This window comes from Pseudorca crassidens, chromosome 2 (genome assembly GCF_039906515.1).
Source record: "Pseudorca crassidens isolate mPseCra1 chromosome 2, mPseCra1.hap1, whole genome shotgun sequence".
In the NCBI taxonomy this organism is placed as follows: Eukaryota; Metazoa; Chordata; class Mammalia; order Artiodactyla; family Delphinidae; genus Pseudorca; species Pseudorca crassidens.
In genome coordinates, this window is record NC_090297.1 from 78,611,302 (window position 1) to 78,755,480 (window position 144,179).

At 42.2% G+C, this 144,179-nt stretch overlaps 1 protein-coding gene across 8 annotated transcripts; it reads left to right on the forward strand.

Moving 5' to 3' along the window:
- The first annotated feature begins 3,779 nt into the window (after positions 1 to 3,779).
- Positions 3,780 to 118,578, forward strand: LRRC8D (leucine rich repeat containing 8 VRAC subunit D). Of its 8 annotated transcripts, none has more exons than XM_067726840.1 (3): positions 3,780 to 3,919; positions 24,695 to 24,837; positions 115,652 to 118,578. In XM_067726840.1, the coding sequence occupies exon 3, from the start codon at positions 115,654 to 115,656 to the stop codon at positions 118,219 to 118,221; it is 2,568 nt and encodes an 855-aa protein (XP_067582941.1). In that variant the 5' UTR covers positions 3,780 to 3,919; positions 24,695 to 24,837; positions 115,652 to 115,653; the 3' UTR covers positions 118,222 to 118,578. The 8 variants fall into 8 exon arrangements, with proteins under 8 accessions (XP_067582941.1, XP_067582945.1, XP_067582940.1 ...); XM_067726839.1 differs by lacking the exon at positions 3,780 to 3,919 and adding an exon at positions 4,225 to 4,361; XM_067726841.1 differs by lacking the exon at positions 3,780 to 3,919 and adding an exon at positions 4,490 to 4,797.
- Positions 118,579 to 144,179: the final 25,601 nt, after the last annotated feature.

The window sequence follows — 144,179 nt, forward strand, 5'->3', positions numbered from 1 at the left end:
CAATGCAAAATCACTCCTCCAAGGAGCTCAGATTCTTCTCTAGTAGGAGAGTCAATTATTCATTCACTCATTCAATAAGTATTACTGGGACTTCCCTGGTGGTGCAGTGGTTAAGAATCCGCCTGCCAATGCACGGGACACGGGTTTGAGTCCTGGTCCGTGGAGCAACTAAGCCCGTGCACCACAACTACTGAGCCTGCGTTCTAGAGCCCTCGAGCCACAACTACTGATGCCCGTGTGCCACAACTACTGAAGCCCGCGCACCTAGAGCCCGTGCTCTGCAACAAGAAAAGCCACCGCAATGAGAAGCCCGCGCACCACAACAAAGAGTAGGCCCCACTCGCCGCAACTAGAGAAAGCCCGCGTCAGCAACGAAGACCCAATACAGTCAAAAATAAATAAATTTATTATTTTCGTAAAGTGTTATTGAGTGCCTTAGTGCATGCCAAGTGCTACAGTTTAGGTAAACACAAATCAACTTAGAATCACAATACTTGGTAGAAAGAGATGCATGTATAAAGGTCTTTATCTTATATGGTCCTCAGTATTGTGAGTGTTTGGACCTCTAGAGCCAGGCTGCCGGGCTTAAAAGTCTAGCTCTGCCATTTAAAGGCTGTGTGATCTCCGATTGCTTATATAACCTCTCCAGGCATCTCTAAAAAATGAGGATAGTAGTAGTATTTCTCTCATAGGGTTGCCGCAAGGACTAAAAGCAGACACGTGTACAGTACTTAGGGCAGTGCCTGGCCTATCACAAGCACTGTGTTAGCTGTTGTCATTATTAGTGTGATACAGATATAACAAGTGCTGGAATAGTTGCCGATTTGTGACCATAACTCAACAAAGGACAGTAAATATTCTCAAGTCTCTGCTGACTAGAACTTCCTTGAAGCCTTATTGTGTTTCCCTCACCAGATCCCTGTAGACAGGCCTAGAGTAGCCTCAGATGCCTCTTCTGTCATATTTCTTCATTTTGAATCCAATGTCAAATCAGTTATCATTCTTTACTGCCTCCTACCTGTTTGTTTTCCTTGGGGAATAGGGGAAGCTGACCTTTTTTTTGCTTCCTAGACCCTCAGAGTGATCTTCATTATTTGTCATTGGTATAGCTCTTAGCAATTTTATCTTAAATTTTTTTTTTTTACTACTTTTTTTTTTTCTTTCTTTCTTTTTTTTTTTTTTTGCTGTACGCGGGCCTCTCACTGTTGTGGCCTCTCCCGTTGCGGAGCACAGGCTCTGGACGCGCAGACTCAGCGGCCATGGCTCACGGGCCCAGCCGCTCCGCGGCATGTGGGATCCTCCCGGACCGGGCCATGAACCCGCGTCCCCTGCATCGGCAGGCAGACTCTCAACCACTGCACCACCAGGGGACCCCCTTTTTACTACTTTTCTTATTATCAAAGTAATAGGTGCTCAACATAAAAGCAATTCAAACATACAAAAATTTGTAATGGAAAGCAAACGGCCCTAGTAATCCCACATCCAGAGATAACCACTGTTAACTGCTTGTTATATATGCTTCCAGATTTCCTCTAAGCATACATTTTATAACATGTGTATTTTTGACAAAATATGCAAATAAAATGGGATCATACTATTCATATTGTTCGGCAACTTGCTTTTTTCACTTACAGATTTTGGACATTCTTTCATGTTAGTACAAATAGGTCTCTTATTTTTATAAAACAAGTTAAATTTGCTTAACCAGTTCCCTACTGGGATTTTGTTATTAGACTTATACACCGTTATATGTTTCCTCTGTTATAAACAATGTTGTAATAAACATACCTGTACTTATATTTTTCTACATGTGTGTAAATATTTCTGAAATACATAATTTTTGCACACATATGTCCAAAGTATAAATTCCTAGATGTGGAATTGCCTGGTCAAAAGAACCTCACATATTAATTTCATCCCAAATTGCTAAATTGTCCTCCAAAGGGATTTACCCAATTTGCATTCATTTATAAGAATATGTACCTCTTTCTCTACATTTGACTGTTTTCTGAGTATTACTTTTTTCTTTTCTCAAGTTATCCCACTCCGGAAATCACATTTCTCTCAAATCTAGAATCATAGTTTAAAACTCAGGGAAGATCAAAACACAGAACAGTGTTTTTACTAACAGCAAAACATTCCAAATTAATTATAGTAGTGAGGTGTTTTCAATCCAAACATCACACCACTAGACGTTAACAGTTTGAAAACAGCTCTAACCTCCCAGATCAGCGAATCTGGTACTGTAATTAGATCACCTGCCGCAGCTCCTGCCTACACACCTCCTTGGCTGGGTGTGTGGAATAGGAGAGGCTGCTGGCACAAGGGAGAGGGCAGGGAAAGTGAGAAAGCAAGAGGATGTCAAAAGGGCTCGAAATCTAGTGTCATCTTGTGAGTAGTCTAGGACTGTCCCGTGAGTGTGTCCTCGACCTCTGTTCATACTCCTCCTCAGTGCTGCTCTACTTTACTTCCAGTGCCTGAGGAACAAGTGCTCACTCTCCAAGGGTCAGTCCTACCCCCTTCTCTCTGAAGTCTTTCCTGAAACCCTAGAAAACCACTCTCTTTACTGCCTCATTAAATCTGAACTCACACTTTCCTGAGTACCTGTAACATTTTGTGCAGCACGCTTATGAGCAACATTTAGATGCTTAGTAAATGCTGACTGAACATTCACTGACATGGAGAGATCTTGGGAGAAGAGAGATGAGATTTCCCATTGTTCACAGAAACGGGTGGATTCAGATGAAAGGAGATATTGAAGTACTGGGCTGGAACCATTTGTCATGTTAAAAACCAACAATTCCAAACATCCCTCCTGACGTTATTTCTCGACCCCTACGTTTCCCCAACCACGAAAAAGACTGCAAATATTCTTTGATCTTACCACAAAAACAAGAGGGAAAACTATCATGTTGGGAAACACTTCTTAGCGGAGGACAACCTTTCGTCTGCCTGCTTCAGATACAAGACATTTTTGGCATAAAAGAATGGGGGGGGGGAAAGAGTAGACTCAGAATAAAACAAGAACTGACTCTCTCGTTGTATGTTTAATAGCAGACACTGAACAAATGAGGGTGGGACGCTATTCGTGCTAAGATAAAGTTGTGTGTGCCCCAAATCCTAGGAAAGCACGTTCACCGTAGGGCTGGAAGCCGCCGAAACGACTTTTACTCAAATTTCCCCCCACCATTTCACCGCATCCCCCACCCCACCCCCGTCTTACTATCAGAGCTTGAGTTGACAGGATAGCCCCAGGGGGGATGAAGCTTCCTGAGGTGGCCTCGCGTCCGCCTGGCGACACTGGCCGTCGGGCCCCGCGCCCTGTCCAGGGGGGCGTTTTACAGCTGAGCGATGGGGCGACTGCGAGCTACGGCGGCTGCCCCTCCCCGCCGGCTGCACCTGCGCGCAGTCCAGCAGCCTCCCGCCGCCAGCGTCAGACCCCGGGCCACCGAACTCGCCACGCCGCCCCTCCGGCCAGCACGCCCGGCGGCGGAAGCGCCCCGACCTCCGGCAGACGCGGGAGAGCCGGTGGGGGAGAGAGCTCGCCATCACATGGAGGCCCGAGCCCGCCCCATTGGCTGCGGCCGAGCCAGTCGCGGCGCTCGCTGGCTGCGGTTGGCCCCGGAGCTGCAGCGCCTGCACGGGCCCGGAGTCCATGTTACGCTTTGTTTAATTCCCCCCGCTACAGAGTCATGTGCTGCTGCTCTCGTCGCCGCCGCTGCCGCCGCCCGTGGTGCCCCGGCTTCTCCGCCGCGCTTCGAGGTGGCAGCCGCGGGCGGGGCCGCGAAAGCAGGGTCCTGGGCGCCGCGCGCCTCCGCCGCCCCGGCACGTCCGGGAGCAGCCACCGCACGCCGCAGGTGATGCCGCCACCTCCCGCCTCCGCCTAAGCCGGGGCTAGGCGGCCAAGCTGCCCCCCAAGGTTGGTGCGCGCCTCTCCGGGGCAGGGGCTGGGGGCTACGCCGGTGGGAGCCGTGCCGGAGCCGACGCGCGCCACCCCGGCGCCGGCGACCTGCCCCGCGGCGCCGCGGCCCGAGAGGAGGCTGCGGCTGGGACCTCGCTGCCGGGGGGCCAGGAGCCCGGGGACGGGGGAGGCGGGCGGGGCCGGGCGCCCGCCTCGGCTCGCTGGGGCCCGAAGATCGTTCTGCTTTCGGCAGTTTGAGCGGCGGGCGCCGCGGCAGCCGAGTGGGCCCCGCGAGAGCACAGTGCCTGCGACCGCCTCCCTTCGGCTCCCCCCACGCGCGCTCCCTTCTCTCGCCTCCCTCCACCCCATCGGAAGGGCGGGGAGACCCGGTTACGGCTCCACTGATTCTTCCCGGAGGTGGGTGTTTGGTGTCTGGCCTCGCTGGCTCACTGCCCAGAAGGTGAGCCCTTCAACTTCTCCAGAAACGCTTCCCCTCCGCCTCCTTCCCGCGCCGGGTGGGCTGGGCTGGGAAGTGAGGGCTCGCCCCGCCCTCAGCGCGAGAGGGAGGGAGCCGGGGGCCCGCAGGTGCACCCAGCCCGCCCCGGGCCATCTCCGGGTTGGGTACCGGTATAATCCGCTTCTAGCTTGTTTGGAAGCGTGGGCACTTGGGAGCCGGACTTCTGCTCAAATCCCGTTCAGTGGCTTGGAAAGGAGGAGGCTTGGGGGTGGTTGCTCAGGGAATCATCACCTCCGCTTACTGGAGGGTTGATAGGGGCCTTCCTCTTTCTCTCCCCTTCATTTGGGGTATCCCTTATGGATAAAGAGATGAGTGTTTTTGGTTTCTTACAAAGCCAGCCACGGTAAAGAAGAGCTGCCGCAGGTCGAGGGGAGGAGAGGTAGGTTCCTGCTGGAGAGGGAGAGGAGGGGTATGCGGCCCCATTTGGATACGCAGTTGGGGGTGTATGTGGCAGAAGGTGGGGACGTAGGGTTTCAGAAAAGAAATAGTGCAAAGGTGAGAGTGTGGGAGCACTCAGGAGGCGCAGGGGATGGGGAATGGGTATCGGGGAGTCTTTAGCCGACTGTGGGGCCCAACTTGAGCCACTTGGACTCCTATGTGGCTCTTTCTGTTTTGCAGATTTCCTCCTTTCCTTCTCCTTGACTTTGAAAAAAATATTTCGTGTTGGGCAAGGAAAGCTTTGAGGACGTGTTTTGAGAGATTCAGGAGTAAAGAGAGAGCTGACTTATGGAAACTTTCCTTAGCAGCTTTGATAATAAAATGCTAGACAGGCTGCATTTATTGAGCACCTATTATGTGTTCTGTGCCAGACGTTGGAAGAGTCTGGGCAGGCAGGGAATTCCCGTCTGCAGTACTGGTTAGGGCTGTTTACTTCATAAGCAACCGAAGGGCGCTTCCAAGTGCCAAGAATGACAGTGATTCAGACCTTCCCCGCCAGAGCTTCTGGGGCCTCTGCATGGTACAGACCTGTGGGCAGAACCCTGCACCATTCCCAGTAAATGGGGTCTTCAGGCAGCATTTATTTTTACAGCCCATTAATACTGACCAGACACCTCCCATCAGCTAGGACATGGTGAGAGTTGTCTCTTTTCCTGTATTCGACATCAAGTGACTAAAACCCTGTTAAAATACAAGAACAAGATAGGAAAGATCCTGGGATGAAAATTAGGTAAACTAGGGTTCCGGCGAAGTTGTTGGTCTCTATAGGTTAGTAAGGGAGCCTCCCATGAAATGATTAGGTAATCCACAGAGCTGGGGAAAAAGCAATCCAGAATCTTAAATCGGCATGGTTTATTTATATATTTGAACATTTTATCTTAGATTTGTCTCATTTTTATTGAGGGTGTGTGAGTGTGTACTTTGTTGATTAAAACCTAACACATTACAAGGTTGGAAAGGAAACTGTCCTTACATGACCCAGCCCTCCAGTCTCTTCATGACCATGTGGAATGGTGTATGATGCAACGGTTAAAGTATTGAGCCATATTTGTATCCTTTTCTTTCTGCCAAGGTTTACAGAATTTAAAAAACTTGGTCAAAGCTTGACCTTTTTTTTCTTAATTTTTATATTGAGCAGAACTTTTTTTGATTAATTTTTTTTAAAGTGTGCTGTGTTTGTAAGGTCCCAATAGCTGAATTATTTTGGTAGCTGTATTTTGGAGATCGGACTTGGTTCAGTCTCAGTACTGTAGGTGAATTGGTACTAGCTATGAAAAAGTCAAAGTTTTGTCAAAACTGTGCTCATGATTACATATGTACTTGAAATGGCAGTTGGTAAGGGATTTCACATATTTTTCATGTATCATTGGAGCTGATGTTGACATTCTGAGAAATGCCAGCCAATATTTATTAAGTACCAGCAAGAAGCAGAGAACCAGAGTGGGTGCTGTGATGCCTTAACCAGGAAGAAGAGGATTCTTGTACGTACGAATAGAGGGCAAGTAAGACCGCCCACGTGAGGACACCACCAGAAGCAAGGGATTGCATTTGTCTAGGAGGCCAAGGAATACCGAGACGAAAGGGTGATTGGAGCCAGCCGGGAGTGCTGTGTGTGTTGGGGAAGAGGGAAGGAGCACGTATTAGGGGAGGCGTTGAGGTGTGTCATGGGTCAAAAATAGGTTTGCCTGGCTGGAGCAGAGAACATGAAGGGAGGTAGAGGGGATCTAGTTAGTGGAAAACTTGAACCACAAGTCAGTGGTGTTAATCATTTGCCTCAAGAGTGGGTCTCCACAGGGGGTGACTTTGCCTCCCAGCAGACATTTGGGAATAATCTGGGCACGGTTTTATTTTTGCTTGTCCTAGCTAGGAGGCAGGTGCTACTGACATCTAGTGAGTAGAGGCCATGGAGCCTGCTAAACATCCTGCAATGTGCAGGGTATCCCCCATGACAAAGAATTATCCCTTCTGAAACGTCAGCAGTGCCATGGTTGAGGAACCCTGCCTAGACAGGGGAGGTAAAGGCTGCTGTGAAGTGAAGTTACATCTCAGAATAGGCCTCGAAGGAGGTGGTTTTGACATGGGAGGAAGGATGTTGAGGTTGGGAAGCCAATCTAGGAGACTTGTGCTATGCTTAGGCCAGAAGTGGTTAGGATCTGGGCAAATTCTAATCAGAGAAAAAGGCATTTTTGAGAGATCGTGGCAGATGAGCTAGCAGGGCAGTATAATATTGGGTAAGTGGAGAATCACAGAATTGAAATTGGTATTTTAGAGAAGTCTTGGTCCAACTTCTTTACTTTAGTAATTTCTTATACTTGTGAGGCACCACAAGTATAAGACTTGTTTAAACACCACCAGGAACAGGGACCTCTGTACTTATGAAGACATGTCATCATATCTTTGGACTGTGTGTATGATTATTATTTGAGCTGAAGACTGCCTCCCCGAAACTTTGTTCTGTTGATTCTTGTCCTCTGGAACTACTCACTTCCCCAGGACAGCCCATCGAATGGGCAAAGACAGAATGACGTCCCCCTCCTGGCCCTCCAGCTGACTAACTTCTCTCAAAGCAAAATAGTCCCAATTCTTTTCACAGTCCTGCATGGGACATGGTTTCTGTCTTCTCAGTTTGTCCACATCTCTCATGGAAAGTTATGGCGAACTGGAATTGAATATGGTAACTGAGACCTGATCTGGTTCACAAAGAGTACAGTAGGACAGCTATTTCCTGAGACCAAGGCACAAGCATCTACTTTCTGCAGCTTAAGCTTACAAAACTGCCCATCACAGACTCATGTACAGGATTCTGGACAGTCAGAACTCCCAGATATTTGTTGTATGAACTGCTGCATCCTGTATTCATCATGCAGATTTGGGTGTGTGTGTGTGTGTGTGAAGTTGAATGGACGTGTTTTTGTCCCTGTTCAGTTCTATCCTATTTATTTTGGTCCAGTCTTCAGGCCTTTCGGGATTTTAAAATCTTAGTTCTGCCTCGTAATCACATGAGAGAGGAGTGGAGGACGACTTTGTCAAAAGCTTTGTAGTCACTGATGTTAGTACTTCATGAAACCCAGTACTTTGTTTGGCACTGCTGGTCCTGTTTGAGAGCTGGGCGTGCTGGGTGATGGAGGTGAATTCCGGGGGTTGATTAGCCCCAAGTTTAGGGGCGTCTGAGAAATTTGTGTTCGTGGCCAAGCTACACTGAGTTAGGCTCTTGCTAATGTTTGCACCTGAGGTGCCCTTTCGAAATTATTTCAGGCTGTTGCAAGCTTCTGAAATCGGTACTCCTCTGGGGTCTTTGTAATTCTGTTTAGACATCTGGAAGAGCATTGCTAATGTTCTGTGCAAATCTGAAGCTTGCCAAATCCGAGTTGCTTTTGAAATTTGTGAAGAGGTAAACTGGGTAATAACTGGTATTGGCAAAAACCATGGATGAAGTTTGTTCCCACTCAGGCTAAGTGTTTTTTTTTCTTCTTTTTTTTTGCTAGTGTGCCTGAAATACTTCATTAGTGAGAGCTTTGCATCTGGGGAAGGTGGGGGGTGTTGGGCATTAGAGATAGGCCTTTCTCCCAGTACTAAGCTTTAGCTTGTGGGTGGTGTAATATCGCACTTAGCAGATTTCACGTGTCTTCACTGAGAAGACATTAGGAAATTACCATTCTTGGATGTCTTTTGAAGCGGACAGGTCAGAAGTCCTAGGTAACTTAGTGCCAAGTTCTCCAAATGTTCTAGATCTATCCAGCAAACTAGATTTAAATAAATTACTTGATTCAGGTGGTTGCCATCCAACAGTGTAGAGAGTGCTAGAACAAAATTCCAGATCTCATAGCCAAAATGTGTAACCTCTTTGTTAGGAACGTCCATTGTGCCCCAGTTCGTTGCAGGTGTGTTGCCTGTCCAGATGGTACAGTCTGCTTGCTCTCACTTCTGTGCTAGCCCACATGGGAAACCTGTCTGTATCCTCTGGAGATGAAGGATATTCCTATGAGAAGAAGGGATTTTTGTGAATTTATGAGATTTCTTGAGGGGGGAAATATTTGAAAACCCTTGGAGACTGTCCTTTTACATTTTCAAAGGCTATATCAAAGTTGAAGTCACCTTGGGATTGAGGATTCAGTGTATCATTTTTGAGTAGGAGGAGAGAATTTTACAGATGGCAGTGATCAATGTTTGAATTAGATAGATGAGGAAATTGAGGCCTGTGGAGCTGATGTAGTGACAGAGCAGGCATTAGAATCCACCTCCCTTAAAGACCACAAATTAAATCTAAGGCTAAAGACATCTCTGCTTGGAGATGTGTAAACAGTGGGGTCCCTTAGGTCTTACTTACATAATTGATCCAAAAGAAGGAGTACCCAGTGGAATTTCTAGGTTTACAGATGACAGTAAGCTCTTCTGAATTATGAAATAGCTAACCAACGGGGATTTACTCCAGGCAAACTGTGCTGGGATATGTTAGTCATCAGAAGATTTGCAGGTAAGTTTCTTTGTGGGCAAATGTGAAGTCAGGTATTAAGGAGGGAATTATGGAGCTGTCACAGGATGATGTTTTGGTGGGAAAATCCAGGAAAGGGCTTTGAAAATACTTGCACAGTGTTGTCCCAGCTTGTTGTTGCAGATTAAAAAGGACAGGAAATACTAAGCTTCATCAAAAGATTTTGGCAACAAAACAGAAAACACAGTCTTAATTGAGTTTCTACCGTGCTTTGTTCAAAGCATGGGCACCTGACTTTAGGCAAGACACCAGAGCTGGAGTGAGCAACGTAACGGTACCTAGAAAGGGTAGACAGTCCTGCCAGAATGGAAGCTCCATGAGGACAGAGCCTTGCCCATCTGCTTTTATGATGTAAATATTAGAGTTTCTAGTATCTGGAAGAAGACAGCTGGGAGGAGATGTCTCTGAAGCCCATGAAACCACTAGATTAGGGACAAAGGAAACCTGGATTGTTTCCCTAATCCTAGCAAACCTGAATGTGCTGTTTCAATCGCCTGCTTCCTTGTCTGCCTGCTCCAGTACTCTGTCAGTGTGGTGAAGGCAGGGATGTATCTGTCTTGTGCTCCACTGATTTCCTAGGGCCCCACACGTGGCAGGCCCTGCATTGGTATTTGACACCTGAAGGAATGCATGAAGAGGTGCATTCCTTAAAGCTTTATAAGATATAAATTCAGGATTAACGCAAAAAAAAAAAATAGGGTACCAGTTTTACTTAGCCCTGGCTGGCATCACAATCAGCCTGGGGAAGGTTTTAAAGTTACATGAGCGCAGACCTTTCCCCATACCTATTGAGTCAGAGTCTCTGGGAGTGGAGTTTCATTTTGAAAAGAGCCCTCTTCACTCCCAAGTGGTTCTGGTGTGCAGCCAAGACTGAGAACCACCATCTTGCATAGTTGTACAGAAAGGCTGGTATTGACTGGAGAAACCTTCAGAAAGTTGAAACATTTGTGGCTGACAGGCCCACAATTGGTAGTTAAGACGAGGAGCTCTAAGGATACATCTGTGTCCTTGGAAGATGATGACCAAGACAGCAGATGTCCACTGTGTGGCCCTTGGTGCCTCCATGAGATGCTGTGTCCTGGATTGGATGGCATGAGGGGCTCAACCTGCAGTCCGTTCTTGAGCAGTTGTTTCCAGAGTGGATCCGTAGTGACAGTTACACCAGCCTATGGAAAAATAAGAATGAAGACTGCAGCAGGCTTTTCGTGTTTAATTTTAGTATTAAGTTTGTTCAATTTAAAGGATTTTTTTTTTTAATCTTGGGATCTCTTATTTTGAGGGGTTAATTTTTTTTTTCCTTTTATAGAAGGATGGTGATGGTTTGCTTTTGGTATCATTTCTTGGTCACCTAAAACCTGGTAGTTTTATAACAGTCTTCTTTTGAAATTTTACTAGTCTGTGGTATCAATCAAAAGTCTGGGAATTACTACTTCCCTGAGGTGTTCAGGATGTCCATGTCCTCCTCTTGACACCTGCTATTGGGGAAGGATCACACATATCGATGTTAGATTCTATTATGAACATTTTTTTAAAATTAATTAATTAATTTATTTTTGGCTGTGTTGGGTCTTTGTTGTGGTGTGCGGGCTTCTCATTGCGGTGGCTTCTCCTGTTGCGGAGCATGGCCTCTAGGCGCGTGGGCTTCAGTAGTTGTGGCACGCGGGCTCAGTAGTTGTGGCTCGCGGGCTCTAGAGCGCAGGCCCAGTAGTTGTGGCGCACTGGCTTAGTTGCTCTGCAGCATGTGGGATCTTCCTGGACCAGGACTCAAACCCGTGTCCCCTGCATTGGCAAGCAGATTCTTAACCACCGCACCACCAGGGAAATCCCATGAACATTTAATTCCTTAAAAAACCTTTTACTTTCCTTCTCTGCTTGCTGGTAATAGGAGCTTTGCCAGAGAAGGTTTCACTTCCCCAGCAACCCATAAATCCCATTGCTAAATCTCAGCATCAAAAGATCACCAGTACTGCAATGAATTCTACAAAGCAGGGAGAAGGAAGGAAGTGCAAGGCAGCCGTTCTCTCTGAAGGCTGTCAGCCACCAGGAAGCTGCCTCTGCAGAGCTCACTCAGTGGAGACGGGACAGATTCATGCCCATCACACTGGGAATGAAGTGCCATCTGTCAAATTCTCTTGTTCCCAAGCCAGTTCTGAGAATTATTTGAATATTAAAAGTCTTTGGAAAATGACCCCCATGATTCTTGCAATGGCACCCTACTGAAATAAGCTTTTAAAATTAGTTTATTATCAGATATAACTAGTGTTTTTTTTAAAACTGAACTGGTCAAGAAGTAATTGAGCGATTTATGGAATACCCATAGCTAATAACAATAATCATTTCTTAGGCATTTACAGATTGTCCAGACCTATGCCCTGGAATTTACATGCATTCTCATTTAATCTGCAAAACAATCCTGAGTGGAAGGTGGACTTATTCCCACTTTAGAGATGAGGTAACTGAGGCTTGAGAGGTTATGTGATTTGCAAAAAAAAAATCACAAAGAAGTGGTGGAGGTGGAATTTGAAGCTAGTTTTGTTTATTTCAAAACTCATTCTCTTAATGTACTGCACTCTTCTCGTTTATCTTAGATTTCTTTGTATTCATTTTATAATATTATTAATATTTCTTTTAAAGAAAGAGAATCTAATTTTGATGTGTAAAGAGACCTTACAGCTTGTCTAGTTCATGCTCCTCATTTACGGACCAGATCTGAAGCGTGGGTACACAGCTGAGGAGAGCTATAGGGGCACCCAGCTCTGCAGGCTTCCAGGCCAGAGCTCTCATCAGCGCACAGTGGTTTTAGAAAACGTCAACCTGTCGGTAAAACCACTTGAGTGAAAGTTGATTCTAGAATTGAGAGGGTAATGTAAAATCACTTATTTTGGTGCTTTTTCTAGCCCTATTCTCTTTTATCATCAATATTGGTGATAGAATGCCACTTGTAATAGCACGCACTGAGTGCCCTCCTCCTAATTAGATCTGACCCTACAACACTACTGTACATAAATATATAAAGATGTAGCTAATATTTGTTAAGGTGTTTTATCCCAATGTTTGCTGAATAAATGCTATCACAAATATATGCAGTTAAAGACAAGTAATCATTACCCATATCCTCTGAGTTAATGATGATGAATCAAGAAATATCCATATATCTATGTGATATGTAGTCTGTCTTGTTCATAGATTGATTATGCTCCAATATAATTATTTCAGTGGAGTGAATTCACTCTGTTAGAGTTTCTACTTTAATGGTTCTATTGTTCATATTAACATTTAGCCAGTAACCAAGTACAAATTGGGAAATGGTCTGCAGTGTTACACAGCTTGCACAAATGAATCCCCTTCCTACACACACGCACGCACATGCACGCACGTACGCATGCACACACACCCAGAGGCTTTCTCTTTCAACTTAGTTCTTTTCTAGTATTTCTCTATTATGGGACATTTTCCTTTTTGTTTAGTTCTAAGTTCTTTTCTTTATGAATTATTTGTACCTGGAAAATTCTGTACGAAGCAGAAACTTTATAATTACATCTGTAATTTGTGCTCTAACCAGAGAGAGTTAGATGCTAGCTGTGGTCTCAGGCATATCCCAAACACTGCCCGAAGCGGGCCTCACATGGGATAATTTATGACAGCTGGTACTCAACCTCAGGGTAGGGTGATCAGGAGGGAGTGGGGGGTGAACCTGGGCTGAACCAGCAACTGCAGGTCCTGTCTAAAAGGGGCCTGTTGAGCAGATCTGTTCAGCAGCCAACTGTTGCCATATGGGAATGTGGGCCAGTCTTGACAGATCTTCTGATTTTTTCACTGTAAGCCAGAAATCTGGATTACTTAAAAATCTCCTGATTTTAAAAGATTGGCTAACACGACGTTTTAAAAAGAACTTCCTGCAGACCAAACAAAATAGCTTTGTGGGCTGGATACAGCCTGTGAGCTTAGGCCCTTAGAGATAGATAGCCCTTTAGTGGCCAGGTAAATGGAAGCATATGATTTAAATAAAAGCATAATACACTTTTAAAAAGTGGAAACAAAGCAAAATGATGTCATCGTTTTATGTACCACACACACACGCACACACACACACACAAAACACACACACAACACACACACACATACAGAAAGCAGAACAAAACAAACCCAAATCCCCATACTTGTAATGGTAACAATTTCTGCCCTTTAAATTTGGTTTGTTACATCCAGAGTGGTTACATTTGAAGGGGTTGTCCTGCCTGAGGAGTGACAGACTCAGAGAGAAATACGCGGAGTATGGGAATGCAGCAGGTAGGAGAAGATACGGGGGCGGGGGTGGGGGGGAGGCAGGTGGGCCCCTTGGTAGAGAACAAAGGGTCAGAGCCGCTTGGAGGGCAAGAAGGATCGTCCCCCCCAGAAGATAGGTGAAGAGGAATACTCCGTTATATCTTAACATTGATTTGGGGGTTATAGGGAGGAGAGGGAGATGAAAGAGGAGTCCTTACATGAGAAGGGAACATTGTGATGTGATAAATATTCAGAAATAGCGCAGAAGCTCTGGTTGGGCAGAGGGCTGTTGTTTTGCCGTTCCTAGTGTGCACGTCAACTTGTGTGGTGGCTTCTTGAAAAGGAGAATTGGAGTGAAAAGGAAAAGAAAGGATTTAGGTCAGGAGAATATAGAGTGAGGAAAGGAAGAGGCGACGACAGGACAGCTGGCGTCACAAAGTAAACCAGGAAAGCTGAAAACGTTTCCACGGTACAGACAAGCACTCTTCCCCCACCCCGTAAACCACGGCATTGTCTGAGCGGCGATAGCCCCGCCGCTCCCGGATGGCTCTGGACTCCAGCTTGTTTGGCTTGCGGGGGGCTGGTGTGCTCAGTGCCACTGGTGTAGCCCCCATGGTCCCTTCGTGTGAAGTCAGTGGCCGCAGGGCTGCACCTGCCCCACCAGGCACGCTGATTGGAGGTCAGTGCAGGCTGAGTTTTAGCCCCTCTTCCTGGCTGGGTGCCCCCGGGCAGGCCATGACCCCAGACCTGTGTTGTGACCCTTCCTTCTAGTGCTCCTGTCTTTAGTTTTATCTGCTGTCCTGGGGAAAATCCTTCCATTGTTTAAGTCTAATCTGTTGTTGTACATACGCCCTCTCCGAAGGAGAGGAGAGGTGATACTCTAGCAGCTCTGTTACTAGCTGAGTCTAGACTTTTAGCCTGAGAGGGGATTTTTAAAACCATTTTTCTCTTAATCATCCCAGGGGTAGCACATTGTTCTTGGAATTCCAGCATTTTCTGGGAAATAAACCTTTTGATTCATCAGCAGGTTTTATCCCAGTCCTTAGGATTGCCGTCCCTCTGTGACCTGAACCATGTCTTTCTCAGCTGGTATAACTTTAAATTTTTAACGCTTTGGTTGTTTTCAGAATATAAAGCAAATTTTACAGATGTTCCCCTATGTTAGTTAGTTCAATGCTATAAGTTCTTCGTTTTGTTTTATTTAGTTTCTCAGCGTGGAAGCCCCTTTGTAGTATGGAGAGAATGGGTACAGATTTACTTGCACTGTTGCTGGGAAGGAGGAAGATTCTTCGAATTCCACTGTTTGTTCTTCTGGGGACTCTAGTCCACAGATGGAAATCCTGGAAGATCCTATCAGGAAGTGAAATTTGTAAATAATCGTTGTGCTGGTTTGGGGCGTTATGGATTAACAAATTGTGCAAGAAGTCTTCTTCAGCCTTCTAAAATACACTTGAAAAAGAACACAATTGTAGAGAGTAATCTATTCTGGAAATAATAATAGGAAACACTTGCGTAGTACTTACACATGCCTGGCGCTGCTTGGAGCACTTTATATGTATTAGGTCATGTGTTCCTCACAACAGCCCATTTGTAGCAGAGAACAACAAGGCCCAGTTGCCCTGTCTGGCTGTACTTCCCCATCTCTGTGAGCAGCCAGGGGACTCAAGGCCACAGAGCTGGAAGCGACAGAGCTGTGATTGGAACCCAGGCAGTCATGGCTTCAGAATCTGTGCTTTTGAGGACTGCGTTATGGCCTCTTGTACTCTTCTCATGACAAGGATTGCACATAGGCTGTACAAACTTTTTTTGCTTTCCATATCACCTCAGCTTTAAACTCAGGAGCAGGGTTTGATTTTAAAAAAAAGAAAATTATACTCCTTCCCTAATACCTCCTCCCCAAACCACATGAACAAACAGAATTGTCAGGAGACAGTTTCTGTCTAGGAACAGAAACTAAAGGGTCTTCCTGGAACACTGTCCTAAGATACCGGACTGATCATTCTAAGGGCTGCAGGTGGGGCCTCCTTGCTGTGACAGCCCTCACTCTTGGCACCAGATTTGTTTCTAAGAGGACAGAAACTCTTACCTTTACAACTAGTGGATTTGGTGAGCTTCTGAGAAAGTTTTAAAAATTGCTTTTCACACTTCATAAAAGTCCGTGGGAAGGGCCAAGGACTTGGAGCTTAGATGACTTGAGTTTAGTCCTGGCACTCTTCTGATCGCTACTGACTGTGTGGCCTTGGACTTCTCGACTTGGGTTTCATCCCCTGTAATTGGTGGAGGGGGTGGGGTGATAACGGCAATAGGATTGGTTTGGTGAGGATAAGAAGCTATCACATAGGACGATATTTTATTGACAATGGCCGTGTGTGTTAGGCAGCTGGGGACCCGCGTGCGCTCTGTGAGCCTCGGGAGTCTTTCCCGTTGGGTGAGTGGTGAGCTGGAGGCTTGGGAATTGGTGGGAAGGTTTGCGTTGATCTGAGCTTCTTTCCTTTCCTGTTCTCTCCTTACCTGTGGTACAGTGTGGATGATAATGTGGGTGTCCGCTCAGTTTCTGGCCCAAACTCCTTTTCCTTGGTGCCCCCTCCTGCTTTGGGCTTGCCTCCAGTTTGCCTACAAAGTGCTGTTTGTTGTGAGGGTGAAGCGGGCAATTCTCTGGGCAGTGCAGTTACTGTAGTTCAAAGCAGAAAGCCAAGCTGGAGGAGGAGGGACAGACAGGGCTTGTTCTTTAGAATTTTGTACATTGATTTTTGAAGGATTTTTGAAGGAAAGATGACTTCTCAATAGAAATATTATGAAATGCCCTTCATAACAGAACAAAATCGGGCAAGGAGAAAGGGCTTTAAGAAATCACTGCTTATTACTTTGAAAGCAAATGCTTTTGTTTGTTTGTTTGTTTTTGAGTGGAGGCAAATACTTCTGGAACTCTTACTATGTCTGCAATGCATTCTGGTAGGATAGGAAGCAAAAATTGATAAATGATATTTACAACAGCTGTCATTTTGGTGCATTTTAGGTGGTCCGCATTGGGCCACTTTTCCTGTTTTATCCTCAAATTAGTCATGAAGGTAGGAATCATTTTGTGTGTGTCCCATTTCAAAGATTATAAAATTGAGGCTCATAGTATTTAAATAACCTACCAAGGGTTACAGTGCTAGTAAGTAACCGGAAGAGCTAAACTTTGAGCCTAGGTCTGTCTCTCATTCACAGTATGAAAAATGAGTGTGTTACATGCCCCTGCTTTCAGGGGGAGACCACCACCTACGCAGTTTGGTGTAATTCAGCTCAGCACGCGGTATATGCTGTAATTCCTGCATGAGCTAATTTTTTTGAACATTTGTTGAGAGGAAGGAGAGACTGATTTTGATTGGAAAGATCAGAGAAGGTTTCACAGAGAAAAATAACTTGAGCAGCGCTGAGGGAACATTGGGGCAGCAAGTGCCCAAGACATAAAAGAAGCGTGTGATGTGTTCTGGGAATGGTGCTGTGACAGAGTGAGGGATGTGGGAGGGAAGGAGGGCAGAAAAGTAGTTTGGGAACAGATCACAGAGGGTCTCAAGTGTCCTGCTAAGGAATTTAGACTCCATTCCATTGCCTTTGAAGGTTATTCCATTAAACGTTCTTAAGAAGGGGAATCATTTAGTCTCTGATGTGACTGATTCTGGTGGCAGTGTCTAGAAAGGAGTAGAACGTGTGCAGCAAAGGTTCCCCAACCAGACTGCAGCATAGGGTCACCTGGGAGTCCTTAAACATACAGATTCTGGGAACACCCCATGCCCACCAGCAGCACCCACCCACCCCCTGCCCCAGACATTCTGTTTAAAAGCCTGCAGGTGATTCTGAGTGCAGTCAGATAAGGGAGTAGGGCCTGTAGACATTCTGAGGCCAATTGTGAGTTTGCCATCGTGTGGATGATTTATAAACCATAGGAGGCGGCCAGGAATCAAACCTTGGGGAAGATCTGTCTATTTAGGTTTCATCGTTTGCTTATTATTCCGTATAGATATTAAATAATCTCAGAACACCATCATTTTCACATAAATTTTCCCATTCATCTACAATAGAATGCACTATGGCTCTAAACTTTATGCCTTTGTGTTAAGTCCCCTACCCTGCCCCACCCGCTTTTTTTGTTTGTTTATTTCGAAGGAAATGGAACATGCAGCATTTCCTTCAGTCAATCTCTCATCAGCTGTGGAGTCCGCTGCCTGGGGCATGGTGGCTACACAGCTAATAGTTCAGCTCTTCAGTCTCTTAGGAGTTGAGTGGTATGATGCTCACTTGTACATTTCCTGGGACCTAGCATGAAGTTAGGCCTTTTTTTTTTTTCTTCCAAATGTTGCAGACCCCTCCTGCTTCCATTTCTTGAGTTCTAAATCAACGACTGACTTTTAAAGTATAAATTTTGCTGGGAGAGCAAACAGTTCTACCAAGGGAGAAGCAATTTCTCAACATTAAAAAAAATTAGAAATTATAATTTATGCTTAAAAAAATAATGTTAGTCCAAGTTTTTGCTCTCTTCTCTCTTCCTTCTCCGCTGTTCTTTATCCTGCCGTATGTTTACAAACCATTCTCATGACCTTCTGCCTGAGCAGCATATTTGTAGTGGGGCCAGATTATACATACACCACTGACTTTTTCATCTGACCTCTAAATTCAGCCTTTGAGCCCCTTCATTTCTTTGAGTTTTGCTAACAAAGTCTTCTTGTTGAAAGGAATATTATTTCCCGTGGAACTTTACTGATGGTGTGTGGAATAATAGGATCATGCTTTTTGAAGTTCAGACTGAAGGTCCTAAAATCTTAAACATATCCAGTTTGCTATTGCTTACTTTACCTTTAGTTCAGTCTTGGCATTTCAGGTCTAGAGGCGGTTACTACCCAATGGGCATCCTCAGCCCCTCCCTGAAAATTAAAGGGAGAACAGAAATGAAACCAAACTTCCTGTTTTTCCTCACCTCTCTGTTAATTTAACTAAGTCATTTGGCTTGCCCTCATTTGCCCTTTTCACCCCTCCCAGATTAACGTTATGTGCAAATTTGATTATAACAGTGTGAATAATTTCTAAGTTACTTGAATACAGATTGAATACTGTTCCTTGTGGTTCTTTTCTTCATCACACTGGTAGATGTATCCAGTGTTTTTCTTTCCAGCCTGCTTAACTCCTGTGTGGTTCTTGTAGCCACGTAAGTTTCAGTTGATTTGGCCATCCTAATTGTATGGGGCACTATCAAATGCTTTGTCAAGATCAAAGCACATGGAGTTCAGTGCATTCCCTTCCCTTGCTAATTCAGTTGTGCTGGAGGCGGGCAATCCTGGAGCCTTGCAATCCAGGATTCTGGTCAAGGTAAGGAAGCAGCCCTTCTTCCTGAGTTGGCTGTTCGGCAGATATCTTTTCCTTTCTTTTAAATATTCATTTATTCAGCAACATGTAGCAGGCACTGCATCCCTGACCGTGTACAACCAGTGGTTCCATTCTTGCTGTAGAAAGGAAAACCCCTGACCTTTCACTTCTCTCCTTCTGCCTTAGCATGGGACTATTCCCCGTGAACTTTCACGCTGGAGAAAGCAAGCCCAAGCCAATGGTACCCCATTGGTAGTAAAATGTGTTGGTTAAAAGTAGATTCTGTGGCCAGCCAGGCTGCCCAAGTTCTGGTATTTGCTAGTAGTATTACTTTAGGCAAATTACTTAATAGCTCTTGTCTGTTTCCTGGTCTGTAATATGGAAGTAATGGTAGTTCTTGCTTCATAGAGTTGTCCAGAATAATTGAGTCAATACATGTAAAGTGGTTGGAATTTGTTTAGCTAGGTTTAGTTTAAAAATTGATGAATAATCTTTCAAAAGTTTATAATAACGTTTCTGGGTTTTCCAGGCACTTTGTTTCTTTCATGCTATTTGCCTTAGTCACTCCACTGCAGGCAAAGGAAAGGAGATGAAGATCAAACTGTCCAGCTTTGCCACCTTAAATTATTTGTAAATTGCTTTTCTTCTTGAAGATTCCGTTATAATAGGTGGTTGAGAATTGATATACTCAGTAGACAATATGACTTATTCCCTATCAACTCTTATATTGCTACTTCCCAGTGTGTAATTGTAGATATTTATATATTTAAAAAATCTTTTTAAGAACATTATTTTCTTAGTAATAAACATTCTATTTATTGGACCTGTTAAATCATTTTAAGTTGTTGGGTTTTTAATGTATTATTTTTAAACGGATGCCCAAAGAGAATTTTTAAATTTTTTTTTAATAAGGAGGCAGAAATACCCACTACAGACAATGAACAGACAAAACACGCCTTCCAAAGAAAAATGTCTTATAGGACAGTGTTTAGTCTACACCATACACATCATGATCAACAGTCAGTAAATAACCCAAGGCTGTTCATGTTAGCAGTCTGTGCCAGGAACAGTTTGAATACTCTTAACTTATGTACAAGTATTTGCATTTAGTCAAGCCTATATGGTTTCCTGCTAATCTTTCATATTTATGTTCACTGAATCACAGTACATCAGCCATCATGGCTCACTTTACATGTATATTTGCATACTAACTGAAGAATGAGAGGGGAAACTTGGAAAAAATGTATTAAGATTTTGTCCATTGGGACTTCCCTGGTGGTGCAGTGGTTAAGAATCTGTCTGCCAATGCAGGGGACACGGGTTCGAGCCCTGGTCCAGGAAGATCCCACACACAGTGGAGCAACGGTAAGTCCATGTGCCACAAGTACTGAGCCTGTGCTCTAGAGCCCGCGAGCCACAACTGAGCCGTGGCGCCACAACTGCTGACGCCCACGCGCCCTAGAGCCCGTGCTCCACAACAAGAGAAGCCACGGCAGTGAGAAGCCCGTGCACCACAAGGAAGAGTAGCCCCCGCTCACTGCAACTAGAGAAAAGCCCGCGTGCAACAACAAAGACCCAACTCAGACCAAAAAAAAAAAAAAAGATTTTGTCCATCACAGTTTGATCGACCTGTGGATCTGTCTTATTTATTATTTTATTAAATACTTTTCAGCTGCAACCTAAGATCATGTTTAACCTAATCTATATTGACATATTGCTAAGAATCAGTTGGCCCGTTGGAAAATGCATGTTTATAGTTTACTCTTTCAAACAACTTGGGAAGTTGATGAAATCACGTGATATAGTTGAGAGAGATTCTTCTGAGTAAAAGATGTGTAGCACAGAATAATAAATCCACAGCCAAAATGCACCTACTCATTTCTTCTCAATCCAGAGGAAGAACAGACCCAGGGTGAATTTTAGCTCCATTACCTACTGCTTTGAGAACAACACCTATGAGCTCCACTTCTAGCACAGTGGTAATGAGACCTCCTTGCAAAGGCAGTTCTGAGAATCCAGTGAGGCAGGGCATGTGTGAGTCCTATGTAAATGTTACTAATTCTGCTCAAGATGTGTGTGCTTTGAAGCACTGAGCTCAGGGACATACCAGCTCACGCCTGTAGCCACCCAAGCCTGTGTTTCTGACGTGTAGCTGGGTCTTCCAAGTAATGCTGCAGGTGTTCTGAGTAGTGTTTTCCTTCTCAACTTGCTTGAAACCAGGAGACTCTTGTGCCTAGGAGGGAGCCTAAAGCACCTCGCAGGCAGACTTTTTTAAAAAGGTGATTTGCATCCCCTTGCTACATTTTTGCCATGGGAAATGACACTCTGGCTCCTTGAAAATGGCTAATAACCGTCCGTGGGTAAATGCCAATCAAGCCAGCCAGTTGGCTCTGAAGACATTTTCCTTGAAAGCCACGGCCCAGGTTTTGTAGAGGCCGGGAGATGAGTGTGAGTGCCAGAGACCTCCTTCACAGAAAAGCCTGTTGCATGTGCTACCCTGGAAGTGAAGACAGAGACAGGGATGCCGCTGTGAAGGCTGCTATTACAGAGAGACAGTCTCTTAGGTAACCAGATGGCTTGTTGTCATTTTTCTTTTTTTGTTTGCAGAAAACCCAGCTGTAATAATGGCCAAGATTCCTCACACAGACAAATCGTGTGGCAGACATTTTTAATCACCAAAGTAAGGTCTTTCTCTTTGAAGATGAAGAAAGATAAGGAGCATCGTTTTGGGATATGAGTTTATCATCTCTTTCTCCACACCCATTAGTCCTCAGGAAAGCTATCTTTTGTCACTTAATTTGGAGCCTCTAAAATGGCTTTCACACTTTGCTGTCTTGGTCCATGGACTGTGGTACTTAGGGAGTGGAGACTTGCAAAATTAACCTCCAGTATTCTTCCAAAATCAGTTTTATTTTTTGTGGAGTCAGTTGTGCCTACCTGGGAGCTTTTTTTTCTCTTTTTATGAGGTTGTTATTTTAATATTTTTTTCTGCCTATCGGTGGCAAGGAAGAAACACTTTCCATGAAATACAGAAGGGGCAGGAGAATAGCTGAGCTGTGAGAAAGTACGATATGATGCTTTGGTCTTGTGATTGTTAGGTTATATACTTGTCAGGAATGGATGCAGTCTTAGGATGTTGTATTATCCAAACTATGAACTTTGGGATCCAGACAGCTTAATTTAAGCATGTTTCCTTTGCTTTGTCTCAAGAATTTCATTTTTCTTTAGAGGTTTTCCTTTTAGGCTCTTGGATTTATGAGTAACAGAAATGAAGGCAGGGATACCAAAAGGTATTTTAAAATAGAATTGTATCCAAAACATGGTAATTATTGACTTTTTTTTTTAAATGAGAGAATTGAGAGAAGTTTTGAGTTCAGTGCCCTCCTTCCTCCCTCCCTCCCACCAGGTACTTTGTGGGAAAGCAATGGCAGTGCTTTGGGAAGAAGCATTAGGTTTGTGAAAAGAAATGAAGAGTGGACAGGCCCAGGGTAAGCCAGGGACTGAGAGAAGGAAAATGATGGCAGCAGAGGCAGACCTGGACCTAAAAGCATGCTAAGATCCCTCAGGAGGTTTTTAGTAATAAGCCCGCATACCACTGTGCGAACCTGAAGGACGGGAGTGCATCTGCCCCTGCCCAGCCCCTACCGGCACACTTGAACTGTCCTTGCCCTTCACCTGCACGCCCTACAGCTCCAGAGTCTGTGCTGCTGAGTGAGGTGGTGGGGAAGGGCAAGTGAGACATAGCTCATCAGCAGACAAGACAAAAGCACTCACTTTCTCCCTCACTCTCCGCTCAAGTATCTGGGGTCTCATTGCCAAGCTTCTTAATCACCTCTTAATACATGCTCTGTTTCTTGGCTTGTCAGGAGGCTCACGGCAGCATGCTGTTGACAGGTGAGTGCGAACTAAGTGCCAAAGCAGAAGGAGATGGAAAGTGAGAGAATTTCAAGTTTCACTAAGAGTGGAGTCCATGCATGTTTTGTTTTGTGTGGTGTGGTTTTTGTTTGTTTGTTTGCCTTCCTCTTGAAAGGGCCCAGTTGGAAGAGAATTCAGGGAACAAACATTAGTCAGCAGATTAGGTTCTGAACTGGATAGACTTTGTACCTTGGCATATGAGTGGCTATCCTAGAACCTTTTGAACTTTTGCCACCGAGTAATTCTGAAAAGGCGGACAGAGCCAGTGGTAGATAATGGGAAAGAGCACGGTGTCCTCTGCTCAAGTAATCAAGGTATTATTCAGGTGGGTAAGGAGCCTAGCTAGTGCAACAGAGTGATAGCATGGAATTGCAGGCTCGTTTGGAGATGAAGGAATGGATCACAGATGGTCGATGGGCTTGATTTTTCTCTGAGAATTCACTATTGTTTTGAGAATAAGCAGAGCTTAGAGGAAATGGCCCAGATTTTACACTTAGGAAAGAACTCTTATTCAATTCTCCATTTGACCACTTTCTAGCTAAGACATCAGGACAGTTACTTAACTTCTCTGACCCTGCTTCCTCAATTGGGAATATGAGAATAGGACTTTTGCAGATCTGTTGGGAAATATTAAGACTAAAGGGAGATTAAAATGAGATGCTGACGCTTAGCAGGAGCTTAATGTCCATCAGTTTCTTTCTTTCAGTCAAAATTTAAGTTTTTATGTAGAATAATCATCCTTTATATTCTGTTCTCCATGTTGAGTTTTGAAACAGGAATAACTTTTATTTAAGCTATCACCTTGATGATAAAAGGAGCTGTTTATCAGAGACAGTGCTGTAGGTGCCTTGCAACCTGATAGATTCGTGTGCAAGGGCACGCAGGGTACCGGTGAATCTGTCCACACCTGGAAGCCCAGAAACTGGGCACTGAACGCATAAGCGGACTCCTGGAGCTGGTACACTCTGCCTGTGGCAGATTCTTAAACCACCTGTTTACTATCTTTTAAACACTACCCCGAAGTTCACCCAAGTCAGAGGGTGACAAAATGGACAAACGCAGAACTTTGGAACTGCTCTGTGATTCATACGCCCAGAGAAATACTTAATTGTTTTCTGGAAGAATGCACTATATGATGATCTTTTGTGTGGAATTGGTTTATGTAAATATTAGGGCTCTGTGCCGGTAAGGATCCCAGTAGACAGCCTAGGAGCCCGGAATACTTTTTTATTTTTTTTGGCAGTTCGTGGCTGCTGCATGAACGCTCTCCCTTTTGAGTCAGCCAGGCGCAAGAGAAGTAATTTCCCATCCAGAAGCTCTTTCGGCAGCTGAGCTGTAGTGGATATACTGGGATGTGGCTAAGTTTAAAATTGTGCGTAAATCCAGCTTCCTCTCCCCTGGAAAGGCTCAGCTTGTCTTTATACCTTCCCCTCCGGCCGATTTTTTTTTTTTTTCCGGGGGCGGAGAGGAGAGGAAAGGAGGAACACTGAGGCAGGCGGACAGCTTGTAGTTGACTTAGGTCCGCGCGGGGAGGGGGAAACCCAGGCGGGGGCTGGAAACGGAAGGGCTGCCAGTGCGCCGCAGGCGAGGCCGCCGGCAGGGGGAGGCGAGGCCGGGCCGCGGGCAGCCACCTCGCGGGCCGCCGGGGTGGCGGGTCGCCCTCCGGGAGAGCGCTGGGTGCCGCGGACCGTGCGAGGCGGGCGGCGGTGGTTATGCAACCCGCGGCCCCCTCGTCCGCTCTCCTCGCCGGCCTGCGTCCCTCCCTCCGCTTGGCCGGCACTCGGATCTCTCTCGGTCTTTCTCTCCCCTGTGTTTCAAACAGGAAGTGCAGGGCTGTCTGTAACGTGCCGCCGGGTCCCAGGATGGAAGAGTGAAGTCGCGCCGGTTCCAGCTCGCGGAGCCCGCCGGAAGCCAGTCCCCGGAGAGGAGAGCGCCCTGAGGGAGCAGGGTGGCCGCCTGGTCCAGGTGCGGGGCTGGGTTGCGAGCCCGCGGGCCGGGCGCTGGGCTGTCACTCAGTCACTCAGCGGATCTGCAGCTCCCGCGCTGCAGCCTCACTCGCCGTGCCTTTTCTAGGTCGCGCCCCCCTGGCTGCTTTCTGTCCAGGAGGATCTCTCCAAACTCCGTGGCTTTGCTACCCGGGTGTGTTGGACCCCGGCGATAAGGCACGTGGCAGCACGCGGCGCCCACGGGACCTGCCCCGCTTCCTCACCCACCCTAGGCAGGAGCTTTCCAGGCTGGGCTGCTTGTGCCCGGGAGGCTTCCCAGTCCTCAGCTGCCCTCTCCACCCTCGCCTCTCCTCCTGCTGCCGCCTGAAGCAGCGGCTCTTTGTTCTTCACTTTGTTCTCCAGGCCAGGGGTTATCTACAGAAATGGGTGGCTTGGGTGTTATTAAGAGTAATGTGAGTGGGAGGGGTGGGGACCTGGGGGAGAAAGAGGATGAGTTGAGGGTGATTTGTAAGGTGGAAAGGGGAGCAAGAGGCTTGGTGTCCGGGCTAAGAAATCTCACCAGCTCTTCAGCCGGTGAAACAGAGGAGTCCAGGCTCTTTGCTTTCCATTTTGGAAGAGCAGGCTGTCAGGAACTGAGGGAGTTCGTGATGCAGACACACACTGGAAAGGTAGTGACCGGGAATGAGGGGCAGCTAGTTCTGAGATGTTTAGTCTGATGTCTGGCTTGTTAATTCCAGTTGGGGATTCTTAGCCAGCCTCTCTTGCTGAGACAGAGGTACTTTTAAAGGTAGAAGCCTGACATCTTTATTCATTAAATGCCATTTTTCATCAGAGTAAAATTGAGAACGACTTTTCTCAAATTCACTGGGTAGGTTACAGTTTCACATTGCTTGTCTTACTCCATCTCAGAAGTGCATAGGTGGAGAACAAAATGCTAGAGGAAAGGTTGGTTTTATGCGCAGAGTTTTTGCTTCTTCATTTCCCTGGCAGCTCCTCTGCGGACTAAATCAGACGGACTTTTCCCCCAGTGAAAGCCCGGTCTTGTTTCCCCACCTTTATTTGTCTACCTGGTTGAACTCCAGTCTTGTGGAGGGACACTAAAGGAGGTGTGATGGTTGAGAAGAGGTGAGAGGCAGTTTGATGGGAAGATTGTAGCCTCAATTTAAATGTTTGAATGAAGTTAAAGCCAGTAGTATCTTCTTTCTCTTTCTTTTGGAAGAAGGGATCCATACAAATGACTAGAGGGGAGGAAAGTGAGATTCTGCAAAGAAGAGCCTCTTTCTGTAGCAGGGAGGGAAAGTGCAAAATCACAGTACTATGTGCACTTAGCCCCTTCACCTTATTGGGTGGTCAAGCTTTCTCGGGAAGCAGGGTTGGTTGTAGAATTTAAATTTGTGATGTCCTATGCCGACTATACCACTCTAATGCTGATGTTTTTTGTAGTGAAATATTATTTACTACATAATTAATTTTGCTTTGAGAGGAAAATCTTTTGTAGTTACTCAGCCTGGTACATTTGTACTTTCCCCTCCCTCCCTTTCTTTTTCTTATTGGCAGCATGGAGGTAATTTAAATTATAAGATCCCATTATTCCAGTAGCCTTCAGAACTTTAATCTCTTTTAAAATGCAGGTGCTTTGAGCATTGTGATATTATCAGTAATTGGCATCATTGTGTTAGCATTAAGTAGCCAAGATACACTATGAGCGCTGAGCAATTAATTTTATCTTTTTCTAGATAGATGTGGACTTCTTAAGTTTGAATTTAATTGTGAGAAGCTTGTGTTTATGCCTCTTCTTGCCAAATACATGATGAGATTAAAAGTGAAAACAAGTCATTAAGAGAGACTCTTGAAAGACCTGTACAACCATAGTATTTTGCCTCTATTTTTACACCCAGGTATACTCCTGGCCCTCTGATTCATCAATTCACCTGAGGACTTTCCTCAACATCTGTCATTCTGTTTCAAGATAAAATAGAACAGCCTTTGTGACCTCCCAAACTTGTCCCCTATTTAGGAACAGGATTTATTCCCACCCTAGTGGAATTTGATACTAATTAAATAATAACCCAGGAATCATAATAAATGGCCTTTAGATCCTCATTGCGCATTTTCTATATCTCCTGTATAATTTATTACTCTGTTGAACAGTCTGGAATAGGATTCATTTATTCTATTTGATGGAGCGAGGAAACTGAGGCTGATAAAATGTGACTTGTCAGTGGTCATACTAGTAAGTGGACGTGCTGGGACTTGAACAAGAGTCTTCTGCTTTATAGTGCTTGGCTCTCTTGTGATCTGGAAAGTGGCCGCTTAAGGAAGAGATGGCAACGCTGATTCAGATGGCCTTTTGCTTTTCTAAAAGAGAGCTGATAAACACTGACTTGAGATTAACTTCACCTAAATCTCCAGATCTTTTCCCATTCCTCTCTACCCAGAGCTATTAGGGGGTTTTATGTTGTTGTTTCCATGTTTGAAATTTACACTTCCTCTGTGTTAGTTACTAGATTTAGCTGTGTTTGCATCGTTGTGATTTGTTTTCTGCTGCCAACATTCTAATGGCATATTTTAATTTACACATATTTTATGTCAGGTCTTAGTGAACAGTATCTTTTTGAAAGGTCATATTAGCATATTTTAACTTCTTAGAGTAAAAAACAACATTTCTGGTTTACCCCTAGGACATAGTTTACATCCCAGAAAAGAAATAATAAATTAAAAAATTAATAAATGATATATATAGCTCTCTTCATACTCCACTACCCTACATACTGTATGACCACTGTACATAGCCCCCCAACTTCCTCACCCCAGTTCAGGATAACTTACTGAAAAGCTTATATTATAAAAGACATGGGCAAATCCATATACACTTTATATATTAAATAGTTTTGTAATACTCCCCAGATGGAAATAAGTTTATTTTTCTTATTTTTGCAACATTTCATGTTGAGGCTCTCTTTAGCTAGGATTTTTATGTTACACCGAGAAGAATATAAATTAAAATTTAGAGTATATTTTCAGTGGGATATGCTGGATAAAATATTTATTTTGTCTTCAACGATTGAAGTATCTGTAGTGATCTATAACTTCCACCTTGTAGAATTGTGTCAAAGCATCAGGAGAAGGGGGGAGAAGGTGGGGGAGAGGGAGGGGGGAGGAAAGGGAGATAAACTGAGTGATTTTTTTTTTTTTTTTTTTGCGGTACGCGGGCCTCTCACTGTTGTGGCCTCTCCCATTGCGGAGCGCGGGCCCCGGACGCGCAGGCCCAGCGGCCACGGCTCACGGGCCCAGCTGCTCCGCGGCATGTGGGATCCTCCCGGACCTGGGACACGAACCCGTGTCCCCTGCATCTGCAGGCGGACTCTCAACCACTGCGCCACCAGGGAAGCCCCTGAGTGATCTTTTCTTCTATAAGTAAGGAATGGAATGATATATGCATATTTTCTTAATACACAATGCACTGCCACTTCTGTCTGTTCTAAACAATTGCAGTGGCTTGTGAACTAAGAATGAAAGGGTAGCTGGCTTTGATGTGAAATGCCAAGGAGAAGTTTATGGCCAAGAGAGGACTAGGAATGGAGATAAACGTGCATTAGGATTTTCAGTTTTTCACAACCCTCTCTCTTTTCCTTCATGTCTGTTATAAAATAAAAACTATCTTCAATTGGAAATTGTGAACTTTAAAGCAGTGGCTCTCAACCCTTACAAAAATCAGGAAACTATACTACTAAAGGATTTCAAAGATTTTGACTTGTTCAGAGTTTTACTTCTCATTTCTGATGATTGGTAATATTTAGTGACAAAGTCACTCTTTAATATTACTTAACTGGATATATATTATAAAGAATCACCACAGCATCTTCCCGTCTTTGTAAAATAGTAGTACATGTATGAGTGGGACAGGGGTTCAGTCTACCGACTTCTGCCAGGATCCTGAAGTCCACAGGTTGGGACTCAGGACTGAAGTAAAACAACTGCTCCAGGCTGCAGATGCAGAAATGGTGATGTACGTTATGTTAGCCGTCAGGTTATAAAGATTCCCAAGTGGAATTTTTCGTCTTCATTGTACATTGAATAGGTAATGTGTAAAGTTCTGACTTTGGATCTGATCTTGTTTCTGGGTTAATTGTTTTCATGGTCAGCTTTGAGGTCCTGTAGTTACTCAGTCACGGATAACTGGAGTTCTTCTAAGAGCATTCTCCCGACATTCTGCCTACGGTGCTTCCTTATTATGTTTGTCGAGTCAAGACTCCGACACCAGTCCCAGGGTCACCACTGTCATAACTGCCACCATCTGCAGCCTTACATTCATTTCGCAGAAGCTAAAAGAGCCTTCCCAATCTTAACTTTTACAGTTTTCAGTAAGTGTATAGAAGGAGAGAGATTATTTACCCTGTTTTGTAGTGGAAAAAGCTGGCATATAGGTTCATATAGAATCTGTCTCTCTGATTTCCATGCCCATTGCTGAGGTTTTGGTGTTCTGTTGAAGGCAGATTAGGCAGGGCACCAAAATCTGTTAGGGTTAGTGCATGATGCTCTTTTTTCTGGTTAAAAAAAAAAATCACTTTCTATTTATTGAATGCTTTATATGGATTATCCGTAATCTTCCGGGTGTTGTGCAGCATGGGTAATATCCCTCTTGTATAGGTAAAGAAACTGAGGCAAGTGGAGATTGGAGTTTATCCAGGTCACATGGACAAGCTGAGGCCTGGCCTCGGATCCAGGTTTGTCAGTCCCCAGGCTCAAACATTTCTGTCGTCGCATCTGCTTCTTTCTCGGTCCTTAACCTCACCTGTGAAGAGAAACGAGAACATTTTGTTTAGTCTTACCTACCTTTTCAGCAGAGGTTCAGTTAAAATCATACAGAACATGCCGACTTTAGGAATAGGGACATGAAAGGGTCAACATTTTTATAAGTATTTTTGGCTTCCATGCAGTATGTATGCTCTTTTCCCCGCCAAGGAACGTATACTTATAGTCATGAGTGTATTGAATCTGCTGGTAAGGGTTTCTTGAGGCAGTATCGTCCACAAGCAATATTGCTGGATCTTAGGGCATAGCATACTGATTTTACGAGGAACTGCATAGATTGTTGTCAGTTTTATATCTCCACCAATTCTACACGAAGATTTCTTTTCTTATTAACAAATTTCCTGATTTTTGCTATCCATTAGATGTTCATTGTGGCTCATGGTTGAATTTTGCCTTGTTTTGATTTATAAGTGAGGTTGAGCGTCTCTTCACGTACTTAATTTCCCGTTTCTGTGAATTGGGTCTCTTCCCCTTTTCTTGTAAAAAGTTCCTTGAAAGAATTCATGTGGATTTCCTTGTATATTCTAGAAGTTAATGCCTTGTTAGCTGTGGATATGGTGGATACTTTCTCCCAGTGTGTCACTTGTCTGATAAGTTTGTGTGTGGTGCCTTTCAGTAACAACAACAACAAAATCTTTAATTTTAATGTAGTTGAACCCACCAGTTTTTAACATTATTGTGGGCTGTGCATTTTGAGTCATTTAAGAAACGCTTCCCTATTCTAGGCTCATATTATAGTCTCTCTTCACTTTCTTAGCTTTATAGGTTTACTCTTGGGCTTTTAAACGATTCGAAGTTTAAGATACGAGGTGTAAATTCATTTTTATTTTTTAAAAACTGTTCATCTTGTGAGCCAGATTCTTCAACACTATTTACCAAATAATCCACTCTTTCTCCACAGATTTTTGGTGCCACCTCTAGCATATAAGTGTACATTTATGCAGATCTTCTTCTGAGATCTCTGTTTTGTTCACATGGCTTATTTGTGTGTTCCTGGGTCGTTGATTCACTTTTTTAAGTTACTAGGGCTTTGAAATATGCCTTATCTTACCCGTACACTTACATGACTTGATCTTATTATCATGACTGATATAAATTTAAAAGTTCAAAACTATTTGAGATTATTTTGGGTGGCTGTCTTGCCCTTATTTGTATGTGCTAGCCCTTTACATCTGCAAATGTATTTTCGAGAAATGTGTTTACTCCTTCAGGAATATTATTTATTTAGTAGCATAATTTAACATAACCCTAACATTCCTGACATTACACTTTCTTCTCGATTTTATTATTATTTCTTTTTTTTTTAGCAATCACGGCTCCCTTTCATGCTTGGTCATCTATGTAGGGCAGTGGGTGTTTCACTTCAAAGTCCTCTCTTCTTCAGTGATCTGCGCGTGCTCATAGAGCTGGGATATGCATTCCTGATATGGCTTTTGAATGAATGTTTTATGAGGTGTGATGCCGTAATATATGGCCGAATACTCTTGAAAGCCTGTTAATTATAGATGTTTTTTATTGGGAAAACACTGCCAGTTTCAGCTCGGGTTTTCTCCAAGTTTTACTTTGCTTCACTCTGTTCCCAGCTCGGGGGTATCGTTCTCTCTCCAGTCTCCATTGTATGTCACACCAAATGCTAGGTTGCTTTATTTGATAAGCAGGCATTTACGCGTCTTTTTTGTCTGCCGTTCTTAAGGTGCTTTATGGATATAGTAGAGGGACTACTGAAAGGTACTAAGCTTGCATAAAGTCTGATAAAATGATAACGTAGAATGTTCTAGAGTCCAAAACCTGCTTATAAGACCAATGTCCTTGGGCTGTTGGAATTGTTCTCCTATTGTGCTTTAAATAGGAGCTATTCACCTGCATTTAATGACAACAGCCCCAGCCTCTGACCTGACCGACCTCACATCTTCAGGAGACGACTTCATCAGTGTGGACATTTTCCATTTCTCATTCAGGTTCCTCTGTGATCATCTCACCAGCTGTCAGGTCCACGTGTCTTACCAGCTCCTCTCTTCTTCAATTATTCTAATGTAATTGACAGCTATACTACTTCATTCATTCAACAGACATTTGCTGAGTTCCAAACTATTAAATCTTAGTTCCCTTATCTCTCCTCCTCCTATCTGCTGTACACCAGTCATTGTGCTAAATTCTGAAGATACAATGTGAGTATGACACAGTGCCTGACCTTAGAAGATAGACACACAAATCATTAACTGGAACTTAGAATGTGGAACACTTTACAGCAATACCTTGTAATAAATAATAATAGAGAGTGGGGCACAAAGGAGGGAGTGCTTTGTTCTTTCTTGTTTGTGAGGAAAGAATTCATGCCGGAGGTGATTTTAGTGCTAAATATTGGAGGGATAGGATTATTTATCAGGCTGAACAGGAAAAAAAAAAAAAAGGAAGAAGAAACAGCCCAGGTTCAGAGCCCGGTAAGGAGCACCAAGTATGTGGGACTGGAGCAGAGGGGTCGTGGTGCAGAAGCGAGGAGAGCAGGAGGTGCATCTTGGTTCAGATTCTTGGTCCAGTCTTGTCTAGGGTCGTACATTGCTATTTCTGGAAGTGTCGACTTTTTCCTGGCAGCATTGCGGAATCATCAAAGGTGAAATAAATGCTTAAGTCACTGTCTTAAGGTATGTGAAAAGAAAGCAGGGAGAAGCCCAGTGGCTGTTGAAATAATCGAGGTAGACATAATGAGGACCAGACCTAAGGTGATGATGGCGGGAAAGGAGAGGAGAGGATGGATTTGAGAATCACTTAGGAGAAAGAATTGTTTGCTGATCTGGTGGAAAGTGGGAGGGGAGTAAGAGGGAAGAAGAAGAAAGGTGACTCTTGATGTTTCTCGTTGGGAAGATTCACTGTCTGAGGGTGTCATTCATCGGGATGGAAAACAGCAGAGGAGCAAGTTTGGAGAGACAATAGTGAGTTCAGTTTGAAGTAAAGTTGGGGTGCCTGTGGGCACTCAGCTGATCTTGGGAGACCCAGACCCCAGGAGAGAAGTCAGGGTTGGAGACGTGTATTGTGGAGGGACTGGAACTGGTGGTTCCAGCCATGCAGATAGTTGAAATTCCCAGGGATGGCCCAAGGACCGACGATAACAGACAGAAGAAGGGGAGAGAGAAAGAGGACCAGGGAAATCCACAAATACAGATGATAATATTAAGCACCAGGGTTTTGGGTGTTGTTTCCGTATATTATGTCAGAGAATTTTTACAATACCCCCTGAAATAATTATTGTTATTGTCCTTTACAGATAAACTATCTAAAGCTCAGGGAAGCAACTTGCCAAATCGCCCAGGTGTTACATAGGGAAAACTGTCAGGTGTGTCCAGGGCCACAGGAAGTTCAGGTAAAGATTAAAAATGGGAGATGAATTTGGTGATTAGCTATTTAGTTGGTAGAGTGTTCTGAAGTCTAAATCTAGGTTGTCATGGATGAATAGAATAGGAGTTGAGAAGCAGGGGCACTGAGTGGAGTGTGTGTGTGTGTGTATGTGTACACATTTGTCCATGGAGGAATATTTTTTGTGTATCATGGTACCTAGAGCTTATATTTTAGTTGAGAGTAGTGGAGGGGAAGTGACTGAGGGTAGAAGAGAGAATAACTAAGGGAGTAAGGTTCCAGAAAAGATAGGGTGGCCAGGGTCTGGAGTGCAGGCTTGTCTCGGGAGGGAATAGGGACGTTCATTCCTTTGAGACAGGAGAGGAGGAGGGAAAGACACTTGCGACTGTGGATGAGTACGCAAGTGGAGGCTGCGAGGAAGTTGAGAAGGTTCCTTCCTGATGGCTTGGGTTTTCTCCATGAGGTAGGAGCAAATGAATTCTGCTGAGAGCGAGGGGACCTTGAGAAGACAGTCGAAAGTGAGCTCACAGTTAACTTGGGTAAAGGAGCTCACTGATTTAGGACAAGTAATAGTCCTGTATCATTGAGGGCCCAGCTGGGCTTTTGTCAGTGAGGATTAGATGCTGGTGGTGGTGTTTTTTTTGTTTGTTTGTTTTTCTGGTTGATAGAGGAAGATGAATACCATGAATGACCTTTTTTTTTTTTTTTTTTACATCTTTATTGGAGTATAATTGCTTTACGATGGTGTGTTAGTTTCTGCTTTATAACAAAGTGAATCAGTTATACATATACATATGTTCCCACATCTCTTCCCTCTTGCGACTCCCTCCCTCCCACCCTCGCTATCCCACCCCTCTAGGTGGTCACAAAGCACCGAGCTGATCTCCCTGTGCTATGCGGCTGCTTCCCACTAGCTATCTATTTTAGTTTGGTAGTGTATATATGTCCATGCCACTCTCTCCCTTTGTTACAGCTTACCCTTCCCCCTCCCCATATCCTCAAGTCCATTTTCTGGTAGGTCTGTGTCTTTATTCCTGTCTTACCCCTAGGTTCTTCAGGACATTTTTTTTCCCTTAAATTCCATATATATGTGTTAGCATACGGTATTTGTCTTTCTTTTTCTGACTTACTTCACTCTCTATGACAGACTCTAGGTCCATCCACCTCATTACAAATAGCTCAGTTTCATTTCTTTTTATGGCTGACTAATATTCCATTGTATATATGTGCCACATCTTCTTTATCCATTCATCTGATGATGGTCACTTAGGTTGTTTCCATCTCCAGGCTATTGTAAATAGAGCTGCAATGAACATTTTGGTACATGACTCTTTTTGAATTATGGTTTTCTCAGGGTATATGCCCAGTAGTGGGATTGCTGGGTCATATGGTAGTTCAATTTGTAGTTTTTTAAGGAACCTCCATACTGTTCTCCATAGTGGCTGTACCAATTCACATTCCCACCAGCAGTGCAAGAGTGTTCCCTTTTCTCCACACCCTCTCCACCATTTGTTGTTTCTAGATCTTTTGATGATGGCCATTCTGACTGGTGTGAGATGATATCTCATTGTAGTTTTAATTTGCATTTCTCTAATGATTAATGATGTTGAGCATTCTTTCATGTGTTTGTTGGCAGACTGTTTATCTTCTTTGGAGAAATGTCTATTTAGGTCTTCTGCCCCTTTTTGGATTGGGTTGTTTGGTTTTTTGTTATTGAGCTGCATGAGCTGCCTATAAATTTTGGAAATTAATCCTTTGTCAGTTGCTTTATTTGCAAATTTTTCTCCCATTCTGAGGGTTGTCTTTTGGTCTTGTTTATGGTTTCCTTTGCTGTGCAAAAGCTTTTAAGTTTCATTAGGTCCCATTTGTTTATTTTTATTTCCATTTCTCTAGGAGGTGGGTCAAAGAAGATCTTGCTGTGATTTATGTCATAGAGTGTTCTGCATATGTTTTCCTCTAAGAGTTTGATAGTTTCTGGCCTTACATTTAGGTCTTTAATCCATTTTGAGTTTATTTTTGTGTATGGTGTTAGGGAGTGATCTAATCTCATACTTTTACATGTAGCTGTCCAGTTTTCCCAGCACCACTTATTGAAGAGGCTGTCCTTTCTCCACTGTACATTCCTGCCTCCTTTATCAAAGATAAGGTGACCATATGTGTGTGTTTATCTCTGGGCTTTCTATCCTGTTCCATTGATCTATCTTTCTGTTTTTGTGCCAGTACCATACTGTCTTGATTACTGTAGCTTTGTAATATAGTCTGAGGTCAGGGAGCCTGATTCTTCCAGCTCCGTTTTTCGTTCTCAAGATTGCTTTGGCTATTCGGGGTCTTTTGTGTTTCCATACAAATTGTGAAAGTTTTTGTTCTAGTTCTGTGAAAAATGCCAGTGGTAGTTTCATAGGGATTGCATTGAATCTGTAGATTGCTGTGGGTAGTAGAGTCATTTTCACAATGTTGATTCTTCCAATCCAAGAACATGGTATATCTCTCCATCTATTTGTATCATCTTTAATTTCTTTCATCAGTGTCTTATAATTTTCTGCATACAGGTCTTTTGTCTCCTTAGGTAGGTTTATTCCTAGATATTTTATTCTTTTTGTTGCAATGGTAAATGGGAGTGTTTTCTCGATTTCACTTTCGGATTTTTCATCATTAGTGTATAGGAATGCCAGAGATGTCTGTGCATTAATTTTGTATCCTGCTACTTTACCAGATTCATTGATTAGCTCTAGTAGTTTTCTGGTAGCATCTTTAGGATTCTCTATGTATAGTATCATGTCATCTGCAAACAGTGACAGCTTTACTTCTTGTTTTCCGATTTGGATTCCTTTTATTTCCTTTTCTTCTCTAATTGCTGTGGTGGCTAAAACTTCCAAAACTATGTTGAATAAGAGTGGTGAGAGTGGGCAACCTTGTCTTCTTCCTGATCTTAGTGGAAATGCTTTCAGTTTTTCACCATTGAGGATGATGTTGGCTGTGGGTTTGTCACATATGGCATTTATTATGTTGAGGAAAGTTCCCTCTATGCCTACTTTCTGCAGGGTTTTTATCATAAATGGGTGTTGAATTTTGTCGAAAGCTTTCTCTGCATCTATTGAGGTAACCATATGGTTCTTCTCCTTCAGTTTGTTAATATGTTGTATCACATTGATTGATTTGCGTATATTGAAGAATCCTTGCATTCCTGGAATAAACCCCACTTGATCATGGTGTATGATCCTCTTAATGTGCTGTTGGATTCTGTTTGCTAGTATTTTGTTGAGGATTTTTGCATCTATGTTTATCAGTGATATTGGCCTGTAGTTTTCTTTCTTTGTGACATCCTTGTCTGGTTTTGATATCAGGGTGATGGTGGCCTCGTAGAATGATTTTGGGAGTGTTCCTCCCTCTACTATATTTTGGAAGAGTTTGAGAAGGATAGGTGTTTGCTCTTCTCTAAATGTTTGATAGAATTCTCCTGTGAAGCCATCTGGTCCTGGGCTTTTGTTTGTTGGAAGATTTTTAATCACAGTTTCAATTTCAGTGCTTGTGATCGGTCTGTTCATATTTTCTATTTCTTCCTGATTCAGTCTTGGCAGGTTGTGCATTTCTAAGAATTTGTCCATTTTTTCCAGGTTGTCCATTTTATTGGCATAGAGTTGCTTGTAGTAACCTCTCATGATCTTTTGTATTTCTGCAGTGCCAGTTGTTACTTCTCCTTTTTCATTTCTATTCTGTTGATTTGAGTCTTCTCCCTTTTTTTCTTGATGAGTCTGGCTAATGGTTTATCAATTTTGTTTATCTTCTCAAAGAACCAGTTTTTAGTTTTATTGATCGTTGCTATTGTTTCCTTCATTTCTTTTTCATTTATTTCTTCTGATTTTTATGATTTATTTCCTTCTGCTAACTTTGGGGTTTTTTTGTTCTTCTTTCTCTAATTGCTTTAGGTGCAAGGTTAGGTTGTTTATTCAAGATGTTTCCTGTTTCTTAAGGTAGGATTGTATTGCTATAAACTTCCCTCTTAGAACTGCTTTTGCTGCATCCCATAGGTTTTGGGTCATCGTGTCTCCATTGTCATTTGTTTCTAGGTATTTTTTAATTTCCTCTTTGATTTCTTCAGTGATCACTTCGTTATTAACTAGTGTATTGTTTAGCCTCCATGTGTTTGTATTTTACAGATCTTCTCCTGTAATTGATGTCTAGTCTCATAGCGTTGTGGTCGGAAAAGATACTTGATACAATTTCAATTTTCTTAAATTTACCAAGGCTTGATTTGTGACCCAAGATATGATCTATCCTGGAGAATGTTCCATGAGCACTTGAGAAAAATGTGTATTCTGTTGTTTTTGGATGGAATGTCCTATAAATATCAAGTCCATCTTGTTTAATGTATCATTTAAAGCTTGTGTTTCCTTATTTATCTTCATTTTGGATGATCTGTCCATTGGTGAAAGTGGGGGGTTAAAGTCCCCTACTGTGAATGTGTTACTGTTGATTTCCCCTTTTATGGCTGTTAGTGTTTGCCTTATGTATTGAGGTTCTTCTATGTTGGATACATAAATATTTACAATTGTTATATTTTCTTCTTGGATTGATCCGTTGATCATTATGTAGTGTCCTTCTTTGTCTCTTGTAATAGTCTTTATTTTAAAAGTCTATTTTGTCTGATATGAGAATTGCTACTCCAGCTTTCTTCTGATTTCCATTTGCATGGAATATCTTTTTCCATCCCCTTACTTTCAGTTTTTATGTGTCTCTAGGTCTGAAGTGGGTCTCTTGTAGACAGCATATATATGGGTCTTGTTTTTGTATCCATTCAGCCAATCTGTGTCTTTTGGTGGGAGCATTTAATCCATTTACATTTAAGGTAATTATCGATAATGTATATTCCTATTCCCATTTTCTTAATTGTTTTGGGTTTGTTATTGTAGGTCTTTTCCTTCTCTTGTGTTTCTTGCCTAGAGAAGTTCCTTTAGCATTTGTTGTAAAGCTGGTTTGGTGGTGCTGTACTCTCTCAGCTTTTGCTTGTCTGTAATGGTTTTAATTTCTCCATCAAATCTGAATGAGATCCTTGCTGGGTAGAGTAATTTTGGTTGCAAGTTTTTCTCCTTCATCACTTTAATATGTCCTGCCACTCCCTTCTGGCTTGCAGAGTTTCTGCTGAAAGATCAGCTGGTAACCTTATGGGGATTCTCTTGTGTGTTATTTGCTGTTTTTCCCTTAATGCTTTTAGTATGTTTTCTTTGTTTTTAATTTTTGACAGTTTGATTAATATGTGTCTTGGTGTATTTCTCCTTCGATTTATCCTGTATGGGACTCTCTGTGCTTCCTGGACTTGATTAACTATTTCCTTTCCCATATTAGGGAAGTTTTCAACTATAATCTCTTCAAATATTTTCTCAGTCCCTTTCTTTTTCTCTTCTTCTTCTGGAACTCCTATAATTCGAATGTTGGTGTGTTTAATGTTGTCCCAGAGGTCTCTGAGACTGTCCTCAGTTCTTTTCATTCTTTTTTCTTTATTCTGCTCTGCAGTAGTTATTTCCACTATTTTATCTTCCAGGTCACTTATCCGTTCTTCTGCCTCAGTTATTCTGGTATTGATCCCATCTAGAGTATTTTTAATTTCATTTATTGTGTTGTTCATCGTTGCTTGTTTCATCTTTAGTTCTTCAAGGTCCTTGTTAAATGTTTCTTGCATTTTGTCTATTCTATTTCCAAGATTTTGGATCATCTTTACTACCATTATTCTGAATTGTTTTTCAGGTAGACTGCCTATTTCCTCTTCATTTGTTTGGTCTGGTGGGTTTTTACCTTGCTCCTTCATCTGCTGCATATTTCTCTGTGTTCTCATTTTGTTTAATTTCCTGTGTTTGGGGTCTCCTTTCACAGGCTGCAGGTTCGTAGTTCCCGTTGTTTTTGGTGTCTGTCCCCAGTGGCTAAAGTTGTTTCAGTGTGTTGTGTAGGCTTTCTGGTGGAGGGGACTAGTGCCTGTGTTCTGGTGGTGAGGCTGGATCTTGTCTTTCTGGTGGGCAGGTCCACGTCTGGTGGTGTGTTTTGGGGTGTCTGTGGACTTATTATGACTTTAGGCAGCCTCTCTGCTAATGGGTGCGGTTGTGTTCCTGTCTTGCTAGTTGTTTGGCATAGGGTGTCCAGCACTGTAGCTTCCTGGTCGTTGAGTGAAGCTGGGTGCTGGTTTTGAGAGGGAGATCTCTGGGAGATTTTTGTTGTTTGGTGTTATGTGGAGCTGGGAGGTCTCTTGTGGACCAGTGTCCTGAAGTTGGCTCTCCCACCTCAGAGGCACAGCACTGACTCCTGGCTGGATCACCAAGAGCCTTCCATCCACACAGCTCAGAATAAAAGGTAGAAAAAGGAGAAAGGAGAAAGGAAGAAAGGAAGGTAGGAAGGAAGGAAGGAAAGACAGAGAAGATAAAATAAAGTTATTAAAATAAAAATTATTAAGAAAAAAATTTCTTTTAACAAAGCAAAAAAATACAGGACAGATAGAATCCTGTGGCAAATGGTGGAAGCAAAGCTATACAGACAAAATCTCACACAGAAGCATACACATACACACTCACAAAAAGAGGAAAAGGGGAAAAAATCATAACTCTTGCTCTCAAAATCCACCTCCTCAATTTGGAATGATTCATTGTCTATTCATGTATTCCACAGATGCAGGGTACATCAGGTTGATTGTGGAGCTTTAATCCGCTGCTTCTGAGGCTGCTGGGAGAGATTTCCCTTTCTCCGGTACAATGATTCCAACCCACCGTCCGCACGACTGTCATGGCTTCAGCCGCCGGGGCCCCTCCAGAGCCGGCAGCCTCAGTGTGGCCGCCCTCCCCTCGGGCTCTGGGGCAGTTCCGTGACAGTGGAGGGAAGAGACCCCGAGAGCCGGGAGTTCCAGCTCTGCCCATGAATGACCTTTTAAACTAAAACACACAGCCCTTGCCTGAAATGTTAAGTTTAGATGGTGATTTAAGGAAGCTTCAGGATGTTGGGTCCGGGGCAGGGTGTGGAGGGAAATAAGATAGAGGGAACAAAAATTGAACTTAGGGACCTGTGTTCTAGTCTTAGTTCTTCCAGTAACAGAGAATGGGTTTAGGGAAGTCAGCTAATCTCTCTGAGCCTCAGTTTCCTCATCTTTCACTGGAGGAAGTTACTCTTCATGTCCCCTAAGTCTCTTGTAACTCTTAGGACTTCTGTGAGACTTGTACGTCATTGGACAAAAATGAATGGACAAAAGAATAAGAGTAGTTAGATTCCTGTCGTTTATCATTCATGAGTCCTGATAACAGCTCTAACGCCAGTGAGTATTGATAATGTGAGACTAGGACAGCCGTCAGGTGACCGTGTCCAGGTCTCTGCCACTGGGCTGCACCTGGCAATGGGAGAGAGGTAGCAAGTCAGGAAAGGGGGAACAGAGCATGGGGCTATAATGGGAGTTTGGCAAGGGGCAGACAGGGTGGGTTTACTGTGTGCCACGGCTCCCTGAGACATCATTTCGTAAGGGTGGTCATAGTCTTTGCGTTCATCATCTACATTGTTTCTTTCCCTATACGACTGCATTTTATTTTCACTGGTTTTATTTCTCCCTCTTAGTTAAAAGTGTGCCATGTGGGAGAGAATTCAACAGTTGAAGAAGGTTAAGCGTTATTTGTAGCATCTTACCGTACATGTCCTTTCTCCTTCCCATCTCCTTCATTACACCTTGCTTTTCTTTGCCCGTAGAGAAATCAGAAACAGTTTGAAGCATTTCATCACTCTTCTCAGTTAGCTGTGTTCTTCCCCTGGAAAGTTGATTCTTCAAAGCCATTAACTGTTTCTGTCTCCTGTTAAGAGCAGGGATGGCATCTTAAAGCCCAGGAGGGTGTGTGACCCTAGCATTAAAGGGGAATCCAGATCTGGTGAGTGACTCAGAGATTACTGTAGTGATTTAACACACCTGAGCAGGTAATAGGACACTCTTTGTAAAATTAAACCTTTAATATTTCTCTATGCTGTTACATATTTGAGAGAAACTTGGGCATTTCCTTTTGTCTTCATTAAGCTATTGCACAACTTAATGCTTGGAAAATTCTTCACAGGAAGAAACAGGGTGTAACAGTTCGTGTGAGGCATTTTTTGAAAATTCGCCTTTTTAGTTAGCTTAAGTCTGAGAATATTCTCTCCACCTCCCTGCTCTAATTTCTTTCAGAAAGTGTTAATATCTCCACATAACTAAATATTCTTCAAAGTGAGGCATACTTAAAATATTAAAACCATTTAAACACAAAAATAAAACGTAGTCTATAAATGTGTTCTTCCATTTCCTGAGAAACAACAGGAAGGATTTGCTTTCTCAAAATAAACTAAGTAGCCTGACTGTGAACTCAGAGTAGTAGAGATCAAAGATTCCAGCATCATCACACAATGGGAAATTTGCAGTCTTTTTTTCTAACCTCGGAAAATCAAGTCTAATATTTTTTTTTGAAACACAAGGAACCAGGATGTGTATATACAATTTAGAAACATACCTTTGACATATGTGAAATTGTGTAACCTAAATATGTCTAGGAGAGTCTATTTCCAAGATGTATTTGATCAGTATGGGCATGTTAGACATGCAACCATGGAAAGTGTCCTTCAGCATTAAACTTAGAATGGAGAAAAACCAACTGAGTTTCTATATATCCATATAGCGTCTAAACTTGAACTTGCTAGGTTAGTGAATTATTTCATAGCTTGGCTAGTAAGAAAAGTTTAGCAGCTCATGCTGATCATGGAACTACACTGAAGAAGGAATCTGCTATGATAATCATAATAATAATAGTATATGAATTCCCAGGCAGGAATAGGGACATTTGTTAATATTTCTCTACTTCCAGAAACGAGGAGGGGGAGCCCATTTTAAAGAAAGGAAATCAGTTGTGTTATGGTTGCCAGATTTTTGTTTCTGAGCTATCAGAAAGATTAGGGAGAAAATATGTGTTATTCATCTGTCATTAATTTGTAGGCTCAAAGAATATACAATTTGATATTTCTTAAATATAACATAGGTCAACATTTTGAAATGTTTAACAGTGTTTATATGTATTGGGGAAATTATGTTTACTTTGAGAACTTTATAGACTTTCTCAATAGACTAGTTTTTTTTCTTTGTCTTTCAAGAAAAGATAGAAAAACATCTCAAAGTAGTAGACAGCCCATGATCTCAGTTTCTTTCTCAGTCTCTTTATTTTTAACCTAAGTCTTTTATATTTACAGTGGGTCTCTTTTAGATAACAAATACGGGGTCTTTTTTAAATCTTCTCTGACAATCTGTGTCTTTTAATTGGTGTATTTAAATGATTCACATTTGATTATTGATATAGTTGGATTAATATCTACAATGTTTGTCCAACTGTTTTCTATTTGTTGCATTTGTTCTTTGTTTCTTTTTTCCCCTTCTTTTTCTGCCTTCTGTGGTTTTAAGTGCACATTTTATATGGTTCTATTTTGTCTCCTCTCTTAGCATTTATTTCCTTTACAGAATTTTTTAATCCTGGCCCTGGAGGTCACAATTGATCTCTCACTTTCTTAAACAGCAACAACAACAAAAACAAAACATCTGTGTGTGTATGCATAGAAAAAAATTTGGAACGATATATACCAAGACATTAAGAGTAGTTTTATGTCTGAGTGTTAGGATTGTAGATGATTTTTACTTTTTTTTTATAGTTTTATGTATTATCTGATTTTTTAAAATAACAAACAAGTATTGCTTTTCTAATCAGAAACAACGAGGCTCTTTTCATTTTGAAGAAAAGGAAAAGGCAAATCAGAGCAGAACAAGCTGAAAATCTCCCATGGTTCTGAAATTTATACCCTTTCTCTGTTTCTAGCTTGAGGTAAGCATATTGTCCCACTACACCAGCACTCCACAGGTAGGAAATAGGAAGGGGCTTCGCTGCTTCTCACCTTGCCCTGGGAAGATTGTCAATTCTTGTCCTCTACCATCTGTGCCTGTACAATGAGAATGAACCTTCTGAATGACTTAGCATCAGTTCACCCTGTGGTTTGACATAAAAAAGTTTTCCATCTAATACAGAGTAGACCAAAACCCTCTATTTCTGCATAATTAAGTTTTCCTCTACATGGAATGTCTCTATGCCTCTTAACCGTCTTTCAAAAAATAATAAGCAGAATAAGAACACTCGAAAACTAGTTTAAAGTATAGCTTTCCATGTAAAACTTGTAATAGTTCTTATGGTTTGCTAGTATGAAACCCGTTCTCTTTTTGGGCAGGGTGGGGAGGGGAGTGTTTAGGGCTGGTACCTATGGTAATAGGTGAAGATATTGTAACTAGTGTGAGGCTGTTGTTCTGTCTGGATTTGGGGGAGTTCAGTCCCCCTTGTGAAGTTTTAGAGAAAATTATCACTCCTGTTCTTGCATTGTTAATTATCTCCTCTGAATTTACTTGTGCATGTAAACCAAACCCAATTAAGGTTTAGGAAAGTTGCATGGCTCAGTGCAAACAGATGAAATGTAGATTTTTTTAAAAAATGGTTTTTAGTACCAAGTCACCTGCTGGGTGTTTTCAAGAAAGTCATAAATTTTGTAAATACTGCAGTTTGTTAGCCTGTATAATTGGGACTATTATCTTTTGCTGCCTAACTGCTGCATTCAAGTAAACAAAAGACAAGTGAAGCTTTTTGTGTCTTCTGAAAGAAGAGAGTCTAAAAAAAGCAAACTCTTTTTTCTCTGCTTCCAAGTGAAAACCTATATAGTTCTCCATTTTAATGTATCTTATTATATGTGTCAGGAAATTTTATTTAAGGTTAGAAATGAAGTAGCAGTCATATTCTGTTTAAAGCTAATAGAATTATACATTTTGATATATACAAAAAAATTAGAAAAGTTATGAAATAAGTGTAAAAAAGAATTCATTCACAATATATTTATTATTGCAACTATGTTAAAATAGATACAAATTTTGAAGGGAATGCAAAAATATAAATATTGCTATTTAAGGAATTATAAGTAAAATTTAACAAGCTTTCTTGATAATATTCTGGTGTTAGATATTTTACAAGAAGTAGAGGTCAGAAATCAAGTCTCTGGGATGCTTACTAAGATAAGTTGGAAAAGGTATTGAATTTTTATATTTGCATTATAAACCATATTAGTAGACTGTTCAGTAGATGTGGGGAGTAAGGTAAGTAATCTGTTTTTTTAAACTCATTTCTGAATGAGAGACTTGATACATGGAGATATTAGTGGAGAAACAATGATGAAAAGTCCAGGGCTTGTTACTATGTTAGTGCATTTATTTAAGCATTATCTCTGTTGGCTTGGTGCCTTTGACCTGCTGCTGCTGGTCCTTTTACTCTGGTTTTAACTTGTCAAAGTCTACATTGTAACCTGCTCTCTGCCTTTTTGTTCCTCAGCTGTGAAAATTACTTAAGTGAGAAATGGTCTGGGGGTGAGAATTGTGAATGGAGGAAAGAAATAATCCTCTCATTATTTAAATACAGGGAAGGAGGATTATCTGCAGCCCTGAGCTTTCACCCCAAAAGAGCTGATAGTATAATAGGTCATCTTTGCTTTTATAAATGTAAACCATATGCTTTAATAACTACTCTTAGGAAAAAGTCAAGAGGCACTAATTTTGAGCTACCTTTTCATCCTTTTATTTCATGATGATTCCTCTATGTGTTTCCTTAATCATTTGCTCTTTGAAAGAAGTATGAGCTTGTGATCAGTCCTGCCACAAAGACCCAGTATGAGATCTAGATATTAGAACAGTGCATTGACAAAGAGGCCAACTCCAATTTTATGCTTTCAGAAAGTGGTTGTAAACAGTGAAGTGAAAATTTAAAAATTGCAGAAATGATTTTGGCAGTAACCTATAAAAATACTGAGCGTTAAAATAATCCTTATGTAATTGCCAAATTGATACACATTTTATAAATACATATAATGAATAAAACATAATATATGAAGTATTTTATGTATTTGCTAAAATAAAGTTCCCTGCCCTTTTTTTTAGTGTTTAATTCTAGATGAGTAATTCTTATGTTTCAGGAGGCAGTAACACTTAGACCGAAAAGCAACATTTTTACAACAGTTTTAAAATACACTTTACCAAGTAGTATTCCCACTTTGTGGATGGAACCTAAAAGCCAAGCAGTAAGTTTAAGTAGTAGGTCACACATTAGATGAGCTGTTCATTCCTACGTAAGCTTTCATCAGAGCTGGGAAAAAAAGCTTACAAATGTCCTACTTAAGGCAGGCTTTTTTTTTTTTTTTTGCGGTACGCGGGCCTCAAACCGCTGTGGCCTCTCCCGCTGCGGAACACAGGCTCCGGACGCGCAGGCCCCGCAGCCATGGCTCACGGGCCCAGCCGCTCCGCGGCACGTGGGATCTTCCCAGACCGGGGCGCGAACCCGCCTCCCCTGCATTGGCAGGCGGACTCTCAACCACTGTGCCACTAGGGAAGCCCTAAGGCAGGCTTTTATCTGAACCATTCCAAGATTAAGGGAGTGTACATTTTCAGCTTTTCTAGAAGAAATAACCTCTGCACTCTGATCTCTTTCAAACTAATCATATTTTGAAGTAAATTCTTTATGCTAAAACTTAAGGCAACTGATTTCTTTCTTAATAGAAATAGATGTACATCGTCCTCTGTGAAATAACTAACCAAAGACAAGCCCACGCTCAACCTTCTCTGTAGTTAAGTTTACTAATTCCAAAGCTTGTTACCCTTACCTTACAAGTGCTATTTTTAAAAAAAGAAAATTTAGAGGATTTTTTGAGATTTAAAAAAAAATTTTTATAGGATATTTTCCTTGAAAACTTACTAACATTTTCCATTCCTCCGTTTAGTTTTTATCCATAGGGGCTTTGACAGGAAACGTCATTTGCTGCAGATGTGATGATCTCCTGGGATAAAGGCAGGTGGAAGTTGCTGGGAGACAGACTTCAGCTTAATATGGGGAACAGATCTCCTTTAAAGCCAGGCAGAGCTGGGCTCAACTGCCTGGCACTGTCCAGGTCCCAGCACCGAGGGCACAGAGGCTGTCCATGCTTGACCAAGGGTGTAGAGAGACCTGAAACCTCCCATGGGAGCAGGCCCAGAGATGCCCTCTGAGGTCACAAAGTACATATTCAGTCACAAGCTTTGTGCTGGAAAAAACTTTGTTCAAGTACCAACTCTGCTGTGTATTGGCTGTGCAACCCTAGGAAAGTAATCTAGATTCTCTAAGCCTCAGTTTGCTCATCCTTAAAATGAGGATAAAATGATGTGAGGCTTATCGTGTGAATTTAGATCAGTAGATCTAAAGCACTTGGTGTAGTTATTCTTTCTGATTCTGTAGCTTTTCACTCTCTGCCCCTTTTCTGTTCTTCTTCTGCCCTCACATTCATTCTTTTACAGTCTTTATTTTCTCTCCGGTTCTCTGCCTGTGCCCTACGGCCTAGGGATGCCCTGAGCTCCGTCGGTAGCTTTACCATCAGTGTCTGATTCCTGGGCGAATCGATGAACAGCTGGTGATCCTCTGTGTCCTTTGGATTTGGCACGAGGAACAGCACCGAAGACCTTAAAAAAGCCAAGATACGTTGCTGCGTTGGCTTTCCTGTGTGCTTTTACTATGGCGCTTCCAGCTTCACAGTGGGTGGTCATGAAGGCACTAAGTGGAGTTGGATATGGATAGAGAAAAACATTTTTATACAACAGGTTATGAAAGTAAAAAGCTGTGTTGGTAGCATTTAATTTTTCCTCTATTTAAGTCTCTGTTTTGGGGTCGGGCTCCTAATTGTGAATATTATATTTGAGAGAGAAGAAGAATATCAGAGCACAGGCTCCGGACGCGCAGGCTCAGCGGCCATGGCTCACGGGCCCAGCCGCTCCGCGGCATGTGGGATCCTCCCGGACCAGGGCACGAACCCGCGTCCCCTGCATCGGCAGGCGGACTCCCAACCGCTGCACCACCAGGGAAGCCCCAGAAGCATTCTTTTTAACAGGAGCGCTTAACATAACTTGAGGGAATTGCTGTGGGTACTAAGGGGGCAACATAAAAAAATTTATTTACTATATGCTATTTGAAGCCCCACTTGCTTGACGGAGTGATAGCCCTTAGAAATGTGATGGAAACTCATTAGTACATCTTGACTAAGAGGATCTGGTTATACCATTAAAGAAGTACAGGTTATTAGAGCTGGAAGGCATCTTTGGGGCCACACAATTCAATGATTTTCTTTTATAAATAGTGAAATGGAGAATCAGAGGCATGAAGTTTCTTGTTCCTTGAAACATAACTTTGTATTTAAAAAAGGCACAGCAGGGAGATGTGGCCCCTACCACCGTAGCTATTTTCTTACCTTCCACTGCAGTACCATGACTGCTGCCTCTGGGCCTGGAGTCATCTCCCTGTGGCTCAAAGATGGTCTCTACTCTGTTAGCCCTGATTGCTGAGTAATGCAGTGATGCGAAACTTCCTATGTTCTTACTCAGATTCTTTCTTTTGTTCATGTTCGATGATTTTATGAAATCTTTGGTTTATTGGATTGCTTTGGCCCAGGAATAATCTACATAGGCAAATCTTTAGACAGTTTAGTTTTCCTGTGTTTGACCGTTTTATGATCTCTTACTCTGTGCCAGGCACATTTACGTTTTTAAGTAGTTTACATGAGTTAACTCGAGGAGACAGGTATAATTATCTATACGCAGTTGTCAGATCAGAAAACTGAAGCTTACAGGGCTTCCAGAGTCTACAATTTGTAAGCTAGAACTAGATGCCAGGACAGTTTTTCGGACCGTATGTTCATCGTCTCTGCCTTGTCTACATTTTCTGCTCCCCTTACTGCCTGTGTAACGGGGAACAGGGCGTAGAATTGAAGATCTCATGGCAAATGATCCAAAGAGGATCATCTGGCCTAGCCTCTTGGCTACCAACAAAGGAGGTATGATATCATACGTGAGGCATTTGAGGCCTTGTTTTTATTTATTTATGTTTTTTGGTTTGGTATTTCAAAGTAAAAGTGGTCTTTTAGTTTTTCATTATAGAAATAGTAAATCCTCATTGTTAGAAAGTATGAAAATATAAGAAATAATGGAGAAAATTAAAATATTCTTTATAGCTCTGATGATTAAAAGTGGGCTCAGGGCTTCCCTGGTGGCGCAGTGGTTGAGAGTCCGCCTGCCGCTGCAGGGGACACGGATTCGCGCCCCGGTCAGGGAAGATCCCACATGCCGCGGAGCGGCTGGGCCCGTGAGCCATAGCCGCTGAGCCTGCGCGTCCGGAGCCTGTGCTCCGCAACGGGAGAGACCACAACAGTGAGAGGCCCGCGTACTGCAAAAAAAAAAAAAAGTGGGTTCAAATCTCAGCTGTATCACTTGCTAGCACTGTTTGACTTTGGGTAAATTTTATAGCCAAAGTTTCCATGCCTCAGTTCCCTGTGCATAAAACAAGAATAGTCATAGTGCCTGCCTCGTGCAGTAGTTAGGATTAAGTGGGTTTTTATTTGTGAGGCATTAGAATAGTGCCTGACACATAATAAGAATGACATGAGTGTTGATTAAATAAATGATCACCCATGTCAGTAGTCTTCCCATCTACGGCCCCTGGGGAAAGAAGTAGAGGCAGACCCAGAAGGTAGATTGTGCAGTGCCGTGAATGGATAATGGGCCAAGTTGTGTGGAGACAGGCAGGGGAGAGTGGCCCAAGAGCCTCTGCTTCTATTTGCTTCCTTAGTAATCCTAATAAAGTGGCACATTAATAAAGGTCTGTCTCTCACTTTCATGATAATAAAAATGATTCTCCTCTTTCTACTCCTTGCTTTTAGGGAGCCCACAGAAGCCAAGCCTGTTTATTTGACATTTTTCTCTTGTAGGCTATGCCAGACATGAATTTCCTTTCATGTGATATTTTCTGTGGTCTGTGTTAGTTTAGTTCTTCCTTTGTTTTCTTGTGCTTTGGTGTGAAGAAGATGCCCTGTTTATAGAGCCTTAGTGTCTTTCATGTATAATGCATTCTTAAGCTAACTCTAGTTGCTCTGACCCTTTGAGATTTTTAAACTGCTTTGTTCCGGTTTCTAAGCATTTTTGAAATATTAAAAATGTTCATGAGGGTGTGGGTCATGGGAAAACTTTTCCCAGAGTTGTTTGTTCTTAGCAGATTGTGAATTTGCATGGAGAGGTTTAATGCTGGGTTAAATTCTGCCAGGTGCATTGGTCACTTGAGCTTGAATTCCCAGTTGATATTTAAATCCATGTTTCTAAGTCATTAAGTGCAGAGTGGGAGCCTCTTAAACCTAAGTACCTATGTTGCCTATTGTCCCATCAAAGAAAGGTCTTAAGTAGTGCTTGGGTTTACATTGAAGCACCTTGTCAATAGTAAGGATCAAAAGATGTGTCTGTCCTCAGATTTTTGTCTTTGAACCAAGACTTTCCAAAAAGAACACAGACTTGTTTTGAATATTGCCGCCTCTGGGTGTGAGTGATTATGCAAGTCCGTAGTATTTTGTTAAACTATTCATAATAGATGCAGAGGTATGAAATTGCAAGAAAAACAAAAATACTTTTTCAAACAGCTTGTACAAAGCAGCCTTTGAATGCAGGTGGTCCTCAGCTTACAAGGATTTGCAATTCTTCCTCCTTCTGGTGAAAGACACCATCCACCTTCCCACTTAGCCATTTTCCATGATATAGCCTTCTCGTTTAACTCCAACCTGCAGTCAATTGCCAAGTTTTCTCAATTCTATCTTAAACTTAAATTCTCACATTTTATCCATTATGTCTTAAAACTCTCCAGTGTGCTGCGGCAGTGCAGAACTCCTGTGAGGCCACCGTCCTGTCTCGCCTGGCCTGCTGAAGCGGCCTCCAGCTGCCCTCTCTGACCTTGACCTCCAGTGCTCTGTACACGCTGAAGTCCGAGGGGTTTTTGTAAAACAAAGCTCAATGTCATTGACCTGTGTAAAACCCTCCAGTGACTTATTGCCCTCAGAACTCCTGCCTAAGGAGTTAAAAGCCAGACCCCAGGAGGAGTCTTCAAGACCTTGCAAGAGGAAGTCCCTGCCTCTATCTGGAATCTACAGCTATTGCCCTGCCTCACCCCACAGCATACTCCAGACTCACACTCCCCTTGCAGCCTCACAGAATTTCTTTCTGTTCCTCTAATCTGCTGTGCTTTCATGACGACAAGCCTTAAGGGTGTGTCTGATGTCAAGAACGCTCTTTCCCCTCTGCTGCTTCACTTTTGTCTAGCTAACTCCTATTTCTTCCCTTTTTTCTTAACTTAAATGTCATATCCTTCAGGGAGTCCTTTTTACCCCCTGAACTAAATGAAGTCCCCTTGCCATTTGTTTCTGTAGTACCTTCTACCTCTCTGGCATTTCACTTGTTACATTCGTGTGCCTTTTCTAATAGATTCTAAGCCCCCTGAAGGCATAGACATGTCTGTCTTGTTCCACACTGTATCCTAGTACCTAGCACCCAGTAGGATCTTGAATGTTTTTTGAATGAATGAACATGTTCCACATCACCCCCATATTATTATTTATAGTAGCGTTTGTCAAACAGCCCACACATGCATTTCAGCCAACTCCTTCCGTTGGCTTAAATTAGCTTAGCTTAATTGTACTAAATATGTACAAACATGAAGTAAAATATATACTTCTTATGCTTATAGCTTTTATACGACTATTAAAACATTTTTAAAATCACCGATAAATGCAAACAATATTTTAAACCATTAAAATTTAAATTAAACTTGATGAATGCATTTTTTGCTGAGACTGAATCACCTATGTCGATTTTTTTAAATTACTATAAAGTTGTTGCCTCGGGTCCTAATATATACTTAATGCATAAGAGTCTTTTGATTTTGATAATAGTAGTGCAAAAAATACCTGTTGGCAATAAATGTGTTATTCAGAAGCACATTATGGACTTGAAGGCCTTGCTTGCTGTCATCTCAGGACCATCAGATAGCAGCTGTGCCAGTGAGCAGTCCTTGAATTACAATTTTAATGATTTTAATGATTTCCAGTTTCCTTGCTAGTACAGTCAGTGTCTTGTACATTCAAAGATAAGGCTAGCATTCCAGAGGTACTGAAATCAGCATCAAACATACATCTAATTCAATGATTGCTAGAATCAGAAACAGGAATATGTTTGTGAATTTTAGTTCTTACAGATGCGGAAAATTTTCACAGTTGCAGCATACAGCCAAGTGTCAGACTGCTGGAGGAAGTCAGTAGATAGTAGAAATGACTCATTTACATTGTTCTGAACATAACTCCTTTTCTTATCATTGCCTCCTCTTTGTAAATTTTTGAACCACTAAAACAAAACCTTTGTTATAATACCTTCATGCCATTGTGAAGACATTATTATGAATGCCTTAATGTCTTTTGACCTTCATTTGGTATGATGTCATCAATTGTGTCCAGTCTGCCTCTGTCCTTTCCTTACTAGCCTGTAGCAATTAATATAGTACAGTACTCCACTGCCTGTCCTTCCATGGTGTCATGAAATCAAAGTCTTACTCGATGATCAATAAGTAAGTGTCTTAAATTGACCTTTATCATTGGCATGTGTGTGCCTGCCCGCACTCTGTAAGCGTTGCTGGTAAGGGTCACGCAGTGCCACTGTAATCATAAATGCATACCTGGGCACTGTGTTGGTAAAGGGTTGGTTCAGATGATCCAGTGTGAAGTTATATCAGTTTCTTTCAGATGAGCCCTGAAATGAAAACACAGGACTGAAAGATTCTTTTGGAGAAGTCACAGATTCTTGAGTGTATCTGTGGGTCTGTATCTGTGAGACCCCCATTTGAGAATATTTGCTTATAGCGTTCACAGCAGACCATGTACAAACCATAGCCAGATCGTTGTGTTTGTGGAGATGTTCTGGTTTATGTGGGTCATTCCCTTGGTTCTCTACCTCTCTCTAGCCGGCTGGCCTGTCCCTGCATCTTACCAAGCCCCTTTTTGGTGAGAGGATGGAGAAGCCTTGTTTTCTGGTCTCTCTAAGGCCTTAGAGGCTCTCTGTTGGAGTCTCTTTCTGGCTATTTGTGGTTCCCTAGGTAACTCTGAAGCCCTATCCCTCAGGAGCATGGAGCACCTGTTGAGGAGAGAGTATAGTAAGAACATAGCAGAGGGGGTAGGGAAGGCAATGAGGATTTCAAATATATCAGATCCTTACACTTAACATTAAAAGGAAAAATTGGTGCAAATTTTGCTGATGTAGACCCCAAAGTTGTAGCCGTTTTATTACACATGGCTTTAGCCTAAGGACCTAGAAGTCACTTACTTTTTTTGCATGTATAATTTTAATAGCTTTACTGAGATAACATTCATATACATACATTTGGCCCAATGAAAGCGTACTGTTCAGTGGTGGTAAGTACATTCACAGAGTTGAGCAAACCATCACCACAATCAATTTTAGAATAGTTCATCACCTCAAAAGAAACCCTGTATCCATTACAAGTGATTCCCATTCTCCCCAATCCCCCTAGCCCCTGGCAAGTACCAGGCTACTTTCTGTCTCTGTAGATTTGCGTCTTCTGGACATTTAAATAGTATCATATAATATGAGGTCCTTCACGACTGGCTTCTTTCACTAAGCATAATGTTTTAAAGGTCAGCCACGTTGTAATGTGTCAGTATTTCATTTCTTTTTTCTTTGCCAAATATTCCATTGAATAGATAATGCCAACAGATTTTAAGTGTATTGTTCAGTAGTGTTATACTCACATTGTTGTGAGACAGATACCCAGAACTTTTTCATCTTGCAGAACTGAAACTAGATATACTTCATTTTATTTATCCATTCTCATTTGTTGACGGCCATTTGCATTGTTTTCCACTTTGGGGCTGTTGTATATAATGTTATGAATAGTTGTGTACAAGTTTATGTGTGGACATACGTTTTCATTTTTCTTGGTGTATACCTAGGAGCAGAATTGATGGGTCATATGGTAATTCTGTATTTAACATTTTGAGGAACTGCCCAACTGTTTTCCAAAGTGGCTGCACCATTTTACATTTCCATCAGCCACATGTGAAGATTCAAGTTCTCCACATTCTGGCCAACACGTATTATTTTCTGTCTTTTTGATCATAGCCATCTTAGTCGGTGTGAAGTATCTCATTGTGATCTTTATTTGCATTTCTCCTGTGATTAATGATGTAGAACATCTCTTCATGTGAAGACATTTAGTTAAACCAATTTTTTTTCTTAAAGTTTTCCTAGACTCCTGGGGTTACAATTTAAGAAGGAAGTACACTTTTGGGGATTGGAAGATTGAGAGAAAACAACTGCCCTCATTGTGGGCTGACTATTGGCAGGTCAGAATTTAAGTAGAAGCAGTTGAGCCCTCACATTTTCAGGGACCTACATATGGAGTCCTTGTCCATAATAAGCAAAGGAAGGAAGAAAAGGTGGAAAATGGGCCCACGTGTAAGAGATTCCCTTTCAAAGTGCTAAGCTACCAACACAACCAAGCCAAAGAATGGCCTTCAAATGGTGGGAAAATACAGTAGCCATCTTTATATTCCCCAGTATCTTGTTTGGTGTTTATCACAAATTACTTATTATTTGTTTTGGAGAAGTTGTATCCTTGAGTGTAGCAGACAAACCAAGAGTTTAGAATCATAAGATACGAGAATTAGAAGCTTTACATTATATAAAATGGGGCTGTGAAGTAAAGCATCTGTAGATACAATTCATCAATGCTACCAGACCTCCTCAGATTGCACAGATTCCTTCAAAAATATGTGCCTAATATCTCCCATGACTACCACCACACACACACGAAAGGCATTTATGAATTCAGTGATGCCAGTGAGGTTTATTTATGTCAATATATCTCACCTTATTTCCCCCCTTACATAAGGCAAATCAGTTCTTGCAGTAATAAAGAGCCAATTGTTGAGTGTCCAGGATATGCCAGGCGCCGTGCTAAAACCACATAATGTCATTGTGCCACTTGATCGACACAGCACTTGAATGAGGTCTGTCCTACTCTTATTCCCGTATTGTAGAGAAAGAAATTTAGGCTCAGCATCGTTAAGGAACTTGCCCAGTATCACACCAGCCCTAAAGAGACAGGCCAGGAGGATTCTAGGCTTCTAGCCAATGCTCTCAACCACTGAACTCCGTACAGAAAAGTCTTCCTCGTCCCAGAGTCTTTGCAGCAGGAATTGGGAAGATGTAGAACGCGAATTTTATGTACATATTGATGCGATTTTATTTGGATGGAGATTTTGTCATCGCTCCCCTGGCCTGCTCACTGCAGGTGCAGTTGAGTGTGGCAGGAACCTCACAGGGGGTGTGGCCATGTCTGCACCTGAAGCAGGTATTGCAGTTTCGTGTGCACTTAGGAAGTTTGGACTTGATCCTAGAACTAGCAGGCGATTTTAACCTGGGAGGGTAATGATTAGATGTTCTTTTTCTTTTCTAAAGAAATGTAACTGGTGGCATTGTGGATTATAGGCTGGAGTAGGTGGAGATGGGTGGTAGGGAGTTTGGATTAAAGCTTAGATTTGGCAGTGGGGAAGAGGGCCAATGTGAAAGATTTCTAAGGTGAAACCATTAGGACTTGGTAACCTTGGGGATGCAAGAGTTGAGAGATAGAGGACTTGAAGATGCTTCAAGAATTCTAGCTTAGAATACATGGGCAAGGTGCCGTATTGATGCAGAGTTGTAGGACTGGGTGAGAGATGAGGTGAGGAGTATCAAAGCCAGTGGTAGACTTAGGTTCAAGGCCCTACTCTTGATGGTCTGAGAACCTTTGGGGTTCTCTTGATCTTGGGTACTTTAGTCAACTTAATTAGAAGATAAAAGAAGTTCGATTGTATTTGCCTGCCTTTTAGTTTTTCTAGAAAATTGATGAACATTAACATTTCTCCTGGTATCAGATAGTCGTTTAAGGCAAGAAAAGCATTTAGTTAACTGTTAGTGCTTTTACTAAAGTTTTCCTATGTTTTTGCAAAATTTTCTTTTCAGTAGGATTTAGAAGGGAAACTCAGGAAACAGCATTTTTTTTTACTGAGCTGATGAGAGACATTTTAGACTCTGCTCCTCCCCAACGGAATTCAATCTGATAATGCAGGTGTTTTCCCAGTTGTAGGTCCCAACATCCATCCCTTCCTTAGCTACAGGATTCCTCAAGATAAAGCTTTAGTTTAAGGGAAACAGACCCTGTAGGGAGCAGTGACAGGGTGGAACTAGGTACCCCTCCCAATTCAGCCTTATGAATATTTGTTCAGTTAGATCAGTTTTGAGTGAACCAGTGGTAGTCATGGTGTGTTATTCTTGGAACAATTAAATTTAGACTCGTACCTTCAATTTAGGCATAAAATTGAACTTTAATAATTCTACTTCAAAATATGTTTCTGAGATGAGATATTTAGTAATATTGCATTGTAGTGATAGATGATGAAGTTGCTTCCCGTGTTTAGTGCCTCAAGGTTGCAAAGTTATGTAAGCTGTTTACAGATAAAATGCTAGTGAAGAAAAGTTTTTTTTTTTTTTGCTCCTGCAGAAGGTACAGACCCCAAGCATTTAGTATGATGAATATCTTCAGTCTTCTCTTGCAACTGTTTTATGTTTACAGAGTCAAATTATCTTATGTATATCTAGGGTTAAATGTCACAGTTTCATGGGTGATACAATGTAACAAAGTTTCTATTTTGTACTTTGTTAAAGAAAGTGAGTAGATGATTACCTAAGGTTAAATTGGTATTTAGAGCCTCATTAATGATTAATTAAAAACACACAAACACACTTTTCTTCTAAGTGCCTGTACCTAACAGTCTTTGGGGGCTAAGATATTCAGGAGAGATCCTCTTAAACTACTCCTAAAAAATATGTTTACGCTTAGACTTAAAATATATATGAATAGAATTCAAAGCTTAGAGTTCTTAGACTATTTGCATTTATATTAATTTACATAGGGCATAATTATCTTTAGGTCTCTGATAGCACTGGAGTTCCAGTTTTTCATTAACACTCAGTTCTTTCTGCTACTTGAATACTAACAAGATACTTTATCATCTTGAGAGTTAATGGTTTATGTCAGTTAACTTCATTTTAAAACTTTCTGGTGATTTGCAGTTGGAACATGTTGAAAACCCATAATACCTGGTTACCTGTGGTTTGGTATGGATGGTGGACAGATTTATTTCGATAACTTCAGTAGCTCTTTTCTGAAGTAAAACTCTGCTGAAAAGTAGTATGAGGTATTTTATATATATATATATATTTGCTTATTGCTTTCAGATGCTATCTCATATTTCTCCAGTTTTGCTTTTGGGCATCTGTAGCTTTTACCTTCTTTTGTCTTTGGGGCCATTATACCTCTGTTTACCTAGCTCAGTTCCTTGAATGATCGCTTCCTTAGTACCTGGCAATCTCTTGTAGAATTTAAAATTTATATTTTATAAGTTAGAATATGGCTTAGGTCTGTACTTAATCACTTTCCTGAGAATATATTGTCTTCAATTTAAATGAAAGTTCTTTTGCGACAGGTACGCTAGTTGAAATGTAAGTTACCACTGACAGCAACCAGTATGGTGCTAACTATATGGTACTTTCATGGTAAGCACTGGTTGAATGGAGTTGCCCAGAGTGCACGATGGACAGCTTATTATCTGGAAGCAGAACATAGAGAGCATTCTGTTAGCTGCTTGCAGAGATGTTGCATATCCCTTCCAGGCCAAATAACTCATTGCCAAGACATGAAGTCTGAAACTGCCCAGAGGCAGTTAGTCACCTTTCTCTATTCTTTATGGGGGTCCTTCTACTGTAGTGACCAGAACTTTGTTCAGTTGTTTGTTACAGAAGAGTCAAGACGTGAATCAACCCAATCGTATTCTGTACCAAACACCCTAGCAGTCTGTTCTCCTTTTCCCAGCTTTGGTTTCTTCATTCCACATTTCCAAGAGAATTTCCGTAAGGATGGCCATATTGTGAGAAATATATCCAATTGATGTTGAAGGACCTCTGTGCTGTCCTTTGGAGAAACTGAACAGTATCTGTATTTAATTTCCACAGGTTGGGAGAGGATTAGTGTAGGGTTGAAATTGGGAGAGAATCTTGGGAATGTTAGGTGGGAGTAGTTTGTGACCTGAGATGAATAAAGATGGTTTTTTAAGCCATATTGAAATGAGGCTTCTAGTGCAGAAGATTTACTTATTCTGTCCATACTGTGAACAGTTGTCTTGTTCTCACCAAAGGCAATTTTGTTGAAATGTTCTTAGAAACAGTGTGTACAGGCTACTGTAATCGCACAGGGGAGAGATCATAGAGACCCAGGGAACATCAAAATACTAATTCAACCGGCTGTCCTCTTTGAAAAATATTTGACCCCTTCCCTCTAACTCAACAACCCCTCAAAGCTGTCAACACAAAGTTGAAAAATAAGAAATTAAAATTGGTTTCTATATTACAGCCTTCTGGGAAGATGATGCTAGGAGAACAAAAATATTTCTGAAAGTGTCATTACGTATATACCCTTTTTATTTTTTTCTTATATTTGTAATGACCTAACACCTGGAACATTTTTGATAAGCTTGGTTCTTACAGAACTACCTCTCATAAAAGGCAGCTGAAGGCAGTGAAGGACTAGGTGGTTATTGAAGCTCATGGCTTCTTTCCGTGGCTTTTCCTTTGTGTATCACCCCATGTTCATATCCAGAATGGAATAACAGCATTGTTACGTTCCAAATATGCTGGTTATAGTAGAACGGGGGTGTCACAGGGTCCTCTGTAAGACTGAAACTCATGATTGAAGAATTAAAATAGAAATACATCTTTGTCGTTGTGTAGGATTGAAAACTATTGAATCAAATTTATGGTGTGGTTCTTTATAATCCTCTCTGTTAAGTTTGCTAATAAAGCCCAAATGTTTACCCTTATGTTCCTAAAACCAGTTTATAAGGGCAGAGTATCAGCTGTATCATAGCAAACTTAGAGTGCCTTTCAATGCTGAATGACCCAATCCGTTATTAATCTTTTCTATGGGGAATGTTTTTCCTTCATCAGCTGTCTAAAATATCTGGGAAATTATATCTTGTGGGAGTTGCCATTCATCAGGAAATGCTTGTTCATAGATGTAAGCCAGGCCACATGTAGCAGTAAATGTTATTTATCACTATGGAAACCAGAAATCACAAATGGGATGGCCTTAAGTATTAAACATTCTGCATCTTGTGGGGATAAGTCATATCCAGATTTGGTTCAGTTCACTCAAATATTTATGGGGCACTTAATGATCAAACAGTCTGGGGGCACTTTGTTTCATGACTAATTTTCCTCTGCTCAAAACCTAAAAGATCATTAAAGGGAAAAACTGGGAGGAAAAAGTCCAATTTGTGTGGATTATCAAGCTTGTAATGTAGAACTCTGGACTGGGAGGCAGGAGGCTAGGGTTCTAGCTGTGGCTCTTTCAAAAACTAGCTGTACGGCTTTAGACAAATCTTTTATTTGGGTCTCAGTTTTCTCATCTGTAACAAGATGGAATTGGACCATCTGCCCCCTAAGCGATAAATCTGTTTTCCTTCATTGTTCCTTCAGAAGTGCGAAACTCTTTTTTTGCTGTTGTTTATTGAGAAGAGGTTTCGTACTTGGATGTGCCTCAGGTCAAGAGTAATGAGGGTTGTTGTTATACTGCAATGACTTTATCACCTGGAAAAACATCCTTGCTCAGGACTGGGGCCATATATCTACATATTACCATTCGTTTGCAGACCCGGCCTCCTCACCATTCAGTATGTACTGACGTGGGATGTCAGTATCGTCTAGTAGTGACGAAGTATGCAGTAATCTGAATGTAGATGTTTAACATGACTTATAGCCAAAAGGTGGCATTTAGAGTATCTATGATGTTCATAGATAAATGTAAGGATAATGCCTTAAGAAATAGGCTGAAGACGTTCAGAGGTTGGTAGAAGAGGAGGCGGGCTGAATTGTTTAATGAGGGTGTTTATTCATATATCCATTTAATTCTTGGTTCTACTGAGACTTTGCCATGACTGTCATTTCAGTAGTTTCCATGATAGGGTTATCTCATAAGCGGAATTTGAATCATTTGGTCCTAATGACTCAGGAGAGTCTGTGAGAAGGAAAAGGTGACTCTGTTTCCAGCTCTGTTGCTGATCTGGGTGTGTGTAACAAAGCAACTTCTCTTGGTTATTTTCCCATTATTAAGTGGGGGAAATATCTATCCCATCTTTATCCCGTCAGATCATTAGGAAGTTAAACAAAATACCTAGATGAAGCTATAAACCAATGTTACTTTATATGTTAAGTAACCAGGTAGAATCTTTTGGATTTGATTCAAAATTCAAATGTCCTTTTGACAGTTAGATATTGCTCTTTGATTTGTTTAATGTGGGGGGAGTTTACTAGATTATAAATTTTAAAATATGCTTGTGATTAAAAGTGAGAGGCTTCAAAACGTTTGACTACCTGGCTTTTACAAAAATACCATAATATAATAAGGGTCCATTAAGTGTTCTTCATATTCTTATTATTTCATGTCATAAAGAGTTTCTGATCATTTGCTGAACACCACACGCTGTTTTGGGAGCTGGAGTAAAGTAGTGAGTATAACAAAGTCCGGATCCTCCCAGAGACCATAGAGTAAATGGGACTAATAAGTAGACATTCTATGGAAATCTATTAGCTCTCCTGTAATAAGTGCTAATAAGAGAAATCAGGCATGATAAGAAAACAGAGTAACGGGAGAAGGTGGTGTTGGTGGTTACGGAGGGCCTTTCTGATTAGGTGACACTTGAGCAGAGACCTGGAGGGTGGGACATCAGGAACATTCTGCTTAGAGGAAACACAGACGTAGATGCCACATAGCAGCTGTGTGGTTGGAGAAGGGCACCCTGGCTGAGCCGAGTGAACTATGGGGCAGAGAGAGGACACAGTTCAGAGGAGGTGCAGGCAGGTGGGCAGGTGGCCTGGGGCCTTCTGGGCCACCGGACACACTCTTGACATTTAGGTTTTTGTTGTTATGGTTGGTTGGTTGGTTGGTTAGAATAGTAATAAGATTTTTATTTTTCAGGAAGATGACAAATTCTCATTTCTAGGAAGATACTATCATATATCACAAAACATTCCAACCACATAAATCTGCAGTGAAAGCCATTACTAAAGAGTATTTCTGAAATCGTTTTGTCCTGGAAGAAAAATGGGAGGCCTCCGATTTTCTGATTGATAATATTGTTTATATTGAGATATAGTTGACATATAACATTATATTAGTTTCAGGTATGAAACATAATGATTCAATATTTGTATATATTCAAAATGATCACCTCAAGTCTAGTTAACATCACCACACATAGTTACAGTCTTCTTTCTTATGATGAGAACTTCTACGATATTTTCTCAGCAAGTTTCAAACATGCAATAGTGTATTATTAACTATAGTTATATATATATATATATCATATGTCACGATAAATGATATTAAATTGTTTTTCATTTTTGGGGGGGGTGTTGGTGTTTTTTTTTCACAGTCGCTGGAGGTTTAATAATGCACGATAAACACCATCTCAGATCACTGGCCCAGCTCCTTGGTGCGTGTCTGGGCTCCGTCCCCAGCGCATGGAATCCAGTCTTCCACTTAGAAACTGGGTCTTCCGTTACATCCCCAGTGCATCCCTCCTGCTTCTGCCCAGTCCCAAACTACCGCAGTCAACTTCCTTTCCCCTGTCTCCTCACATCCTCTCCTTAATATTCATTTGTGATGTTTTTACTATTGTGGTAAAAAACACGTAACATGAATGTGCCATCTTAACCAAGGTGCACAGTGCGGTATATGAACTGCACGTACAGCAGTGCGGCAGAGCTGTGGAACTTTATCTTTTAAGTGCGCACAGCACTGTGTGCCGTATAAACATGGCATCAGACAACGTTTTCACGTCCGTCTCCTCTGAGGTGCCCTTTATTTTTGTATCTTTACATCTGACACTATACCTGACACATAGGAAGTGATTATTAAATGTTAAATGGCATTTTTATTTCTTTCGCAAGCACTTATAAAGCGCTTACTCTGTGCCAAGCAGTGTTCTGATTGCTTTGCAAATGTTAATTCATTTGATTTTCACAAGACCCCTTTGTACGCTTTGTTTCATTTTGTGAGGAAACAGGCACCAAGATGTTGAGGAAATTGTGCATGGTCACAGCTAATAGTGAATGAATCCATTTATAAAGGAAGAAAAGATAAAGAAAGATAGGCTCTTGAAGATTCCTTGCGTTGCCTCTGGGCTCCAGGAACACCAGACAGGGTGGGTCTCCACCGGCTGGGAGCGTGATAAGAGCATGTCGGCTCCTGAGGTCCTTTTGAAAAGCTTCTTTGTCCCCTGCCTTCCAAGCCAGGCAGATACCTGTCTTCCCCAGGCTTCTTCTGCCCTGAGCTCTTTCCTGCTGGAGCCATTTGAGGCCTCCTTTGCCCTCTAATCTGCCTAAGTGACTCTTGGACATTTCTGGGAACTGCTGGGGTTAAGTGATAGCTTTCTCTGTGTGGTTTGGGATTACACCTACTAGAGGGGAATTTACCAGCTAACTCTTCATTCCCTTCTCCCACCTAGTGTTTGAAAGGCTAGCAGTGTTTTTCATACTGTGGTCCACAGACTGCCAGGATTAAAACAACCGTGGAGGCTCATTTAACATGCCGGTTTCTGGGCTCCACCTTAAACCTACTAAGTAGACCTTTGCGGATGGGCCCCCCCCAATCTGATTTTCAGCTTCTTAAGAACTTTTAGGTTGGAGTATGTGCACTTGCACCTTGTGAGGGGAAAGAGATGAAATGAGAGAGTTACGTGGCGCATGTTTCTCTGCACAGAGAGCACAGGGAGAGTCTATAATCCTGCTACAGTTCTCTTTTCCACTGGTTAAGGAAGAGAAGTCGCAGATCCAAAACTAGGGGGAAATATACATGGAAACTCTAGTCACCTAGAATGAGGGTTAGTAAACTGTGGCCCGTGGGACAGCTGCCTACTTTTTGGAAACATAGCCATGTTTATTTGTTTATGTTTTGTCTATGACTGCTTTGCACTACACTGGTGGAGTTGAGTAATTGCTACAAAGACCATACAGCCTGCAAAACCTAAAATATTTACTGTTTGGCTCTTTATGGAAAAAGTTTGTCAGGCAGCCAAATATCCAGTAGAACTTCCTAGAAAGATAGAAATATTTTATCTGCTCTCCAGTCGGGTCGCCACTGGAACTTGAAGAGTGGGTCCTGTGATCAAGTAACGGAAATTTTCATTTTATCTAGTTTTAATTTAATTTCAAAAATTTAAGTAGCCGTGTTTGGCTAATGGCTACTGTAACAGGTTGTGCAGGACCAGTGCAAAGGTTTCAGACTGGAGTTGGCTGTGGGACGTCTTAGATACTGACCAGTGTTTACTTCAGGCCCCTGGCAAGAGGGACCCTGGAGAAAGGAACATGCAGAACGACTGCATTTTAGAAGAACTGTTCATTTTATCCCATTGTGATTTGTAAGTGTTACCTGTGTCAGGATTCCCCTCTGCCACTTACCAGCTTTTTGACCTTGGTCAAGTTACTTAGCTTCTCTCTGCCTCAGTTTCATCATTTGTAAATGGAGAGTGATAGTACCTACCTTATAAGATTGTTGTGAAGTGCTTTAACAGTGCCTTGTATATAGTAAAAACATTATAAGTGTTTACTGCTCTTACCATTATTTCATAAATTTTTTATAGCTTAGTCTAGGAAAGTAATTCTTATTATTTACCCCCTCTCCTTTTTTTTTTTTCTTCTAAGGAAAGTGGATTTTGAGTTCCAGGATAACATGACTAGTGTACACTAATCTGGCTAGTGTAGTCTGTTCTTAACTTGGAGACTAGCTATACTTCATAGCCTTCCATGTGGTTTTCACTACAATTAACCCAGTTGGGTCCAGCATGTGACCGAGCATGTGACATATGTGACATGGCATTGTCTGAGTTTTACTGATGGTCACTGCAAACACTGATAGATGGCCACATTATTTTGCAGAATCTCTTCACCAGTAAACTGGGTATATGTAATTAGAAGCAGGACGTTTCATAGTGTTGGTGCTTGTTCCCAAGCTGAAGAAATCCTAGTAATAGTTGAAAGGAACTATGGTTCCATTTTATCTTGAGACGTGTCAGAGTCTGCTAACATGAGTAAGCGTGATATCTTCCCTTTTATAGAAGCGTGTGCAGGGCTGGCAGGAACACACTGGGAGGTGGGAATTGCGTTTTTGTAAATGATAACAGTAGCAGAAATCCAAAAGTGAGAAAAGTATTCAGAATGATAGTGCTATAGGGTTTTTTTAACATCTTTATTGGAGTATAGTTGCTTTACAGTGTTTTGTTAGTTTCTGCTGTATAACAAAGTGAATCAGCTATACGTATATCCTCATATCCCCTCCCTCCCGCCCTCCCTATCCCACCCATCTAGGTGGTCACAAAGCACCGAGCTGATCTCCCTGTGCTATGCAGCTGCTTCCCACTAGCTATCTGTTTTATGTTTGGTAGTGTATGTATGTCCATGCCACTCGCTCACTTCATCCCAGCTTACCCTTCCCCCTCCCCGTGTCCTCAAGTCCATTCTCTACATCTGCGTCTTTATTCCTGTCCTGCCCCTAGGTTCATCAGAACCATTTTTTTTTTTAGATTCCATGTATATGTGTTGCGCTGTAGGCTTTTAAATTGCGTGATCGTTTGTTACCTTTCTCATCTTCAGTATTATCTACTTATAATCCAGTGCTATATACTTGCCATGACTAAACAATATCACTTTGTAAAACTTCTCAGAAGCCAATGAACGTGGCCTCTTGAAAATCTACTTTTAGATTTCATGAGGCAGTAATGATGTAACAGTCCTTTTTAGTCCTTAGATCTGTTCTCCAAGGATGGAACGACAGAGTGCTCAGCAGATTTTATGTGCTTCAACGGTTGCTCTCCAAGGCTGCCCTTTTGATCTGTGAGACCATGTTGCAACACCCCTCGATAAGCAAATAATATAAGAAGAAAGCTACACCCAGATGGCAGGGGCTGTGTCGTTATGCAAGTAGTGATCCCATCCTTTGGGCCATGGTATTCTGTTTGTTTTTTAGTTTCAAATTCTAGGTTGTGTTTGAATGTATCTGAGATGTATTGAACCTGCTGAGAGTTTTCGTGGGCTCGTCGGACATAGAGCAGAAAGAATGAGAAAATGCTCAACTATTAATATCCTCTAGTTTGAAACCACGTATAGCCTGAAACTGTGGTCATCGCAGGGTGGGAAGATGTGGAAGTATCGAAGGCTGATGGGATGTAGCCCATGAGGTGTTAGGTTGTCCAATAAGCACGGCTGTCTGACTGCAGGCCCTGCTTTTACGTGCACTTCTGTGTACCTCACTGCTCTGTACTTGACCACCTTGTTTACCTGCTAGACTTTGTCTACTGCTCTTTAGTGCATTGATCTCCAGCTTATTGACACCCATTCTCAGCACTTCGGCTGAAAGAAAATAAGCAATAAAAACTTTTCTCCTGCTATAAATTCAATAGTTTTCCCTCTCCTTTTGTTTGAACTGTAGAGAGAGGATGCAGCTTGCAGTCAAGAATACTGTGGTTCCAATTAAAGATTTCCTTAGGGTAGAAACCTTCTTAATATAAATTGCAGAGCTAGAATTAATGAGTAGAAGTTATAAGAAGACTGACTTAAGCTCAATATAAGGAAACATTTGTTAAGCACTAGAGCTGGCCAGCAGTCTTGCTATTAACAGACCTTGGACATGCTCAGTCTAGATGATTCTGTTAGGATGTGGACATGGATAGGAAACTGGATGAGATGGTATCATATGCTGTGATGTTGTATACTTCGAAGATACTATGACAAAAACAGATTTCTTCATTAAACCCATGATGTTACTTCATTTATAGTGTTATGTTCAAGGAATTATTTCTTTTCCTAAGTCATAGGTGAATGAGACTAACTGAATGTGGCACTAATAGATATATTTGTTCTAATTATGTGTGTTGTGTAATCATCTTCCCTGCAAATTTATTTTAAAATTAATTAGCGATTGACTAATGAGAGTATACATGAGTCAATTCAGCAGTTATTTATTTGGGACTGACTATACGCATCACACTACGCTAGCCTCATTGAGGACAGAAATATAAATGAAACACCGCCTTTGCATTCTAATTGGAGAAATAGGCATGTGTACTTTAGCCAGGACATAAATTTCATAAGTGAGACTATGAAAAATCTTTAAATCACAAAAAGTGAAGAGGGAGCCATTAACTCTTCCTGGAGCAATCCAGGGAGTTGATGTAGGCTGAACTTTAAAAGACAAATAAGTTTGGAGCAGGCAGGTGTAATTAATTAACATTTATTTGGTATCTGCTATATGTGAGACATTATTCTATATGCTTTGCATGTCTCTATGTGGTTTGGTACTGTTACCCTCATTCTACAGGTGAGGAAGTTGCTTAGGGGTAAGGAGAGAATGTATTCAGGATGTGTGAAGGAGGAGATGTTGAGTAGCTGAATGTGGGGTGTGTGGGGACAGGGAACTGGATAAGAAATGGGAAAGGTATATTGGGTCACATTATCTAATCCAAATGAAATGACTCTCCAGAGTCACGTCTAGGACCGTCAGAGGCAAAGTGTTCCCTGCAAATGATATTGGCATTGGAGTGACGAGCTGTAGATTCCACTTCCAGATTATAATACACAGAGATCTCATTAGGTTGAACATTGTCATAAACCAGGAAGAACACTGTAGTTAAGAGACCTGGGTTTGATGTGTTTTTCCTACCACTTACTTGCCGAGTGTCCTGTGGAGACTTAGTCTCTTCATCCGTAGCATGAGGGGCAAAAGTACTGCCCCTTGAGTATGTGACAGTGCCAGTCTAGGTGTCATAGGTGTATAGGAAGAGCTCAGTATCAGTTGAATCTAAATAGAAAATGGTATTTAAAGCAGCAGCTCTTGCCCAGTTAGCCACTTACCCTAAATCTATTTCCTTTCTATCCTCCTCAGCCTCCTGGGTTTAGTACCTTATTTCTCCTCGCATGGACTATTGTGATAGCCTCTGAACCGAGTTCCACACTTGCCACACTACCCAAAATGTAGAAGATCAGATTACTTTTTTCAAGTATAATATGTATCGTGTTACTTCCCTGTTTGAAGATACTCAGTGGCACTCCATGTCCCACAGAATGAAAAGCAGGTTCTTACTACTGGCTCCAGTTCTTCCAACGTTAAATCTCACCTTCTCACCTGCCTATCGTAGGCCTCTTCTCATTTCTACCTCCATTTCTATCCCTAGTCCTGCTGGTCCAAGTGGGTTTCTTCTTCCTTTATTGCTCTTTATAATCTCTTTTGACATTTTTCATTCAGTGGTCTATTCAGCCAACATTTATCGAGCACCTGATAATGGTGACACAGTTTGCCAGGCGTTAAGAACACATGGGTGAATAAGATGGAGTTATATCCCAATTTTAGTCACCTAGTGACGTTGGCAGGTGTGCACATCATTATTTCCAGACCATAAGCTCCTTGAGGACTAGAACTGTATATTTATACATTTCTATAGCACACTAGGCACCTTACATTTGAGACATCTAAATATTTGTTGCATAAATGGTTGAATTTATGTTAGTTTGACAAAATTATTGCAACTTCTTGTATAAAATTCTAGATATACTATGGAATTTTTAGTGAGACAATAACTGCTCACTTTGTCTCTCAGTCTTTGCATTTATAAAATGAGTGTATCATTCCTTAATAATTAAAAACATGATGGGCAATAAAGGAAATAACTATTTCATTTAAAAAGTGATATTGATAGGTATTTGTATATAATTCTGTCTGTTGAAAGAGGTAACATTTTAAGGTGTCTCTTCTGTGTATATTTTCTGTTGTATATTTTTAAGTTGAACTTTTATAGAAATCTGAACTACTTAGAAATTAAAACAGCACTATCAAGTAGAGAAGATTGTCTGAAACTATTTAACGAGGAAGTTAGGAATGAGCGGGGACTTGGAACAGGATGTGGACTCAAGTCTCGAGATCCAGTGGTTCACAAAATGACTGGTGCCATCGAGCTTTTCTGTGTTAATGCATGTGTGTCAAAATTGTCTATATTTTCTTAATTTTAAAATTTAGTAACATTTAAAAAGCAAAATGATAAATTTGGGGAACTTAGAGAAAAGAAAAAAAAATACCTTCACACCATCACTCTTAACATCTCCATGTCTTTCCTTTCAGTGTTTCTAAAAAAGTAAAGTTGTGGTATATAGAGCATTTGAGAGACCTTTTTTTCATATTAATATAGAGCCGTCGCTGTTGTATGACTGTATATCACCATGGTCGGAAAATCAGGTTGTTTGCAGCGCTTTACTGTAACGCAAAATGCTATCATCTGTAAGGCTGATTATCACGTACCTATAGTTTTTCCTAGGTTTTGGCATATTTCCTTTGGTGAGATTTCCAAAATGGCTCTTCTTGTCTTTCTAATGTTAAAAATAACAGCGGAACCATTTGATGGGATAGTTTTTCAAAGTACAACGTGTACTCGTTTTACTTATCCCCTCCCTGGACAATTGATGAAGAAATGATGGCATCTTTTTAACCAAACATTATTTTGAATATATTACCCTGACCACAGCTTTGAGTGATTTGGACAAAAGCAATTTTATGCCTATAAAAATTGTATGCCAAGTAACTTTAGCCTCTGAAGGATTATGAAATAATCTTGAAAACATTGTTGACAAGCATCTGATTGAATCAAGTTTTATGCTCAATACATACTTTTATGTGTATGTAAGTGGCGAGTTTATGTGTAACCCATCCCATCAGGATGTCTGAAGACTTGGCAGTGAGTTGTAGCCGTTTACCGTGTCGGGATGACACACGTCAGGTGCTTCCTAGCAGCCTTCCCAGGCACCCGTCCGAGAGTTGCAGACATGTTTCCCTGCAGAAAGGAGACTGCTGAAGAGGGCACGTTATGTACTTTGAATTATCAGGCTCTGCATAACCCAAGGAGTGTTCTGTGATCTCAGAATATCCCCAGGTCATAGAGAATAAAAGCCTGCACACACAGTCATATTCAGAACTTAATAATGAGAAAGCCAGTCAGTGAGAGGGGAGAGAGATGGGTAGCAGCTCAATTTAGAATATGTCATGGGGCAGTAAGGGCTATGGAGAAAAATAAAACCCAGGAAGAGGGCTAAGCAGTGTCAAGATGTGTGTGTGAGAGGGCGGAGGTCGGGGAAGCCTGGAGGGAGTGATGCCAGAAGCCGTGTGGCTACAGCTGGGGCAGGAGTGAGCCAAGCGGAAGGCCAACCTGGGCCGAGGCTTCAAGGCAGAAGAATGCTTGGTGCGTGAGGACCAGCTCGCGGGGCCGGGGAGCTGGCCTGGCGATTCTGGTGGAGTGGAAGGGGGCATGAAAGCCTGATGAGATGGGTTTTACAGAGAGTAGGAATGAGTGTAGACATCTCTTTTGGGGAGTTTTCCTACAAAGGGGAGCAGAGGAGTAAAACAGAACCCAGAGAAGGATGTGGAGTGAAGGAGGGTTTTTTGTTTGTTTGTTTTGTAATGTTTATCTGTTTATTTGCTGTATCAGGTCTTAGTTGCGGTGCGTGGGCTCTAGAGTACCCAGGCTCATTAGCTGCGGCACGGGCTTAGTTGTCCTGCATCATGTGGGATCTCAGTTCCCTGACCAGGGATCGAACCAGCATCCCCTGCACTGCAAGACCGATTCTTAACCACTGGACCACCAGGGAAGTCCCAAAGGAGGGTTTTTTTTTTAAAGGTGGGCAAATCCTAGCGTGCAGCTTGCTGACAGGTAGGACCCAGTGGCGAGGGGAAGTTGGGTGATGAAGGAGAGGAAGAGACAGCTGCTTTAGGAATGACGGTTTGGAAATTAGAGAAGGTGGGATCTAGGATGCAGATGTAGGAGTTGCTGTAAATAGAGGTAGATAGTTCCTCCACAGAAACAGAAGGACAGAGAGTGTGGGCCTAAATGCAGGAAGGTTGAGGCAAGTGGAAGTGGGAGTGTGTGGAAAGTCTTCTGTCACTTCTGTTTTCTTGGTGAGATACAAAGTGCATGGTTTTGTAGCTGCGAGTGGGGAGGAGATTTCTAAAGAGAAGGCAGTGTATGGAATAGTCATCTAGGACAGGGGAAGAGTGATAGACTAGGGACATATAGTAGGATTGCCAAGGCTAACCTGAGGACCCACCTGAGAACAGTGGTCATGAATTTAAAATAGATCATGTTGGTCTCCATGAGTATGTTTTTCTCCAGCCACATTCAGCAGCCCGGGTACAGGTGCAGAATGAGCAGAGATTAAGATTTATAACAAGAGCTGTGGTTTGTCAGATGAGCAGGATGAAGAGAGAGGGGTGAGGGGAGCAGAGGTGGAAGTGAGAAAGGAAGGAAGGGTTTATAATAGTAGTAGGCATGTGGAGAGAGGACATGAGGGGCTGAGTGACCGTGAAAAAGTAGAGGGTCCATGGAATTTAGTCCCAGCGGGATTAACAGATGATTAGAGTGAATATCAGAGGGAATCATTTGGAAAATTCAGAGTTTCAGAAATGTTTAAAAGAGAAGTAGAACTTTCTGATTGATTCGATGTGGGGAGTGAGGGAAAGAGTGTAGTCAGGGATGGTGCTCAGGGCTAAGCTTGGGTTGACTCAATAAATATGGTTTCCAAGCTCAGGTATTCACAAGGCCGGGCAGGTAAAAATATCAAAAAATAAGGAGTGGGTGGTGACTGTGGGAAAGGGCAGGCACGTGGTCCTTCTGAGAGGGGGCAGTTCAGCTCTAGTTGTTATTGCCCCGGGTGTGTGGATCCCAGGCTGCTAGACCTTTCAGTTAAAAAAAAAAGTCAGGATTTTGCTGTGCAATCTCCCAATTTATAAATGCTGACTACTTCTTGTGTTGTTGTTAACTAAACACAGTGGCAACTTGTATTTAGAGCTCCAGACCACCACTTTTTCCCTTGAGGGTATTCCTGTCGGGGAAATAAAATTGATATACACAAAACTGCATCTGTACCTCACCTTATTCAAGAAAGAATTTGAAGGCACGTGGGGTGAAGACAAATGGAGTACCAGGTTGTGTGCCGCAGGCCCCCGGCACTAGAGCAGTTCTGAGAAGGGGCCAGGCGAGGTTACCGAGGGCCACCGGCCTCCTGCTGATTGTGTGCTATCTCCCAGAGCCAGGGGCCTTGCCCTCGAGCCTGAATTCTTTGTGGTTTCCATCCCATTAACCTTGAACAGTTTTCACTGAACTTTATTTTTAGCTTCTGCTTTTCATTTCCAAATTGATAACTGAGCAAAGTTGGTCATTGGCCCAATGAGCCTTGCCCAGAGCAGCAAGGCCAATCAGAGGGTACCCCTGGCCCGTGAGCTAAATGATGGCATTGGCCTTGGTCACTTTAAGCCTTTCTATGAGCTGTTGATGAGTCTCAGTCCACACCTTGCCTAGATGGTGGAGTGATGTCTCGCGAGGGTCGGGTACCTAAGTTCTGCCAGGAGGGTGAAGCGAGGCTAAGGCCTCACTCCCATTGGAGTTGGAAACAGGACTTTTGTTTCTTGTCCTAAGCCTGCCCACAGCATTTCCTCCGGCTGTGCGCTGGGAGAGACTAGAAACCTGACAGTTGGTTGAAAGACAAGTCCTTCAAGGACAGTGGCTGTGGTTATCTGCTCAAAGTTTGTTATGTTCCCTTGATGTGCCAAACTGGGTACTGAGCCCCAGGGACACAAAGGTCAGCAAGGCAGACATCCTTGCTGTCATGGTGGTTTGCTTCTTGCTTCCTTCTTTCCTTTCATTCATCTATCCCTCGGACTTACTGAGTGACTGCTGATGCCAGACACTGGGCTGGCTGTTGGGAATGTAAAAAAATTAACGTCAGTCTGCTCAAGGGTAAGGAGACAAATACCAGTACATTTACGTTTATTCTGTAATTGAGGTGGCTCGAGAGTTCTGTGTGTCCACACGTGGCACTCAGTGATGAGGAAGATGCTGAAGAAAAGGGCTCAGCCCCTGCCCTCAGGCAGTATACAGTCTACTCAGGAGAAGAGAAGCCACAGTATCCTACTTTCAGAAGCCTATACCGCTATTTAAATTTTTCCCTATTTGGTCCTTTGTATCTCAGGCTCCAGGTGTCTTTGTATTCCCAGCAGAGTACCTGGTGCCCAAGTGCCGAATAAATGTTGGTTGAACTAATGAACAACGAAGTGTGTGTTGCAAGACAGAAATTAACTTGTTGCCATAATAGCAGTTCTTTCAGAAAAAAGTGACATTTGCACCAGGCCTGAGACAATAGGTGGCAGTTCCGCGTGAGAAGAGAGGAGGTGGCCCGAGACATTCCAAGCACCAGAAATGGCCCGAGCCACTCATTAAGCCCAGGAAACCACAGGGAGTTCTGTTTGGCGATGAGCACAGGGCATGTGGGAAAATGTGGAGACGTGAGAAAGGGAGGGGCTTTGACTGCCAGTCAGGTGAGTTTAGACTTCGGCTGGTAAGCAGCAGAGTTCTTCAAAGGGTTGTTCCAGAGGGTACCTTCAGAAATTACCTTTGATGGCAGTGTCATGGGTAGATTGGAGGGGTTACAGGATCAAAATAGGGTTTTTTTTCCTAGTTTCACTGAGATATGAGTTTTATTTTTTTTAATGGGGAGGTGGGGAGACCCAAGCATGACTGAAGTTTAGGAGAAAAGGACCAGTAGGAGAAGGGGAAGGTTTTCCGAGGTGCAGGGTCACTCTGAGATAGTGAGATGAAGAGCATGCCCTTTGGGGACCTAGTCAGCACAGGTGCACGACACCCTCAGCAAAGCCCCTGCTGGAGAGAGGTGCTCCTGGAGGAGCTGGCCGGGGTTGCGGATTCTGGGCCTTTGAGGCCACTGTTAAAATGGCTCACCATGGGGTTTCAGCTGGGTAGGGGGACAGGAGAGGAAAACCAGAAGAGCTCATGCTACCCCGCCCCCGCCGCCCCTTGTATGTTCTACAACACCTGACTTGTTGCACCAGTGGTGCAGTTGGAATACTGACGATTGGGCAGAAGATGCGGAACGCTGAGCATTCATCTCTTGGGGCCTTAACTACCTCCTTTGTCAAATAGCCCTTCGGATCCTGTTCAGCACTGGCAGTCTATGAATCTGTCAGTGGAGACGTAAGGGAATTTAGAAAACCTGGATGCTCTCTGAAGGCCCAGCCAGCCACGCTCTGCCAGCATCAGGTTCAAGAAGGGCACCCGGGCCTGGTAGCGTGTGGCTACTTTGATCCATTGCTTGCTTACTCGTTATTACTACTACTTTGTAGGTAAAGTTTCTAGGAAAACACACCAGCTAGTTTAGAGTGTGTTCATCCTAACCATTTTTCCCTTGTCATTGTTGAAGAAAGTAGAGCATGCTGTCTGAACAGCAGCTGGTCGTGCTACAGTGTGTACCAAAAATTGCAGGCGGGCCTTTCTGCAAGAATCCCAAACGCGTGAACACAGACTCTTGTCTGTTCTATATATCTTGCTATAAAGGAAAATGATCTCATAGTAAGCCTTAATAAGTTCATCTTTAGAGTGGGCCGTAGACAAGGTAGACTCTGTGTAATGGAACCATTTCTATTTCCTGACATTAGTCACTGAAGGAAAACACCCACGTAATAATAAAAATAATACCTAACATCTGTTCAGCACATTAGAGCTCCCGAGTGCCATGTATATTCACATCCAAATGTCAGAATCGTATACATGATGTTCTACTGTAAACTAAAGAAAACGGGGATAGGTATTGGGTATATAAGGGATTGTATGAATTTAGGTAAGAATTTATGGTGAAGAACAGGCTGCTTCTGTTTTTTTTTTCAGGCCTTGACAGGGGAAGCAATAGTATGGGTAAGAGCCATGGAGTTAGACAAACGTGGGTTCAAATGCCACACTACTGAATGTCGCTAAACCCCAGCTTCCTCATGGTAAATCAGAATGATAGTTCCTCTCAGAGTTGGTATAACAGTGGAAAGAAATGAGCTTTATAAAACTTGTAGACACAGCCGGAACCAGAGAGGTGCGGAGACTGATAATTAATACCAAAGATCGCTTGTTGAGCTCATATCACGGTTAGAGCTTGGCGTCACTGAATGCCCCTCACCTTTGTTCTCTCTATTCAGACTGTCAGCAGTTCCCACCTGCGTTTCTCCTTTTGAGATATTCCATGTGCTCTTTCTGCCTGGGGTCCTGTTGATACCTTGCTTGACCTCCTCTCCAGCTAAATGATGGCAACAGCCTCCCAGCCAATCTCTGGTGCCTCTCAGTCTCCCCCACCCCCAGCCATGATGTCCTCACCATGTACCTCATGTATCATGGTGTGACTATGCTTTCTAAAGCTCAGTTGCATGTTAACTGTGAATCTGTACTGTCTTGTCTCTCTGTCGCCTACGAAATAAAACCAAACTCTGTTTGGAGTTCAGTGTCCTCAGAAATCTAGCTAAACCTTAACATTTGTCTTTATTCTGTATGACCATGCAGCATGAATTCTTTGCTGCAGTCAGGCCAGCCAGTTTAACCTTAGACATACAGTGAACTCAGACCTACCGCTGTGCCTTTGCTCAGGCCGTGGCTCCTGCCTAAAAAGCTGCATACGGCATTGTCTGTATTTTAAAACATGCCTGTATGTGTACATGTGTCATTAGTCATGAAAGACACGTGAGGGCCCAGAAACACATCTTTCATCTAAAAAATGGTGAGGAATTTCACGTCTTAACACACATCCCTCAGCTTTCCGTTTTATTTCTGCCTTGATAATTAATTTTCTGACAGTGTTGGGATACAGGGCCTTCCTAATGGCATCACTACATCCTAGTAAGGATAGTACAAGAGTATTAAACTGCAGAGGAAGGTGTTTTTGAGTTAGGGGATTTGGAAATGGCAAAAAGGCACTAAGTTTCTGGTTTGTGTGCACTAAGAAACATTTTTCTAAACTCCTCAGAGAATCCTTATCTTGCTATTGCTGGTATTTACTGTCTCTCTTTAACCCTTTACTTAGGTGGAATAAACACTTAGATGGAATAAACACATCCTGCTTAAGCATCAGTGAAGACCTTGTGTGCAGAGTCCAGTGCAGGGTGTCTGTCTCTGCCGGGACTCTCAGCAACTCAAACCATAGCTTCTGACCACAGGCTATGGAGGCAGAACAGGCAAAGAAACATGTAAGGTCACTCCCCAGGTTGCTTTCCATCATTTTTCTTTACGCATAACCAGATGTTTCTTGGACATAGAGACAAATACTATTTTGCTTAGTCTTCACAATTGAAATTACTCTGGTTTGTTGAGATACTTTACCTCACTGCCTTTATCTCTGTAAGGAGAGGCTGAGCGGGATATTACTGAGAGAATCTGTCCCCACGTCACACCTCATCCATGATGAATTTCATTGATCTTTGAAATTCTTTTTTCCCATCTTCTTCTGGAGTCCAGTGCCTCATCCATGGCAGGTGATAGGAACTTAAGTATCCAAAGATATTTTCTCTTTTTGCCAATTCATTTAATCTGTGAAGAGTGAGGGAGATGCCTTAAGACAGGAAGCACCCTTCTCAAGAGGTGCAGATCAGGTAGTAATTTGTAACTGCCTAAGAGATAGCAGCCACAGTTAGGATTTTCTTTTTTGTCCAAGTTTCTTCTTACGGATGTAAGTAGTGGGGGAAGGATCTGGTAGCTCTCGTAGTTTAGCTCACTCAGTAAAATTTCTCCTTATCCAATAAGGTAAGTGCTCCTTAAATCACAGTAACAATTAAGAGGCGACATTCACTTACAAGGACAAGGACATCTTTTTAGAAACCTTAAAGCAATCACTTGGTAATAAGTGATTTTAAATGGGGCAGAGGAGGAAACATTTTCCTTGGTTTTTATCTCAGAACATATGGTATATTCACAGCCCATAAATTGACAGTAACACAGCTCATTTAGTAAAAGGGGAAAATGCTTTATCAGGTTGACCAGGTCAAATACAAATATGCATATGCAGTATGATAACTTCAGTGTAAAATGAAAACCACACATGTATTCATAGCAGAAAGTGGAGGGGAACACCACAGACTATACAATGGTCAGAAAATTATCTGATGTGTTTCATTTCTCTTACTTCCCTCTCTCTGTGTCTATATCCTCCAGTTTCTCTTTGTTGAGTGTTATTAACTTTATAATCAAAAAGTCACTTTTAAAAGGTTATGCCAAATAATGACAGGTGTGTACCAATTTGGTGTTTAATTATTTAAAATTTTTTAAAGAAGAAAAATGAGGGGAAACGTGGAGTAAAATATGAGAGAATAAGGGATTAAACACAACCTGTTGAATATGGAGATTGTTCATGTGGGCAGAAATCTGGAAGCCTCAGATACCTGGACAAGTTACCAAGAAGCAAAGTAAGTCATCTGGGTAAATTACTTAATATAGGAAAAGTGGTTAGAGCAATGCTTGGGATATGATAAGCTGGTTATTTTCATTGTTATCACTCCTGGATACTAGCACATTTTTATAACACCTTGAATAAATCATGGTACTCACTAAGTGCCTGTTGGGTTAGTTTTTCCAGACCCTTTGCAACCCTGGTTCACCTAATAGTTGTGTCAGTTTGACAGGACACAGAATGGCAGATGTGATCTGACAAGTGCAAAGATTAGTGGGACCATCCCCTCCCCTGTCCTGATTATTGTCCTTCTGGTAATGTTTGTGGCCAAGTCTCATCTTTGCTCATATTCAGCCCCCTATCTATGAAAACATGGAAGTCTTTCTCATAGATGCAGTAGCTATTAAGCCAGTTCTCTTACCCTGATCCGTGCTCTTGAATTTTTTGAATTAAATTATTTAACTTGATCCCTGCTAAATCTAACCTATTTTGTTTTGGCCTTTCAGACTGTTGGTATGTTTTTATTGCTAGTTCTTTTTCTGTCCCATTTGCTATCCTCTTCAGTTTTGTGCAATCGAAACTTTTTCTGATTTAAAATGTGGGTCAGGACAGGGATAGGACAGAGAGCCCCGTGCACTGGCATTCGAGGCTTCCCCGTAGATTGGCATAGATGAACATCTCAGGCTCTCATTCATTACTGGCTTATTCTTACATTATTTCTAATGCTAATAAAACTCATCTATTTAGTTTTTTGGCTAATGACAGATTAGGAGCCATAAGTGAAGAGGGAGAGAGAATTCTTAGAGATGAGTGGACTGACCATACCCTGAGATAATGGCCTGATGCCTCAGGAGGAGACAGAAAGAAGAAACCCAAGGGATACGTGACATTTAAGGGGGGGAGGGTCTCAGGATGGAATTCGGACTACGACAGAACAATCCGGCTGTGTTACAAATGTATGAAATGAGGTCTCTGAAGGGAGTAGATGGAAAGGTTACTGACCTACATCACTTTGGAAATGAGTGGAGACAATAAGACAGAAGGCAAAGGAGCTGCTCGTAAGCACTTTATCAACTCTAGTTGAAGAATTTCCTATGAGGGTGAGGGTACAGGTTAATGAATCTGAAACCACTCTATGTATACTGGAATTAAATAAGTAAGTGGACAGTGGGTAGCAGGAGCCAGGTTCTCACTTTGGAATGGGAGGTGACAGATAAGCAAGGGAAGGAATGATCCATGTGGAAACGGATTACAGTTGGAGACATCAGTATGGATTCATATAATAGACTATTAAGCTAAACATACATATAAATGTATATATATGGGGATATTTATAGATAAGTATGTATACATGGGTTAGTAAACACACGTTTGTCAGCTGGGAGGGCTTGGAAGCAACAACACTCCAGTAGCAATGAGCACACCTAGCACCCAGATCTTGGTTTCTAATATCTGTCTCTAATAAAAGGAGCCAGAACCCCTTGTAGAATGGCTGATTCTAGGGCTGGGGCAGGGAGTCAACAAAATGAACCTGGAGCATTTTATTGTGCTGGAAAGTGAGGGAGTTGCTTACAAAACCCCACAATGATGGAAGTTTGTCAAAGGTGCACAGGAGTTAACTGAAACAGCTCCAGTGGTAAAAGCTAAAACAATTTGAGCAACAAAATAAACTAGTAATGAATTATAACCCAGATTATAAATAAATACTCATGAGTCCGTGCTGATATAAGTAAATGATTGAATAAATATATAAATGAGGGAGAACAGAGACATCTGTGCAGAAAATATACAGATGATTTATGCAGATACTTCACCCTCAAGGAGGTGGATCATAGTTGCCACTCCCCAAGTGTGGGGTTTACATAGTGATTTCCACCAAATAGTACGGTATGGAAATGGGGGAGAACTGACAAATAGCGCCTCAGCCAGCTGGTCACAGTTGATAACAGCACAGTGACAAGTCGTGGTAGCATTTCTCCTTGATATGACACAATGAAGATGGCACCTTACCTCCGGGATGTTCCTCCCCCAAACCCTTAATTCCAGTCTAATTATGAGAAAAAGGCGACACAAATCCCAATTGAGGGATATTCTACAAATCCCAGACCAGTACTCCTCAAAACTGTCAAGGTCATCAAAAACGAGGCAAGTCTAAGCAACAGGTACAACCAAGAGGAGGCTAAGGAGACAGGACTATCTAATGTGGTATCCTGGAACAGAAAAAGGACATTACGTAAAAAGCAGGAAATCTGCAAAAATCATAACCTTTAATGAATCATAACATACCGATGTTGGTTCATTAGTTGTGACAAATGAAATACTAATGTAAGATATTAATAATAGGGGAAACCAAGCGTGAGGTATATTCTAACTCTTGTTAATAGCCTCGCAACTTTTCTGTAAATCTAAAACTATTTTAAAATAAAGGGTTTACTTAGTGAAAGAGAAAGGTACCAGGACTGCAAAAGCATTGCAAGAGTTCTTGAACGCCACACCCCAGGAGCCTTGGGGCCTCCCCATTACAAACCGTGTGTTGATTGATGTTCTTTATGTTGGAGCTGAGTCAACTCTTCCTCACATACCACTTTAATCCAGAGTGGTTCTCGCTACACTTTCCTGGTCAGAGCCAACTTTTTGTTATTTCTAGCCCCAGGCTCTGTGTACACTCTATCATCCCGTTCAATCTTCCTGTGACGTAGTTTGGCCTAGGAGTCCCAATATTCAGAATTCAGGTCTGAGGCAGCCTCTCCTCACTCCTTTAATCTCCTGGCAGAATCTCTGGCTCCTGGCTCAGGTAAATCCACTTTTTCTTAACATTTTATTTTGAAATACTTTTAGACTTAAGCAAAAGTAATACAGAAAGTTCTCAAATACCCTGTACCCAGCTTCCCCTAATAACAATGTCTTACAGAACACTGAACAATTGTAGAAGCCAGGAAATTAACACTCATACAGTACAATTAACCTGCAGAGCTTATTTGAATGTTGCCAGTTTTTCTATTAATTTTCTTTTTCTGTTTCAGGATCTAACACCAGATCCCACATGGCACTCCTCACCCCCATTCTGTGATAGATTCTCAGTTTTTCTTTCATGACCTTGGCACTTTTCAAGTGTATTGGCTAGTTATTTTGTACGCAGTCCTTCAGTTGGGTTTTCAGCTATTTTCTCATGATTGCATTGGCGTTATGCATTGCTGGCTAGAATATCACAAAAGGGGTGTGTTCTTCCCAGTCCACGTCATACCAGTGGGTACGTGATGCTGATATGTCTCATCACTGGGGATGTTAACTTTTTTTTTGCGGCACGCTGGCCTCTCACTGTTGTGGCCTCTCCCGTTGTGGAGCACAGGCTCCGGACGCGCAGGCTCAGCGGCCATGGCTCACGGGCACAGCCGCTCCGCGGCATGTGGGATCCTCCCGGACCGGGGCACGAACCCGTGTCCCCTGCATCGGCAGGCGGACTCTCAACCACTGCGCCACCAGGGAAGCCCGGGATGTTAACTTTGATCTCTTAGTAAGGGTGGTGTCTACCAGGTTTCTCCACTATAAAGTTACTACTTTCCCCTTTGTGTAATAAGCATCTTACAGACACTTTGAGACCATGCAGATATCCTGTTTCTCATGATCCTTTTGCATACTTTAGTATCCGTCAGTGATTCTCGCCCGCAACAGTTATTATGTAGGGTTAGTCGTCGTGCCTAGCATTGTTGTTATGACTGCTGTGTGGCTGGTGCTGTGCTAAGCTCTTGATTTCACTTTTTCAAAATACCCTCTGAATCAGACAGTTTGTCCTCAAGTGCTGTCTTTTCTGCAGAACCTTCTCCGGCCTGTCTGTGTGGACGGAATAGCTCTCTTTGTTCCTGTCACTTAACAATTTGCTCCTCTGCCATCATCCTTCCGACCCTCTGTGCTAATTCTGGGCTTTTTCTCTCCCACACTAGACCTTTGGTCTCTTATCCCTGCATCCCCAGTTCTGTGTGTCATGCCAGTCACATCATAGGTGCTCAGAAATTTGAATGAAATAACTTGGTTTTAGGGCCTTTATAACCCTGGTTCGTCCTCCCTAGCCATGCTACATTGCTCTGTTTCACATGCTTGTAGTGGCTCTTCGTTAGCCAAGCCGTGTTGTTGCCCCGTGTGAAGCTCACAGTCAGTGATTGAAAACTGGACCTTTTTTTATGAGTGCTGCTGCCGTTAAGCCAGGTGTCCTGAACTCCATCACTCTACTCTTGAATTTTTAAATGAAGTTGAAGGCTTTGGGCTGATCCCTATTAAATATCATCTTGTTTGTTTAGCCTGTCTTTTCAACCATGGAGATCTTTCTGTTACCTAATTCTGTTCTCTACCGCGTTTGCTATCTTTTCAGCTTTGTGCAGTGTAAGCACTTTTCTCCTTCCAAATGATTGATAACAGATAAGGTAGGACCAATTACACAGAGATACCATCCCTGACATTCTTTAGCACTCTTTAGGTGCAGTGGAAGACTTTTCTGAAAATAAGGTAGCTGTCTTTGGTGTTCCTTACTACAGCACAAAAAGGTAAGGTTTGATGAGACAAAGCTGATTTAAAATTACATGTTCTTTATAACCTTTCAGTGACATCTATTTAATTTTTTTCTTTCACTTATTCATTGAACATCTACTGTATGACAGACACTGTTCTAACTGTAGGACTGTAGTGTGAACCAAATATGAGTTCCTGGTTTATGGATAAAAAAGCAAACGAAAACGTAAACAAGAACATACTTCTAATAGCTATAAAATCTATGAAGATGGTAAAGTAAAATGGGAACTAATCAGGAAAGTCCTCAGTGAAGAACTGATAGTTAGCTAGGGTCTAAATGATAAGAAGAAAGGAGCCATGAGAACATCTGGAGGAGGAACAGTCCTTCAGAGGGAAGAGCAAGCGCAAAGGTCCTGAGGCATGTGTGACTTTGGTGTACTCAAAGAACAGAAGGGCAGTCAATAAGCTAGAACAAGGTTATAATTTCCAGTTACTTGACAGGTACATTTACTGCTTTTTTTTTTCTAGAAATCGTGTAATTTTTTTTTTTTTTTTTTTTTTTTTGTGGTACGCGGGTCTCTCACTGTTGTGGCCTCTCCAGTTGTGGAGCACAGGCTCCGGACGCGCAGGCTCAGCAGCCATGGCTCACGGGCCCAGCCGCTCCACGGCATGTGGGATCCTCCCGGACCAGGGCACAAACCCATGTCCCCTGCATCGGCAGGCAGACTCTCAACCACTGCACCACCAGGGAAGCCCGAAATCTTGTAATTTTATACTTAAAATTTGACCTTGTTTGCTCAGATAGCTAGAAAAAAAGTTAGAACAGAATTGCAAGAAGAGAATTTGCACATTTTCCCAGGAACAAAGTATCATCTGAAAACAAAAACACAACAAAATGTTGGAAATTATGGATGCTCGAGTTGGTAAGAATGCTCCTACTTTCCAAGTGTTCATTTCTCCCTAGGGTAGGTAAAATGATATTTCCTAACTAGAAAACCCATTGTACTGTAATGAGTTACTGTTTTGGATGCATTAATATCTAGTGTAAAATACTGCCTGGAAACACGCACTTGGTTTTTAGACTGAAGATCTTTTGATGATTGCAGATGTGGTGTAAATCAGGTGATATAAGTTGTCTTCTTAAGTCTTTTCAGTAGAGCATAATGGAAAATAAGAATTTTGTTGGATGTACGTCTAGAGTACTTTCTTAGTTTGGAGTGTTGTGTTTTGGTATTTGCAGATAATTGGCGTTTTGAGTTTTTGATGGATTCTTTCCAAATGGGCTTAAGATTAAAATGTGCTAAACCTTCCCCCATAACTCTCATCAGAGCAGTATATGCTGGGAGCAGAGAGTTCCATATCTCCATGATATCTCTCACTTTTCTGCTCTTTGTCTCAGAGTGAGCCAACTGTGTAGCATTCTCGGCACCGATGGCACAAGAGTATGAAGGGAAATGCTTAGAAGATGAGTGGAGTGTGCAGTAGAAAATGTCTGAGTCTTGTTTATCTCTGAGTGTTAACTTTCAGAACATAGGAAACTCAGATGTTCCCTTATCTTGAACATTCTTTTAGATAGAAATTTAGAGAGATGTAAGTTAAATGCTTTCAGTAAATTGAACAGAGTCATATTCTTTGGGGTTCAGAGGTAGTTCCTATAATTAAGGATGGTGGCATAAATGGGCTGAAAGTGAACTGAGAAACAGGGTAAACCAGGAACAAAAAGTTCATGTACATCATCGGTACAATATTAAGTAAGCTAAATTATAGAAAAATAATTTGGACTTAATCATTATTTGGATGTGAGTGACTTAAGTGTATTTTCATCAAGGCAATCACAAGTAACCACTTAAATATTTGTCTCTTTACCTTTCCCCAGGATACCAGGTGTTCCGTGTATTATATTATAGCCGAGGAAGCTCTGGGTTACATGTTAGGGAAGGTTCTGCCAAGCTCAGAAAGAACCATGCAGTTGACAAAAGCAGCAGCTGTATTCCCTGCTACAGGCTCATGTTCTTTCACTGTCAGCCCAGGACCCGAATGTGTCCTCCCCGCTGCCCACCCGTCCTCAGTGAGCACACAGGCTGGTGTTTCAGGGAACAGTGTTAACTGATTCCTACACCAGCTTGTCTGAGAACAGATAGGCCTGCTGGTTAATTAATAACTGCATGTGTGATAATACAGTAAAAATGTTTGAGAAACCAAATTATTACATATACCTAAAAATAAATACACTGTGAGCACATGTAGGGCTTTTACATTACTACTCCAAAAAGATGAGCCTACTGTATTCATAGAAGAAACAATGAAGTCTGTGAGGTGGCATTTACATTTATTTTCTCTTATTTGACAAGAGTTTTAAATTCTTTGTCTTCACCCACTCGACAGACGTGTATGTTTTCTTCAAGCTATCGTTATAAGCAAACAGCTTAGAAAAATTCACAGCTAGGTAATTTTACCCCAAATATCTGCTTAAATTTCAAAGGCAACTTGAGCTAGCCCTGAGCAAGCTCAGAAAACTGTATATAAATATGTGTATTATATAGAAATTTTTTATATAGTACATGTATCTTCTATGTAGCATGTATGTTGATTTGAAACTTTTATGTAAAGATGTATCTCTTCATTCTCTCTTTCACTTATCTTTAGTTTCCATCTTTTACTTTGATGTGAACAGGTTTGAACTATGTAATCTTAGGTCATGTTGTCTAATGCCATCATTAGAAGGGGAAACAGATCTAAAAGGTCTATGTGGCTAGCTCAAGGTCACATGGCCAGTGGCCAAGCAGGACCTAAAATCCAGGTCTCCTGGTTCCCCGCTTGCTTTATGCAGGTGCTGATAGGAAGTCCACACACTGGGGCTTGGAGAGAGAGAGCCTGTGAGGAAGGGCAGGGGTGGGGGAAGCTCCTGTATGAGGATCAGGTTTTACCTCTCCTGGAGGCCAAGGGAGGACAGGAACTAAGCAGAGAGGTCAGGACCCTCACCAAATAGATTAGCACTCAGGGCAGAGTCCAGTCTAAGAACGGGAAATTGCCGTACCACGGCAGTGATGATAATAATTACTGTTCAACTTTTTGGGTATCTGTTATATACTAGGCAGTGGGCTGTGCATTTTATTGTAACATATGTAATTTTCATAACCCCTGCAGAAAGGCACTGTGTTCCCATCTTCACAGAGGAGGGTGCTAATATTCAGAGAATTAAATGGCATGCCCAAAGTCACATAGCTTGTCTGAGAGAGAACGCCATGATTGGAACCTGTCTGCCTTAGCCACATCTCTTTGATTTCTGCAGTTTTATGCTGCCAAGCCAGAATCACAGATTTAAAACAGGGTGGGGCAAATGTGACAGAGATCAGAGACGGAGTAGGGAGCAGCATGGTGTGAGCCTGGTCCTGGAGGCTTACAGCAAAGGAACGGCACTGTTCTGGTGTAATAAAAGGAGGCCACCTCTCCGATGGCACAGCGGATAACAGAAGGAATTCCCACCTAATTCTCATACTTACCCTTGAGGAGCTAAATAAAGATGACTCATTGCCTCTGAAATGTGACTGAACCTCTGTATATGGTTTAGTGCCCACAGGCAGTTGTTAATTGGGAGGGAAAATCTTGGGCTCCTAAAACTTGTAAAACATTTAACATGAGCCAGTAAGCAGTTGACGGTATACCACATACACTGTACCAGAATCCACTGGTGCTAGGGAAGCGAGGCCACTGCAAACATTGTCAATCTTAAAAGAGTTCAGCGGAGGAGAGCTGGGAGGGTGAAGAATGGAAAAACCACACCCAGACGAGGAACCACTATCTGTGATTGCTAAATCTGTGGATTGCTAAACTTCATGGATGTTCAGCTTAAAAAAGGAGAACTTTGGGGGAAGACCTGCACCTACTTTTATGGGGAAGGGAAGGAAAGAATTCTTCATTGAGCATCTTACAGTGATCCAGACATTAGATGCTTTCTGATCCTCACCAGTGCCACAAAGGAAATACTCCCACTTCCTGTAGTTCAGGAAATTGAAGCTTAGAGAGAGATCATTTGCTGTGGGTCACTTAACTAGTAAATGAATTCGAACACTGCTGTCTCTGAATCCAAAGTCAAGTGGAAGAGGAGTCAGACTACATCTGAGTGGCGCCAGTAGCAAAGCTAGAGCCAGTAGATATATGTTGTACCATAAAGCGAGGTTAATTACCCAGGTTAATCCAAAAGCACTTTCTTGTAACAAGCACTGTTCCTTCCCAAAATAAAATAAAGTGCCCTAAACACACACACACACGCAAAACAGCTTTACTGAGATGTAGTTTATAGTTATATAAACTATAACGTTCACATATTCTAAGTATACAATTCCACACTGCCTTTAAAGGTAGCAAGTTTCCTCCTGTCATTGGAACTGCCTGAGTAGAAGAGGCTAGAAAATCTCTCAGTCAAGGATATAGTAAGAGGGAAGTCCTGCTTCCCTCTCTAGAAAAGTTCATTTTAAGTAACTTAAAAAGTGGTTTCACTACCCCCAGAGTACTGAGCAGCAGTTCACTTAAGTGTTTTAAACTTTGATGGATACATGGCAATGGAAGGACCCAGAAGATGCTCCACTTGTGCCTGTCACCGTAACTTGGGCTGCATGCTAGAATTGCAAGGGAGGTTTAAACACTCCAGATGCAGATATGAGGGCCACACCCTAGGGCCAGCGCCTCTGGTGTAGGGCCCAGCATCAGATACCTATTAGAGGCAGCAGTGCTGAAAGCTGCTTTCCTCAGCGGAGAGCTCTTTCCTCAAGAGCTGAGAGGGTCATGAAGGGTCAAAGACCCAAACCAAGCCCATCCTGCCTGTTGTTGCTTCTCTGCGCCCTGATGGTGAATCAGCCACATCCCAGTCGCTTCTAGTTTGGCCACAGCTGCCGCTGTCCCACGTCTAGCTCTTTCAAGACATCCAAGGCAGTGTTGGCAGTTTAACCAGAGACAGTTTGTTTCATGACCTTTTAACCAGTGGAAACTTCGTATCTAATGTCGCGTCCACCAGACATTTCTGCAGAGCTTTAGGATGGAAAGGTCCTTGAGAAAAGAATTAGCGTAAACTCCATCTGCAAATCTGATTGGGGGTCTTGCTTTCAGAACAGTGATTTTACCCATATTTGAAACTTTTTGTGACCTGTCGTGCAGGTCACTACATATATGCCCACATCAGAACATCAGTGCTTTCTGTTTTATCTCCTATATGGAGCTTGTTAACTGATTATAATGTGGTCAAGTGAAAATCTAGCCTGGGAGCCAGATGGTATCAAAAACGGGTGGCCTTGGGGAGGCTTAAAACCTCTCTGAGCCTCATTGTCTGTAAAATGAGAGTGATAGTTCCTGCCTAAATGTCCCTTTAAGAATCCACTTAAAAAATGTGTGTGATCATGCCTTACAACTTCTTATTTGTTGCACTCCTGCTGTGTGCCAGGTGCTGTACTAGTCCCTGGGGAAACCGACCTGAGTAAGTTTTGATTCCTGCCCCGGAGAAACCTTATAGCTTAGTGAAGGAGATAGGCTTAAAACCAGGTGACGGTTAAAAGAGTGTGGAGGGGCAGAAATGCACAGGATACTCCAGGAGCATCAAGGAAGGATTAGAAGGACTGGGTTATTGATACAGGGATTTCAGGAAAGGCCTCCCGCAGGTGCTAACGGAGGACAGAGTGGAGGTTAACAAGGTGAATTGGAGAAAGAGGGAACAGAGTGAGCAAAGGCTTGTAGGTGAGAACACAGAAAAGGGAAGTTGTGATGCTAATGTTGATAGGTGTTTTATTCAGTGCTTGCTTCCCTTCCCTTGGGAGAAGTGACTTGTTATTGAGTAGGGTGCATTGGAGAGGATTCAAAGGAAGAAAGGCAAGAGATACAGGTTAAAATGGTCATCACCTGTTTTCCTCTTCATTTGCCTGATTTTGTGTAGGCATTTGGGATATGGAACAGGAATGAGGTTGAGTGATTATGTACATCACCAAAACCCCATGATGAAAAAGAACACTTTGTCCAGGTCAGGTGTAGTATATGTTTAACACTCAACGTATGCATTGAAGCGTAGTGGTACTTACAGAAAGTCTCCCGCAGAGGACCTTCTTTTATAAAGAAAGCCTTTATAGCTCACGAGGTCTGAATTAGGGACCAGAGATGGTCCACAAACCAGGCATCCACGAACCACGCAGAACACTGCGCAGGAGCTTCTCTTGAGCCTCACGGTAATTTCCTGTGTCTGCCCTGATTTTACTGTCAGCAAAACTGCAGCGGCATCCCTTCAAGACTGTTCTTAAAGTAGTTGTCACAGTTAGTTATGTGTCTTATCCTCACCCTGTATATTCTCCACAATTGTGCTCTCTTCAGGGTCAAGAAATCAAGAAAGCCAGCTGCCCAGTGGTGATTTCCTTTCATGTACCACAGCCCATGGAGGCAGGAGGGGGGCCGGGAATGTAAGGGGTGCATACTTCTTGTGCTGTAGGCTTTCATGCCATGAATTGTCAAGCCTGAGCCTGATCCAGCCAGACTTCCTTCTGGCTGAGAAACAGACTGTCCCCATACATTTCTAGTCCGGTGAATCCTATTCGAAGGCCAAATGGCTTCATCAAAAGCAACGTGGTAACCAGGGGCCTAATCTCTCCTGCCTCTTCTGTTGACTCTGTCAACACATGGTGCTGAGGTAGGAGAGACTGCAAGGGCTTTTTCATGGCTGCCTGAGTTCTGCGCTGTTTGTCTGAGCCCTGATCCCGCATGCCCTGGGAGTGTGAAGCAGAGGTGTGCTGAGAAGAAAGAGCTCTCAGCAGGCACCACGAGACCCAGATTTCAGTCCTGGCCTCAAACCAGCAGTTTTGGCCTTGAGTGAGTCACCATCCATGGGTTATAGTTTCTCCCCTGTAAAAGGAGAAGGCTGGGTTTAGATCATCTCTGAAGTTCTCTCTAGGTTTAAGCTGGCAGGAGTCAAAGGCCCTAACCTTACTCTGTCACTGCCTGGTCTCCAGCTCGCCCCATCTTTGCCCCTTGCCTTTGCCTCCTTCAGTCTCCCCTTTCCACCTACCTGCCCCTGCCTGGCTCCATTCTTTCATGCCAGCCTCTCCGTACCTAGAGGGAATCCTTTGGTGCCCAAGTAGGACTAGATTTCCAGATAGACTAAGCGTGTGTTTAGGGCACCTGCAATGCCAAGTCACCATGAGAAAATGGTTTCAAGAGAATTGGATATTCAAAACAATCATGAAAAAAAAAGCCCACAGACTTTTGCTGGACTTCCTTAGTATTATTTTACGGTTTGTTATTTTAATTTAATTTCTGTTTGGAGGAACACTAAAATCTATTCAGGGCTTCCATGGTGGCGCAGTGGTTGAGAGTCCGCCTGCCGATGCGGGGGACGTGGGTTCGTGCTCCGGTCCGGGGGGATCCCACATGCCGCGGAGCGGCTGGGCCCGTGAGCCATGGCCGCTGGGCCTGCGTGTCCAGAGTCTGTGCTCCGCGACAGGAGAGGCCACAACAGTAAGAGGCCCACGTACTGCAAAAATAATAATAATAATAAAATTAAATTAAATCTGTTCAGTACTTAGGATTGCTGAAGGCTTCATCTTCTACCTCTAAACTTCTTGGACGCAGCCTTTTCACTGAAGCCTCGTAAAGGTAGGGGCGAGCGTGTTCCTTTGCTCTGTGCCCTCTTCTCTGTACTGGCCATGTGTGCTTATTTTGGTACAGTGGCATGTATTTCTATAGCCCCGGCTTACTCAGAGTCTTCCATTTTGTTGTGTACTTTCTGGTTAAACATGTCCATGGTGGGTGTTAGGCTCTATAGGCCAGAAGAGACATCTAACTATAAGACACACGCATGCCCTCCTCCAAAGTTCTCCATCAAATCGAGACGCAAGTTATTCTCCAGAATAATTAAATGCCACAAGTGCACATAAATATTTGAAGGAGTGCTACAGAAATTCAGAGGCAGAGCAATTTTTGGAAGATACTCCCTGCCAGAGGGTCCTTGAAGGAAAAGTGGTGGAGTTTTCATAATAACAGAATATGCCCATCTGAATGGCCTGTTAACTTTATTTCTAAATTCTGAATCCCATGATTGTGGACTGTTGGTTGCTACCCATTCTCAGAACTGCCCCAAACTGGTTTCTCCCAGACTCAGGCTCTCTGTCTCTGTCCCTCCATATCTCTTCTGCCCTGGCTTTGGTCCTTTGGACCTGTCCCTTCAGATAAACTGCTGTAGCCACTGAGAAGAATAGCCAAGCTGAGTCCCCTGGGCCCACAGAATGATAGGTCTTTTTCCTGGTAGACTCTGTGTGGTTGCTTAGGGGAACATTTGGCTTTTGCATAGGCCCTGAGTGGTCCCCAGTCCCTCATTTTCACCACAGTCTGGTTAAGCCCATGTCATCGTTACTGTCATTATCAAGTTAAATGTATTGAGTGATTGTGTGCCAGGCACTGTGCTCAATGCAGCACATGTGTGGATTCATTAAATCTTCATCACAGCCTCTGAGATGAGTGCTATTTTTTTCTGTCTTACTGATGTGGAAAGGAAGGGATGTTAAGTAACGCACCTGAAGGGCCTTATAGCTGATGGCAGGGCCAGGATTCTTACTCTAGCAGTGTGATTCCCGAGCCCCTGCTCTAAACCATTACATTGTACTATGTGTTCAGAGGAAGAGGGACTGGGTGGTGTGCTGGGCTTGGGACAGCGCGGACAAAGTAGGAGGAACTCATTCTGAGTTTCTTTCCATCAAGAGGCAAGTTGTTTGAATTGTTAAACAAGGGGAAATGCCAGAAAGCGCTTCCTCTTAAATATATTAGATGATATCTTTTATCCGTAATGCCGTCTTTTTGGTTCTCCTCATCGCTTTTTTTTTCACTCAGTATTTGATCAAAATAAAAGTCATTTGATATGGACACCTTTTCAGTGAGGTACACAGTATCACATTGCCAAGCGTAATTTCCACTTGGGTGACACTGTTCTCACCAGTGAGAGAAATGGCATCGTTAGCCAAAAAGGGTGGTGTTAGGTGTCTTACCTCTCTCACTGAACAAGCAAGCACAGTTGCGTACATTGAGATGTGTCTTTTCAGGATTCTGGCATTGCTCATTGGTTTGTTTTCAGAAGGAGGGTTTTCTTCGGAAAGTTAAACATTATTTCCTCTGCTTCTTTATCACATTGATTTTGGGGAGTGTTTGCTGATGTTCCTAAGTGTGGTTATACCCGCGCTTCGTGAAAAGGTGTCGTTTATTTTACTTCCCTTGAATGGAGTTCTTAAGGCTAATTTGATGCCTTGAGTTGAGCCCAGAAACTTTATATTTAGCTTTGAATTGATTTCTTCCAAAACGTAAGTACGTGTACTTTTAAGATTCTCCTGATAATTCTAGTATCTAACACCCACTTGTCACTTTATTTAATGGTTCTAGTGGTTTGGGGCATCGGATTATTCATTGTTTTCACCCCTAAGAAAAATGATCATTATGGAATTCCCAGTTTAGCCTGAGACCACCCAACTTCCCCCTACTCAGGACTCAAGACTTGCTGTTCCTCCAGGGACAAACCAGAGAAGGCAGAGTCTAAAGAATTAAAGTGAGGAGGCGGGATGAAAACTTAATAGTAGAGATATCTTTCTGAGCACTCTGGAAAGATCTCTCTACCTTGCACCCCCATACTTCCATGAAAGCCAAAGGCCTTTCACCCTTAGCTGGGCTCCTTCAGGAGTCCCCAGCCTCAGCTGTGCATTGTGGCTATAAAGGACCATCTGACCACTTGGAAATTCAGGAAAGTTGGACCTTCAACTTCTCTTTGGAGTTAATGGAGCAGTATAGTTTACCAGATGTGAAACTGTTTTTAGAGATGTCAGCTGCCCCCGGGGCTGGCTCCTGGGCTGTGTCTTTGTGGGTTCGGCCCAGGGGAAGGAAGTAAGGAAGGAAATAAAAAGAAATGAATTCACTCACTTTGCTTCCTTAAAAGGACTCTGCAGGGATACAAAAGGGGAATCTGAACTTGGTAAGGTAGCTTGCTCTTCTGTCTGCTCCAGGTTACTTTTGTGTTTTTGCTGGCGTGCTCTACCTGGATCTCAGTTTACCACTCCTGCAGCGCCCGCATCCCAGTTCTAATCAAGACTGCGTGGAAAGCACTTACATTGTTTCATCACAAGACCTAGGTTTGAGTCCTAGTGCCACCACTGTTAATTGGCCGAGGAATCTTGGGCAAGGAGTTGAACCTCTTGAACACAGTTTTCTCCCCTATTTGAGGTTGATAATAACACTTACTCACAGGGTAGCCTCAGGATGAATTAAAATGATGACACATGTTAAAGTCACTTTGTTAGCTGTTCAGTATCCTCGCTGTTAATGTTTTCTGCCCATGGCTGGCTTTTTCAAATGCAGGCAAACGCTAGCTACATGAACTTTTACATGGAAACACTTCATTTTGGAGGTTTTAAATAACCTTTTATAAAAGATTGATAATGTGAAATAATCTGGCTGTAAAAACGGGAAGAACTTGTGAAGACATTTCACGGTGCCCTTCAGGTTTGTTTCAGCATTTGCAAAGAAATCATCCTAAGGGTTAAGTTTTCACCTGTGTCATTTGGCTTGCAAAACATTTGGAAAAAACTTTCCAGGTGGTTAACGCTTCTCATAGGTCAGAAACCTATTTCCATGTGCTAAGTCATCAGTAATATTTTGGGTGTGATTGTTTCCCTTTTGAATATATTTTAGATGAATTGTTTCCCTCTAAGAATTCACACAGAAATTGGATATCACGTTTTAGACTACCCTCCCCAGCATTTGGTAGGATGGGGTATGGTCACATACCCCGAACAAATAAGACCCACGAACAAATAAGACCACGAACAAACAAGACCAAACAGATTATTTAGTTTCCTTCTTACCGCATTTTTTGCACGTATAGCTTCAAGAAATAGTTGCTAAGAACTGTAAGATACACAAGACAAGGAGATCCACCCACTCTTGAGATTTGAAGAGGCCCATAGATAACCCCTCCTCCAAGCTTGAATTGAAAAGCAGTTGAGAGAGATAAAGGAGTCAGGCGGATGGACAGCAAAATACCATCTTTATTACTGAAAATGCTTTTGGGAGAATGTGGCTTTGGGTCTGCAGCCAAGCAGGCCTTCTGAAATTTCATCCTTGAATTAGATAGATTTACCCACTCTTTCCCTGGTACAGCAGGACAACAGAAGTTGGCAACCAGCAGGGAAAACCTCCTACTCCCCAGTAGGAGAAAAGTCCAGCATTCACCATTTTTGCAGGCAGGCAGATCCCAAAGAGAGGAAGGAGGTGGAGAGAGAGGCCAGGTCTGTTATCGAGGGAAATTCTCTGCAGGTGATAGGTGGAGAAAAGTAAATAAAAGTCTTCTCATAACACCTGCAGTGGGGTATTCAAAGGTAGATTGGTCCTGGCCCTTCTCTCCAGGGACACTCAGTAAGAAAGGGAGGTATGACATCTGTCCAGCTGTGACTGAACCCGAGATTGCTCTGCTTTGCCTTTCTTCACTGCTCTTGCTAAAGCTTTAAATGTGGAGTTGGAGCACAATTTTTCTTTTTTTCTTTTTTTGCGGTACGTGGGCCTCTCACTGCTGTGGCCTCTCCTGTTGCGGAGCACAGGCTCCGGACGCGCAGGCTCAGCGGCCATGGCTCATGGGCCCAGCCGCTCCGCGGCATGTGGGATCTTCCCGGACCGGGGCACGAACCCGTGTCCCCTGCATCGGCAGGCAGACTCTCAACCACTGCGCCACCAGGGAAGCCCTAGGAGCACCTTTTATGTGGCTGCCACACTTTTCCTTGGCGTTTTAACTGGCCCCCTTCCAACGTCTGAGACTTCTTTCAAGTGCCACTTGAGGCTTTAAAAAAATTAATCCTTATTTGACTAAAAAATGATGAGAGGAACAGTTCCTCTTCATAAAGTGACAAACAGTACTGCCTTCCAAACATCTGGTGGTGTATATAACTTAGCCCAAAGGTGAATTTTACCCTAAATAGAAGCAGGATGCAGAGTATATATTGCATGGTGACACTGGGCTCAAACAGAAGCAAGCGCATTGCAGCTGCTGAAGGACAGAAAAAAGAAGTCACTATCATCACTGAAGGAAATTCATTATTATTATTAATTATCATTACCATGGTTAATTTCCTAGTTTTGAAATTGAATTTGTAGTACTGAATTGAACAGAACCCCACAATCACACCCAGCTGTTCTTTTCTGCTTTCCCCAACTTCTGTGCCCTTTTTTTTTTTTTTTTTTTTTGGCGCTCCACGGCATGTGGGATCTTCCCGGACCGGGGCACGAACCCGTGTCTCCTGCATTGGCAGGCGGACTCTCAACCACTGCGCCACCAGGGAAGCCCCTGTGCCCTTTTTAAAGAACAGAGTTTTACAGAATTTAAGGTAGACCAGGATTTTTCTGTTGGTGTCCTCAGCCAAACCCCGCTGTCAACCAGGACCTGGGGCTGGCTTTCTGCGGAAAAACCTGCCCGTGCATTGCGCCCAGCTGTGGTAGCCACTCGGAGATGTTCTCAGATGGGCTCTGGTGTAAGACCAATCCATGTGTGCGCATTTGTAGTAGCCACTGGATAAGAACCAGAATAATGACTCCAGAAAGCAAGGGTCACGCCTCTAACCTGCTGAGTCATCTCGGCTCAGCCTGGCTGGCAAGGGCTCCGCAGCTTCACTGGTTTGCTTTACTGCTCATTGCATTCCAGCCTGCCAAGGACTCTTTTGCAGATCAGTGGGGGCTCCTGTAGAAAGGGTAGGTCCAGGTGGAGCAGAAGGAATCTGAATTTATAATATGTGCTCCAGCTCATCTTGATTCAGGTGTTACTTTAGAAGAAACACAAAAGAATAGGTAACTCCAGCTCCTCCGTATAAACCTGTCAGCATTTACTCATGCAGAGAGGCTACTGTGATTGGTCACATTCAGAACACAAAGGGTCCCAAGGGGCTTCTTGGCCACCATTCAGGTGCTGGACTTCCTGTCTTCCACTGAGCCTTTATGCACAAGTGCCAGCAGCCTTCACTCCCATTTGTCCTAATCGTCCAGGATGTGCATGAACAAGAAAAATAAATACCAAAGAACAGACGAGTACTACGTGAAATTTTGTCTGGGAACTTGAAAGCTAAACAGTCTCAGGCCAAAAAATACATTATCTTTACTTCTTTTCTTTTCCCTGCCCTGGCCTGATGTAGCCTCACTCTTAACTTACACCACTCCATGAAAAAAATTTTATTAACCTCTCCTAAACTTTGTTCTTTTGCTTGTCTTCAAGTATTTTAGGCTTTTCCACTTCTGAATCAGTCTTCCCCCCCCCTTTTTTTTTTTGGCGGTACCCGGGCCTCTCACTGTCGTGGCCTCTCCCGTTGCGGAGCACAGGCTCCGGACGCGCAGGCTCAGCGGCCATGGCTCACGGGCCCAGCCGCTCCACGGCATGTGGGATCTTCCCGGACCGGGGCACGAACCCGTGTCGCCTGTATCAGCAGGCAGACTCTCAACCACTGCGCCACCAGGGAAGCCCAGTCTTTCCCCTTTTGAGATCCCTTCTTCCCCCAAAGAGTTGAATCAGTAAGCATGATACAGATTCATACCCCTAACATGGAAGAGGAAAAATGGCAAAGCCCTGCAAAGCGGTCACAAAATGTTAAAGCATCAAAAATCTTAGACATCTTAAACTTCAAGAGAATGTTTTTTCCTGTAGAGCTCAAACTTATGAGTTAAAATGCACTAAACTTGTATTATTATTCATCATCACATGCGATTGCCCTGTTTCTAAACTGCAGATGCTTTATGGGAGGGAACTTTGGTCTATCTTCAGGATGTGGTCTAGGTGTAAACAAAGTACCCAATGACAACTTGATAGGGTGGTTCAAAGAATTTATTTTAAAAACATTTGCTACATATCTTTTGTATACCAGGCAATTAGGATCTAACTGTTAAATGACAGATATAGAAAGATCAATAAGACACAGTCTCTCCTCTGGAATAACTTGCATTCTGTTGGGTAAACAAATAATGATATCCTAATGATTACCTGAACGACAGCAAATAAGGTAGCATGGGGACTCAGCTACTCTGAGTGGCTTACTCAGCCTTGGCGTATTGGGTGGGAGGCAAATGGCTTTCATTGAAGGATGTAATTGAGTTTGGATTTTAAGTGTGAACTGAATCTTAGAATAAGGACAATGTAACACAGTCTTTCATTTTACCCATAAGGAACTGGAGACCTAGAGATTTTAATTGCCATTGCTAGGATACAATAGCTAGTCAATGTCAGACAAGAGTTCCACTGGAACTTTACTATTTCTTCTAGAAATAGAATTTGAGGTACCCAAAGAAATAGTTGTTTGGGGAAAATTGGATCGACTTTGAGTATAATTTCTCCTGGAACAACCTGTTGTTTTTAGTCACATTTATAGTAAAGCTGTCTTAAAAGGATTGATTAACTGTTTGTATGAGACTAAAGTAACAGCTCTCCTGGTACATGGACTAGCTGCATTATTTTAATACTTTATTACAAAAACAGTAAAAGGGCAGTCTGGAAACTTGCTAATTGGAATAGTTCGTGACCCCCAGGTAATCTTGGAGCTATAAATCATTGCGCCAGATATATCAGAAACTTAATAAATGGCACAAATTATTTGAATGTTGAATCCTATCTTTAAAAAAACCACTTCTATAAAATTATTAAAATATCACTATACTTTTGGGGGTTTTTTTTTGTTTTGGGGGGTTTTTTTGCGGTACACGGGCCTCTCACTGTTGTGGCCTCTCCCGTTGCGGAGCCTGTGGACGCGCAGGCTTAGTGGCCATGGCTCAATGGCCTAGCCGCTCCGCGGCATGTGGGATCTTCCCGGACCGGGGCACGAACTCATGTCCCCTGCATCGGCAGGCGGATTCTCAACCACTGCGCCACCAGGGAAGCCCTATACTTTTTGTTTTTAATTAGTTCTAGGATTATAAGGATTCGATAGATGAGAGAGAGTGGCCTTTTGACCTTTGGGGTGCCTAAAATTTCTGTTTCTGTAAAGTTTATTTCTAAATTTTTGACCATATGTCCAGAAAGCACTTATAAGTTTATTTTTCATATCATTTGCATTCCTGATTAGTAGAATTAAATAGACTAATCTAATACGCTCATCAAGAATCATTTGAATGCCTTCCTTCCTTATATTTCTCTAAAATGATTACCTGGACAACCTGCGAAACAGTGTGTGTGTGTGTTTAGTTTCGCCTCCTGGTCTGTCAGTTTTTAACTCTGTGGCTTCATGAACTTTATGAGGATGATGTTACCTAACATTTCTCAGCTTTTTTTTTTAAACTGTAAAATTAGGGAAATAATTTGCCTCAGGGAGTTGTTTTAATTAAATGAAATTGTTTTTGTAAAACCCCTCCCCCAGTGTGCCTGACACATACTTAAATCTCAGTAAAGTATAGTTTGGCTTACTTTGCTTCATGTCCTGCGAATATGTTAGAACAGAGCAAACCTGTTTTGTATAGAGAAAAACTATCCTATGCTTTTCAGAACATTGTAAGGACATGATAAATATACTGCCTCTCTTTATGCTTTTGGGGTTCTGGTGAACATTTTTTGCAGCAGCCAGTTTTAATGATTAATTTTAAGGCCTGAACCCAAGCATTATTGACTAAGATAAAAACCACAAGCCTCAAGAGTCAGTAAGTATTGATGTTGGTTGAGAGCCAATGGATGAATGATGTTTAATATATTAAATATTAAAGGCAGAATCTTTTGGTTTGGTGAGTGTTGCTAATGCTGCCAGTGAAAACATCCAGTTTGATTTACAGAAGTTTAATTTTACCTGGATAAAATCCATTTCACCTGACAGTTACTATATAATAATTCTAAAATACTGTTAACAACCCAAATAATTTCCTAAAATTCTGTGGGAACTCAATGAGAAAAAAATAACTTTGTTATTTAAATGCTTATATTTTTCAGTGGGTGGCTAAGTTTGCATCTTTAATATTACCTTGATTGCTGAGTGTTTTTTTTTTTTTTTTTTTGCGGTACGCGGGCCTCTCACTGTTGTGGCCTCTCCCGTTGCGGAGCACAGGCTCCGGACATGCAGGCTCAGGCGGCCATGGCTCACGGGCCCAGCCGCTCTGCGGCATGTGGGATCTTCCCGGACCGGGGCACGAACCCATGTCCCCTGCATCAGCAGGCGGACTCTCAACCACTGCGCCACCAGGAAATTTTGTAGAAATATGGGCTTCCCTCCTCCTTTATTTCTGCTTTTCTGTAATTTCCAAAATATCATTCAGAATCATACTTAGTATGTTGCATTCTCCAGAATTCTGCTTAAGTGTGTTTCTGAAGCAGACAACCTACATTTCATCATTGATTCATTGAATTTTCCATACAGTTCTAAAAATATGAAAATTGTGGATTGAAATCAAATTGGAAACTTTCAGGCTTAAGAGTATTTTTAGAGGAGCAATTCAAAAATGCTAATTAATACACTTTGGCAAATCACAACAGCAGCTAACTCAAGTAGCCCTTATTTTGTGCCAAGTACTGTTCTAAGTACTTGTGTGTATTAGCTCATATAATCTTCACAACAGTGAAGAGGCTGGTGACATCATCACTGTTTTCATTGCCATCATCAATGTCATCACCGTCATCATCACCACCATCATCATCACCATCACCACCATCATCACCGTCACCATCACCATCATCACCATCTCACCACCATCATCATCACCATCACCATCATCACCATCACCATTACCATCATCATCACCATCATCATTATTTTTATTCTCCCTTTTCCTCCTCCTCCCAGCACGCTACTCCTACCACCACTTCCATTTCATCAATGAGAAAACTGAAGCAAACTGAAATCAAGTAACTTACCCAGTAGCACAGCTAATAACTAGTAAGGTCAAGAGTTTAACCCAGGCAGTCTGGCTCTAGGATCTAGTTTCGTAATTACTACACGTAGGGCTAACTATAGACGCAGCTCCCACAAGCTTCCACAGACTTATAAGTATGATTTGTGTTTGGGTAATATTCTGAAAAATCTTATTTTTCAGGATTTTCTAGAATACAGTTATTGAGCACTTAAGCCACCTAAATTATTTTCACTGATGTGTGGGCTCTGAGCGGATGTATAAGAGGAGTTGTGCTGTGTATTAATGTTGCTTACAATCTCTCTAAGCCTAGTTTTCTCAGAGTTTTAGCCACAAGAGGGACATTGATAAATATGTCGTCTGATTTCCTTCTTTTCCCAATTTACAAATGAGAGGAATTCTTCCATGAGTCCCCCAGACAAAGTTAGTCATTTCCTGCTTTTTGATTCCCGAGGCACTTTGTTCATACTCTATATTTTAAGTAAGTACTGTTTTGTAGTTAATCTGTTTATATGTCACTTCTTTCCATCCCCCACCCTTGCCTCCAAGTGGGTTCTTCAATTGCTGGAACCAGGTCTAATTTGTTTTTGTCTCCCACTAGTCTGGTGACAAATGGATGAATCATGTTGCCTGGAGAGGTTAAGGGACTTGCCCAAGAGTAGCCGACCTGAAATGTGAACGGCTTTCGTGACTCCTCGTCTAGTACTTACCACTCATGTGCTGCCAGAAATGTTTTCAGATGATTTGGATGCTCACTTACGGAGCTAGGACACAGTTTTCCTATTGTGTTTCTCTAGACTAGCTCATTTTTAAAACAACAACAATGATAGTGTTGATGAGGACGCTTCCACTGCCGCCTTTATCTCCATGTATCATTTTGAGGATGAAACGAAACCATAATATTTGTGAAAGCTTTCGAACTGGTAGAACCCCTCCTGCAAGGATGTATATCGCTGTTCCTCTAGTCTGTTATTGTGTGATTTACAAAGTATTTTCACACTCATAGTCTCCTTTACTGTTCATCCCACCCCTGTGAAGTGGGTGGAGTCTCATTGCCATTTCACACGTGAGAGAATGAGGCTGAGAGAGACTAAGTCCTTTCAGCTACAATCACAAGTGGCTGGAGGAAGCCCGAACCCAGCCACTATGTTACTCTTTCCAACATAGCCCCTGGCCCAAGGCTCAGAGCCACTCAGAGTGTGGTGGTGTCCCCCCAAAGCCTCCGGGAGTGAGCCTAGGAGAGATGAGAGCTAGGCTCTTCTAGGATCAGGGTAGTTATCTATGTGTGTTTACGTTCCAGTCACATTTTTTGTCTTCTCAAAATGTAGGGCCTGGGCACAGAAAGCTTTGTAAGATACAGTGAGCAAGGCGATTTTGAAGTGGCCAGCCAGCCCTGGAGCAAGCAGCCGCAGCATGGGGGCCGTGTGGGTCCAGCAGAAGGAGGCTAACCCCGCCATTGCTTTAGTCTCAAGGGGGAGTTCCTTACTACCACTCTCAGGAAATGAAGGATGATAAATCCAGCTGCTGCTTCCTGTTTCTATAATTCTGAGATTTATTGTTTTTAACGGGTAGAATGCTTTATTTTTAAACCAGTGGAAAATACCCTCAACCTGTTCCTTGTTAGTATTTCCTTAAAAACTAGATGTACTCACTTGGGCTTTAAAGTGTGTGTGTGTGTGTGTGTGTGTGTAAGGGTGTGTGTGTGCGTGTGTGTGTGTGTGTGTGTCTGAAATTCCCATGATGCTGCCTGAGCTGGCTCACTGTCTGTTTTTCAACAACAGAAAGAAAACCAATTAACGCAGATTTTACTGGGCAGGAACTTCTGTTTGAGATTGGTGACAGTCATTTAGAGGAGGCCTGTAATTTATATCAGTGGTATTACCATCATGCTTGTGCAATTCAGGTCTGGTTTTTCTTCTGCTTGTTGTTATATTATTAGTGAATAAAGACCTGAGTCATTTAAGAAACACACTACCTCCTCGCGTGCCATAGTTCATGGAAAGTCGCCATTAGGTATAGATTACCAGGCTGAAACTTGGTGGATTTGATTGTGTAACCAATGACTCCATAACTAAAAGTAATAGGTAGAAATATTTTCTCTAATGTCAATTTTTTTATTGCCTAATTTAAGAGAAAGAGAATGTGTATAGGAGTGCCAGTGGGGCATCATTTCAGAAGCACTAAAGGAAATTTATTCAGCAAAGTAGAATTTTAAGAATGTAGGAAATATAGCCAGTCCCCTTACTGAGTAAGAATATTACCTCTAATTTAAGCCCTTGGCCCCTCCTTTAATAGTCCTGAAATCATAGCTATGGCAGTACTCTGTTCACAATGGGTAATTAGTACATGTTGCATTTAGGAACTGGCTGGCCAAATGACTTCTTTACACTTTTATAATTACAGTTACAGTTTATGTTAAATGAATTCAGAATAAAAAGGAAATCTTCATGACTTAAAGACAAGCTTATACTGGATATTTGGTCTGACTTTGTTAACATCTCCTGAAGATAAGTAAAATTGTGAGACTCTAACACTTATTAGAGGCCCATTCTAGTATACTTGGTGCTATGGAAATCTCCAGTTCTAATCTCAGCTATGCCGTTTCCTTGTTGCAATGGTTTTTTGGCCAAAAAAACGAAGTTGACACTATTTCTTTGTCTCTCAGTAGTTTGTAAGTATCAGATTAGTTGGAATCCATGCAAGTGCTTTTAAAAACTGAGGTGATAATAAAGACATTAGGTGATACTCTTATTAAATGGCACTCGGGCTGTAAATTGTAATTTCACGTTTCAGGCTTTGCTCCTTGTGTCGTGAGGCAACCTTTGAACACACGGTTTTGTCTCCTTCGCTTAAGAGTTCCTTCTAATAACTTGTGAATTGGTGGGGGTGGGATTTAATTTAATTTGAGCTAATCTCGAATTTAAAATAAGCTGAAGGGGGCAGTTATGGGCTTGGTAGGGGCAGTCAGATCTGGGTTTGAATCCTGGTCGACAGTATTTTAGCTACATGTTCTTGGTCAAACTCAAACTTTCTAAACCTCAGTTTTTCTCTCAGTAAAACTAGAACAGTAATACTACTTCTCAGGGAGGATGTGACAATTTAATGAGCTTGAGTGTGTGAGTGTTTGGTCACTCAGTAGGGATGGTGTTCTTGTCTCCTCCTGTATGTTTGCAGAAGTCTCAGTGTTGCCTGGTGAGATGCAGCCTGAGGGTGCCACCCAAAGATGGTCTCCCCACCTCGTCTTTTCCCCCCGCATACTGCGGCCAGGGAAAGGAGGAGAAAATGAAGCTGCTTTAGGTCACTGACACTCTCCTTAGGTAATAGTAAATATTTCTTTTCCCACCTTCTTCCTTTCAGTGTAATCTGACTTGAGTTCTTTCAATGCTTGACCTTCAAAGGGAGTTTCAGTGGGTGAGAAAGCCTGACACTGTTTGGAATCCTTGAACGTATACAGAGCTACTCAGTCATATGTCCATGGGCTGTGTTTTCTTTTCAAAGTTATATGAGTTTTGGAATTATTTTTGTAAGGCACTTTTTTTTTTTTCCTTTAGACTTTTTCTGAAAAGGACCTTTTAAAGTTTTACGACCGGCTAAATAATATGGTGGTTAGCAAGGTTAATGTTTACCAGCTCACTGAAGGGAAAAGCAAACAATATATATCCAAACTCTGTTTAAGAATTTCCATAGAATTACAAATCCTTTAATCTTGATACCTTTATGTAGTCATAACAGCATACCTACTTGGGTGAGAGCTCCCAGTAGAAATGTGTTTACCGTGTATGGTTTAACTTTATGCTCGAAATGAGAAACAGACATATGAAAACATCTCTGTACTTTCTCACTCTGTTATTTTTAACTTCTAACTCCTTGCTCCTTTTCATCCTAAAAAATAGACCCTTCCATCAAACCTGCCTCCTCTTCTAGCTGTTTTCCCAGCCTTTTGTTTTTCTCCCCAGCTAAGAGAAGCGAACGTTCCCTTTCCCACTTACTGCTTGCCCACGGTGGGCCTGACTTCTTCCCGGAGAGAGCTTGGGCCAAATTCTCAGGGGACTCTCAGCTGCCAGACCCAGCAGCCACTTTCTTTACTCCTTAACTTCCTTGACTAGCTTGTGATAAGTGCTACTGCCTTCCAGTCTCTTCTTGAAGTGTTTGCCTCCTTTGGCTTCCAGGACAGAGTTCTCTTCTTCCTTCTCTGACCCTTTCTACTCCCTCTCCTTTGCTGAATCCTTTTCTTCTACCTGTGTCCTAAATGTTAGTCATCTCCAGGGTTCTTTGACCTTTTCCTCTATGTGGACTCTCCTAGGGTGGTCTCACTCTTCATATACTGATTAGTCGTAAAATGTAATTCCATCCCAGGTCCTTCTCAGTAGTCCTGAGATGCAGGTCTGCTGACTACTAGACATCTCTACTTAAACTTATTATACCAATTCTAGTTCTTGACGGTGAAAAATTGCGTTTACCTGGAAATCATCTTGACTAGTAAAACTTCTCATTTCCCTTCCTCCAGTCTTTCCTCCCTCTGGTCCCCCTTGCATACTCTGGATAGAATTCTTTCTGAACTGGAATGCTGATCTCATTACTCGCTTTGTTCAGACCCTTCAGGGGTTCCTTATTGTCTCTTTCTAATTTAGATCTGAGAGGGTTGCACATTCCCTGAGCCCTACTCCTGCAGAATCCCCCACCCTTTTGTGTTCTGGGAAACCACAAAGGAGTACTCACAGTGAGTCTATCCAGACCTTTCTATTTCTAGATGCTTTTGTTTAAGAGGCATTTTTTTAGTAATTTGAAATGTATTAATTGTAGCACCTGCTAAATCGCTCTGTCGGAGACCTCTAGTAGAATGGCTTAAATAAGATAGATATTTCCTTCTCATATAACAGCCCAGGTGTGAGCAGTCAAGGGCTGGCAGGACAGCTCTGCCATGAGCACATGGTCCCTGAGCTTGTGTCTGCTTCCCTATTTTCTAGCCAGCAGGAAAAGGGGAAAAGGAAGGCCAAGTCCAGTAGCCTTGTCTATGTGGAGGTTACCAGGAAGTGAACAGTCCCTTCTTCTCACAGCCTGTTTGTCCAGCTTCGTCACGTGGCCATCGCTGGTTGCAAATGAGGCTCCGAAACGTTATCTCTAGTTGGCCGCAGTGCACCCAGCTAAACTGAGTGTCTGTTACCAAAAAGTAGAAAAGGAGAATGGTTTCTGGAAGATACTTAGTTGTCTTTATCACAGAAAGCAAGAACTATGTTGATTAAAAAGTCAAACTGGCAGAAAGTGAGTGATCTTTTTGAAAAACTCATCTGGACCTACTCTGGAAGGTTTCGGCAGTCGCAATATGTAAGTTATAGGATTCATTCAACACATTCTACTGGTTTTCCTTCCCCTTCCAAAAAAAAAATATATGTTATTCAGGGTTAAGAATATATGAACAAAAAGGGCAGTTTGTAGCTCTTATCCTCAACTAATGCCTCTGTGGTAAAAATTGGTGGCACCGAAACATGAGCATATATACAGAGTAATGCTCATAGCGTGGAATTTCCCTCTACACTCGCCATTTATATTTTCACATTTAGTACAACTTTGGGTAGCATTTTGTCACCATCTTCAGAACATTTTCTGAAAGGTAATGTTGACAGATTCTTTCTCAGTGGTGTTAGCATTCATCCTGCCGCCGTGTATTCTTCACTCTCAGATGTGTAAGTAAACGTCACCTGTCAGTGTGTTGCATATTGGATCAGTTTCTCAGCTGGTGTGGCTTGGCACACACGTAACAGCATAAGTACCTGTTTGCTGAAATACAGATCCTCTCAGCCCCCAGTGCAGAGCACTCCACCTGGGAGCAGCTTCAGCGTTTTCCCACTTTGTACAGTACAAATATTATCATTTTCTACAATATCCTATTGGGGAAGAGTGTAAGAAATGCTGTTTAGATGGTTTGTGTCTATTTCTTTTCCTTTTTTTTCCAATTCTACATTTCTTACTAGAAAGTAGTTGTAATATGTAACATGCTACCGTGATAAAAGGTCAGTCTCCATTCGTAAACTAGTATAGACTATCATGAGACATCAACTACTTTGAATTGACTATAGTGTGAAATAGCAAAGTTAGGATGTATCTACAGATTATTTGTCTAAAAAAGATCTAGACTTGTTTATACATGCCTTACATAACGGCTTCAGATATTTCTAGCCCATGTGGCCCATACTTAGGGTGACAACAACTCCTGGTTTTCCTGGGAGAGTCCCAGTTATACCATAGCCTGGCATCTCACCTTGTTTAGCATTTGTCACTCTCAAGAGTTTTCCAGTTCAGAAGGTGAATTATATGTCTACTTATGTTGCATATACCTGGTCTCAGCTATCACAGTTTTCTTGACAGTCAGATACTTACTTTGATGTCATTTTTAGGGCTGTTTACCCTAAATAATTCTGGGCAGAATGGTGTAGTGGTTCATGCTTCATCTTTTCAAGAATACCTAAGGTAGGCATGGGCAGACCTTTAAGCTCTGGGAACACGAGGACTGTATCTATCTTGTTACATTATGTATATTCTCAGCAACTATCACATCACCTAAAGCAAATATTTGTTGAAACTGTAAATGGTATGAACTTGATGGCTTCATGACAACAAAGGTTTTCTGAAGTCTCTGATGGGCAAGATATCTTCAACTGCAAATCCCTAATACCTAACACAATGTATAGTGTTTGAGAATGAATCGATGAATGATTGAACAGCCACTCTCCGTCTTAACATTGGCAGCCTCTACCTAGTGAGACTGGTCCATCAAGACAGGAGGCAGTATGATTATGTTCTCATGTGTTGCATGTAAAGTTTACACAAATGAGCCAGTTGTTTCTTGGTTATAATGATTTGTTTTTACTGTTTTGGCTCTCATGAGAAAGAAAGGAAGATGAGATTTAATTGCTCCAAAAATGATCATACCTCAGAAGGATAAATTCTGTCACTTAGAAGATTTAGACCTTAGTTTACATCCAATATCTGATACTTTAGTCTGGAATTCCCAGTGAGTGTTCTAGGAATGAGTACCAGATGGCTGAAATATTAGTTCATTCATCAGCTGAAAGCCTCGGGCCTGACTGTGTTCACCCTCTTAAGTTTACCCAAAGGCGTGTAAAAATGTCCTCTTCTCTGTGGGCCACAACATGAACTGGGCTGGGAAGCACCATTAATGATCTCTACAATTAGAATAGTAGGTACTTAAATAAATACATTGGCACCATTGGCACTCAAGCATGTAACACATTTTTTCAAAAATGTTACCTTGGGCCGTTTTCTCAGAGTTAAATAGATGCCGTGCTTTAGCAGAAAGTAAATATCCCGAAATCTCCAGAGTCAAAGATCTTCATGTAATCTTCAAAGAAGCAACTCATCTGAGATAACTTACAGCATACTAAGTTAGAAATTATGTATTTTTATAATTAAAGTGATTATGTAAAGAAATTATGTACCTTCCCAATTCAAAAGGTTTAGGGATTTTTTACAAACTGTGGACTGCTCAATTGTGGTTCCATTTTATAGCTTCACTAATTCTTTATAAATGGGGCAAATGTTATAAATTATAACATCATGACTGTGGCTCTCTGTTACAGCTCCGTTAGTTTGTTATAATTTGGGGAAAAGGAGAAGAGCATGAATTCCATGCACATGTTAGCTAGTGAAAGTCTTCCAGTTAAACATCCTATCAGACCTGCTTTTCTAAAGATCATTTGTAATTTTCACAAGAGTTACACATATAGGTGCTAAGTCCTTAGAAACAAGATTAAGCAAATTGAATATGAATAAACACTCCTTTGAAATAGAACAAAAGTGATATTCCACCAAGTTTGCCAATTTATCATGACTAATTCTAAAATAAGGCCTTGTTTGCATTCCTCTAAAAGGCTAACCCTTTGGGGTCATTTTTAGTCAACTCTAAGATGGTTTCTAATGTTGATAATGAATTACACTATAATAGAGATTATGTTATCAAAGGTCATTCATGATTTTTAAGAGTTTTGATTGTCCTTTATCTCTGCGGTATTTGATTTACACCTTTATTCTCTTGAAGTCAGCTCCTCCTTCTCTTAGTTTTCTTGATTTTCTTTTCTCTCTTTTCTTCATTAATTTTTTTTTCACCCTCAAAGCCTTCATGGTCCTTTTTCCTCCCTGTTGCCACCACATTTCAATCCTGGGTTTTCCTCAAGGTCTCCCACCTTCCCCAATTTTTTGGACATCTAGGGCCAATTTTGGAGAGTATTTAGTGTGGGAGCATCCTGCTATGTGCTTAACGTTATACTGGGTGATTTGGTATCTGGTCACAGTGGTATTTTATCCCCATTTCACTGATAAGGAAAACAAAGGCCCAAGTTTACACAGCAAGTGATGTGAGACATTATTTGTGTTCCTGTTTTACAGTTGAATTGGTAAGAGGTGGAGATGGGATGAAATCTCAGGCAGGCTATCTCCTTAAGCCACGTTCTTATCCATTATGCTACCAACTTGTTAAGAATTGAATTCCATTTTAAATTATTAGCTCAGAAAAAGACTCTAGATTATCTGCGCATAAATGACACCATTTCTTGATTATCTTTGTACACGTTTAAAATATTTGGTTTTGTTCTCATACTATTACCCCTTATACCTTTGCTCCACCTTCATTGCTACCCTACTGTTTGGCTATTGTTTACTTATAAAATGTAAACTCATCTCAATATTGACCTAAAGAAAGCACAGTGAAGAATGAAACTATGCTGCCTTCCCGTCTCCCTTAAAAGGTATAAGAAAGGGTTTTTATTTTTTTTTTTTTTACTGTTCTGTATCGTTCATCCCAGAAACCAGATTTTATTAGCATGAATAATCACAGGCTTTGAGCACAGGTAGGATTCTTACGGTGTTACATGCTGGCTCCCTTTTGATTATGTTGCACATAATGTTCAGTGAAATACATCGTATGTATGTGTTCTCCAAATATAGATGAATGCAGACTACTTGGGGTTTTAAAATTGTGCTTCACCCCAGAAGTATTACAAAAAGATAGCTGTCAATCATCTGTATGTTGATAACACTAAAGTAATGTTTTTCAAACTATCTAAGCTTATAGATTTCATGGCCAAGTATGTGAGGGCTTATATTTCTTTTCATTTATTATATATAACCTACCTGCTTTTTAAAAGGACTTGAAGAAAAAGAAAAGAATAAAGGATTCTGGAAGATGTATGAGGGGAAAAAAAGGATTTGAAGGGCTTATGAAAAAAGATTCAGTTACAATAAAACCATGTAAATGGATGTAAAAGAAGAAGGGTATGGAACAGTAAGTAGAGAATTAAAAGACATCTGGGAGTCAACCTTGACACCTTTCTCTCCTTCATCCTCCCCATCCAATCCATTGAGTCCTGCTGTTATTTCTTTGGCCTGTTAGCTCACAAATCCACCCATTTTACTCACTTAGTTCTCCATCAGTCACAGCCTAGTCTTTCCCTCCGTCCTTTGCCCAGAGCAGTGCAGTAGCTGCCTTCTTCATCTCACATCTTCCCTCACTGACCTGTACACTAGGCCTGCAGTAATCTTTTCAGAGACACAAATCTGACTTAACCCACCTCCCCCCTCCACTAAAAACACATCAGTGGCTTCCCACTGCCCTTAGGTTGATGCCATCAGAAACGTTCACACGGCCTCATCTCCTACCACCCGTTCCTCTCACTCCCCAAGCTCCAGGTCACTGACCTTCTTTTAGTTCCTCAGTATTTTCTGCTCTCCCTCTCTCTCCACACGGCCTTTGGACGTTCTGGTCCAGCCCATTGTGCACTCTTTCTTCACCCCTCATGTCAGTCCTGATTTCCTCCTCAGTCTTACTGACTGGCGGAAAGTCCCGTGTTATCCGCCTTCATAATCCCAGGCAAGCAGGGAAGGTCTGGCTTTTCTGAAATCTGAAATTGGGGGAAGAGGCCTCTTTAAGAAAAAGAACACCAAGTTAGAGACATAAAAGTAGGTGCAGGGCCTTGAAAGGGGCCTGTGGAAGGAAGCTTGAGTTTTCACTGCACAGCAAATCTGCCTCTGCCTGTTCTTCTTCTTGGTAGCTCTTCTCAGTTGACCATTTTCTATATCCAGTTACAGAAACATTTCTCTCTGTGAGAAAGGAAATAGGCCTGAATTTGCTCACCAAGTTTTCTCCAGGAATGTGCATCATGTTAATACTTGAGTATACAGTGTATATTTCATGGATGAAGGGATGAGTAAGTGAATAATTAAATGATGACTCAGGGGCTTCCCTGGTGGTGCAGTGGTTGAGAGTCTGCCTGCCGTTGCAGGGGACACGGGTTCGTGCCCCGGTCCGGGAAGATCCCACATGCCGCGGAGCGGCTGGGCCCGTGAGCCATGGCCGCTGAGCCTGCGTGTCCGGAGCCTGTGCTTCGCAACGGGAGAGGCCACAGCAGTGAGAGGCCCGCGTACCGCAAAAAAAAAAAAAAAAAAAGAAGACTCAGGCCAAGAGTTAATGTTTATAATACATATATAAAATTTAGCCAAATTTCTTGAAAGCCAAAGCTAAGTGGAGAACATCTGGATTCCATGGCTCTTTATCAGTAATCATGAAAGACAAACTTCTTTTCACAACTAGTAGTAAAGGTGTATTTGTATAGGGTTCTTTCTATAAAACAGCTTATTGAACACAGTGAATAATAACAGTGGCTAATCTTATTAAGCACTTACCGTTCTGGGCACTCGCTCAACACTTTGACACGGTTTTCTGATTTAAGTGTTTATCAACTCTAGTAAACTGTGTGTGTATGTGCACAGTTAGATACAATCAGAACTTCCGCATCCATTGCCCAGGGGGAAGGGCAGCAAACTCCCCGGCGGACAAGGAGAAGGAAGGCATGAGGCTCTGGCAGCTTCATTATCTCATATAATGAAGAGTTTGCCTCTCTGGCGCTCCTTCCTCTCTGGCCTTCTACATCACCTGGCTGTGTGTTTAATTGGTGCTCATTTGCCTCTGCCCTAGAGTTCACACTGGCTTGTCACCTGCTGTCCATCAGGAATCAGATCTCAGTCTTCTGTCCTGGTCAAGGTTTTGAAGGTTTTAAAGACGAATTTACCTTTGTCTTTTTGTTTTCCTGTAAAATGTTTAATTATGAGCCAAACTGCCTGCAGATGGTCTATCAGAATGAGTTACCTTCAGAATAACCTGTTCCAAAGGATTGTGTACTACTGTCCATCTGGACAGTGAAGAACGCCTGTCAGAACTGGTCATTTTGACTTTGGCATAATTAATAGTGACCTTATGTGTCACTGTAATTAATAGTGGCAGCATTTGGCTCCCAGGTTCAGTGTTTTCTGAGCCCTCTCCTAGAATGCTGTTACAGGGCTGCATGATTCATTCAGTTACAGACCTTTATTAAGTGCCTGTCCTCTGCCATGCCCCGGGGACATGCAGATGGAAGAAACTCTCCTCCCTTTAGGTTAGGGATTCAAACCCAGGTGGAGGGAGAAAGGGAACTAGCCAGACTGATGGAGCTCCCAGTTCAGAAGGGTCATGAGCAACCATTGTCTAACTCTGCATACGTTTTTAGTACTGATGGCTAAGATCCCTAATAAACTGCGAAGTAGCTTTTTTTAACTAAATAAGCTACCTATCCAAGGTACACTGTATCAATGTCTGAGTATCTTTTCCTAACTTCAAGAAGTGTTTTGAGAGTTAGTAAGTAGAGCACCGGGTCAAGGTACTCGCATGCTTTCTAGCAGTCTTTACCAAGCCAGGAATAAAACCTGCTGGGCTCCCAGCTGTCCATATCCAGAGCAGATATCCATGGGTTTGTCATCAGAGGGGCATTCTGTCTGTCCCAAAGACAGCTGGAAGAGAATGTGGCAGACTTCCCAGGACCATGGAAAGCTGCTAGGGTTTCAGGGAGCTCCATCCTAGTTCACTTCCCTTAGCCCAGTTTCAGGCATGTGCCGGACATACTCTAGAGAAGCAAGATTGAAGGTGAGTGACCTTAAAAGGAAAATGGTCATTTTGGGTCTAAGTTTCTATCTTACAGATGGAAAGAAGCAGCCGAAATGCAAATAAAGCTCCCCTTAGAAATCCCACTGGCTGCCTAGTAAACTGGGTGAAATTATGATTGTAAAGGTTTGACCAGACACTTAGTTCTGATCTTGGGATGGCTTTCTCTGGATCCCTTATTAAGATCCGTTAGCTGCTGGCTCTCTTTTTAGGGGCTAGTCAACCATTTGCCCATTATGTCTTTTCTCTGTTTGTATTTACTCCAGGCTGCTTTCTCAGTCAGGACAGCTACTTTATTATTATTATTCCCCTTTTTATCTCTAGGATCTGTATCCAGCACACAGAGTATACTCCATAAATATTTGTTGAATAAAATGAAGTTTCTAGTAGAGGGTATATTACGAGAGTCCTGTAGGTCCTGAAGCATCTCTGAAATTCTGTTGGCCAGAGTTTGTGGTTAAGGGGAACGCTAGTGATAACTTGTAGAAGAGACTCTGATGTTGTGTGGAACAAAATGTGGAAGCCATTGATTTAGAGGCTTTTCCGTATTGTTCCTTGAATGATATCTCATTTCTAGCTCTCAAACATGGGACTTGACTTTTAAAATTAAAAGCTACAAGAAAAAGCAAAAAAGTTCACAACGGTGTGTTAACTCATTTGTTATATTTCCTAAGATATTTTGCCTTAGGTCTACTAAAGTGTATTTAGAGTTACATTTCTCAGCTTTGAGCTTTGAAGTAAATTTTCTCTGTGAATAGCAGTACTCTAGAGAAAAACCTCCAACAGGTACTAAAGTATACTTTGTGTAAAGTTCTTTTTATAGTTAACAAGTTCTGAAATTTTTATAGTCCTCTACTTTCAGGCGTTAAATGGGTGGGTTTTGCCCAGTGTGGAATCTGATTTTGATAGGGTTTATATAAGAAGTTTCCTGAAAACTCTGGAATTTTTTTCTTTAAATATTTTTTTCAGTTATTTTTGAGGTATCTAAACCAAAGTAGTGTTAGAAGAAAACTACTTTTAAAAGTATAATTTCTTATCATAATCTTTAAGAGGGAGTAACACTAATTGTTTTATTTGTATACAGAATTATATCGACTATAGAGTATCTTGTATAATTGTAATCCATAACTGTTAACACTTATCTAATACCTGTAATACAGAGCTCTGTTGGAAAAAAACTGAATCATTCCTTCTCATTCTATATGTGAAGCATTTATTTTCTTTAACCATATGAATTTTAGGTACCTGAATTGGGTATGGTGTGTGTGTATCCATGCACTAGTGTATGTTGGGTGTTGAGGAAGGGTTATTCGTAGTGAGTGTGTAGCTTATTACCTCTTTATGAACTTTAATTTGTTTTTCTTTTACTTATTTCTGTGTAAGATTTGAGAACTTGATCCTCACCAGTCTCTTGGGTGTTCTCCCGTTTTCCCAGTTTGACCAAGAAGGCTGATTGTTTTTTCACAGAACACTGTAAAAAGAAAATGAAAGTTGGTATTTGATTGGGTAGGGAACTCATACCTAGGTGGGAAGTGTATGTATTAGATTGATTAATCAAGCTATTTGCTGCTTCTTACATTAAACTCTTTTCATTAAATGACATTTCAAAGCCATTTGACTTTCTTCCTTTTAATAGGGGCATGAAGACCTAATGCAGATGGGACAAGTTTTTTAAGTTTTAGTAGGTGATCATATTTTTCTGTTTTAATGCTAGACTTTTTCTGTGTGGTGGTAATAATCTCATTAATGTAAGTTTTCCAGCAAACACTACCACGTTTATACTGCTAATAAACAGGAAAGAAAGGGCAAGATTTGAATCCTGGTCTCTTTGGCATCAAAGTTGTGCTCTTTCTAGTATAATATGCCACCTCCTAATATAAGAAATTTTAATTGAAATGTTTTTGAATAAATGAAATTGAATGCAAAGTTTTATTGTCAATCATTTATTACAGAATGAGTTCTGTGAACATAGTGCTACGTGCTAGTTCAAAATTCAAGAAATTGGCCCAGTCTTTTTCAGTTAAAGACTGATTAAGATGGGCTTGCTTTCACCTTAATGATTCTTTTTCTACATTCAGATTTAGCAAACATCTTTGGGGGCTTAACTTTGTGTCAGACCCTGAACTGGTATTTCCAATGCATGACCCACATGACCCTGAGAGGTGTTGATATCAGGATTTTATAGGTGAGGCATGGATGCTTAGAGAGGATAAGTAAAATGCTAAAGACTTTTCTCCAGAGCCAGTTCAATTCAATCATAATAACATAGCGACCATCTAAAAATATGTTTGAACTTAGAATGTACATAGTCTAGCATGAGTATCTACAATTAGGCTATAATCCTATCTACTTTCACTTTCCTATTTCAGTTGAGAGTCAGTTTAGGCAATAAAATTAACAAAGATTGAGGTCTAGCTTCTACATTTTAATAGTTTTACCGGGATATAGTTCATATACCATACAATTCACCCATTTAAGGTGTACAATTCAGTGTTTTATAGTATATTCACAGGTTGTCAGGTTCAGGGTTGTTCTGAACCAATTGGTTATTGGTTTATTCCATTATTAATGGCAGTAAGATAAGAAACAGAATCACATATCATAAAATAATATAGCTCCATTCTTTTATTTTCTGATTCATCTTTGTCCAACCAAAGTCCAGTAACATTCCCCTTTCAGTTCAAGTACAAAAAGCTTCCTCAGCTTCCATGAGAAATGTTTGCTTACAGGAATATTAAGCTGATTTTCATATGTGCCATGGAGAAGTCTTGGAATGTGAAATCCACTTCCTTATAATGTAATTCTTTAAGTTCTTTGCAACAGACATATAAAGGAGAGCCCAGAGCGTGTACACAATTAGTACTTATTAATGTGCCTTCCTCGGGTTAAAAAAAAAAATCCCCTAATAAACCATTTATAGCCATTCTGAGTCCTGATTCACTAAGGAGATCAAGCCTCAAGATAACTAAGTACGATCTCCTCTCTCATTGACTTGACTTTTAAATTAGAAAGTCACCTGAGGATCATAATAGACTTAATACACTATATTATATGAATATGTATTTAACGTCCTTTGTACACACACACATACACAATGTACGAAAAGCAACTTTTATTTTCAAAGTGCCACTGCATCTTTAATTCAGTTAGTGGTTGAAGCACTCCCAGCTCTGCACCCAGTTTTTGATAGGTGAAATAGGAGAACGGACACATTAATTGAAGTCCTATGTTCGAGATAAGAGCTAGTCGGTGGCTGACATTGCAGGAAAGTACTGGTTTCCTGCCTTATGGCCCAGGCACTTCCTTATAACTGCATTTAAACCATCTGTGCCTTGGTTTCCATCTCTCGGCTTACCCATTAAATGTGATACCTATTGAGGGGCATACTAGACTAATAATAGAATGACGTTAGAGTTATTTGTAGTTTCTATAACATAATTTCTCCCATGTGTCTATGTCATTGACTTGCTACTTCTTCTGCCAAAATTATATTCCCACCACCCCATGGCAGTCCCCATCCTTCCAGTCTCATCTGAAAAACCAGATCTTTGTGAAATCCTCCCACTAACCAAATGCAAATGTGAGTTTTCCCTGTCCTGTGCCTCTCCTATACCTTGCATTAACCAGGTCAGCAATTTTCTTACCATGTCATAATAGCACACTTATTGCTTGTCATCCCCCATTAGACTGGGAGCTCCTTGACGGGCCATTTCTCTCTTCTCCTCCATGGTGCCTGACTTGTGGTTTTCTTGAATTCTGAGTCAGTGTCATAAAAGGTTGTTTTGGGGAAGGTGATGATTACATAATTTCACTCCTCTGTCTCTTCAAAGCCAAGGACAACAGTGAGAAGGTCTTTCCTTCAACGGCCAAGCCTTAGCCAACAGCTCAGTCATTGGATGACAGCGTGATAGAGAAGGAGGTTTGAAGATGAAAGATTCTGTTAGCTCTGTCACTTAATTGGCTCAGGAAGGTCATTTAAGATTTTTGTGCCTCAGGTTTCCTCATATCCTTGGGCAATAGTAATGCCTAGTTCACTGGGTTATTGTGAGAATCAATTGAGATATTTTATGGAAAAGTAGCTTGCAAACTGTAAAGCACTGCAAACATGAGAAGTAAAGAAAAGAGATGATAGAATTTGGTAGAAAGAACAGGTGGTTTGGGCTTAAATGAGGTTTTAAATCCAGACTCCACCACTAATTATTTGACTTCCACAACTTAACTCCTATGAGCCTATTTCTTTACTTGTCAATGGGAGGTAATAACACTTTGGCAACTTAGAGTAATGTTGTGAAGGTTAGATGGAATTCAGGCAGTGTTCCACTTGTGTTCTGTCTGTATACGTTCAACTATTACCAGCCAGAGCTTTTGTACATCGTATATTCATACCCCTGCACGCTCTTTTCTGTGGCAGATTGTACCCCAGGGAGAGTAGGCCCTTCTCTCAAGCTGGCAAGATGGACAGCAAGGGGAGGCTGCCGGAGAAGGTTACGGGTTCGCCTGGCCTTTGACCCCAGCCAGCCTGGGTGTGCCTTGGGACAGGGGTGAGGCAAAGCCTCAGTCTCGTGTCCCAGCACATTCCTAGGGCAGCTGTTTCTGCTACAGCTTCTTTTACTATTTCTTTTTGAAACTCCATATTGAAGTTGAAGCATGCATACGAAAAAGGCACATAGCCTTAAGTGTACAGATCACGTTTTATGAACTGAATATTCCCTTGTAACCAGACCATTCATTCTTGTTGCTGCCTGATGTTCCACTTTGTAAATATACCACATTTCATTTTCCCGTTCTAGCGCTAAAGGGCATTTGGATAGCTTCCATTTTAGGGCTGTTGCAAAGAGTGCTGCTGGGAATGTTCTTGTTCATGTCTTTTGATGAGAATGTGTATTTCTCATGGGTATATAGTTAGCAGTGGGATTGCTGGGCAATAGAGTTTGCATATACTCAGTTTTGGTAGATATTAAAGCAAAAACTTGCCAACACAGTTCTATGAATTCACACTTGCAGCTGCAGTGTTTAGGTGTTCTAATTGCTCCACAACCTCACATCCTTGGTATTACCTGTCTTGTCATTTTTTTTTTTTTTTTTTTTTTTGCGGTATGCGGGCCTCTCACTGTTGTGGCTTCTCTCGTTGCGGAGCACAGACTCCGGACACGCAGGCTCAGCAGCCATGGCTCATGGGCCCAGCCGCTCCACGGCATGTGGGATCTTCCCGGACTGGGGCACGAACCCGTGTCCCCTGCATCGGCAGGCGGACTCTCAACCACTGCGCCACCCGGGAAGCCCTACCTATCTTTTTAATTTTAGGAGTTCTGGTGGATATTATAAGATTGTGTAGCATTTTGGAAATAGAACCATTCCCTCAGCCCCCAAACCTCAACTTTAATACATTCATTTTCAGGAATGTGCTGTGTACAAAAGCAGGGGATTGTATCAGATGCAAAGCTCCTGATATGGTGCTTGGTATATGGAGGGAAGATGACAAATGATAGCTGCTATCATTATCATCATCATCACTCAATGCCTTCTCTGTTCCTAAGGGGAGAGAATAGGGCACGGTAGATACAAAGGTGAATAAGACATAGTCTCTACCCAGGAGGAGCTCAAGAGCTAGTTGAAGAGACTAACACTGGAAATAGATTATTTTTAGACAGTATGGTAGGAGCTTGAGAAAGAGGTAGTGCTTGAGCTGGGACTTGAAGAATACATCAGAGTTCAACAGAAAGAAGAAAAAGGAAATGGGCTGGAGGAAATGGCAGGGGCCCAAAACCCTTGTTGGGGAGTGGCAGCGTGAACTGCGTGCCGGAAGAGAAAAGCCATCTGAGGCTGGAGTCGTTGCGTGCTGGTGTTGGTTGTTCGGGTGTTATCGCCCTTGAAGGGAGATGCTGGGCCGAGCTGGTGACCATTCAGGGTCAGTGTGACATTACGGTACTCTACTGCTGTGTTCTCTGCCCCCCACCTTTTTTACCTTTTCTTCCTCCTCTAGGAAAGTAATCAGCCTCTTCTTCTCTCTCCTGGAATCAAAACCTGTCCCAAGTACAATGTGCTTGAAAACTACCATTGACACTATGACAGCTGCAGAATGTCCCTGGTTACAAGAATCCCAGTTTCTTTGCTGTGTGGTCCTTTAACTTTTTATGTTGAGGACTGGCTTCGAGTTTTTATTCTTTTTTTTTTTTTTTTTTTTGCGGTACACGGGCCTCTCGCTGTTGTGGCCTCTCCCATTGCGGAGCACAGGCTCCGGACGCGCAGGCTCAGCGGCCATGGCTCACGGGCACAGCCGCTCCGCGGCATGTGGGATCTTCCCGGACCCGGGGCACGAACCCGTGTCCCCTGCATCGGCAGGCAGACTCTCAACCACTGCACCACCAGGGAAGCCCCCGAGTTTTTATTCTTGCTTGGGTCCAGGTTGCTTGTGGTGGCAATTAAGTTTAATAAAATGCTCTTCTGCCCAATACAATATATAGACCGTGAATAAATGTTCTTGAGGAATTTGGATGTTGATGATGGTGATAAAGGTGATGATCAAGAACCTGTACAGTGTTTCATTGGTTGAGCGTCAGCTGTGTTTCAGGCATTGACTGTATAGCAGTAAGGAAAATGGACATGATCCCTGTCCCCGTGGAACTTATAATCTTATGGGGGATCAGACAAGTAAACAGTTGGTTCTGCCAGTGTGATGAGGACTGTGATGGATAGAGGTACAGAGTCCTGTGGGAGCACATCAGAGAAGCACCTCACCCAGACTAGGGATCAGGGAGGGCTTCCTGGGAAAGGCAGCAGAAACCTGATAGCCTCATGAAGGAATGAGGAGGAAGTATTCCAGGTAGAGGAAACGATGCATAGGAGGAGCACGACGCAAGGGAGAATGGCTGGTTGGAGAAACTGGAAGAAGAAACTAGAAAAAGAAAGCATTTTCTCATTTAATGTTTTCACTTGCATCTGTGTCATAATGTCTTTTGTTCACCTGTTTTCTAGGAATGTTTACCCTTGCGGAAGTTGCTTCACTTAATGACATTCAACCAACTTACCGAATCCTGAAACCATGGTGGGACGTGTTTATGGATTACCTGGCTGTCGTTATGTTGATGGTAGCCATCTTTGCAGGAACCATGCAACTTACCAAAGATCAGGTGGTCTGCTTGCCAGTATTGCCATCTCCTGTAAATTCAAAGGCACACACACCACCAGGAAGTGCCGACGTTACCACCAACATCCCGAAGATGGAGTCAGCCACAGACCAAGACCAAGATGGGCGGATGACGAATGAGATTTCCTTTGGCGCATCTGCTGTGACACCTGACATACCTCTCAGAGCCACATATCCTCACACAGATTCCACGGTTCCAAATCAGGAGGCAAAGAAAGACCCAACAGGCCGAAAAACAAACTTGGATTTTCAGCAATATGTATTTATTAATCAGATGTGTTACCACCTGGCCCTTCCGTGGTATTCTAAGTACTTTCCGTACCTTGCTCTTATACATACTATTATTCTCATGGTCAGTAGCAACTTTTGGTTCAAGTATCCCAAAACATGCTCAAAAGTAGAACATTTCGTTTCAATATTAGGAAAGTGCTTTGAATCTCCTTGGACTACTAAAGCGTTGTCTGAGACAGCATGCGAAGACTCGGAGGAAAACAAGCAGAGAATAACAGGTGCCCAGACTCTACCAAAGCACGTATCTACCAGCAGTGATGAAGGGAGCCCCAGCGCCAGCACCCCAATGATCAGCAAAACTGGCCTCAAATTCTCAGCTGAAAAGCCCGTGATTGAAGTCCCCAGCATGACCATCCTGGACAAAAAGGACGGGGAACAGGCCAAAGCCCTGTTTGAGAAAGTGAGGAAGTTCCGTGCTCACGTGGAAGACAGTGACTTGATCTATAAACTCTACGTGGTCCAAACAGTTATCAAAACAGCCAAGTTCATCTTTATCCTCTGCTACACTGCAAACTTCGTCAATGCGATCAGCTTTGAACACGTCTGCAAGCCCAAAGTCGAGCACCTGACGGGTTACGAGGTGTTTGAGTGCACCCACAACATGGCATACATGCTGAAAAAACTGCTCATCAGTTACATATCCATTATTTGCGTTTATGGTTTTATCTGCCTCTACACTCTCTTCTGGTTATTCAGGATACCTTTGAAGGAATATTCTTTTGAAAAAGTCAGAGAAGAGAGCAGTTTCAGTGACATTCCAGATGTCAAAAATGATTTTGCGTTCCTTCTACACATGGTAGACCAGTATGACCAGCTGTATTCCAAGCGTTTCGGGGTGTTCTTGTCAGAAGTCAGTGAAAATAAACTGAGGGAAATCAGTTTGAACCACGAGTGGACATTTGAGAAACTGAGGCAGCACGTGTCACGCAACGCCCAGGACAAGCAGGAGCTCCATCTGTTTATGCTCTCAGGTGTGCCCGATGCTGTCTTCGACCTCACAGACCTGGATGTGCTAAAACTCGAGCTGATTCCAGAAGCTAAAATTCCTGCTAAGATTTCTCAGATGACTAATCTCCAAGAGCTTCACCTCTGCCACTGCCCTGCAAAAGTGGAACAGACTGCTTTTAGCTTTCTCCGTGATCACTTGAGATGCCTTCACGTGAAGTTCACCGACGTGGCAGAAATTCCCGCCTGGGTGTATCTGCTCAAAAACCTTCGCGAGCTGTACTTGATAGGCAACTTGAACTCTGAAAACAATAAGATGATAGGACTTGAATCTCTCCGAGAGTTGCGGCACCTTAAGATTCTCCACGTGAAGAGCAATCTGACCAAAGTCCCCTCCAACATTACAGATGTGGCTCCACATCTCACCAGGTTAGTCGTTCATAATGACGGCACTAAACTCTTGGTACTGAACAGCCTTAAGAAGATGATGAATGTCGCCGAGCTCGAACTCCAGAACTGTGAGCTAGAGAGAATTCCACATGCTATTTTCAGCCTCTCTAATTTGCAGGAACTAGATTTAAAGTCAAATAACATACGCACAATTGAAGAAATCATCAGTTTCCAGCATTTAAAACGACTGACTTGTTTAAAATTGTGGCATAATAAAATCGTTACCATTCCACCCTCCATCACCCACGTCAAAAACCTGGAGTCACTTTATTTCTCTAACAACAAGCTCGAATCCCTACCTGTGGCAGTGTTTAGTTTACAGAAACTCAGATGCTTAGATGTAAGCTACAACAACATTTCCATGATCCCAATAGAAATAGGATTACTTCAGAACCTGCAGCATTTGCATATCACGGGGAACAAAGTGGACGTTCTACCAAAACAGTTGTTTAAATGCATTAAGTTGAGGACTTTGAATCTGGGGCAGAACTGCATCACTTCCCTCCCAGAGAAGATCGGTCAGCTCTCCCAGCTCACCCAGCTGGAGCTGAAAGGGAACTGCTTGGACCGCCTGCCAGCCCAGCTGGGCCAGTGTCGCCTGCTCAAGAAAAGCGGGCTTGTTGTGGAAGATCACCTTTTTGACACCCTGCCACTCGAAGTCAAAGAAGCATTGAATCAAGACATAAATATTCCCTTTGCAAATGGGATTTAAACTGAGATCAGATGTGCACATCCGTGTGCAGGAACAACTTCCTAGATTGCAAGCGCTCCTGTACCAGTTATTGCAAGATAATGCATTTTAGGAGTAGATACACCTTTAAAAATACAAGAGAGAGGATGCATAGAAGGCTGATAGAAGACATAACTGAATGTTCAACGTTTGTAGTGTGTTAAGTCATTCACTTCCAAATCTTTTTCTTTTTTCTTTTGGGGAAAGGGAAGGAAAAATTATAATCACTAATCTTGGTTTCTTTTTAAATTGTTTGTAACTTGGATGCTGCCGCTACTGAATGTTTACAAATTGCTTGCCTGCTAAAGTAAATGATTAAATTGACATTTTCTTACTATACCACCTTTTTTTGAGGTGTCTTGATTTACTTTGCTTAACTGGTGCAATAGTCCTTTAGCTCAGACCTCTGAAGGCGCATCAGGTCCACTCTTGTAAATTTAGATTCGCTGAAATACTGATTTCGTTTTTGTTTTAATTTCAAGCACCTCAAATAAGCACTTCTTATAATATTTAACTGGTGCTACCACTTCTGAGAATCCCATTTTATAGATTTTACACTCTGAAAGGCCTGGAATGCAGTAAAAGTGTGTAGGTCGTCGAGGGAGTTTTGTTTGTTTGTTTGTTTGTTTTCTAAGAATAAATAACAAGAAAAATAAAAGAATGCTCTCCTTACTCATAGCTGTCTTTCCATAGTCTGGAGTTCTGGTTATATGATACATTTTTCTATCACTACTATAGAGCTGCCAATAAATAGAAAATATTATTTTTAAATAAATTTAATTACAGGCAAAATAAAAATGTAATGGCTTGATGACTAACATCCTTCCAGTATATCACCATTTGGAAGATAACACAAATTCAGAGCAAGTATCATTAAATTACTTGCCCTTTCCACTGTTGTGGGGGAAAAAATAGGATTTGTAGTTCATTGAGTTGGAAAACTGACTACATCTCTATTCATTTTAGTGACAGGCTGTGCTTCCTGTGTTTGTCTGCAGCTAGGAGGGGTCATGTCCGGGGAAATGCTGGCAGAATATACTTTTTGGATGATAGTTTTTCCTTCTTTATCTAACTTACAAAGTGGCTAAACCCATCTCAGAAAATCAAAATATTCCATGCCACCTGTGTGGGTATTGGTTGACAGGTATTTCATAGGCCATTCTACAGGAGTGTTGTTTCAAGAGAAGAGAACTGTCTAGCACTCTGGGTAACAAAGTAGTGTCCTCTGCATATAAGACTGGACTCATTTAGTGAAACAGTGGATAGTCTCTTGTCACACCTTAGCGTGGCTTGAAGGATTTTGCAGAGAATGTGAAAAGATGGACTCAACATTCTTGCTTTTCCTCCCCAAAATTGATCTCGGGCTGCTGGCCTGTTGGAAGCGGTGGTGATCTTTGCCATAGAGCTTCTAAATACCTCGAGAAGTAGTATCGCTAATAGGAAAGGCTGCAGCCACTGTGGCTGAGTTAGCAGCTGACCCCAGCCCAGCATCCTGGCCACTCCCTCTCCTCCTAAAAGACTTGAGGTAGAAGACTAGCTTATAGAAGCCCAAGTTTAGAAAATCGGAGGACAGAGGCGGATTTTTGGTGTAAGCGCATTCTCTCCCAGGTACACATCTTCCATTTCTCTCAGCATTCACTGATTTATTCGCTGATACTGATTATGTACCTACTTTGTGCCTTGCAAGTTCAAGGAACTGGGGATTAACTGTTGGAATAAGTCACAGCCCCTGGCTGCATGGAGGTTTATAACAAAGTGTGGGAGATCATGTCAATTAGGCAAATAATACAAATGATTGATTACAGTTGTAATACAGAAGGTGTACAGAACCTGTGCATGAATAACAGCTGGGAGGGGGCACATTTGGTTAAAGAGGAGCTTCGGGGAAGCTTTGCACTTAGAAACTCTGCCTGTAAACACTCCCGGACATTTCCTTACCATCAGCCACATAGGGCACTGTTCTCCCTGCGTAGTAATGCCACCAGCAGAAATTGGTACAGTGTCTTTAGAAGGATGCCACGCTGTCTTGCTTGTAAGATAAACGGCCTGACCTTACCTTACGATCCTTGCTTTATGGACTGGGAAACTTGCCTTCCTCTCTTAAGACAAGTGCCTGTTGTTTTTGAAGGGCACAAGTGGCAGCCTACCCACAACTCACCTTGCTTGTCAGAGGAGACGCCTGTAGGAGCCAGTCTGACCTTCCCACAGCCTGACCACTGGCAGCTGCCCTTAGGCACCTGTTTCCTCATCAGTACTTGGGGTTCAGTCACTTAGAGCTAGCTGATTGGTATTAACATGCCTTCAGACAATATCAAGGGGTATCTTTGCTCTTACCCAAACTTCTATTGATTTGATTAGCCCTTAATGATTTCCTTAAACTCTGAAGAGTTCACGGTCAGTTGATTTAAATGCCGCATTCCTTGCCACTGTTTGCAAATAGCCTTATTTTACAAGAGGCTTCCCAAGAAATGCTGATTCATCTAGCAGACTTTAAATATACTGGGTCCTGGAGTCTCAGTAAAACAGCAGATGAGATTATGGGCCCAAATATACCGTCAACCCATATGTCTTCACAAATTTACGTTGGCACCGCACGCTCTAGACATGGAAACACAAGTTAAAATGTACAAGTTTGGCTTACTAGTATTTTCATATCTTTTTGTAAAGTCCCTGGAGCACCACTTGAAGAAAATTATTTTAAAGTATCTTTAAATGTTTCATGTCTATGTGAATTCCACAGAGTCTTAGAGAATCTGGCTTGTTTTCAGCTGTTTGACTTTTTTTCCACCAACATTCAGTTGGCTCTGCAGAGAGGATTGGCTTTTTCAGAGGTTCAGAAAGATGAGCTGAGATTGTTACTGGGACCCCATTTTAGTAGTGGAGATTTAGCAATTTAGTAGTGGGTAGAAAGAGATCATTCTCTGTAAGTCCTGGACAACAGTCCTCCTGATCGTTTGACATTTTTCATATGCAAAGGAAATGGTGTTATACTTTATTAATATTATTGCTAGTACTGTCTCTGACTGCCTCCCCTGGACTCGACTTCGGCCAGCAACTATACTCAAAGTTGCTGATGGAGCAAACTCCAAAATGCCCTTGAGACCAACGCCCATTGGTTGTTTCCATTCACCTGCTGAAGTGAAGCCAGAGGGCTATCCTCTCGCTAAGACCTCTGGCAGCACTTGAGTCAGTAATTCATTCCAATAAAATGGTCCCTTTATCATCCCTAAACAAAGGCAGTATTAACAAAAAGCCCCTTTCATGAAAAGAAGGGGAAAAAAAAAGCCTGGAAAACAGTTTTCAAATGTCCTCTAACTTGTGACTGTGACACAGAGCAGTGGCCCCATCTATCCCTGGCCAGCTGTGGCTCTTCTGGGACAAGTGCACCAGCTATTCAGAGTGGTGTCTGCTGCAGGGGACGGGGCAGAAGACCAGCAGGCCACACGCCCTCGAGACGGTCATACCCATGCCACTCAGGGGAATAAGCCCCTTAACTCACAAGTCTTACAACTCCAAAGAAGAATAGCTATGCTGTCTTCATCCTTCTGCCTCTGGAAATACAATGTACAAATTGCCCCAAGCCACAACTTGCTCGTGGAAATGAGTAAGATGTTTTTACTTGGATCTCTGACTCATGACCCAGCCCCCTCCCACTGCTGCAGGACACCTTTGCTAGAAACTGCCCCTGTCCTGCTTGCTGTCTCTATAATCAGCTCTTTCTTTGCTCCCAAGATTTCAGGCTCTGGAGTGAGTGTCTGGATTCGAATCCTGCCTCGGCCTCAGCTGTACGACCATAGCAAGCGACTTAACCTCTCTAAGCCTCAGTTTCTTTATCTGTAAACGGGAATAATAATAATGCCTACCAATGGCATTTTTTGTGAAGATTGAATGATATAAGGGACTGTGCCTGGCAGAGAGTAAGTACTCAGTAACATTCTGCTGTCATTAGTTTTATCCCCAACTGTAATGGAGACTATTAGCCTTCCCTAATATGCATTCTCTCCTTCCGTGATCATGGAATTTTCAGTGGACACCTGCAAACATAGAATAAAATGTGTATAAAATAAAATATTTCCCAACCGTACTTGAAGCTAGATGTGGCCAAGTGACTAAATTCTAGCCAAAAAAGTGGAACAAGGAACGTGCAGTTTCTCGATCAGGCCCTTAAGGAGATGGGCATGCCCTTCCCTTCCCCAAGCCTGCTGGTTAAACTGCAGATATAGAAACGAGTGCAATGAAGACTGTACAGACCAGGACAACAAACCCGGCGTGGCCTAGCGAAAGGGCAGGAGAAGCCTGGGCCCTGCAACTTCAAGGAGCAGGGCTACATAAAGAAGGAAAAAAATCTGTCTTGTCTAAGCCTCTGTGGATAGAGGGCTCTGACACATGCAGCAGTACCTAAAGACCTATTGAATCAAAATCTGTACGTTAACAAGATGATATTCAGGTGATTTACAGGCGTGTAAAAATTTGAGAAGCGTTATCCGAAATAACACACCTATCGAGAACGAGTCAGCTGGCCATCATCAGGGGCTGGGAAGAGGATAGCGCCGGTGACCAATGTTTCTACCACCGTTGGAATCTGCCTCTCCCATCAGCCTCTTGCTGGACCCTAGTTGGGGAGGAGTTGAGGTTTTGCTGGTGCTTCTGGTTTATACCAACTTCCATGCCCCCCAGTCGCTCTTGCTGGCAACCATACCGTTTGTTCACCATAGCAACCACAGGAAAGAAGGGTGATAGTCTGCTGCTTATGATTATAATTAATTATATATCATCCTCCGAGGGGTCTGAGGTTTTGAAGGTCCTACAGCTACTCTAATGACATAGGCACTCGTGCTCAGCCCATGGACACCCTTCACAAGCTCAGGTAGCTAATCAAACCCGTTGCATTTTTTAACCTTCAGGCTGGGTCTGGGTTAGCTGCTCGAAGCTCACTCAGCCATGGGATAACCTGCTCAGAGCCTTTTCCGAATGTCCCTGGGGAACTGCCAAGTAGCCCACCCTGAAAATTGGCTAGAGTAGTTTCAGGGGAAGACCTGCCCAAAGGAATCACCCAGGTGTAAAGCCAAACTGTGTAGACACTGTAAAGAAAGACATTTTTCACTTTGCCACTGGAAAACTATAAATTGTAGCCACGTAATTCAGTACTTTGAAATGAAATACTGCCTGAATAGAAAGCTCCTTAAGACATATCTCGAAGGGTTTAACTCAGATCTTTCCTGCAACTTGGGCCTGCTGGCTCTTTATCTGGCTTTGGTTGTGGTGGAAACATCTGGTCACCAGCCAGATGATAACCCTCCGTCTTCTTGAAGATGGTGATTAAATCACTCATCTTCTCTTCCTCAGGATGTTGTGAAGATTATGTCACCACTGTGCCTAGAGCTCCCTAGACATGAACGGTGCCTAAATACGGTTTGCTATTAATTTATCATCACGGTTGGCAGGAAAAGTTGAAGACGGCATTTTCATCTCTGCCTAAGAAGTAGCGGAGGCATAATCAGGCCTACACCTTCCTCATACCAATTCTAAGTAACTGCTGTTCTTTAGGAGATTATGTGTTTCAAGTTTCCATTTCTGAAGGTGGAAGAAGACATTAGGAAGTGGATTGGATTCAATGCTAGATGAACACGACTTACTCTGACTTGACTTGTCACAGCAGACCTGGGAGGTATGAATTGTCCCCATGTTAGAGATGAAGAAGCTGTGAAGTTAGGCCGTCTTCCCAAGGTCACCTAGCTAGCAGGTGACAGGAACACTGTTAAGTCAGACGATGTGCATATATGATCTCATTTAATCCTCACAAGACTGCTGAGAGAAAGGCATTATCCCCATTTAAGAGATCAAGAAACTGAGGCTAACTTGTCTCTGGTTCCACCTCATAAGTAGCAGAAACTAGTCACAAAACTCAGGCAGGCCTACAACCAGAGCTCTGTTCTTCCACCAAACTACACAGCAGATGTCTGGAGATCTGTCAGCAATTCCAAAAGAGGTTTTGAAATCTGTGTTGACATTCAGTTACATAAATCTCCCCCAAGCTAGGATTCTCCTCCACTCTTTAGTATTAGGGAAAAGTTTTTGATGTGTCTCAGCGTCTGCCCTTAGCGTTACGACTTGTTTCCTCTGTTTGGCTGCCTGACAGTCGTGAAAGGGCAGTCCACCCAAGGTAATGGAATTATTTTCCATCACTAAATGTTCAAGGCATGACCGTCTTTACTCATGGTCATTTACTCAGAAATGAGAAAGCTCTGTCTCAGCTATGTGATGCATAGTACATGCGGTAGAGAGTGACATTCAGCAGGTTCAGAGAGGTGGGCGCACAAAAACACGGTAACAGTTGCCGGATCCTCTGGGCAGATGTGACTTTCCAGCCTGGCATTTCAGACACAGATTCTCAAGCTGTTACCTACCCAGGCGGCACCTGGGGCCTGCATCATCCTGACCTTTATGTTTACTGGATCTCTTCTTCTGTTGATGGTCACTGTACTCCACCATCTGGGCTAGGACAAGAATCAGATTTTTGTGGTCCGTGGAGAGAAAGAACCCAGTTTTACGTGGAAGAAACTGATTAGAAGAAAGAAAAAGTGAAGATAGTTAAGGAAACTAATAACACCCCCCCGCCCCACTGCTGGTACCCCTGAATCCACACACACGCACCACCAAATTTGTATTTTGATTTTTTTTTTTTTTTGGCCTTCCTTATCCATTTAAATTTGTTCTAATATCTTACCTAAAGTGAGCTCAGCTTGGCAGAGGAAATTTTCACCAAAACATGACCTGCCATTTGAAAAACACTTATGTGTGTTTTATATCTTTGACTCCGTGTAAAAAGTGAGTAGAGCTTTGACGAGCTAACACAACTCAGACAACCAACACAAGCAAAAGAATCTCGTCATGCACCAGGACTAAATTTCGAGTCAGTGGTGACCAAGAAAGTCTGCGGCTGGACCAGTAAGTCTGTGGGCCTGGGAAAAGGTGGAGATGTTTTAAAATATTGTAAAAAGTTATTCTACTATTTACAGAATAAAATTAGCCCAATGACACATTCTAAGTATAGCCTCAGTTCTTCCACCAGCCAGAGCTAAAGACATAGTAAATACCACGCGTGCTCAACTGCAGTGAATCAGAGCTGTTGCGGCTGCCTTGGGGAAGCTTACGGAGTAAGTTAACCACGCTCATACTGCGTTCTTAGTCGCTAAAATTTCATAATTGTGCGAATTGAAATTAATTTTCTTGGCCTCAGGCTTAATTTCCTGTGTATAAACAGAGCTTCGTGCCAACAGTTCAAGTACCTTCTCTTTGTCACCAGAACGGAGAAGCTGCAGCCTGGTGGCCAGGGTTCAACCTACTGGAACGTCTCTCAGGCAAGTTACTTAACGTGGGTGTGCTTTTGCTTCCTTATCTGTGAGATGGGGTTAATGATAGTATTTACCTCAGAGCATAGTTTTTTGTGTGGAATCAATGAGTTAACACACATGAAGCACCTAAGACAACATCTAGCATGTTGAGTACTTAACATGGTTTAGTGTTTTTCATTGATAATGTTTCTAAAATATTTGGAATATCTGTCCACAAGCAAAAAAAAAATCTGGAAAATAAAACTTTTCTAATGTAATATTATTCTAGAGCTCAGGAAATGGATACTGCCCAAGTAGGAACTAATCGTGCCTTTCCCTCCTTTCAAAAGCCAACAAAGACAGGTCACTGGGGACTTACCGTCTCACAAGCAGCTTTTCATACATTTATTAATCTGTTTGTTTTGCTTAGCAAATCAGAGGAACCAGACTTCGTATTATTAAGAACCCTCTTTTGTCGGTTATGAATGTTCCTAAGTAGTTCTCTAAACTTGGGTCATACCCAGTGACCCATCTGGCCAAACGCCTGAAGACAGATTTCCAAAAAACAGCCGCAAGGAACTCTGTCTTGGGCTAAATTATTGGGTCCTCATAAGGCATGTTGACTATTTTAGTTGTACAGGGAATATGGAATTGGTTGCTGGTACAGGGAAGGAAAAAAAGTTATTTTCCCTCTACCTATCTTAGGTTCATTGGCCGGGCCCTGTAGATCAGACTGAGAAAAGATATTAACAAGAGAAAAATCAAACAGAAGCTTATTAATAAGTGCATCATGCGTACACCCAGAGATGAGTAACTCAAAGGACTGGTTAGAACCTGGGCTTATATAGCATTTTAACAAAAGAACAGTAAATTTTTAGAGAGGTGCCAAGACAAAGGAAAAAGACTTTGAGCTTCTAAGGGCGGCAAATTGTGGGAAGGCAAATCTATGGGGAAGCTAATGGTAAATAAGGGCGAGTTTTAGCCAAGTTTGTTGTGTAGATCTTCTGGTGCCATCTCTGAGCTGGTAAGGGTCTAGAGTTGTCTCCAGTGATTAACCTCTGTCTTTGCTGGTAGAGAGGAGAGACAGGAAATCTTTGCAGGTGTATGTCTTGCTTTTAGGCAAATAGGGATGGGCAGAGAGCTTTTCTTGTACGTGCTTCTTCTCAACTTCCTTTAACTCAAAATAATCCTTAGACCAAAGTGGCATATTTGGGGACGGCATATTCTGCTACCCTTCACTGAGCTGATCAGTATTTTGTATTTCTTTTTGGTTAACTTAAAACTTGTACCTAAGACTGGGGCTGAAAGTATTCAGCCTTTTCTAATATATTCAAGAGGGTGAAAGTCATCTCTCTGATCACAAATAGTTGGTCATTGCTTCCTTTAAAGAACTCATTTCAATATATATGCGTATACCCAATTTTTAGTACCTGATGGCTAAGGGGGTGATCACTCGAAAAACACAAAGAATCTTTCCTTCTGTTCATCAGGGTTAGCTCCTCTGGAACTCAGAAAAAAGAGGGTTATACACAATGTTTAGGAAATGCGTCTGCTGGTTATAGCCAAGCACACTTACACTTTAAACAGAACACTCATTTAAAAAGGACTCGCCATCCAGGCTTGCACTGAGCATCTTTGGTTATTCGTCTATTGCTTTGCCAACCAAAGAAGAAAAAAAGTTAATAGAGCTTTTGGAAGATAACAGAACTCATACAACCTTTCCACTGCACTTTTATATTTTTTAGATTTTATTTTTTAACATCTTTATTGGAGTATAATTGCTTTACATTGTTGTGTTAGTTTCTGCTGTATAACAAAGGGAATCAGCTATATGTATACATATATCCCCATATCCCCTTCTTCTTGCATCTCCCTCCCACCCTCCCTATCCCACCCCTCTAGGTGGTCACAAAGCACCGAGCTGATCTCCCTGTGCTGTGTGGCTGCTTCCCCCTAGCTATCTGTTTTCTATTCGGTAGTTCCACTGCACTTTTAACGCTGCCAGTTCCAATCCACACTTAGATATAAACGATTTGATGTAAAGGGTTATCTGAGAACCCATGAGATCTCAACCTCACGTGAAGGTTCAGCTCAATTTATTACATTTTTAAAACTAGAAACAGTCATGAGGTATATAGGACTTAAATACTGTTTTAGTGTGTCAAAGATCAACCCTCCACTACACCCGCTCTTTGTTTTAAAGGTCCCCTTTAGAATTCAGTTGTACCAACAAAGAAGGGAGGGCGGGAATGGGAAGAGTGGGGTACAGAATAATTTAGGGTGACTGCTCAGGCCTGTTCATTCATTTCTTCAAGAAATAATCTAGCTCCTACCCCATATAAGCTGGGCAATATGCTAAGTGCTGGGATAATCAGATGTCCTTGATTCCTCTCAAGAAAAATTCACTCCAGGCTTTGTTTTCTCTTCTTGCCCCATCCTCTGTCCTTGCCTCCATCTCTTGCCAGGCACCATGCCACAGGGGTACAATTAACAGTGGGAGGACAGTTACAGAACATGACAGGTCCTCAGAGAATCCAAGGGCAGTGGCAGAGCAAGACGTGCACTTTTAATCAGCTGCAATCTCTGCCCGCTACCCGTTTATTCCTCTCTCTCCCTCCCCGCTTTCCTCTGTACCTGTATGTTGGCATTAAAGGACACAGCCTGTACTTGTTGCTTATTCTTATGTTAGTCTTCTAGTCTTCCACTTAGTCTTCTAAGTCTTCTGATGTCTTTTTTTCTGATTACAAAAGTGAAACCTGTTCATCATTACATAAAAGTCAAATATTACAGAAATGCATGTCCTTTGGAAACATATCACTCTACCCCTGAAAACTGCACAGACTTTCCATTTAACCTAGAGTAAAAGGCAAAACTTCTAAACGGTCCACTGATTTGCATGCCTTCCCTCTCTGATCTTGTGTCCTCCAATTCTGCCCCTATTTCCTGTGTTCCAGCATCAACACTCCAGAGGACCTGCACGTCAGGGACTTTGCACCAGCTGTTCCTTCTGTAGCCGTGCTCTCCCCCAGATAGCTGCATGGCTTCTATCTTAGCTCAGACTGCCATAACAAAATACCACAGACTAGGTTGCTTTAAACAACAGACATTTATTTTCTCACGGTTCTGGAAGATAGATGTGCACATCAAGGTTCTAGCCAATTCGGTTTCTGGTGAGAACTCTCTTCCTGGCTTGCAGACAACCATCTTCTTGCTATGTCCTCACATGGCCTTCCCTCAGTGCAACCTCACGACCTCATTTAACCTCAGTTACTTCCTTAGAGGCCCCATCTTCTAATACAGCCACATGGGGGCTAGGGCTTCAACGTATGAATTTGGGGAGGACACAAACATTCAGGCCCTAACAGCTTCTTCCTTCTTCTCTTCTTATTTACATATCACCTTCTCAGAGAGCTGTTCTCTGGCCTCCTCTTAAAAACACTGATTTATTATTTCTCTCGATTCTGTGGGCCAGCTGGGTTCACTAGGGTCATCCTGAGCTGCAGTCATCTGGCAGCTCGACTGGGACCAGAGCATGTACATTGCCTCACCCCCACGGCCGGGCCTCCGTGCTGCTGAGGCAGGGTTTCTCTCTTCGTGGTGTATCTTAGTCGTTTACAGTCTAGTCCAGGCTTCCTCACACAATAGCATGAACGTTTCAAAAAGCCAAGAGTGGGGCTTCCCTGGTGGCGCAGTGATTGAGAGTCCGCCTGCCGATGCAGGGGACACGGGTTCGTGCCCCGGTCTGGGAAGATCCCACATGCCACGGAGTGGCTAGGCCCGTGAGCCATGGCTGCTGAGCCTGCGTGTCCAGAGCCTGTGCTCCGCAACGGGAGAGGCCACAACAGTGAGAGGCCCACGTACCACAAAAAAAAAAAAAAGCCAAGAGTGGAAGCTTCAAGGCTCCTCAGGGCTTGGGGTCCCTATGAGAAAGTCGGGAACAGCAGAGTCCATTGCAAGGGGATGTGGACCCGGGACAGCATCATTTGTCAGGGGTCATAATTGTAAGAATCTGCCACATGATCCTATTTAAAATTGCAACTTGGATAGTTATTATCCTGGGATAAAACACTACAAATTCTACACGGAAAGTGTTTGTTCACTGATGTACCTCCATCACCTAGAATGGAACCCAGAATGGCGGGTGCTTAATAAGTATTTGTTAAGTAACCGAAAACATTAATTTGAAGCTGTTTTCTGGAACCCTTCACCTTTAATACTTTTATAACTCTGGTCATGTTTTTACTGTTAAGAAGCCTTTTCCTATAAAATCATCCCATGTTACTGTTCACAACAACCTCATGAAGCAGGCAGGATAAGTGTCATTGCTCCCACTTTAAAGATGAGGGAACTGAGACCTAGACCAGAGGAGAGCCTTGCTCAGGGTCACACAGTTAAAAGAAGAGAGCTTCTGACATCATGTCCCAGGGCTCTCCACCAGCCATCACGGCACCTTCCATGTGAAATGTACCTTCCGCCTCTTGTATTTCCCTCCCCAGGGCTTCATGCTTGGAGAGCTCCGTAGAGTAGATAATTTTGGCTACTCAACTGGCTACAGGCCATGGGGCCAAGAGGAGCTGCACCATCTCTCTGAAACTTCTCCCACAGAAACCAAAACTTAAAGGTCTCGATGATCCCAAGCCATCAAGACACTAAAAGGGAAGGGTGTCAGAACCTATCTTGGACCTTGCCCTGGACTGCGTGCACTGTTTGTGTGAAGTTAAACTTTAAAGCCGCATGTCCAACCCGTGGTTGCCAGGCTGCTCTGGTCTGGATAAGCCTTGGTTTGAGCCTGTAGGGAGCAGAAAACAATCTCCTCTCAAGCACTGAGTAGCTATTCCACTCAGAGAAGGTTTGGTTAATAAGCAAATCTTAACATCACAGGGAAATGATACCAGATGGAGCAAGTACACAGCCCTGTACATTCAAAAATGTGTCGTGATGCTTCTGGGGGTGGTAAGGAAGACTTGTCCCCTTTCAGAAAAGCCCCTGGAGAGGCCTCTTGCTGACTGCAGCTAGAAGCAAGTTAGAGGTGAAAGAAGTCATTTTTAAAATAGGAAGGTTTATGCTTTCTGCCTCATTCTTTCTTTCAGCTTGTCATGGTGTTTTTAATTCGCTATTTAGTATCATCCTAAGTGAAGAAAAATGAAAGTTTTAGATTATTAGTATAAATTTTACCACTCATCTTTATATTGTGCAATGTCCATTTTAGATGCGAAATGAAAGCTTTAAATGTGTACGGAGAACAGTGAAATTACACAATCTGTATTTCATAGCTCAAACATGTATACAGATTTTGTTCTTACTAAAACAGTGGAAACGCTGGACAAAACTAACTCAACTGTTTTTACTTCATGTGTTGATACACACACATTCTCCCAACACTCCACCTTTGGTTTATTGATGAGTAAGCAAACACGTGAAAGGAAAAGAAACTGTGGGTTGCCATCTTGCCTTTTCCTTCTATGTCATCATTTTCAGTGTTAGTGGTTGGCTAATTCAGGGAAGTAACATGAATAAGAAAGGATCTATTAGGGTTCTTCAGTCAGTGTTTAAATTACATTTAGAGAAGTAGTCCCCAACTTTTTTGGCACCAGGGACTGGTTTCATGGAAGACCATTTTTCCATGGACCAGGGCTGGGGGGAAGGGAGGGTGGATGGTTTCAGGATGATTCAAGCGCATTACATTTATTGTGCACTTTATTTCTATTATTATTACATTGTAATATATAATGAAATAATTATACAACTCACCATAATGCTGACAGGAGGCGGAGCTCAGGCAGTAATGCGAGCGATGGGGAGCGGCTGTAAATACAGATGAAGCTTTGCTCGCCCACTGCTCACCTCCTGCTGTGCGGCCCGGTTCCTAACAGGCCACAGACCAGTTCACGGACCAGGGGTTGGGGACCCCCGATTTAGAACACCGTTACTTTCTTTCTGCATTCAAATCAAGTTCTGGTTCACAAAGCAGGGCCTCTCAAGGCTGTGAGTGCCCTGTCCCTCCCTCCCCTCCAGTAGATAGAACTCCCTTACCTTGTTCTTGCCTTGAGTCTTGCTGAGCTCCCAGGCATCACAGAATCTCTGGGACTTCTGTGCTCATGGGGCATCCAGAATATTTATGCAAATGGAACAGCAAGAGAGAGTGTAGACACTTATATTATACCTGTCTCCTCTGCTCACACATATGTTCCCTTGTCCCATCAGTGTGACTTGTAAAATCCAAGTTCAAAGAGAAAATGATTAAAAATTTCAGAATGGCAACAGCAAAGCATTAAATCAAGTGTGGTGTGACTATACAAGTCTTGTGATAAAGCAGGCCTTGCTCCTTGCTCCATACCCCAGGGGAAGGAGAGTTTGCTTCAAGAGCTGTAATACACATCCTTCCAAATGGGCTCTCCATTGTTCTATCTTAGGCCAGAAGAGTGTTAGTATTTGTTTACGGAGTTACCTATTCCAAAAGAGAGCAGGACAGGGAACCATTCTTCTCTTAATTCATTCAATGCACAGGTATCAATTGCCTACTATGTACAAATTCCTGATGTTTATTTGTTCAGTTTGACTCTCAGTGAAAATCAAATAGAATTAGGTGTTAAGGTTCAGGCCTTATAAAATTAGAGGCAACCTATCCCTAGTATGGTTATTGAAAGTTCAGATATCCTTGCAAATACTTGTCCTTTGAATATATCTTGTCTCTAAGGTACGCCAGGTAGCACTTGACCTGAGCATAATTAAGAAATTTCAATGAACATTTTTGTCCTTAACATTTGTCATATGTCAGCAATATGTTTCTTTCTGGTTAACTGCCTTTGTATATTAATTTGTTTTGTGTGTGCTTGTTTGTTAACTTTTTGTTATGAAAAACTTTAAGGATATGCCGAAGTAGAAAGAATACTATAATAAACCCTAAAAGCACCTCATCCAACTTAACTAAATCAACTAATGACCAGTGTTTTTTCATCTATGATACACCTCTACATATTTTCCCTGCTTATATTTTAATTTTTCCCCAACATTTTATTTGGAAAAATTTCATATCTGTAGAAAAGTTGCAAGAATACTATAAGAATACCCATGTATTCTTCATCTAGGCTGCACAATTTTTAACGTTTGCCTCATTTGCTTCCTCCCTCTCTTTGTCTCTATCTCTGTATATATGCATAAATATATGTATATATATATGTGTAGCTGTGTAAATATGTGTGTGTGTGTATATATATACACATACACACAGTAATGTGCTGATAAAAGTTTAACAACTGGCTCTTGGGCAATGTGGGGAGGAGGAGTCCTAGATTGTAGTATTTGCTATGTTCTGTGGTGTGTAAATGCTCCCACTGTGGCTGATTTCTAGCTACCAACAGTTTAATAATATATAATAATAATAATAATATATGTGTGTTAACAATATAAAAAATATATATGGTGTTTTAAGTTGTTTTTGTTTGTGATTATTTTTGCTCAACCATTTGAGAGTGAATCGCTGACACTTCGACATTTCACCCTAAATACCTTAGCACATTTCTCTTAAGAACAAGGACATTACAGGAATCACATTCAGGAAATTTAAATTAATATAAATTAATAAAATCTGTACCAGCCAGCCTCCAAGACGGCACCCAATCTTCACCTCATAAAGGTATAAACACCTTTATGCAGTTCCCTCCCACTTCGAGTCAGGGCTGGTTCTTGTAACAAATCGAGTACAACAGGATGGAGGTGACGGTTTGTGATTTCTAAGCCTAGGGGCATTACAATTTCCACCTTGGTCTCTTGGATTACTTACTCTGGGGGAAGTCAGCTGCCATGTGGTGGGGATACCCAAGCAGCCACATGAAGAGGAGCCAATTTGCCAGCACTAACTTAACAGCCATTTGAGTGAATCACCTTGCAAGTGAATCGTGAAGCCCAAATTAAACCCTCAGATGGCTGCAATCCCAGCCAACCTCTCAGTACGACCTCATAATAGACCCTGAGCCAGATCTGCCCAACCTAGCCACTCCCAAATTCCTAAGCAAAGAAACTGTGGGAAACTAAATGATTATTGTTCTTTTAAGCCACCACATTTCGCAATGATTTGTTAAACAGCAATAATGAATATACAATTTGTAATCAAACTTTCCCCAAATGTCCCCAAAATGTTCTTTATTCTTTTGACCCAGGATCCAATCCAGAATCAGGCATTGCATTAAGTTGCCATGTGATTATTTTTCTTCATTGGATGTTGTGAGATAATAGAAAAGATATATATTTGTCTCTGCCTCTGGTCCCTGGCTCAGGTCTCCTATATCTCTTGTCAGTTCTTAAGTGATAAGAGCACTAGGAGCATCTGTTTTTTTTGTTTTTTTGGGTTTTTTTGCAGTACGCAGGCCTCTCACTGTTGTGGCCTCTCCCGTTGTGGAGCACAGGCTCCGGACGCACAGACTCAGCGGTCACGGCTCACGGGCCCAGCCGCTCCGAGGCATGTGGGATCCTCCCGGCCCGGGGCACGAACCCGCATCCCCTGCATCAGCAGGCGGACTCTCAACCACTGCGCCACCAGGGAAGCCCCTAGGAGCATCTTTTGATCTAATGACTCTGGGTGGGCTCCTGGATGTCGGCTGATCACCAAAAAGACCAAGCCATGGTTAGAAGTTTGGAATTTTCAGCCCCACCCCCTATTCTCCAGCGAACAGACGCGGGGTGGAAATGGAGTGGTTAATTGATCATGTCTACTTCAGGAAGCCTCCATAAAATCCCAGTAGCATGGGGTTTGGGGAGCTTCCAGGTTGATTAACACGTCCACCTACAGGGAGCCACCTACAGGGAGGGTAATGCCTCAGGACCCTCCCAGACCACTTCATCTGGCTGTTCATCTGTGTCCTTCATCATATCTTTTAATAAACTGGTAAACATAGTAAGTATTTCCCTGAGTTCTGTGGGCTATTCTAGCAAATAATTGAATCCAAAGGGGAGGAGGTCATGGGAACCTCCAACTTGTAGCCAAGTCAGAGAGAAGTTGTGGGTAACCTGGGAACCTACAACTTGCAGTTGGTATTTGAAGTAGGGTCTCATGGGACTGAGCCCTTAACCTGTGGAATCTGATATGATCTCTAGGTGATAGTGTCAGAATTGAGTTAAAGTGTAGGATACCCAGCTGGTGTCACAGAATTTTTGGTATGGGAAAAGCCAACAAACAAACCTCACACGTCTGGTATCAGAAGTGTTGTGAGTATGGCAGTAGTGCGGAGTATAGGAGAAACCGGGACTGAGGTTTTTCAATACACAGATATTGTTAAAATACTTTTCGTTTCTTAATGGCTACTAATTGGTAATGTATTCTAGGCAGAACAGTAAGAAATATAGAGCTTCACAATATTCTGTAATAACCTAAATGGGAAAAGAATTTGAAAAAGAATAGATACTTATATATGTATAACTGAATCACTTTGCTATAACATGAAACTAACATAACATTGTAAATCAACTATACTCCAATATAAAATAAAAATTTAGGCTTTCCTGGTGGTGCAGTGGTTGAGAGTCCGCCTGCCGATGCAGGGGACACGGGTTCGTGCCCCGGACCGGGAAGATCCCACATGCTGTGGAGCAGCTGGGCCCGTGAGCCATGGCTGCTGAGCCTGCGCGTCCGGAACCTGTGCTCCACAACAGGAGAGGCCACAACAGTGAGAGGCCCACGTACCACAAAAAAAATTTTTTTTAAGTATTCAAAAAAGAAAGAAATATAGAGCTTCAATCCTCAGACTTTTACAAGCTCTGGAAAGTGAGAAACTAGCATAATTTACACCATGTTGGGGAGCCAGATGTGACCTTCTTTCCCTTACCTCTGCAAGCCTATCCTATGTGTTCCTTTGCAATGCCATTTCATTCATTACCATGTCATCTTTCAAGGTCAGCCTTCTCTCTTTTTTTCCTTCTTTCCTTCCTTAAATTCAATTAGAGTATCGCAAGTAATTTATGCCAAAACAGCTGATTTGACTCATAATTTTTCTGGCTGGTAGTTAGGTCAGAAAAAGCCAGATAAACAGAAATCCAAACCTTGTTCTATTCCACCATCTCTTTGATCACTAAGGTTAAATATGTATTTTAATATTCATTCATCTATCAAATACCTATTTGAAATAAGCTAGGTGGGAAAACAGAAGTGGACAATATAAACATGGTCTTGATATGGAACCAAATTTGGGTCCATTCACCTGTGTGCAGTAAAGCCAATCTACTGACACTGGGTTGTGGTAAAGGAAAGTGCAGCACGGTTTCACTCCCCACCTTCATAGAGCTTACACTCTAGTGGGGAAAAAAACAATAAAGAAATTAGTTAAGAAATAAGGTATTTTCATCTAAAGTTAATTGCCACGAGAAAAATCAAATACATGGTGTAATACAGAGTGATTTGGGGAGCTCATTTAGACTGAGGGTCATCTAAGCCTTTCTAAGGAGGTGGCAATTGAATTGAGATCTAAGCTAGACCTTCTCAAACTATAACTTGCATATGAATTACCTGGGGATCTTGTTTAAATTCAGATTATGATTTTGTCAGTGAGGTATTGCACCTGAAATTCTGCTTTTTTTTTTTTTTTTTTTTTTTTTTTTTTTGCGGTACGCGGGCCTCTCACTGTTGTGGCCTCTCCTGTTGCGGAGCACAGGCTCCGGACGCGCAGGCTCAGCGGCCATGGCTCACGGGCCCAGCCGCTCCGCGGCATGTGGGATCTTCCCGGCCCGGGGCACGAACCCGTGTCCCCTGCATCGGCAGGCAGACTCTCAACCACTGCGCCACCAGGGAAGCCCAATTCTGCATTTTTTATAAGGTCTCAAGTGATACTTATGTTGCTCATCCATGGAGCACTTGTTGGATAGAAAGAATAATGAGAAGAATCTAGAGAAGAGAGTTCCAGGAAAACAGGTTACATAGGTGCTGAGGTGAGAAAAAATTTGACATTTGGGTTAGACACACCATTTTATAGAGGCTTGGAGTAGTGAGCAAGGGATGAGGGTTTACGATAAGAGCAAGGAAGCAGGTCAAATCATGTGGGGCACTTATTTCAGTGCGATGGAAGATATTGGAAGATTTCAGGAGGACAAGGAGTAACGTGATCAAATTTAAGATCTTGAAGATCAAACTGACACCTATGAGAACATGTTAGAGGAACAAGAATGGAAGGAGAAGAGGTTTTAGGAGACCAGAGTCTTACTCTTTGTGCAAGACATCAGTGGCTTGGACCAATGGAGATAGAGAGGAGAAGAAGACTTTGATTATGATTTAATGGCAGAGCCAACGGGACAAATGGATGGATTGGATATAGCAGAGATGGGAAAGAGAAATCAAGGATGTCAACTAGATTTATGTTTTGATCAATAAGTAGCAGGTGACGCCATTTCCTGAGATATAAAACCAAAACAACAACAACAACAACAAAACAAAAACAACCCCCCCCCACCAAACTTGTATTTTTGGTAAATGGAAAAGAGAAAATTATCAAGAATGACTCTTACTTCTAAAGCATCTGTGTGTATGTGTGCTGATGCAATTTCATTTAGAAGGTGACATTAGAATGAAGGTAGAAGGGCAAATGCATCTGAGAATTTAGAATCATTTGGAAATTATCATTAAAAAAAAAAGAAGAAGCTACCCTGATAAGTGTGGTAAGTGATGGAAGTTCTCTGGCAAACAGTGTAACAGTGTTTTGCATTATGATGCAAGTTAAATAGACTCTTTTGCCCAAGCCTGGAATTTTCCAATGGAAGGAGATGATTTCTTAGAACAGGAATGGATGGAAATTTAGGGTATTTCTGAAGACCCACTAGTAAAATAGTAGTGTTTCACCCTCAAGATTGCTCCCTTTTGGATTTCCACGAATGATTTCTGTCATTTGAAAGAGTTTAAGAAAAAGTTACATTTTTTTCCAGTTGAGCCTCTAACACATTTTTCTGGTACCACTAATATGTTCATATTTCCAGTTGAAAGGATGGTTAGGATTGAATTATTGTTCAAATCCTTTTTTCCTTTCAAAATTGTCTTTCCTTGTATTAGTTTCTTTGTCACTGTCAAGGTTAAGTGAAGTCAGTACTGAAGAAAAGAACAGAAGGAATTTGGAATTCTTTTCCATAAACTCTGAACCCCAATGACATAGCCTATGAGAATTCCCAGTAGGGCTCAGGGTTTTTAAGATAAATCATTTTGGGGAAATGTTTTTTTCCTTTGCCGTTGGGTCGACATTGCAAAAGAAATAATACTCTTTGTGTCAACCTTTGTTCTAGCATGATTTCTCAAAGCAAGATTTTAGAAACCATGGGAATTTCTCCCTGGATGATACAAAATTGCATCTTCACCACCAAGTACTGCACAGAGCAGATGCTGATGCAGACATTCAGTAGATGTAACTGAATTACATTCGGATTTCCAAGACTCTTCTAGAAATCTTAGATCAGTTTCTTTCATCTCGCAGATAGTGAGCTGGAAGTGGAGGGGGTGGAGTTAAGAGTCTAGCTCCTAGGCAAAAAGACACATGTTGGTTAAGAACCTCACTATTTCCTGTGAAATTGAAGCCTTCAGTTTCTCAAGGACACTTTATAGAGCAAGGCCCTGAATCCATAAACATTCCGTTTGCAATTATCTTGTTGATTCTACACGTGAACTTCTAAGTTTCTATTTACTGCTGTGGCAGGATAAGCAGAGATCCTTCCCACCCCCACTGCAACTGGGGAGAGCTTTGGGGATCAACAAATTCTATCCTAGGAAGCAAACAAACATTTTCCACTAAGGAAGGACCTTATTAATGAAATAGATTCAGGAAGGAAACAAAAACTACTTTATCAATGGTTCTGAAGAACCTAGGGGCAGGACAGGAATAAAGACATAGACCAGAGAATGGACTTGAGGATTCGGGGAGGGGGAAGGGTAAGCTGGGACGAAGTGAGAGAGTGACATGGACTTATATATACACTACCAAATGTAAAATAGATAGCTAGTGGGAAGCCACTGCATAGCACAGGGAGGTCAGCTCGGTGCTTTGTGACCACCTAGAAGGGTGGGATAGGGAGGGTGGGAGGGAGATGCAAGAGGGAGGGGATATGGGGGTATATGTATACATATAGCTGTTTCACTTTGTTATACAGCAGAAACTAACACAACGTTGTAAAGCAATTATACTCCAATAAAGATGTTAAAAAAAAAACTATCACACCAATGCCAGAATTTTAGTAATACGGTCAGGCGAAAAACATGTTAATACACTGAAAAATAATTTGCTCCTCTGTTACTGACCTGCATTGTCTTTGGAAGAAGAGTAATTCTGACCATGGGGAGACACTTGTCTTTAGATAATTTAGGAAGAAACTTGTCCCGCCTGGCAGCCTTCACTGCCTGAGAGTGAAATGCCCTAAAGGTACACTGTGTGTTCCGCTACAAAACCAGCCCACGTTCCTCCCACTTCAGAGCGAGCTGCAGGCTGGGCACAGGAATCTTCCATTAGCATCCAGCTGAAGCCCAAGGCAATCATTTTTGCACTTAACAAGAGAAGGCAGCAACTTGGGACCACTTCCTCTTGTGGAGAATAGGGCAGAAAACTGCCCCATTCTGTGGCAAAAGGATGGGGCTGTTACCTAGGAAACCTAGCGGGAGAATATAAGAGGAGGACGGCAGAGACCCGAGGAGAGGAAATTAGAAAGCAAGGTACCAGCCGTTTGGGATAGCTCCTCAAGGCCTAAATCGTGAGTCCTTGTCCTGTTTGCTCATCTCCACCTTTCCCCAGATGCTAGTAAAGAGCAGCTTGCTCAGGTAGGGTTATAACTACTAGTCCTCCTACTAGGAATGACTTTGCAATACTTACCTAACTTTTTTGGTTATGTTTCTGACCTGGGTTCTTGGCCTCCTTAATCAATAGAAATTGATGAGGCCAGACAAGAAATTCAGGCAAGGCTTTATTAGGGCTCCTGCTATAGCAGGAGGGAGCAAAAATAAGTAACAAGTTCCCTTGCTGCTCCACAAGGTGGGGGCAGCTGGTTCCTTCTATGGGGTGAGGGTAGGGGTGTGTCCAGGGGTCGGGCCAGAAGGGTGGCTTAGGGGGTTTGCCCCACCCCTTTGGTGATGCTGTGTGCAGGGGGCATGCACAGTACCTGCTTTTGCTCCCGACACCCTGTTTTTGCTCCCGGCTCCTCAGAAGTGGCAGTTGGGATTTTGGTCTTTTTGTATCTTGATCATAGTTTGCTCCAACTGGCATGCATGCAGTTATTTTTAGTCCCTTGTAGTTTCTTTGTATTTTGTTGCTCAGAGAGACGTTTGTCCCGGTGCAATCACTGCAGCAAAGGGTCCCAGGTCCCAGGTTCCACCCTGTCTCAATTACTCCTTCATCAGTGTTCAGGGGGACTCAGGGAAACAGGTGTGGGTGGGTTTGAGAAAGACAGCAACTTCCTGATCACTTGGTGGGCCCTGGTGGAGACAGGTCTAAGAGGGACATAGGCCAGACTCTCTCTCATGATTAAGATACAGAGATGTTTACAGGCCAGCAGGTGACTGCCTAAAATGAGAGACAACATGCCTACTTTGCGTTGATCACCCCTCAAGTGCTAGCAATGTTCATGCACATAGCAGGACAGGAAGGGTTCCTGGAATATCTGGGTCACGTAACACTTAATCCTTATTATTACAAAGGCTCTTTTTTCCCCCGAAAGGATTTGTAGATGCTGGGCATAGTACGGCACTGAGTATTCCTTCCACAAATGCTAATTTAATCCCTTTAGATGGCAGACTCTAATCTAGGTTCTGGGCAAATCAATTCTTTTTGGTCTCTGACTTTAGTGATCTCATAATCTACTGGGAAGACAACCCTGAAGAAATAATTCATTTCAGTTCAATTAGGTTGAAGAAAACACTGTGAAGAGAGTTCAGTTAGTTCACCTAAGAGTTGATAAGAATCTAAACAGAAGCAATGGCAAGAAGGATGAAATAGGAGAGGGAAGCTGAGTCTGAGAGATGTTTCTGAAGTTTCAGGTAGATTTGATAGGCAATTGGAGACAGTGGGAAAGGGGGCTGTCAAACCCTAGAATATCAAAACCAAAGAGAAGACTCTGCATAGTTAGGGTGCGATAGGGGTCAGGGAGCCACTGAAGTTGTGGCATCAGGGCCTTAAGTATTCTGTGTCATGAACGAGGGTGTTGTTTTGCCTTTTTGGATGACTATTTGTGTGTGTTGGAGAGTTTGCAGATTCTGGAAGTCCTAGAAAGGGTGGTGCTGGGAACTCACCTCTGGGAAGGGAAAGGAATAAAGAACAGGGGCTGAGTTACTTGTCCAACACCAACAGCAGATACATCACTTTTCCCTTGGAAAAATGAAACAAATATTAAGGTGAGGAAGATACGTTCAGTAGGACAGTGAAGTGGTTGAGAGTTATGGACTCCCCAGTCAGATTGGCTAGGTTGATCTCTATTAGCCCTGAGGCCCTGGGCTGGTTACCCAAGCTGTCTGAGCTCTTAGCAAAAGCCTGGCACATAGTAAGTGCTTAGCAAATATTAGCTTCTGCTATTCTAAGTAATTCGGGGCAGAAAAGGGAAATCAGAAGTATTTTTCTAAACATGAACAGGAAGCTAGGAAAAAATAGCTTTCAAAACTGCACTAGAATGTAACTCCAGAAGCACAAGCAGCAAAAGAAAAAAATAGGTAAATGGGAAATAATCAAAATTTAAAACTTTGTGCTTTAAAAGACATGATCAAGAAAGGGAAAAGACAACCCACAGAATGGGAGAGGAATTTTGCAAACCATATATATCTAATAAGAGACTTACATCTAAACAATAGAAAGAATTTTTATAATTCAATAATAAAATGACATATAACCTAATTTTTTAAATGGTCAAAGCACTTGAATGGACATTTTGCCAAAGAGGATATACCAATGACAAATAAACACATGAAAGATACTCAACCTCTTTAGCAATCAGGGAAATGCAACTCAGAATTACAATGAGATACCACTTCACACACACTAGGATGGCTATAATGAAAATGACAAATAACAAGTGTTGGTGAAGATGTGTAGAAATTGAAACACATACTGCTTATAGAAATACTGGTGCAGCCACTTTGGAAAACAGTCTGGCAGTTCCTGAAAAGTTTAGAGTTACCATATGACCCAGCAATTATACTTCTTTGTATATAACCAAGAGAAATGAAAATATATGTCCACAAAAAAAAAAACAAAAAAAACTGTGCATGGATGTTCATAGCTGCGTTATACAAAAAGTCCCAAACATTCCAAATGTCCATCAACTGATGAGTGGCTAAAGAGAACGTGGTCTATCCACACAGTGAAATATCATTTGGCAATAAAAAGAAATGAAGCACTGATACATGCTCAACGTGGATGAGTCTTGAAAATATTATACTTGGTGAAAGAAACAAAACATTAAAAAATCTTATATAATTCTATTTATATGAAATACCCAGAATAGGCAAATCCACAGAGACAGAACATAGATGAGTGGTTTCCAGGGGATGGAGATGTTTGAGGGGGTGTGAAGAGTGAATGATAATGAATATGGAGTTTCCTTTGGGGTGATGGAAATGTTCTAAAGTCGATTGTTGTGATGGTTGCATAATTCTGTGAATATGTCAAAATCCATTGATTTATACACTGTAGATGGGTGGATTGTATGATGTGTGAATTGTATCTCTATCAAACTTAAGAAAAAACAGTATGTTAAGCATTTTCCTGGTTAAGATACATTATATGGACTGCCTATTTCAGACTAACAGATCGATATCAAATGAGAAATTTCTAGTGGCCGTGCAAAATGGAAATTCATGGTCCTTGGATGGTCTACTTTTCTTGGATGACCCAGAAAAAGACCACTTGTGCTGGATATCTTGCACTTGTTTCTCCAGATTCACTCTCCACCCTCCACCCTGCTCTCGGTAGAGGCTGATTTGTGTGAACTCTGCCAGTGGACTCCTGTGACTTATGGTTGGTTCTGGCCATGGGGAGCTGCAGCAGGAGACCAAGGGGATGGAGGAGTGAGGAGTTTGGGGAATCTAACTGAAATACCACCAATGCATAAGCAACATAATGCAGGATGTAACTGGACCTGGGCTGAGAAGAACAGTGGAATGATTCTAACAAGTGGATGTTTAATATAAAGTCCAGGTGAAGATGTGGTTACTACAACACAATGTGAAGTTGGGATTATTGCCAACTCACTGTGAATCAGGAGTTGACATAATGCACCCCCCATAATAAAATTCTAACTTTATAGTGCCCCAAATAAAGGAATGTTTACATTCACTTCCTTTGTGATTAGACTACTCTTGGAGTCCTGTGTTCAGTTCTAGGTGCCACGTGAGAAAAGTCCCTGTGCCAAGCTGCTGCAGATTTTAATGCATTCATTTTATTTCGAGCTCCATCTCTTGGGTACTCGGACATGAGCAAACAGGAACTGGGAAATCAAATCATTTGCTAGGTAGATGTGAGGCTGTTTTTAAATTGCCTTTCCCTTCCAATTCTTAAGACATTGTTTTTGAACCAAACTCTCACTTCCACTAGAGTAAATTCTTTCCCAGGTGGCTTCTGAAATCTTTATACAAATATACTTAACTCATCCTACAGACCTTAAACCAACCCAGACCTATGTACACATTTTAGCCTCCAACCTGGTGCATATAGAAGAACTATCTAATCAATAAATTTGATCGGAAATAGCTTCTTAAAGGCCTAGTTTTAAGTTTATGGTGAAAGTCAAGTTGAGGTCAAATAGTGTCAGAATGTTCATACTAGAAGTGCCTTTGATATCATTTAGTCCAAACCTCTGCTCTTATAAGTAGGGAGGTTGAGGCCCAGAGACGTGGAATGATTTGCCCAAGTTCACCAAGCTAATTAGTGGCAGAACCTAGACAACATCTGAGCTCTCCTGATTTTGACCTAGAGTCTATTCACTGGGCTACATTGCTTCTCTGATGAAATCATGGTTCTAAAAGCTGATGCGTTTGAGTCCGCTTGGAGTAGACTTGATAGGTCTTCTTTTCTCAGTGTTTGGTATCGACACTGTGATAAGGCACTGTAGATCACATATGCAAGGCATTTGTGTGCTTTACTTGAAACTGAAAAAATATAGTGCTTGTAGTGTTTTACCGAGACATTTTTAAAAAAGACATTTTCCTGACTTTTTATTATCTGTTCATTACACAAACATTTATTGAGAAAATATTGTGTTAGGTAATATCCAAAGGAGTAAGCACAACAAACAGAAAAAAAAAATCCTTACCTTCGTAGCATTTATCTTGTAATTTTGTTTTTATATTTGGGGTGGACTTCAAGTGAATTGAGAGAATGCTTGCCTTACTTCCTGTGGTAGCCAGCCTCCAAGACAGCCTCCAGCGATCCTAGCCTCCTGGTATGCACAACAGTGTATTAACATCCTCTCTGCTGTCCTGTATGCACAACAGAATACTGTGGAAGCGGTAGTGTGTGACTTTGATTTTCAGTCACAAAAAACATTGCAGCCTCTGTCTTCACCTCCCTTGGATCACTTACTCAGAGGAGCCTTGTGGAGAGACCATATGTAGGGAGGAATTGAGGCCTCCTATTAACAGCCAGCACCAACTTTCCAGCCATATGAGAG

Excerpts from the sequence above, each read along its gene's own strand:
- LRRC8D (XM_067726840.1), top strand. The coding sequence starts at position 115,654 with ATGTTTACCCTTGCGGAAGTTGCTTCACTTAATGACATTCAACCAACT.